The sequence below is a fragment of the Cupressus sempervirens genome, chromosome 5, assembly GCF_028749045.1.
Source record: "Cupressus sempervirens isolate cs-2001-9-10 chromosome 5, ASM2874904v1, whole genome shotgun sequence".
Lineage (NCBI taxonomy): Eukaryota > Viridiplantae > Streptophyta > Pinopsida > Cupressales > Cupressaceae > Cupressus > Cupressus sempervirens.
Genome location: NC_143122.1, coordinates 19,605,049 through 19,749,227, shown reverse-complemented (window position 1 = coordinate 19,749,227; position 144,179 = coordinate 19,605,049). Strand labels below are relative to the sequence as shown.

General features: G+C 35.8%; 1 pseudogene; it reads left to right on the top strand.

The window, feature by feature from the left end:
• The first annotated feature begins 63,298 nt into the window (after positions 1-63,298).
• LOC149554392 (uncharacterized) lies at positions 63,299-130,649 on the top strand (annotated as a pseudogene).
• Positions 130,650-144,179: the final 13,530 nt, after the last annotated feature.

Here is a 144,179-nt window from a genome sequence, read left to right as displayed (position 1 = left end):
TAGAGAGGAAAAGGGAGAAGGAATGCATGAAAAGAAAATCTACCTATTCTAGTCTAAGGGGGTGATGCACCAACATAGAGTGTTCAAACCAATCTCTATCCATAGATGCACTATTGAACCATCATGACACCAAAAGATATACACATTCAGACTTGTTTTAATGTAACAACCACATGCAGATCAAAAAACCTAGATGAATGACACAAGGAAAGAGAAGATTCAGTTGTATTATCATTCACAGGCCAGAAGAGATATAGTCATGCAGATTGTAGATATCCAAAAAACACCAACAAGAGGCAAATAGTTCTTGCACTTTCACATTAATGGATAAAGGAGATAAGGCAGAATGTCATATAGTTCAGAGGTAAAGGGAATTTCACACTGAAGATTTGTAGAGCAATATCAAAGAAATTAGAGAAGTTTTGACCTTAACAAAATTTGCAAAATTTTTCTTTATAGCTCAGTGATAACTGAGATGTCCTCTAACTATAATTAATCTACAACCACTACATTGAAGTCCTACAGAGAACAATCATGGAGAAGATCTGATCTAGGTACAGATCCAGATGAAATGATATCCGATCATGTTGGAACCAGGCCCTAAGAAGATAGAAACAGTGCCATTAAATAGTTCTGACTAGGTAGAGAGATAGGATTAGAAGTGGTGGAGTATTTTCTCATGTTCAACATTCATTCGAGGGTGGTTAGTAATCATCACATGGATTAGATTGTGCAAAAAACCTCAATTTCCCCTATTTTTGGCTTATGAATCAGTAAGGTCGAATAGTCAACTAGACACTATGATGAGAATGGGCCACATGGACCAACAATATTTTATCTTTTTACCACCTTGTAGGGTCTTCCCAAGTTGACCATCCTTTTTAAACTAACTGTACCACCCCAAAACCCCCAAAACCTTGATCATGGTGGTTACATTAACTGTTAGCACTGTTAATACCCTAGCCAGGTTGCTGAGACATGTGCCCTTCAGGTGCTTCCCCACAATTTTTATTCTCCTCACATCTTGATATAGCGGGAAATCCTTGGTCATTGATCTCCATGAGATCAATGATTAAGAAGTTCCTCTATTTTGTGACTGCTCATATGTTGGGCCCATGACACTTGACGTACACCTGGCATCCAACTAACAACCACCCTAGCAACACCTTGGTGATCCACACAAGAAAAGGTCCTACAAAGACATGTGGCAGTGAGGTGCTTTCCCATAATATTTAAAATCCTTGCATCTTGATCAAGCATGAAAGAGCCAATCCTTGATCCTTGTAGATCTGACGGTGCTCAAAATATGTGCCTCTAATCCTATGCAACTATCTACCATGCCATCATTTGGACACACATTTTTTAGGCACTTCCTCATAAAGTTTAACTTCCTCGTACCTTCATAATGCAGGAAAGTGCAAATTGTCAATCTCCATGAGATCAACGGTCACGAAAGATCATCATTATATTGTGCATGCCTATTGAAATTCTTGGGCCCCACAAAATGCTTAGCTGCTGAATTGGCTTGACCTAGCCCCATCTGGCATCACCCTGCGGCCTTATGAAACAAGGCTAGCCCCACAAGGACATGTGGAAACAAGGAACTTGCCCACATTACTTAATCTCCTCATAGCTTTATATTGTGGGAAAGTGCCAACCCTTGATTTAATTTGAATCTACGGTGGTCAAGGGTCTGCATAAATGCATATCTGGTCAGCTAGATGGGCCAATGAGATGCCCTCATTGCATTGTGACTCACTTGATGATCTACCATGGAGGACAAGCCATCAATACCTCCTGAGAAAGTGGGCCTGTGACATCACACCATGCCATGTGTCATAAGGGTGCATACCCACAATGTTTAAAGATCGTGTATTTGGAAAATGCGAGAAAGTGTCCACCGTGGATTTGGGTAAGATCTGATGGCATGCAAAGTTGTAGGCCGACGAAACAAAACATAATGTTTTATCATTTTAATTTTTTAATATTTCCATGGCATTTAAACAATATTAAATTTGGAAATTAGTCATTAGGCGGGCTAAACTTTTGAATTCAAACTTGGTGGGAGGGAAAAATGAGATAACATTCTGGTGACTCAGAGGGGATTGGAGCCTGCTATGCATAAAACCAGTGACCTAAAACATCCATTGGGCTACAGGGTCATGAAAGATGTGGGCCAATGCACTATAAAACCTTAACCCTACCTTTGCAGTAGAAAAACACTAAAAATCTGGAAAACCTACCCTCTGCAACTAAAACCAGAACTTGAAAACCATCTGCAAAATACATGTGCTCGCACACTTCTTGGAAACTAGGAACTACAAGAAACAAAACTAAGTTACATATGTATACAAAAATTCAAACCATTTCAGAAACATGGTTTGAGATAGATCCCATTGACTAGGATAGGCAAGATTTCACCACCAGCCCTGCTTAATTGAAAAGCATTGGCCTACTTGCAACTGACAATCAGATAGGGATCACTCCATAGTGCATCAAATTTTGAGTGCCTCCCTAGTTTTTCCCTATCTAGATCCCACTTCAAGACTAAATCACCCTCCCTAAAGGTTCTGACCCTAGCCTTCTTATGAAAGCTCATTTTCACCTATTGTTGATGTGTCTCCAAGGTCTGCATGGCCTAATTTCTTCTTTCTTCCAACTCCATCAATTCGGCCATTCTCACTATCATGGCATCATTTTCAATTAGCTCTAGTTGATGAGCTAGCTCTAGGGATGGGAATTCTAATGAAATTGGAAGCATTTCCTTTCTACCATATACTAACATGAATGGTGAATTCCCTAACGACCTCTTAGGTGTTATTTTGTCAGCCCACAGAGTTGTTCTCAATTTTTTATGCCAAAACCTATGGCTATCTTTTATTGTCCTCTTTATGATCCTAATTATATTCTTGTTGGATGACTCAGCCAAGCCATTACCTTGAGGTTAGTAGTTTGAAGACGTGCTCAAATAGATATTATGGTCAACTGCCCATGCACAAATCAAAGCTCCTACAAAAGACTTTGCATTATCTAAAATAATGGTTGAAGGAGCACCAAACCTGGTCACAATTCCATCAAGGAACTCAACAACTAAAGATTTTGTGGCATCCTTTAATGCAACTGCCTCTATCCATTTGGTGAAGTAATCTATAGCAGTTAAGATCCACTTGTGACCAGAACTAGAAGGAGGATTGATAGGGCCTATGAAATCCAATCCCCATTGAGAAAAAGGCTGGTTCACCTAAATGGGATGAAGAGGAAAAGATGCAAGCTTTGTTTTTTATAGAGAAGAAGGCACATTTCTCACATTTCCTCACATACCTATGACAATCATGAAATAGGGATGGCCAATAATAATCAGCTCTCATGATCTTCATTGTAGTTATTCTAGCTAAGAAGTGACCACCATCAGGACCATCATGAAGCTCTTTGATCATTCTTCCAACTTGGTCTATGTCAATGCATCTTAATAGGGCTCCATTGAAATCTTTCCTAAAAAGGACACTGTCAACTATGACATAAGGAATTGACTGCAATCTATACTGTCTCCTTTTAGCTTTATCTAACCCTTAAGGATATCCATTTCCTAATAAGAAATTCTTCATATCATCCATCCAATATTTTGGGTTATCATTTCTTGCTCCTTGTTGCTTTGTTAGTATCATAACAACTTCCTCATCTCATTTCTAAGATGATAACATCTGTTTACACAATCCTTTCCCTCTTACCAGCTTGGTAATCTGGATGTCAACATCATATTCCATCACTTTTTTAATCCAACCAGCCCTTTTCTCACTAATATCTTTGCTCAAAAGGAAATCCTTCACACTGGTATGAGGTACTAAAAAATGAATCTTAGTGTGAGATAGGAGGTTTCTAAATTTTTTCAAAGCTCAGTTGACTGCAAGGGCTTGCTTCTCTACAAATTTGTACTTGTCTTCATACTCCTTAAGCCCTTCACTAAAGAAGGCTATGGGCTGCTCCTCATTCTTATCATTTTTTTAAGTCAAGACAATAGAAATACTTGACTCACCACCTAGAGTATAAAGAATGAAATCCTTTTCAAAGTCTAGATTAGTTAGAGTAGTGGCTAAGGCTATGGCTACCTTGATCTCTTCAAAAATTTCTCTCCCTTCCTTGGTCCATGTAAAGACCATACCTTTCTTGAGCATAGTTGTAAGGGGTTTCACCATGGTAGCAAGATTGGGGATAAATCTTCTAACAAAATTTATCCTACCAAGGAAACTTTGCAACCCTTTCTTGTTTTTAGGAAGAGGAAGAGAAAGTATTGCTTTTTTTCTCTCTAGATCAATGGTTAAGCCATCTTTAGATACAATGTGTCCTAATAATTTTAGTTGATTGGTAGCAAAGACACTTTCTTGGGTTAAGAGATACCCCAAACTCTCTACACCTTAAGAATATCTACATGAGATGATCAAAATGATCTTCTACATTCTTTGAATACACTGTGATATCATCAAGGTAAACTAATACAAACTTTTCAATCATTTTTTTGAAGGTCATATCCATTGCCTTCTAAAATGTAGCACCTGCATTAGGTAACCCAAATGACATCTTACAATAAGCATAGGTACCCCACTTGGTAGTGAATGAAGTCTTGTATCTATCAGACTCCTTGACTAGTACTTGATAATAACCAGAGAACCCATCAAGAAATGAAAACCTCTCTAAACTATTGACCTTAGACAAAATCTACTCCATGGAAGGAAGAGGATGGTGATCTTTAAGGGAAGCTTGGTTAAGGTCCCTAAAGTCCACACACAATCTAATTTCTCCATTCTTTTTTCTAACAGGGACGAGATTTTCTACTCGTGATGAGTGCTTGATAGGGAAAATTATGTTGGCCTCAATCAATTTGGATAGTTCCTTTCTCATTAAGGGTTCAATTTTAGGATTCACTGGCCTCTATTTTTGTCTTACTAGTTTGACATCATCAATTAAATCTATGGTATGCTAAAACAATCTTGGTTTAAAACCCTTTAAATCATCATATGTCCAAGTAAATATATCATCAAACTCTTGATATAAATGAATAAAAATTTCTTGTTAAATTTTAGAACATACCTTCCCCAAGTTTAAGGATCTTCCATCAGCAATCATGACTGGGGTGTGATCATCTTGGTCAGTAGCTAAGTTCATGACTCTACCTCTTGCTTGGTTATCAGTGTTAAAAACACTCTCTAAAGTAATGAGACCTTTAGGAAATTTGTTGGAGCTGAGATTAATGATTTGATCCCCATACTGATCCTGTAGTCTTGACTGATTTCTCTCTGAAAACTCTACTTCATTCTACAAGAAGCTCACAATTTGTTCATCAGATTCAAACACTTGCCAATGGATGTTATTTTCAGGGATGGTAAGCCTTACTACCACTCTAATTTGTTTCTTCTTCTCCTCCCCAAGATTCCTTGGCACATCATGAGATGCAACTATTTTTGGAAAGTCTATCAGCATGTTTATTTTCTTTTCTAGGGATGCTATGAATATTAAATGCATTGAAACCTTCAAGCAGATCCCATACCTTATTTTTATAAGACTTGAGCAAACCGTTCTTGGTGATATTCTGATTTCTCACTTGATTAATCACCAACTCACTATCTCCATACAAACTTAAGATTTGAATTCCTCTTTTTTGAGAAAGTAGGAGACCCTAAATCAAGAATCATATTTAGCTACATTTTTAGTGCAACTGAATTGGAGCCTGAAAGAGTAGTATCTTACTTGTGCAGGAGAAAGCAACATCACGCCAGCCCCTGATCCATTTTTATTTCTTGAGCCATCAAAGTAAATACTCCATATCCCACTCATATCTTCTTTAGTCCCCAAAGGATTGGGAACTAGAGCATCCTTTTCTAATATACAATAGGTACTAAGGCTTGTCTCAAGGGTTTCTAACATAGAATCAAACTAGTTTGCATCAACCCATTCATGTAAGAGAAAATTAGGTATCTCTACTAGGGAAGTAGTAGGCTCATTCACTATGTCATTCTCATCTACTTCTAGGATAGTGAAATTCACGCTGATGAGGTTAGGGGTGTAGGGCTCGGTATGATGGAGGGCTAGAGGCTCTACTCTGATTAAAGCTTTGGCCCGATATCTTGTTCTAAAAAATATATATGACCAATCAGAAGATATGTAACCACCTATTTGGGTAGTGAAGTCTCTTGACAAGAAAATAGAAAATTGTGGCTTGAGTTCAACAACTGATATATCTTGAGTTACAATACAACCAGGGCATGCATGTAGGGCCATCTCTACATTCCTAAGGATCCCTATAGACTTGACAGTACTACCATCTAAGTATAATACATCCTTAACAATGGCCTCATATTTCATTTTGAAAGCATCAACAATACACCTAGGCATCACTGAACTACTAGCCCCTGAATCAATCATGCAATTGTGGACTAGTTTATCCTGTATAAATAAAGAAACATAGAATAGAGGAGGTATAACCTTTTTACTTGTTTCTACCCTATCTGATGGTTGCACTAGGCTTTTGGTACTTTCCATGTTGGGTGGCTGATCCTTAGGTTTAATTCTTTCTAATTCTTGCTCGAGCAACCTCTTTTGCATGGGTATAGTAGCAATAGAATTCCATAGGGAAATATTCACATTTGTCTTCTTCATTTGTTCCACCACATGAATGGAGCAAAGGGAACTTTGGTAGAAGCCTTGGTAGCTGTCCTTGTAGGAGGTTGAGATGGAACAACCAGAGGATCAGTCACATCCTTTCTCACATTACTTTGCCTTTGCTACTAAAAAAAAATTGATTGATCATCTACTACTGATTGAACATGAGGTGTTGCATTTGAAGTTGAGGCCTGATTAGGAGGAGGAAGGGAAACATCTTCAATAGCTCTTCTTTTTCTCCTAGTATTGTGAGCAATGGAATCCTAGTTTACATTACAATGTTCCTCCACATGATGATTCATAGAGGAGCAATCACCTTGTCCCTGCATATATGAGGCCTTCTTAACTTGGTCCTCCTTGTATGATTTTCCTACTACAGGCTCTTGGATGGTCAAAGCCAAATAAGATTCAGCCTTCTGACACATGCAATGAGCATAGGAGTAGTTACAAGAAGGAAAAAAATCCTGATCTTGTTATGGGACTATGGCCCTACTTTGGTTCACATTGGAGGTTGAAGCATGACTACTCTGCCTATTCTGATCAAAAGAATGGTTCCCATAATTTTGATTTGGGGGCCTACCACTATTTATAGTTTGATGTTGCAATTGATGAGCCTTACTACCTTGAGCTTGCTTTCTTTCTAAAGTCACCACCTTATTGCTCATTTTCTGCATCACAGAGAAGCTATCCTCCAACTTCTTTTCTTGGCCTTGCAATCTCTTATCTATGTTTAGCATCATAGATTGCATCATCTCTTTGATTTCATCTATCCCATTTGAAGATGTAGAAGCTTTAGGGGCTGGGGTAAGTGATTGTGATGTGGAAGTTATGGGAAGAGGAGCCATTGCTGGTTGATGGTTTGGGCATCAGGGAAAAAGGGCATAGGAGGCCTTGGAGCTAACTTCCCTCCTTGTATCAATATGTTTTCTACCCTTATTGCTATGTAATAAGCATTAGGTAAAGTATCCCCTCCCATTGTTTGGATTGTAGTAGAAATGTCACTATTGAAAGCTCTGAGGTAATGCAAGAAGTCATTACCAGGGGTAGGTTTTACTAAAGCGGGTATTATATCCCATGTCTTTTGAAATCTATAGTTGAAATTAGTCATACATTCATGGGGGGCTCTTTTTATAGTAGTCAACTATTCTAAAAGAGATGAATGGTCACTTTTGTCCTCAAAGTGTTTACATAGTCCTTCTCCTACTCCATCCTAATCTATTATAGAACCATGAGAAAAACCTCTATACCATTGCAGTGCTTTTCCTTTCAAGGATGAGGCTAGAAACCTAACTGCAACATCATCTGCTATAATACCATGGATATTACAGACATTTGCAACCTCTTGAATGTGTTTTGAGGGAGAGATAAAAGTTTCACCAGTAAATTCTGGTATACCTTTAAGTGCAACTATTGGTATGTCATGTCTTTGGGCCAATAAAAGAGGATCACCACCATTAAAGGTGGAAAAAGTATGAGCTCTAGGAAACACCATATAGACAAGTGATTTATTGATATATGCTGATGGTAATCTAGGCTGAGATCTAATAGTAGGAGGAGTAGAGATGGATCTTGCAGGTGTATTTGTTACTATTGCACTCCTAACTGGCGATAAAAATACTCTAGTCCGCCTTCTTCTAGGATTTGATAATGAAAGTTCTTGGTACTAAAAATTACCTCTAGAAGATGCTCTTGTTTCAACTTTGGGCATGAATTCTTGCAACTTTGGTTTGGAACTAGATATCTTTGAAACTAAGAGTCACCAAGTACTTGAAGAATGAACCTCTTGAAGGCTTGAACATCGAAGCCAGTACTATCTCCTTGGCATTAATCTTGAAAATTTTCTTCTTGACACTAGTAGACTTGAAATCTTCTTATATATCTCCCATCGGGTTTCCCAAAAACTATTGGTATGATCGGTGGAGGTTTTGAAATTGATTTTAATCTTTGACTTCTTTGTCCCACCGGGTGCACAAAAAACTATTGTCACAGAGGTTTGCACCCTTGTCCAAAGTCTTACCTAAGGACAACCTTGTGAAACATGGAAATAATTTCCAAGCTATGGGACTTGAACTATGAGGTTGAATCTCTGGAGAAGGCTAGCTTCCTCTTACTATCAGGGTGCACCTAACTACTCTTGGAGAGGAAAAGGGAGATGCAATGCATGAAAAGAAAATCTACCTATTCTAGTCTAAGGGGGTGATGCACCAAAATAGAGTGTTCAAACTAATCTCTATCCATACATGCACTATTGAACCATCATGACACCAAAAGATATACAAATTCAGACTTGTTTTAATCTAACAACCACATGCAAATCAAAAAACCCAAATGAATGACACAAGGAAAGAGAAGATTCACTTATATTATCATTCATAGGCTAGAAGAGATATAGTCATGCAGATTACAGATATCCACAAAAAACTAATGAGAGGCAAATAGTTCTTGCACTTTCACATTAATGGCTGAAGGAGATAAGGCAGAATGTCATACAGTTCAGAGGCAAAGGGAATTTTACAATGAATATTTTCAGAGCAATATTAGAGAAATTAGAGAAGGTTTGACCTTAATGAAATTTGAAATTTTTTCCTTTATAGCTCAGGCATAACTAAGATTTCCTCTAACTATAATTACTCTACAACAACTACATTGAAGTCCTATAGAGAACAATCATGGAGAAGATCTGATCTGGGTATAGATCCAGATGCAATGATATTTGATCTTGTTCGAATCGAGCATTGAGAAGATAGAAATGAAATCATTAAAATTTTTGACCATGAAAATAGATAGGATTAGAAGTGGTGGAGTACTTTCCCATGTTCAGCATTCATTTGAGGGTGGTTAGAAATCATCACATGGATCAGATTGTGCAAAAAACCTTGATTTCCCCTATTTTTGGCTTGTTAATCAGCAAAGTCAAACAGTCAACTGGACACTATGACAAGAATGGGCCACGTGGACCAATGGTATTTTATCTTTTCACCACTTCATAGAGTCTTCCCAAGTTTACCATCATTTTTAGACTAATTGTGCCACCCCAAAACCCCCAAAACCCTGACGGTGGTGGTTACATTAACTGTTAGCATTGTTGATACCCTAGCTAGGTCACTGAGAAACATGCCCTTCAGGTGCTTCCCTTCAATTTTTATTCTCCTTGCATCTTGATATAGTGGGAAAACCCTGGTCGTTGATCTCCATGAGATTAAAGATCAAGAAGATCCTCTATTTTGTGCCTGCTCATATGCCGAGCCCATGACACCTGACGTACACCTAGCATCCAACTATGCAACCACCTTGGCAACACCTTGGTGACCCACACTAGAAAAGGTTCCACAGAGACATGTAGTAGCAAGGTGCTTTCCCATAATATTTAAAATCCTTGCATCTTCATCAAGCGGGAAAGTGCCAGCCCTTGATCCTCACAGATTTGATGGTGCTTAGACTCTATGCCTTTGATCCTATGCAACTATCTACCGTGACATCATCTGGACATGCATCATTTAGGTGCTTCCACACAAAGTTTAACTTCCTTGTACCTTCATAATACAGGAAAGCACCGATCGTCGATCTCCACGAGATAAACGATCGCAAAAGATGCTCATTATATTGTGCATGCCTGCTAAAATTCTTGGGCCCCACAAAATGCTTAGCAGCTGACCTGGCCTGACTTGGCCACATTTGGAATCACCCTGTGGCCTTATGAAACAAGCTTTGCCCCATAAGGACACATGGAAACAAGGTTCTTATCTGCATTACTTAATCTCCTCACAGCTTTATATTGCGGGAAATCACCAACCCTTGATCTGATTTGAATCTACAGTGGTCACGACTCTACATAATTGCATATTTGGTCAACTGGATGGGCCAATGAGATGTCCTTGTTGCATTTTGACTCACCTGACAATCTGCCATGGAGGATGAGCTATCAATACCTCCTAAGAAACTAGGCCCATGATGTCACACCATGCCATGCATCATAAGGGCGCATACCCGCAATGTTTAAAGATGATGTATTTGGAAAATGTGGGAAAGTTCCTATCATGGATCTGGGTAAGAACTGATGGGCAGGCTAAACTTTTGAATTCAAACTTGGCAGGAGGGAAAAATAAGATAATAGTTCTGTCTATCCATTCTACAATATCTTGTTGTGTGTCTAAAGTTATTACATAAATAACATACAAGTGCATTTCTTCTTTGATTAGTTCCATTCTAATTCTCAGTTACAATTCCTTGGAATGTGTCTAGGATTGTTATAGTTGTAACACACAAACTAGTTCTTCTCTCCATTAGATCTCTTCATCAATTATTTTGTTGTGTGATCTTTCTCTTTCATTACCTATAGGGTTAGTAGTCATAGACATTTTACTATTTTCATTATTACCATCAATTTTAGGTCTCTTACATTCTACTACCTTATGTCCATAACCATGACAATTATAACAAGAGAAATTAGTAATGGGTTCAAAAGACTTATCTATGTAATCTCTTTTCATGTGTCCAACCTCATTGCATATGAAGCATCTACCTCTGAACTCATGTCTTACTTGCTTGGGTGGTTCATCTAGCTTAGGTTTATCAACTTGCTCTATTTTCTTAAGTTCATCTGGTTTAGCTAGCAAATCAATTAACTCAACTTCCTTTGATACTTCAATAAATGTTCTTGATTCTAGCTTACTTGGATTAGACTCCTTAGGGGATTCAACAACTAGATTTGGTTCTCTTATGATTTCAAATTTCTTAGATGATTTCTCTCCAATCAGATATCCAAGTTCTAAGAGGGAGGTGAATCAATTGTTTGAAATAGATAAATACTAAGAGGGAGGTGAATCAATATTCTACAAACTTTTGCCCACCACTGAATATTGTTAATTACTTTATAAGTTGCATATTAAAGTAAACCAATAATTTTGAATAGTAAATATAGCCATGTGCATAGATAACTCATAACACCATTATTTGTTAACTAGGAAACCTTGGCCAAGGTAAAACCCCATTGGGGATGATACCCACTAGATGATTCACTAAACAAGAGGATCCTATTAAGGATATTGACCCTATTAGGTGTCTATAAAGTAGATATAGTGTCTTGAGTCCCTGTTATGAGACTAGTCCTTTTTAGAAGCCTCAACCCTTTTAGGAGTTTCTTCAACCTTGTTAAGAGTTGATAGAACAAATACAATGTATGCAAGAAGATCCCACTACCCTAACATGCAATTATACAATTTAGCTCTTCACAAGAATAGATATACATACAATGTTTGATGTTTGTTGTAATTTACACTTGTTCTAATAATAGATTAGAATTTGCATCACATAAGGATCACAAAGCTTTGAATCTCTTTGCACAAAATTCTACATCACATAACACTTGCTCATCTATCATAGATAGCACACTTACCTTCACAAGATAAGATCTTTACATATTTATAAAACTCTTCTCAGTCAACCTTCATGTGTTCACATGCTTGACATAGTATAAAATAATATTCACATAGTTAACTCATCATAACTTAGTAATTATTTCATAATCAAAATAATTCCTAAGGTCGTACAGTCCAATTCTTTGCTATACTTTGTTTTGCACTTATAAATACCCATATTTGTATTTTAAGGATAACTTGTGTCGTATTGTTTGTACACATTTACACACTGGCACATGGTATCATGATACTTTCATGAAGCTTCCCTTAACTATGCATGTGCTAACTCTCAAGAGTCGTCTATACACTTAACATTTGTTCTCTGTGCTGTTGTTAATTTTCTAACACTTGGACAATTTTCTAACTCTAAATGTATACATGAAATGTTGAATGTATGTTGTGAACTTCATTATGTATGAAACATCTACCTCTAAAATCATCTCTTACTTCCTTGGGTGGTTCATCTTTCTTAGGTTTACTGACTTGCTCTATTTTCTTAGGTTCATCATGTTTCGTTGACAAATCAACTAATTGAATTTATTTTGATACTTCAATAGTTGTGCTTGGTTCTACCTTACTCAAATTAGATTCTTTAGGAGATTCAACAACTAGATTTGGTTCTCTTCTAATTTCTACTTTCTTTTCTAACTTCTCACCAATAAGATATCCAAGTTCTGTCTTATCATAAGAAGGTCTCTAGTGAAATATTTGTTTATCAATCTTCTCACTATAGGAATAAATTTCTCTAACTATTTCTTACCTTGTGTCAATTCTCCTTTCACAATGATATTTTACTTTTCTAATTTTGCATGCTCAATCTTAATAGAATCTAATTTAGATGTTACTTGACTCAACTAGGATCTAAGGTCTATATTCTCATATTTTAGATCAAGTTACCTCTTTCTACAATCTTTCTTAAGGTTCAACTTAAGTTCAACAATTTTCAATTCATGTTTCAATATCTCATTTTCTTTCTTGAGATTTCCTACTTCATCATTGTCACTAGTCTGCATAATTGATTCCTTTCCAAATTTTGAGTCATCAATCTTGTATTTTAGTTTTCCAATGTAAACTTTTACTTCTTCATACCTATCTTTCAGGTTATCTTTTTATTTTATAAGAAGGTCAATCTATTCAAAAGCTTCTTGAAGGTCTCTCTTCAACTATTCCATATCCATAGGGATCTTACTCAAGTTGTTAAGCTTATTCATAGTAACCATACTCTGATACCAATTGTTAGAAATAGAAAATACTAAGAGGGGGGGTTTGTGAATTGGTATTCTACAAACTTTTTCCCACAAATGAATATTGTTAATTACTTTAGTACTTGCATATGAAAGTAAACCAACAATATTGCATAGTAAATATAGCCATACACATAGAGAAATCATAACAATATTATTTGTTAACTAGGGAACCCCAGCCAAGGGAAAACTCGAGTGGGGATGATATCCACAAGGTGATTCACTAAAGAAAAGGATCTTGTTAAGGATATTGACCCTATTACGAGTCTATGAAGTACATATAGTGTCTTGAGTCCTTGGTAGAGGACTAGGCCTTGTTAAAAGCCTGAACCCTCTTAAGAATTTCTTCAACCTTGTTAGGAGTTGGTAGATAAAATACAATGTATGCAAGAAGAGCCCACTACCCTAATATGAATTTATAATATAAAGTTCTTCACAAGAGTAGATATACATACAATACTTTTTGACTACTATAGTTAAAACTTTCTTTGATCATACATTAAATCTTGCATCACATAAGGCTCATATATCTTTCAATATGTCTGTACAATAGTTCACATATCATACAACTTCCACACATAGCACTCTTATCTGCGTAAGATAAGATCTTTACTTATACTTCACAAATTAGTAATTCTCTGCTTAGTCAACCTTCATGTCTTCAAATGCTTGATATAATATAAAATAACTTATGCATTAATATCCGCAAAGTTGGCTTATTGTGACCTAGTAATTATTTTGTCACCAAAATATTTCTTTAAGTTGTACAACTTAATTCTCTTCTATGCTCTATTTTGCTCTATCAAATACCCATACTGGTATTTCAATAGTAACTTGCACCATACTAACCATACACATCCATGCACTTAACCATGTCATCATGATACTACCATATAGCTATCCTCAACTATGCATAAGCTAGTTTTAAGTTTGTCATTCATACACATCATATTTCTCTATGCAGTGTTGCAAACTATTTAACACTTAGACAATTTTGTAACTCTAAATGCATAAATGAAATGCTGAATATATGTTGCCATAAATGACAACTATCAAGACATCTTGCTGACCATATTGCCAACAATTTCTAGATTGAAGTGTTTGAATACCTATAACTAGGCCACTCCTAACAAGGTGAACTAAATCCTCTAACAAGGTCATATTTAATGGTATGTTTGTAACCTTTAACAAGGTTGGATCTTAACAGGGCTCACTTCAGAAGAGTGTGTAGGGAGTGTTAAGTTTATGCATGTTCCTTGAAAATTTTCTAAAAATTCTCTTCATTTGGCTTCAAAATCCATTTATTTATAGAGGAGAGAAACCCTAAAAGTGAGCCCCAAGTAGAAGGGAAAAAACCTAATCAAATTTCATCCTATATTTCTTCCAATTCATCATTAACCTTTTACCTAGCCATGTGAGTCCCTCTTTCTTTTTAAGTTACACCCCACTGCTTAGGTTTTATCACATCAATTCTTGATGTTATGTCTCCTTTTTTTTAATTAATCATTAATTATCCCCTAATATTTCCCAAGTATTAGTGTTTTTGCTGGTACCTATTATATGAGAAAGGTTAAAAGACCCAATAACTCATGCTATGTTTCATTTTTGAAAACTCCTCATAGAAAAAATATGTGATGCGAACACATGGAAAGAGATGGGACTACTACATCAAAAAAGTTAAGAAAAGATCTATGGATCACATGCATTTGATGCTTTGATACAGTCTCATAGTGAATAAGTGGGATTAAGACGTGTGTTATCAAGGGGCCCATATTTTCAAGCAAAAATGAAGGAAATTAATGGTGTGTGTTCAGTCATAGTTCAAAAGTTTACTGTGGTAATTAAACATGATGAGGTCACATGGAATCTTATATATAATAGAATGAAGTGGGAATAAGGGTGTCATCAATAGGAACTTTGGATCTTATTGGGCCTTGTGGTAATCTATCTCTATTTATAGGGTATAATGTTAAGGGTAATTAGATGGCTTGCATGCTCTCACAAAAGCCTTTTATGTCACTGCAAATAAATGAGATTGTGCCACATCTTTCATCTTTTGCAAATCCCTTTTCACCCTATTTTATGTAAAGAATTTAGCACAAGCCTTAAATCAATAGACCTCATTTAGTCTCATAATCCTTTTGAACCATTGATAGTATTTCCTCTTAACAAGAAGATATATAGCCCATGTTACTTTGCTTGATTAATGTAGGAAGCTTGAGATTAAGTGAGATCATGACACGTGGCATCCTTTCAACATTGATGTGGGCAGTGGGACCCGATGAATCAATGAGACCTAACTAGTGATTAGTCCATGTTTCTAGAGTGTTAGAAGGGGCCCATTAACAAAAAGGAAAGAAGAATATAACATAAGGAAGATCTATGAATCATGTTGTCTTGCAAGTTTGTGGACTTTTCTTTGAGATAGAACACGATGATGCCATGTGTCCCACTCTTTGTTGGGGCTTATAAGTCATGTTTTATGCATGAGAAAATTTTCTACTGTTATGATTTAATATTGAAAAATTCTATTAGCCCAACAAGAGATTAGAAGATTGACGATTTGTGTATCATCTCAACGAAAGGGTATTGATCTAGTGCTTGAGCAAGATGATCACACATGTCTAGCTCATCCTTGCTTCAAAGGCTTTTCAATTGTTGCTCACATGGTTGATTCTTACATTCTTATTAGCTGAAAATTGGTCCAAGGTGATGCATGAAATTTCAACAAAAGTCAAGAAGAGTTTGAGATTGTCCATTATGTTAGTCGAAGTGCATCAATGGTTGAAATTAAAAATTAGAATAAATATGGTGAAGAAGCTTACAATTTCAAATTTTGTAGCTATTTTTTTGCACAAATTCATGGCATAAATGTTGTAATAAATAAGGTTTCCCCTCATAAATGAATAAAATTTCCAAGTGAAGAGATCAAACACAAGATTTCTACTTGCAAAGTGATCGAGTTTCCTTGAGCTATCAATTCCAAAGAATTTGAAGCAGCTATAGGTGAAGGAATTTCCATGTAAGTAAAGTTTGAATCTATTCTCTTCTTCATCTAAAAAGAAAAATTAGGTGAATTATGGAAAAATAATTGTAAAATATCTTGAAGCCCTAGTTTCCTAAATTTTATAAAGATAAGCCCTAGGTCTAGAAATCAAAGAAATTGTAGAAAAGATACCTCCTAATAAATATTTTGGTAAATTTGAATATGAGGATAGGAATATGCAAGATTACCTCCTCAAGAAATTACTGTTATCTAAGGAGGGTAAAGAGGCAACTAATTTTTGGAAAACCCTAGCAAGTGAAACCCACCTTGGTTTAAAGGATAGATTTGGGAGCATTGTTGACACTCATATTTCAACCAAGGGTTTATAGATTTTTGTATACTAGTATAGTTAGGAGAATTTAGGGAGTGAAATCAATAGTATATGGTGGCATGACTTAGGGAAATTAGTGGCTCCTATTGTGTTTTTGGATATTGACCCACTCCTTGAGTTACGAGAGAGTTATGATCCTATAACTCATGAAATAAAAGACCTCAATGGGAATGTCCTCAAAATTGATGCATAATCAATTAGGAAGGATTTTAATCTACATGCAATGGATGAGGTTATTGATAGGGTTGATTTAAAAATAATTAAATAACCTTTTGATCATGCATGAGCTGATAGACAACAAAAATTTGTGATGTCTTTTGTCAAAGAAGTTGATGGTGTGAAATTATCACATCTAGCCATTTCACGCAACATAAGGAACTAGGAATATTACACTACTACTTTTTTTAACACTCATACAACCATCTACTAGGTCATTTGATTGCCTAATAATATAAAATTCAGCCAGGCAACATTATGGATGTGTTTTGGACTCCATAAGGATGGAGAGGTAGTCATCTTTTGTTTCCCAGGCTATCTAGAGAAAACCATCAATGAAGCATTGGCAATTTTGAAAATAGAAAACTCTTCAAACTCTAGGTGGTACTCTTTGTTAATGTATTTAATTATTTTTCACAACAAGAGTTATTTTGCATAGTATATGAATTTGGAGTTTGAAAGAGATGGAGAATCATTGCCAATCCAATTATGGACTACTATTTTGTCCTCTGATTAGGAAAGATGAAATGTCATTCTATCTGAAAATGAATTTGGGACAATGTTGAGGAAGATAGTTTTACAATATGTAAGAAATTTCCCTCAAGCTTTGACAACATTTTTGAGGCCAATTGTGGTGTAATACCAAAGATGTGTCACTAGTGTAGATATATATATTTCTATAAACACACTATAATCATTAGAATATATGGTTTTCTAGGTAGGTAAAATGTATTTCCTAGGTATGTTCCTTTGAGGATGGCATTCCTAGAAGCTATCAGACATATTGCAATATTGTAAGACATTGAATTACCTTCTATGAAAACCAAGAAAGGAACTTTATTCCCCTACCTTACCTTATTTCATCATTTTGTAATAATGAAGGAAGAAAGAGATCAATTGGTTCACTTGCTAAGACCTTATAAAATGGATGCCAGTTCCAAAAGGCTAAATGATATTGAGGGTTTTTACACAAGGTTAATATGAAAAATCAATATGAACCCTAAGGGTGTGCATAAATTTGATTTTCTTAAAGATATCATCAGAAATGATGAGGATTTATAATCTTAGAAGAGAAATAACATTGGATGACATATTTTCCAAGATATTGTTGATCTCTAAGCCTATGTTGTTGATTAGCGACCAAAGACTTAGTCATTTGAAAGTCATTTACTAGGCAAGATTACAAGGTCATCATTATAATTGAGTTATCTAGTAAAGGTTGGGCAAGTAATACTTAGACCAAGCAGAACAATGACTATCAAGAATTTAGTAGAGATCAAGCAAATATGTGGGCTAAGGAATATAGTATGAGTTGAGTAATATAATGATGGCCAAGCATATTGAGAAGTTATGAAGTGTCAACCACAAAGACTTATAGAAGTTGAGAAACAACATACATGACAAAACATCAGAGCACTCAAGTACTGAGCAATGTAGTTTTGATATGTGATTTTTTAATCGAACAAACACATATGTGAATCATTTTTGCTAAAATTTCTATGAGATTTAATATTTGTAGAGCTAGATTAGATTATAATTACACATCATTAGAAGAAGGTAATGATCCCTAGGCATACAATTCAACCAATAAAAAAAGGATATAAATGATGAAACAAGAAGTTTATGTTGGAAATATGGTCAGTTAGATGTCTTGATGGTTGTCATTTATGGAGACATATATATTTAGTATTTCAAGTATTAACTTAGAGACAAAAAATTGTATTAGACAATTTGCAATAGTTAAAAGAATATATCTTAAGAGTATGAATGATGCACTGAGAGTTACCTTCATGACACTATCATAATGATGTTTTCTAGTGCATAGATGTGTTTGGACAATATGACGCAAGTTATAGTAAGATTAACAATGTAGATATTTAACAGTGTATAATAGAAAATAGCAATAAACATAGCTGTACAACTGTAGGAATTCTTTTGGTTACAAAATAGTTACTAAGTTATGTTGAGCCGACTATGTGGATATTATTCTATAAGTTATTTTATGTTATGTCAAGTATGTGAAGACATGAAGGCCGACATTGTAGAGTTTTGTGATTGTACATGGTATAAGTAAAAATATTATCTTGTGTAGATAATGGGGGAGTTGCATGATTAGATGTGATAGGAAAACTATTGTGAGAACTATCTGCAAGCCTTAAGTGATGCAAAATATGATGTATGATTAGATCAAGCATGAGTTACAAGAGAAAAGAAAGTATTTTATGTATACCTATCTTATGAAGGAATTGAATTATATAATTTCATTTTAGGGCAGTGGGCTCTACTTGCATAGATTGTAATTGTCCTACCAACTCCTAACAAGGTTGTAGCAACTCCTAACGGGGTTAAGGCTTCTAACAAGGCCTAGTCTTCTAACAAGGACTCGAGACACTATATATGCTTCATAGACTCCTAATAGGGTCAATATCCTTAACAAGATCCTATTGTTTAGTGAATCATCTAGTGGGTATCATCCCCACCAGGGTTTTACCTTGGCCAAGGATTCCCTAGTTAAAAAATAATGGTGTTATGAGTTCATTTTGTGCAGATTATATTTACTATTCAACATTTCTAGTTTACTTTCATATGAAAGTTATAAGGTAATTAATAATATTCAGTTGTGAGAAAAAGTTTGTAGAATACTGATTCACCCCACCCCCTTCCTCTCAGTATTATCTATTTCTAACAATTTATATTAGACCCTAGTTACTTTGAAGAGGCTAAACAACTTAAGTAAGATCCCAATGAATATGGAATAATTGTAGAAAAATCTTGAAAAAGCCCTTGAACAGATTGATCTTCTTACTGAAGAGAGATATAAAGATGCAAAAGTTTACATTGGCAAATTGAAAGATGAAATTTATGATCTTAAATTTGGTAAAAAACCTTTTGTGTAGACTAGTGATAATGATGATACAAAAAATCTCAAGAAAGAGAATGATATCTTGAAAAATGAGCTGAAAGTTGATGAACTAAAGTTGAGTCTTAAAACTAGAGGTAATAAGAGTGTACCCGATCTAAAATATTAGAATGCAGACCTTAGATCCCAGATGAGTAAAATGTCATCTGAATTAGATTCTATTAAGATAGAACATGTAGAGTTAGAAAAATACAACATCATTGTGGAAAGAGAGATGACATAAGAAAAGCATTAGTTAGAAAAACTTTACACAAGTTATGAGAAAATTGTTGAATATATATTTCATCAAAGACCTTCTTATGACAAGAAAAGCCTTGGATATCTTCTTGGAGAGAAGTCAAAAAGGAAAGATGAGATTAGGGTAGAATTGGATTCTATACCAGAAATCTCTAAAGAAAAGTTCAAGTGGTCTAATGAGTTGAGAAAATTGAGTTGAGAGAGAAATTTGATGAACCTAGAACAATATAGCAAGTTGAAGAACCTAAGAAGGATTATTCACTCAAAGAGGTAAGACATGAATTCAAAGTTAGATTCTACATAGGTAATGAAGTTGGATATATGAAGAAAAATTGCACAGGTAAGTAGTTTAAACCTATTACTAATTTTTATTGTTATAATTTTCATGGTTATGGACATAAGGTAGTAGAATGTAAGAGACCTAAATTTGTTGATGACAATAAGAATAGTAGAATGTTTAGGATTACTAGCCTTGGAGGTAATAGAAGAAGTAGATCTTAGAGTAGATTAAATGATTAAGAGAAAAATAATGGTGAGAGTAAGTAGTTTGTTTGTTACAAATGTAACAATCTTGGACACATTCTAAGAAATTGCAAAGCACCTTAAAGTTAGAATAGAAATAATCAAAGGAGAAATGCACTTGTATGTCAGTTATGAAATAAATTTGGACACACAAGAAGATTCTATAGAATGGATAGGGGGAATTTTAATAGGAACCCTAATCATAGAAGGAACAACAACGAGAATGATAGAAGGAATGAAAATGGAAGTAACAAACGTCATAAAGAAGTCATCAAGGAACGTGTTAATGAATTCAAAGAAGAATTTGTGAAGGCTTGTAAACTAGAGAGTTCACATATAGTATTGGAAGAGCAATTCTTTGATGCACATGATGGAAAGTTGAAATGATAGTTGTTTATGGCTCAACCTATCTGAATTAAGCTATTACAAAAGAAAAAGAGCATCAGTTGGTTAGAACTGATGTTAAAGAGTGAGTTAGAGATTGTGCTGTTAATAGAAAGTAGATGAAATAGAGAGGAAGCTATGATTTAATGCAAAAGTCTAGATGTGATTGTAGTAAGTGGGAATTGTAAGGGAAAGATCACTGGCAAACAAAGAAAATATTCTAAGTTTGTGGTAGATACACATTTAATGTGCTATATGCTTCAAAATAATTTAAGGATTATGAGCAAGAAGAAAGTAGAAAAAGATATATATTTCATCCTCAAGTAATCTGGTATGTCAAGAAAAGAACTCAATGAGCTGAAGGGAATTGTACTAGAAAATAAGGGCAACACATAGTCTAAATTATTAGTAGTAACACCTATTACAATGATAGGAAACTTAAAAGGAGTAATAGTGGCACAACCATGTGCATAAGCTTGTATTGTACCATATGCCATAGTTGTGCAAATACAACCAGTAAGAGCCATCTATGAAAAATCAAGGAGGAAGCTAGGGATTGATAAAACCTACTACATGGAGGAAGTCAGAAAGACAAGTGAAGGTCAAGCAAGAAATTGCACCTCAAGCAAAGAAAAGAGTAAAGAAGACAATTAGCAGGCCTGGTAAGAGAAGAAAAACCATGAAAGTGACTAGTTCTAAATGGTTAGAAGATGATACTAAAGATAAACATATTGAACAAGATGCACAAAAACCTAAGACAACTACAGGAAAAAAGGAATGGAAACCAAAGGTAGAGAATCTGAATATCCATATTGTAAATAATGACAGTTTTGTTTTGTTAAATAAATTTTATAGCATGTATATTAGTATGGATAGGAGGAAATTAGAAAATGATACCATTAGACATGTGGTTTTGAGAAATAAGAGATTTGAAAGTATTGAGAATAAAACTCCTAAAGAACTATATAAATTAACAAAAAGAGAAGAGTAGTAGAAGAAGACCTAACTATGAGAATCACATCAATAAATAAGTTATGTGATGTTGGATCTATAGAAGAATCCAAATTTTTTTTGAAGGGTATTGAGCTCTTTTTGAGGAATAAAAAAAGATCAATTCTTCTGATGGGAGGCAATTATGAGGAGGTTAGGCAAGAAATAGAGGAGACTATAGTAAAGTATGTGTCCTTAGTGCCTAAGGAGAGTGTGCAGTCAAAAGTTGATATTCCAGTATATGTGAAAGTCTGTACATCTTCCAAGGAAGAGGAAGAAGTAGCTAAGACACAATAGGCACTATCACTAGCTCATATTGTTATGGGTACTGAATCCATGCAAGTTGATAGTATGCACATAAGTATGGATGAAAAAGAGAACCATTTGTAGGGCATGGAGAAAATATTGTTGGCAATATTAGCAATATCACTACTTATACCAGTTCTAATGATGAGGAAGAAGATAAAAACAAGAAGTAAGAATAAGAAATCAGGGAACAAGAATCATAAGAGAAGAAGAGGAAAATAAGAGAAAAATAGAAGAAGAAAAGAAGAAGATGTGAAGAAAGAGGCTAAGAAAAAGAAGAAAGTAGAGGAACATAAGATAAACTCTACTGTACCTTTAGTAGTATCAAAAAATAGAACATCAACAATAGTATCTATCCAATCTAGTGATGAAGATTAGGAGTAACTAATGGGCACCTTGATAAAGTTATTCAAGAAGAATAAAACTATTAAGTCTTTGGAGAAGAATGTTACTAAAATCTTGGAGCACATGTAGAAGATAGTTTCCACAATGGTAGAAAATCTAGACTTGTAGGCTAAGACAAAAGAGTTGGTGAAAACCTTTGATGATGATTTCAAAAATTTAGCTAAAGTAGTAGTAGTGCAAGTGCAAAAAAAACATGATGTGACCCTATTCAACATAGTGTGTACCAATGTGCGCAATGATTTTAAGGCACTTGATGGAAATATCAAGGAATTGAGAAAGTGTATTGCTGAAGGTAAGAAGTTGTATGGACAGTATGCAATGCCTTACACTTATTAGATTCTGATGCATAGATTAAAGGCCATATGAGTGAGCTTCAGACATTCACAACAAGATTACAACAACTAGAGATTAGAATTGAAGATTTTGAGAATGAGATAAAGAAGATCCATAATGCTATCAAAGGCATTGAATTTGATAAAGAGAAGGTAACAATGAGATTCTCTGTTCTTAGAGAATATCTGGCACCCAAAGTTGTAATTTTGTAGAGGCAATCAGAGGAATTTCTTATAGCTAAGAATTCCTATGACTCATTTTCCTATACTAACCTAAGTGTAGTTTAAGTGGCATCTTATGCACATTGTACACTCATCAACATATCAGATATAGTCAAAGGAAATTGGAAGAGGGACTTTGATAGACTAAAGATGTTGGAATAATTTAGAATAACTAAGAGGGGGGTGAATTAGTTATCCAAGATCTAGATGTATAAATAAAACTTTTAAAAGCTTAGTTAACCCATAAAACATTTATTTTCATGCATGCATCGATAAGATTATGCAATCACTTAAAACTTGTAGGTTACTATCAAATCAACTTGCAAAAATGTAAACATGAAATGTAATAGATTTATCAATACACTTGACACAATGATTTACATGTAAACCAAATTTAGGAAAAACCACTAGTAACATGCTACTCTTTTTAACTCTTCTAAATTGATGCCTTGTGAAAGGACAACCCTGTTAAAGGTGACAATACACACTGTTAAATGTGACCCTACTAAAGGATTTCAATCACCCTATTAGGAGTGAGCCTTGTTAGAGGAATTTAGACCATTCACTTGGAATGTCACCTAGTTAAAGGATTTACAAATGATTTTTAGGTCAACCTTAATCCAAAGGATTTACCCTAGACTAATATAATTATTAGAGAGTAATAGTAAGGTTTGATCTAATAAAAAATTACAACTCTATTTGTAGATTACATATCACTATTTTAGTCCCACATTCTCCTTGGTCTTCATACATTTTAGCTCTAATTCTTGTACTTCTTTACATAATCATAAATCAACCTTTTCTCTAGGTGCTATTGTTACATCTTTTAATGAAATCCTCTTCATCAATCAAATAAGTGATAGTACTTAAATCATATAAGTAGTTGTCTTACTAGAAAATAGTAGGTTTGACATCAGTGAAAAAATAATGATTGAAGCATATTGATCATAGTTTTATCAATCTATTCTCAACAATCTCCCTCTTTGACATTGATGACAAGCCAAACTGATCAATCAAACCAACTAAGTTAAAACTGTAAGACCAATGAAATACTAAAAATAAAATAATTCATCTTATTGTAATCTCTCCCTCTATGAAAAACTTCCATCTTCTAAATAGGCTACAAAACTCTTCCTCATAACTCCCTCTAAATTTCTTCTTGTATCTCCCTCTTACTAGGTAGATGTTAGAAGTAGAATTTGTCTTTCTTTGTTCTCTTGATCAATGACTATCTCCCTCTTTCTTGTATTGATTAGTGACTATCTCCTTCTTTGATAGCAATTCCAAAGACTTGTTATCTTAACATGTAGATATGAACTTCTTTAGTTTCTCACTCTATCACCTTAATTGTGACTGATTTCAAGTTTCAACTCTTTGATTAGTTTAGGTAGCTCCTAAAGTAAGATCCACTACATCAATGAGTAAAATATGAAAATTAGCTTGTTTAATGTAGGACACTCCTTTTGTTACTTAGATAGCCTTTGATAGGGGTATTACCCCTAGTTTACCTCATAGATACTCATGAGCATCCTTAGGTAATGCTTTTGTGAAGATTTCAACAATTTTCTCTTTTGTGTTAACATATTCCATTTTCACTTCTTTATCTTGAAATAATTCTCTCAAGTAATAATACCTAATTACAATGTTCTTAGTATTTTTGTGTATCTCATGATTCTTTGATGTATTGATAGCACTTGTATTATACAATAAAGTGTTACTAGTTCTGTGATCTCTTCCTTTATACCTTTGAGTTATTGTTTGATTCATACAATGTTTGTACAATTTATAGTAGCAATAATATATTTACTTTTAGTAGCAAATTGTGAGGTGCAATTTTTTTTCTTATTAGTTTATGCAACTAGCCTCTTGCCTAAGAAAAATGATCCTCCATTGGTGTTCCTTCTGTCATCAATGTTTCTAGCCCGATCAACATCTGTATATGCTCTTAATTCAAATTTCTCAATTTTCTTATAGTAAAGACCAAACTCCTCAGTTCCTTTTAGATATCTAAATATTCTCTTTACAACCATCAAGTGATTCTCCCTAGGATTGGTAGAGAATCTTGCAACTATCCCTACAAATAATGCTATAGTAGGTCTAATATGTACTACATATTGTAATTTTCCTATCATAGACTTGTATAATGTTTAATTTACCTCAGCTGAATCATGATTCTTTGACAACTTGTGACCTATCACCATAGGTGTACTTACTATCTTGGAATCATCTAGTCCAAAGGTTTTCAATATTTTCTTGACATATTTTGACTAAGTGATGTATATACCATTTTTCATCTAGTATACTTGCAAAATGACAAAGAATTTGATCTCTCCAAACATAGACATTTCAAATTCTTTCTTCATTTCATTTTCAAAAGCCTTACATAAAGCATCCTGTAGTCCAAATATGATATCATTAACAAAACTTTCAAATAACAAAATAACTTTGTCTTTTTCTATCTTCATGTACATGTTACTACTATCATTAGTCTTTTTAAATCCAATCTTCACAAGATAGCTATGAAGTCTCTCATACCATGCTCTTGGTGCTTGTTTCAAAGCATATAGGGCTTTGTGTAATCTACATACCATGTTCTTAATGTTAACATCAACAAAACCTTCTGGCTATTCTATGTAAACTTCTTCCTCTTATATACCATTTAGAAATGTAGATTTAACATCCATCTGATAAAGTTTGAAACTTTTGTATGTAGAATAAGCATGTAATGTTCTTACTCCTTCCAATCTAGCAGAAGGGGAAAATGTCTCTCCATAGTCAATTCCTTTTTCATGTGTATATCCTTTGCAAAATAATCTTTCCTTTCTCCTTATGACTTCATTATTTTCATTGAGCTTGTTTTTGAATACCCACTTGGTGCCTATCATATTTTTTGTCTTCTGGTCTAGGAACTAGAGTCCATGTTTTATTTTTCTCAATTTGTTCAATCTCTTCTTCCATGGCTTTGCTACAGTCTACATCATCCAAGGCATCTCTAACTGATTTGGGTTTTTTCATGCTCAATAAATGTTTATCATTTCTCAATATGTTTCTTATCATTGGTCTAGCATCTTTATCTCCAATAATTTGTGTAGCATGATGATGTCTCTTGACATATTTAGACAATCTTGGTTCAGCTCCAGTTTCTTCAATTTTTATTTCAACTTTAGAATTAATGTGTACATATTTTTTAGGTAGCTCATAATTTTCACTAATCTCTAAATTTTAATGTGCTTCAACTTCATTCTATAACTTAGTTAATTGAAACTTGCTATTGGTTTGTAGCTTGATTTGCAACATCTTCTTTAGCACACACATCTTCATGAGAGTATACAAATGATTTGTATTCTTTTGGTTCTTTCATGGGTTCAACCCCATGTACTTCCCTATATTCATCAAAATTTACATTTTCACTTTCCACAATTTAAATTGTTAGTATTTAAACACATATAAGCTTCACTTGTGAAATATCCTAGGAATATACATTCTTCAAATTTTGCATCTAGTTTACCATTCCTGAAGTCTTTAAGAATGTAATGTTTGCTTCCAAATACCTTGAAGTACTTTACATTGGGTGAGTATCCATAAAATTGTTCAAAGGTGTTGAATGAGTACATTTCTTGACTTGTACATAGTTCAAGGTATAGACAATTGTACTTACAACTTCTTTCAATTATTTCAAAGCAAAATTTTTCTCTATTGTGATTGTTCTAGCATATTCTATTATAGATCTATTCCTTCTTTTAGTCATTCCATTTTGTGGAGGGGTTCTAGGGGTAGATTTCTATCTTTTGATTCCTCTATCATTATAGAACATCTCAAATTCATTTGATTTAAATTCTCCTCCTTTGTTAGATCTCAAACACTTTAGAATTTTACCTATTTCCTTCTCATCTCTTGCTAAGTACTACTTAAACATTTGGAAAGCATCAGATTTCTATTTTAGAAACAAAACTATCATCATTCTAGAATAGTCATCAACAAACAACATAATGTACTTATCTCCTTTGTAGCTTTTCAGTTCAATTGGTCCGCATAAGTCAGTATGAAAAATATCTAGTATAGCTTTAGAGGTATGATTTTTACTCTTAAAACTTGACTCTGTCATTTTACCTATTGTTTGCATATTATATTATTAGGCTTCTTCAACATAGGCAAACCTCTAACTTTTTTCATGTTATTGATACTGACCAGGTTATCAAAATTGATATGACATAACCTTTTTGGCCACAACCACACATCATCAAATTTTACAACTAGACACATAGCATCCTCTATGTCAAGATAGAATAGATTAATCCTAGTTTGATCACCCTTTCCAATCATTTTTCCATTTGTGTCATATATCTTATTAATCTTGCTTTCAAACTCAAACTTACATCTAAAATTATTTAGTTGTGACACACTTAAAAGATTATAGTTAAGCCCTTTGACATAGTAAGAATTGTCACATAGAATCTTATCTATGAGTTTGATATGACCTTTTCCTTTTATCGAACATGGTGCATCATTACCAAATGTTACACTATTTCCATCATAACAATTTAGGGTAATGTACTCACTTTTGTCTCTAGTCATGTGATGTGAACACCCACTATCAATGATACATCTATCATTCTTGTTCACACAAGTCACAAGTGTTGTTGTCTCATCTTCATCAAATTCATGCTTCATTGCAACATACACCACTTCATCATCATGTTTATTAGATTCATCTTTTTTTCCCTCTTTAGTGATATAGCAAGACTTTGTGCCTTTGTCTTTGCAGTCCTTGTTGTCTTCATCTCTCCTACTTTTGTACTTGTCACTACCTCTATAGTTCTTCATCTTTGGAAATCTAGTAGCAATATGACCAAGCTCATTGCAACTGAAACAAATGATAGGTAATTTACCTTTGAACTTGCCTTTATGTTTGTGGAATCTTCTTGCTAGTAGTGCTTCAATTTGTTCTATGTCCTCCTCATATGTATCACTATCATTGGACACATATTTTATCCTTTTTGTCTTCTTTTTCTCATCAAATTCCTTTAGTGACACCTTAGCTTTGAAAGTAGATTCAATATTTTTAGGTTTTAAATTATTAAATTTAGATAGCTTGAAAGCAGTGACTCTACCTACCAGACCTTTGAGTGATAGATTATTTCTTGGTATGCATCTTAGTTCTTGAATTGTAGAAAATATAATGGCATATATGGGAAATAATTTTCTCAAAACTTTGTGCAATACAATATGATCATCTATTTTACCATTATCTCCTCTTATTGCATTAACAAATTCTTTTATCATTGCAACATATTGAACAATATTTTCACCTTCTTCCATTCTCATATCATCAAACTTACCTCTAAGACTTTCAACTTTGGCTCTTAGTACATTAGTGTCTCCTCCATAGGTGGTGGTTAATGTAACCCACATTTTCTTTGCACTATCAAGAACTTTGATATCATCAAATTTGACATAGCTTAGGGTACAGGCAATCTCTGACATTGCCTAGTTATGTTCTTTCTTCTTCATATCCTCAGTTACTGGAGCTCCAATAGGATCAAAATAATCAGTAGTAATGGTAGATTGTGCATGATCTCAAAATCCTTCGAGGTGCAGCTTCATCAATCTTTTCCATGTAGGAAATTTATCTTTGTTAAGCTTGGGTACTTCTCTTTTTAACATCATGATCTTTATGCTTCTAGTACTTTTAAACTAGTCCTCTTAAGTAACTAGGGTCTAATACCAATTGTTGGAATACTTTAGAATAACTAAGAGTGGGGGGGGGGAATTAGTTATCCAAGGTCCATATGTATAAATAAAATTTTCCATAGCTTAGTGAAGCCATAAAACATTTATCTTCATGCATGCATCAATAGGATTATGAAATCACTTAAAACTTGTAGGTTACTATCAAATAAACTTGCAAAAATGTAAACATGAAACATAAAAAATTCATCAACACACTTGACACAATGATTTACGTGGAAGCTCAATTATGGAAAAAACACCAATAACATGCTACTCTTTTTCACTCTTTTGAAGTGATGCCTTGTGAAAGGCCAACACTATTAAAGGTTAGGATACATACTATTAAATGTGAGCTTGTTAAAGGATTTCAATCACCCTATTAGGAGTGAGCCTTGTTAGAGGATTTTAAACCATTCACTTGGAATGCCATCTAGTTAAAGGATTAGAAAATGACTATTAGGTCAACTTTAATCAAAATGATTTACCCTAGACTAATATAATTATTAGAGAGTGACAATAAAGGTTGATCTGATAACAACTTACAACTCCATTTGCAAATTACATATCACTTTTTTAGTCCTCCATTCTCCTTGGTCTTCATAAATTTTAGTTCTAATAGCTTGTTTACCCTTTAAGCATTCATACCCTTAAGCCTTCTTGCTTAACATGCCAATGTAGACTCTTCTCTTAGGTCACTTGATAAAGAAAAACCTTTGACTCCTTATCTTCCTTAGGTTCTTGCACATGACAACCTTTGCTCCTGACCAACCATTCCTATAAATAGGAAATTAAGATCTTTTTCCACTCATTCTCCATCATCCAATTTAGGGTTAGGACATATTATGTAGGATACAATGAATCTACCCTATATTTCATATCTCTTCTAGAAACTTCTCCTTGAATCCTCTTTCAATTTGTCTAAAAATGTTTTACCTTGAATTCTATACCATCAACTCATCAACCTTATCTTCCACTTGGTTCACACAATCCAAGAAAACAAATTTTTCAGTCAAATCCATCAAATTCATGATCTTTCAAATAATTTAGCTACTCGGCTTTATCTAGATTTTGATGCTCAACACATACTGCATTGGTTGACATCCTTTTAAAAATCACTTGGCACAAACTAAAATTTATTGTTGGTTGGCATCAACTAAACTTTACCCAACATCCACTATTTTTCTCTACATACACTAGAATAGACTTTTACTTAGCTCCAACTAATTTTCTACTTAGTTTGCATTGACTTTTCTTGGCACCTACCATCCACTCGGTCAAGTTTGGCATACAAACTATGTGTAACTTGTTCTTCCTAACTTTCTTAGTGTAACTAGATTTTGTAACCTTAAGTAGATTATTAATATATCATGTTATCACTATCTCAACTAATTCTTGTACTTATTTGCATAATCATAGTTCAACCTTTCCTTTAGGTGTTATTGTTACATCTTTTGATCAAATCCTCTACATCAATCAAATAAGTGATAGTACTTAAATCATCTAAGTAGTTGTCTTACTTGAAAACAATAGGCCTAACATCAGTGACAAAAAAATGATTGAAGCATATTGATCATACTTGTATCAATCTATTCTTAAAAATCTCCCTCTTTAATAATATTCTTCAATCTGTTCTTAACAAAAGATTGATTTTGTAGATTGCATACCCAAAATGATGAGCTAATCAATTGCATGCAACAAGTTTTTGAGGTACAAATTTTGGCACCTTTGCCATTAATGTCAAAGGGGGGTATTATGTAGAGGAAAATTTTTATAGATGTAAATTTATATGTAAGGGGGATCTTATGTATGTATCAATGTAAAGGAGTGATAATGAATGTAATGATTCATCAAAACATGAATAAAATTATTATGTTTTGAAGGCAATTTTTGTATAGTTACTTTTATTTGTTTTTGTTATATATGACAAAATTTTGGGACTTGGCCAATTTTCTCAAATATTTCCATCAATGCTAAAGGGGAAGATTGTTGGCAATATGGTTAGTTAGATATCTTTATGGCTTTCATTTATGGAAACATATATATTTAGCATTCCATCTATGCATTTAGAGATAGAAAATTGTCTAAGTATTAAACAATTTGCAGTAGTTTAGAGAGCATATATTAAGAGTATGGATGATGTACTAAGAGTTAGATTATGAAAAATTGATAGAATCTTTGCGATACTTTCATGATGATGTGTTCTACTATGCAGATGTGTACAGACAGTACAATGCAAGTTATAGTAAGATTAATAGTGTGGGTATTTCATAGTGCAAAAGAGAGCATAATAGTAAACATAGCTTGATGGCTTAGGAATTACTTTGGTTAAGAAATAATTTCTAAGTTATGTTGAGCTAACTATGTGGATATTATTCCATAACTTATTTTATATTATGCTAAGTGTGTGAAGAAATGAAGGCCGACAGTGGAGATTTTTGTGATTGTGCAAGGTATAAGTAAAAATCTTATATTGCATAGATAAAGAGGAAGTTTTGTTATTGGATATGACATGTGAACAATTGTGAGAACTATTTGATATTCTTATATGATGCTAAATTTGATGTATGATCAGAGCAAGTGCAAGTTATAGTAGCAAAGCAAGTATTTTATGTGTACCTATTTTGTGAAGATCTTGAACTGTTTAATTGCATGTTAGGGTAGTTGGCTCTTCTTGCATACATTGTAATCATTCTACCAACTCCTAATAGGGTAGTAGAAATTCCTAATAGGGCTAAGGCTTTTAACAAGGTCTAGTCTTCTAACAAGGACTCGAGACACTATATGTACTTCATAAACTTAGAACAGGGTCAATATTCTTAAGAAGATCCTATTGTTTAGTGAATCATCAATTGGGTATTGTCCCCACTGGGGTTTTCCCTTGGCTAGGGTTTCCCTAGTTAACAAATAAATTTTTTTATGAGTTATCTATGTGCATGGTTATATTTACTATTTAGCATTGTTGGTTTAATTTCATATGCAAGTTATAAGGTAATTAACAATACTAAATTGTGGGCAAAAGTTTGTAGAATACTAATTCACCCCCATCCCCCCCACCCCCAATATTATCTATTTCTAACAATTGGTATTAGAGCCTAGTTACTTTGAAGAGCCTTAAAAAATTAAGTAAGATCTGAATGAATATGGAATAATTGAATAAAAATATTGAAGAAGCCCTTGAATAGATTGATCTTATTATTGAAGAGAGATACTTTGAAAGATATATATAAAGATGCAAAAGTTTACATTCGAAAATTGAAAGATGAAATTGGTGATCTTAAATCTGACAAAGAACCTTTTACATGGAATAGTGATAATGATGATTTAGAAAATATCAAGAAAGAGGATAAGATCTTGAAAAATGAGTTGAAATTTTTTGAACTAAGTTGAGTCTTAAGACTGATGGCAATAAGAGTGAACCTGATCTAAAATATGAGAATGAAGACCTTAGATTTGAGTTTATTAAAAAGACATCTAAATTAGATTCTATTAAGATAGAGAATATAGAGTTAGAAAAATATAGTTCATCATTATGAAAGGAGAGATTACACAAGAAAACCAATAGTTAGAAAAACTTTACATAAGTTCTAAAAAAATTCATGAACAAATTTTTTATCAAAGAACTTCTTATGAAAAGAGAGTAAAGATTTGTGGTTCTCAACCCAACCCTAGTTTCACATTCATCTTGAAGTGTTTTTGGGTAACCAAGTTAGTGTGCTATGTGTTGAACTATTAAGGATGTGATAAGATTATTTTATATTTTAGCATTATAGTTTTAATGACCAATTAGGTATGATTTAATGAAATTCATTTCGAAGTCAAAAGTTTAAGATCCTAATTCAGCCCTCTCTCAATATCTTGTTCCCCATATATATTCCAATAATTGGTATTCGAGATGAGTTCTCTTTTCTGGAAGTTTAACAAATTGAGAGGATAAGATCATGGAGATGGAAGTATATAAGATAGGAAAGATCATTGAGAATCATATAATGTTGGAATTATTTAGAATAAGTAGGTGGTTGGGGATGAATCAGTTATCTAAGGTCCAGATGTACAAATAAATTTTTTCATAGCTTACTGAACCCATATCCATAAAACATATTCAACATGCATGCATCCATTATATCATACATTCACTAAAACTTGTAGGTTACTATCAAATCAACTTTGCAAAAATGTAAGCATGAAGCATAACAAATTCAATAACACATTTGACAGAATGATTTAGCATGGAAACCCAATTTGGGAAAAACCACTAGTAACATGCTACTCATTCTCACTCTTTTGAGGTGATGTCCTGTAAAAGGCCAACCCTACTAAAGCTTACAATGCACACTATTAAATGTGACCTAGTTAGAGGATTTCAATCACTCTATGAGGAGTGAGCCTTGTTAGAGGACTTTAGATCATTTACCTATAATGTCACTTGGTTAAATGATTTACAAATGACTATTAGGTCAACTTTAGTCCAAAGGATTTACCCTAGACTGGTACAATGATTAAAAATTATTAGTAAGGCTGGATTTGATAACGACTTACTACTCACTTGCAGATTAGAAATCTCTATTTTATTTCTCCATTCTACTTGGCTTTCACACACTTTAGCTCTAATAACTTGTTCACCCTTTAAGAATCCATACCCTTAATTGTTCTTTCTTTTCTTGCATATAATAGGCTCTTCTATTCGGTCATTTTATGAAGCAATACCTTAGACCTCTTGTATAACTTAGGTTCACCAACATTATGTTAGAAATATTAAGACAAGTTAAGTTGCTGAGAGGGGAAGGGTGAATTAGTAACCATTAAAACTTTAATCACTATATCCTTGATTAGCAATTAATCCTTTATGTGAATTCTAATCTAATTGCATGCATGAGAAACTGAAAATAATGGAAGCATACACAACACTTTAACACAAGATTTGGTGACCAAGAAACCTTCCAAATAGAAAGTAAAACTAGGGTGGGGATGACACCCATAAGATTTAGTAATACAATATAAAGTTGTCCTATTAAGGCTTACAATGATCACTTCTGATGATCTTCCCTATTAGGATTAATAAGGACTGCTAGGTCCACCTTGCAAAAGGATTTACAAACATATAATGAAGTATGCACTCAGTAAAGAGATTTACATAAGACTGTTAGGTCTACCTTGTTAAAGGATTTGACTCATCCACCTATTAGGATGAAAATAGTAGCTGATCTCTAATGTACAACTTGATTTACTGAATAAGATTCCTTTGAGTGTATAAATCACCTTGCTATGATAGATATATCTTTGCTTCTCCTTATACTGCTATAGTATTTGTAATTTTCTCTTCTACTCTTCTTTGATGATTACATTACTTTTATTTGATGATTTGGATGTGATACAATACAATACATATATACCAATTCAATTACATAATTACAAAGTTAACCACAATACAAGTTTACACAAATATTACAAAGTTGGCCAAAGTGTAGAAACTTGGGTCTTGAAGACTAACTCGATGAGGTTTTGATACTCGACGTCCAATATCAATGCTTGGCATCATCATGCACTCGATAGACATAGAATCTTGGTCCATATTGATTACTTCCAAGTAACCTTGAACTTAGTCTACACTAGTAACTCAATTAATACTATAAAACTTAGCATATAAACTAAATTAATTGATTCTTATTGCATGGCTTGGTAAACAACATCACCTTGAACTTGATATAAATTGAGTCTCTTGGTTAACACTCAAAAGCTTGGTTGACACTAGACTCACATCTCATTAACTACAAACTTGGTAAGCATTGCAGAACTTGGTTTGCACTAGTAAACTTGGGATACACTGAGATGCTCAATTTACACTACTAATCATTAACTCTATAGTAATTTCTTGGTGCAAACTAAAATTTTTCCATAGGAATTGGTAGTAACTATAGGACTCAATAGAAACTCAAATACTTTGTTAGCATTGTTAACTATACAATATGCTTGATATGAACTTACAATCTAAAAAAGTGTATGTCACTGATAAAAAACATGAATGGAATATCAACAATCTCCCACTTTGGCATTAGTGATGAAAACACTTATCAGTCAAAACTAAATTATTCATCACCTTATGTATCTAACTTGGTAGAGTATGCTATTTTTGAGATTTTTCAAAGTTGTTTTTGTAAAGGATGTATTTTGTAATAGATGCATTTCTATACATGGTAATGCTCCTCCATACATAATATACAATATAATATATATACAATATACATTTCTTCTACAATTTGCAATTTTCTCATCTTCTCCCCCTTTTATCTCCTTATTACATCTCCTTATAGCTTCTATAGTTTCTACCCCTTTATATCATCTTATATCTTCTCTCCCTTTTTGACATTAATGCCTATGATTTATGCTATATGTAATTACATAGTAATGCCAAAATGAGACAAGAGTTTTGAATGTACCTTTAGTATGAGTGCCAAAGTCTTATCCAAATTATCCTACAAGACCTTGCATGTGTACAATGCCACCTGCAATTCTACTAACAATTCAATCATGTGGTCTGTAATAGAGAAATTATTATCATGGGTGATGGTTTTTGAATATGCAATATGCTTTTGTAGTGCATCCATGCTAGGAAGAATCACATTTTTAATATCTATCAGGGTTGATCTAATTCTAGCTTCTTCTCTAAGTAGTTATGCCTACATATTTGTTAAAAATTTGATTCTATTGAAGTAAGCAGAGTTAGAACTCAAGTCAAGTTGCAACTACTATGCACTTGCCTTCAGGTCTTCATCAATTTTAGACAATTTGTCTATTATTTCTTTAGTGAAAATTGATGTGTCACATAACTTACCAAAAAGTAATGATACATTAATACAAGAATTTTCTAGAGAACTCAAAATAGTAGAGAACTCTACTTGGTGAATGTCAATTTGTTGAGCAATAAGTTCTAGAACCTTATCCTCAAACTTCTTCTCAGCTTTCTACAATAATTTATCTCGTCCATTTAGATCTTCATTTTATTTTTGGACTGCCTTTTCCAACTGATACAAAATTAGTTGAGAAGTATCAACCTCTATACCTATAGCTTATTCTAAAATGTTCTTGTCATCCTCAATGATATTGAACTCCTTATTCCTTTCTTCTCTTAGACTTTGCTGCTTGGCTTTCTTTTGTAGAAGTTCACCAAAGGTTTGCATCTGATCTAGAGTTAGATTGGAGATGTCCCATTTGGAAATGAAAATTTCCTCATCAAGATCTATATCCTCCTCCTTTTTCTCATCTTTAGTCAAAAATTTTGTGCTTGGTTGAGACTTGGTCTCAACTATCCTTGCACTTATTGCTTGTGTACTCAGAATGGAAATAATAGTAGAAATAGTAGGACTCACTGCAAAAATTGATCCTGCACTCATTATAGAAATACTAGTGGAAATACCTATTATATCTAAAATTTATATAGAGGGTAGAACTTGTATCTTGGTAGATGAAGTTCTTGGTGCTTCAGTCAATGATGTGTTGAGTTGGACTAGTGCAAAGATTGATTGGATGCTTGTGCATGCTATGCTAGACACAATCAATCCTACTAAGGTTGTCTCTATGATTGGTGTAGTCAATGATTCACATGGAGAATGAGGAAATGAGGCTATAACTACTCCAAAAATCTTGATTGGGTCAATTTACTCAACATCTTGTGTACCTTCCTTGGTAGCCTCTTTCTGTTGTTCCTCTTCATCATGCACATTATCAAAATGAGTTACTTCTTCATCATCTTTACCATCATCTTTTTCTTAATCATTATCATCATCCTTGTCACTTATGCTAATTGGAAAATCACTTAGTTTATGAAGAAGACAGATATTCTTCCATGTATTTGTTTCATTCTTCACAACATGCTCTATTTCATTCAACAAAATAAGACAAGTATTGAATCTTAAAGTTATTTTTTCTTCATTTTTTCTCTAAAGATTCCTTCACTTCCTTGTCATCCAAATTTGGCATAATCTATTTCAAGGTTTTCTCATGAGTATTCTTTGCAATTTGTATTGCATGTTCCCATCTTGGTTTTGTTTTGTTCATAAATTCATCTAGAATCTGCTGAATGAGTTGATCAGTTGAGTATTTCTATTTGCCCATCTTAGATATTAGTATGTCTTTAATTTGCTTTTTCTTATTAGCTATTCTAGTCTCATATTTTAATTCTTTGAAGCTTATTATTCAAAAACCTAATTCCAATTCCCTCATTCTCTCCTCTAATGTAGGTGGAGACCTCTTGAAAATTATGTTTACTCCCTCTTTGACTTTCTTCCTAGAGGATCTCCTAGTGAACACTATAGTGGATGTCTTGGTATGTTTGGTAATGATTGACTTAACATTTTCTTTAGTGTCTTCTCTTCCTCTAATTCATCTTCCTCTACTTCTTCATCTTCACCTTTGTCCTCAGTTAACATGGTAGTGGAACTTTTGTTTCTACTTGGAAATCCTCTTCATACCTTTGTTAGCTGCATGAGGGAGCTTAATCTATACTTCTATCCTAGCCTTAGCCTCATCAAATGTACCAAAATAGGCTGCCTTGGGATCGATTGGTTCATTTTTTTGTGCTTCAATTATATCTTTTGTTTCATAATTATTGACTTCATATCCTAGAGGTTTTAACCGTGCAATTCTAGGCCTAATTGCTTGAATGTCTACCTTATCACTATCCACCATAAAAAAAAAATCTTTATAGTCCTCAACTAGTTTCTTGGTGATTCAATATTTTTTATTTATTTTCTCCTTGAATGCATAAAAATAATTATCCATGGTACTAGTGTAAATTTCTCCCATCTCAGCAATGTATTCATTAATTTGATAGAGTATTAGCACATCTTTCCTCCAAACAATAGTACCTTTTGATGGAAAGAATTTTTGAACATAGAAGAATAAACATGTCAAAAGTGAGCCAAAATTACATGGATTTTTCTTTGATTCCTTGATGCTCTCCATATTTTTGTTGAATTGATTCAACAATAGCTTGGCAAGGTCAAGAGATAGGTTGTTCTTGACTACCTTGTATGCCAAGTCAACTACTTCACATGATACACTATTCAATCTACTCAAATTGTAGATATTGTGAGCAATGAAATGAATAGAAAACTTCAATTCCATGTCACTGGCACTACTAATTTGCATTCCCCTACCATCCCACTCAGCTAGGGTTTTCTTCTCCAGTTCAACCTGGCCTAGGGTTTTAGTTGTTTTAGCTTTAGCCAACATTAGGAGACCAATGATCATGTGGATCATCTTCTTGGTGATCAAAATTGGTTGCTCCAACCACATCTATCCATTGTGCACACAAATGAGGATAAAACTAATCCATTTCACTTGGAAGTCTCATGGATGTAAGGAATATGAGTTAAACCTTTTTCCTGGAGATGTTGATGCTCATGTTTCAATACACCATCAATGCATAACTCCTTTAAACATTCATCCATTTCTAGTGTACCGATATCCTAAATTGTGCATTTAAAATGAAAATGGATATCATTGATCAACTGTACCTTGGGAGGGATTTGAGATTGTGCTCCATTCAAATCTAGGGTTTCCATGACTGTAGGAGTGAGCTTGAAATCTAGTGCCTTCCATTCTACACCATGAACCAACATGCCTGAACCTCATTTTTCTTTACTATTGGTAGCTACCATCTTCACTTGGTAGGGTTTGAGAGAACTCAATTTTTTTTGGTAACAATTCACTCAAATCACTTGAATTTCCTTGAAGATCGCTCTAGACAATTTTCTCTCAAAAATTCATGGTTGAAATGACTTTGATTTCTTTCATTTTATCAAATTTCACCATAAATGCCTGGTACAAATGTTAGATCAAATTGATAGATTTTCATCCACTTTGCTTGCATTGATTACCTGATAGAGTCTTCCATCATTCAGTAACCATATAAAACTTAGTTACTCCTGATCTCACTTGGTAGAGTCTATGACTTGACCTCACTCAATAAGGAAGGTAACTCAATAGTAACTGGTACCTCTTACTTGGTTATCCCTTTGTATCTTGAAGATTGATATGGATCTTTTTTCCTATCTACTAGAACTTTTTTAAATGGCTTCTTTAGTAGCCTAGTTCTAGTTCTCCTTTGAGAAATCAAGTGGAAATTGTGGAGTCACCCAATTCTTGAGTGACTTGATCATCATTTCTTAGACTTGAATTCTTGGTAGAATTTGGAACCTATTGTTGTCTCATTTGTTTTCTGATGTTATTAGATTTTGCCTTCTTTTCATCTTCAATTCTTCTACTATTCATATAGTTCTTGGCAAGATGCCCAAGTTCTATACAAATAAAACATCTTTTTGTAGTATCTATTTTTCTCATGTGATGCTTTACACAATTCATTCCAATGTGTCCAAATTCTCCTTAATAATGACATCTACACCAAGTGTTATAGTCCCAACCAAATATAGCTTTCACAATTCATTCTACTGGATTCAATATCTTGGTTTTGCACTCTGATGATTTGTGCCCATGCTTCTTACATTTGTGACATTTTCCTTCAAATCTTGGTTTCTCTTTGCATTCATTTTCTCTATGACCATGTTTTGTAGCATTTTCCATTGAATTTTTCTTTCCCATTACTCCAATATTTGTTTGAAGTATGACCTATCTTACCACAGTGATTGCAAGTTGGTTTATTCTTTTGAGCTCCTTGCTTGGATGTTTCACCTTCTTCTATATATCAAATTCCTTCTTTCCTTTTTTGTCTATAGTGATTTTTCTCATTCAAATAATTCATTTCTTCTCAAGATTTTATCATCCTTTCATTGGTTTTCCTTTCAATGTTTAGATCATTAACAATCTTTCATTATCTGATCTCAGGTTCATGATTTCTTCATTTGCATTGGTGAGCTAATTAATGAAGTTTACTTGCTGAAGGGATAGGTGCTGAATTTCATTGTTCTTTTCCTCTATCTATTCTCTTATCTTTCAATTTTCTTCCATGACTTCACACAATCTTACTAACTGAATTTATTGCTTGAATCTTTGTTTTCTAACTTCTTTTTGATGAGTACTATTCTTTTCCAATAGTTGTTTGATTGCTTCATCAACTTCATCTGAATTGCTTGGATAGATGTCTTCGATTCTTTCTTCAATTTAGAGTGAATCATTGATCTATATTGCAAGATATTTTTGGCTTTTTAGGGATTGAGAGATTTTCTCTTTTGCTTTCTTGAGTTGTCCAATGGCCAATTTCAAATCTAGCTTTTCATTGTCAATAACCTTGTCAATTCTGAATACCTATATTAACTTTGATCTTTGCTCAAGCTATTAAAATTTTCACTAAAAACCACAATGCCCTGATATCAATTATTGGTAATATTATGACAAGCTAATTTATTTAGAGGGGAGGGGTGAATAAGTAACCATTAAAACTTTTATCACTATATCCTTGACTAGCAATTAATCCTTTATGTGAATTCTGATCTAATTGCATGCATGACAAATTGAAAACAATGAAAGCATACACAACACTTTAACACAAGATTTGGTGACCTAGAAAACTTCCAAATAGAAAGTAAAACTAGGGTGGGGATGATACACACAAGCTTTAGTATTGTAGTATAAAGTTGGCTTGTTAAGGCTTACAATGATCACTTCTGATGATCTGGCTTGTTAGGAGCAATAAGGATTGCTAGGTCCACCTTGCAAAAGGATTTACAAATATGCAATGAATTATGCACTTGGTAAAGAGATTTAAATAAGATTTTTAGGTCTAATTTGTTAAAGGATTTGATTGATTGACCTATTGGGATGAAAAAGTACCTAATCTTTGATCTACAACTTGATTTTTTGAATGAGATTCCTCTGAGTGTATAAATCACCTTGTTGTGATAGAGATATCTTCGCTGCTCCTTGTACTACTACAATCTTTTTAATGTTCTCTTCTACTCTTCTCCGATGATTACGTTACTTCTCTTTGATGATTTGGATGTGATACAATACATTACATATATACCAATCCAATTACAGAATTACAAAGTCAACCACAATAGAAGGTTACACAAATATTACAAAGTTGGCCAAAGTGTAGAAACTTGGGTCTTGAAGGCTGACTTGATGAGGTTTTGATACCTAACATCCACTATCAATGCTCAACGTCATCATGCACTCGATAGATGTAGAAGCTTGGTCTATATTGATTACTTCCAAGTAGTCTTGAATTCGGTCTACTCTGGTGACTCAATGAATACTATAAAACTTAGCATATAAACTAAATCAATTGATTCTTATTGCATAGCTTGGTAAACAACATCACCTTGAACTTGATATAAAATGAGTCTCTTAGTTAACACTTAGAAGCTTGGTTGACACTATATGTAAAAGCTTGGTCCATACTGATCACTTCCAAGTAGTCTTGAACTCAATCTACACTAGTGACTCGATGAATACTATGAAACTCAACATATAAATTGAATCACTTGATTCTTACTGTATAGCTTGGTAAACACTATCACCTCAAGCTCGGTATAAATTTTAGTCTCTTGGTTAACACTAAGAAGCTTAGTTAACACTATTTCATCAACTGCAAACTTGGTAAGCATGACACAACTTGGTTTGCATTGGTAAACTTGGGATACACTAAGATGATTGGTTTACACTACTGGTCATTAAATCTATAGTAACTGCTTGGTGTAAACTAAATTTTAGATTATGGTGACTAATCAGGAAAGTACTATACATACTTCATATGTTGTAGCCGACATATTATGGCTGACATGTTGTAACCCTAAAATGGCATAAAATACTTGTATAAAAGGGTTTAGGGTTAGGTATTTTTCATTATGTTGTGATGTGAAATTGGTTCTTACAGCGGTATTGGGCTATAAGAGATTACAGATTGTAATTAGGTTGTAATCAATGGATTGTAATAAGATTGGACTTACTTTTTGGTGGACATAGCCCAGGGATTGGGTGAACCACGTTAAATCTTGGTGCCTTGTTTTCATTTTTGTATGATCTATTATTTTTTGTTATTGGTTATATTTGCATGGTGTTTTTATTTCTATCCATGGTTTATCCTAACAAGTGGTATCAAAGCCTAGTTTTTTTTTTTTTAGTTATCCTCTGCAGGAAAGTCTCACGATTAAGTGGGAGTTTCACAGTTGAGTGGGAGCAATGGTAGATGAGGGTAAGCTGAGGGTTGATAGGTTTAATGGGCAAAACTTTTAGTTATGGAAGATGCAAATAGAAGACTATATGTATCAGAAGGATTTATGGAAGCTATTAGAAGGCAAAGCAAAGAATCAAGGAACTATGTCAGAGGCTAAATGGGATCTTTTGGATAGAAAGGTACTTGAAAGCATTCGATTATGCTTGGCACCATCAGTGGCATTTAATATTACAAAAGCAAAGATGAAAAAAGAGTTCATGAAAACCCTAGCAACATTGTATGAAAAGCCCTCCGCTTCAAACAAGGTATTTCTCATGAAGCATTTTATTAATATGAAAATGGCAGAAGGTGGATCTACTGCAGATCATTTAAATGAGTTTAATACTATTACTAGTCAATTATCTTCCGTGGGTATCAATTTTGATGAAGAAATTAGGGCTCTCTTAATTTTTTGTTCTTTTCCTGAAAGCTAGAATGGCTTGGTAATGGTAGTGAGTAATTCTGTTCTTGGATCTAGTACCCTAAAATATGATGATGTGATCAATGTTGTTTTAAGTGAGGAAACTCATAGGAAATCCTCAGGTGGATCTACATCAGGAAGTTCTTTGAATGGAAAAAGTAGGGGCAGAATGACTGAGAGAGGAAGTAACTCTAGAAATCATGGGAAATCAAGAGGAAAGTCAAAGGGGAGGAGGTCTCAATTGAGAGGACCAAATGATTGTTGGTACTATGAGAAACCAGGGCACAAAAAGAAGGATTGTTGGAATCAAAAGAAAAATGAAGGAGATAAATCAGATGGAGACAAGGAGGCAAATGTGGTAAGTAACAAATTTGAAGAGGATGATTTGTTTCTATCTTTAGAAAGTGTAGATGATTCATGGGTTTTAGATTCTAGTGCTTCATTTCATGGTACACCTCATAGAGGCTATTTCATTGATTATGTCCAAGGGAATTTTGGGCTTGTTTATTTGGGGGATAATGAACCCTGTCAAATTGTTGGAAAGGAAAAAATTAAGATTAAGTTGCAGAATGGGAATCATTGGCTACTATATGAGGTAAGACATGTTCCAAGGCTGAGTAGGAATTTAATTTCAATGGGGCAACTCAGTGATGAGGGTTGTGTAGTTACTTTTAATGACAAAAATTGGAAGGTTTCAACAGGTTCCCTTGTAGTAGAAAAAGTTGTGAAAGTAGGCACCTTATATCTTTGTATAGGTCATATTGTTCCTTCTACTTTGATTTTTTTAGAGAAAAATGAATGTTCAGGAACAATTGCTGCAGTTGAGCAGGGAGAACAAATAGCCTTTGTAGATTCTGATACAACACTATGGCATAATAGACTTGGGAACATGAGTGAGAAAGGTATGAAAGTACTTCATTCAAAGAAAGTTTTACCAAGTCTGAAATGTGTTAATATGGATTTCTATGAAAGTTGTGTGTATGGAAAAAAAAAAGAGTGAGTTTTGTAAAGATTGGGAAGGAAAACAAAAAAGGAGAAATTAGAGCTTGTGCATACAAATGTATGGGGACCAGCTCAGGTATCTTCCCTTGGTGGCTCTCATTATTATGTTACATTTATTGATGACACAACTAGAAAAGTATGGGTTTATTTCCTTGGACAAAAATTTGATGTATTTCAAACTTTTAAGAAATGGAAATGCTTGGTTGAAAATGAGACTGGTAAGAAATTAAAATGTCTCAGATCTGATAATGGTGGTGAGTATTGTAGTCATGAATTTGAAGATTATTGCTCCAGTAATGGTATTCGTAGATAGAAAATTATTCCAAGGACTCCGTAGGAAAATGGAGTGGCTGAATGCATGAATAAGACTATAATGGAGCGCGAATGGAGCATGAAGTTGCATGCTGGGTTGCCCTTACACATGTGGGTAGAGGCTATCAGTATTGTAGTATATTTGATTAATAGAGGTCCCTATACTCCTTTGAGCTATGGTATTCCAAAGGAAGCATGGACTAGTAAGAAGGTGAGTTATTCTTTTCTCAAGACCTTCGGTTGTGAAGCTTTTTCTCATATAGACTCTGTAAGTAGAACCAAGCTAGAAGGTAAATCAAAGAAATGTTTGGATATGACATTAATGAATTTGGTTATAGGCTTTGGGATTTTGAAAATCATAAAATTGTAAGAAGCTGGGATGTCATATTTAATGAGAAAGTGTTGTACAAAGATCTGTTGCAGCAACATGAGAAGAAAGAAGATGATTATGTAGTGTTGGATGATACTTCAAAAGCTAATGTTCTAGCCATTCCTTGTGATGTGCAACAACTGCAACAAAAAATACCACACACACCAGTGAATGTTAGATGGTCAACGAGGCAAATTAGACCTCCACAAATATTTTTTCCCTCTTTGTATTCTATTCTACTTACTGATGCTGGTGAACCTGAAAGTTATAATGAAGTTGTGTAGGTGGATACTAAGATTTAGTGGGAGTATGCAATGAAAGATGCAATGGAATCTTTGCTAAAGAATAAGACATGGGATCTATGCAAGTTTCCTACAGGTGAAAAGGCTTTATTGAATAAGTGGGTTTACAGGTTGAAAGAAGTGGAAGGAGGTAAGAAAAGATTTAAGGCCAGGTTAGTTGTAAAAGGATTTGCACAGGAAAAGGGAATTGATTTTGATGAGATATTTTCTCCTGTTGTTAAAATCACTTCTATTCATACTATTTTAAGTCTTGTGGCTGCTAAAGATTTTCATTTAGAGCAGTTGGATGTTAAAACAACCTTTCTTCATGGTGATTTGGATGAAGAAATATTTATGGCTTAGCCATAGGGTTTTGAGGTCAAAGGTAAGAACTTAGTGTGCAAATTGGAGAAAAGTTTATATGGCTTGAAACAAGAACATCGGCAATGGTATTTGAAATTTGACATTTTTATGCATGAGCATGGATATAATAGGTGCCATTCAGATTACTATGTTTATTTTAAGAGGTTTGATGATGATAGCTACATTATTTTATGTTTATATGTTGATGATATGCTTGTAGCTGGGTCTAACATGGATCATACTAAGGAGCTAAAATGCCAGTTAGCACATGCATTTGCTATTAAGGAGTTGGTGGTAGAAAAAAAATTCTTGGTATGAAGATTTGCAAAGATAGGAAGAACAGAACATTGACGCTATCTCAGGCTGATTATGTTGAGAAGGTGCTGTAACGTTTCTCTATGGAGAATGCTAAAGTTTTTAGCACACCTTTACCTGGTCATTTTAAGTTGACTAAGGTGATGTGTCCTAAGACACAAGAAAAGGAGGAAAAGATGTCCAAGGTACCCTATGCTTCAGCTGTAGGAAGCTTGATGTATGCTATGGTATACACTAGGCTAGATATTGCATGTGCAGTGGGAGTCGTTAGCAGGTATATGAGTCATCCAGGAATTGAGCATTGGAATACAGTCAAACAGATTCTTAGATATTTGAGAGGCACATCCAATAAGTGTTTACACTTTGGGGGATCTACTACTGATTTACATGGCTATGTTAACTCAGATTTGGCAGGGGATATTGATACTAGGAGGAGTACTACAGGTTATGTCTTTACTATTGGTGGGGCAGCCGTGAGCTAGGTTTCTAGGTTACAAAAGATTAATGCTCTATCCACTACAGAGGTAGAGTATGCTGTTGCTACAAAGGCAGCCAAGGAGATGATATGGCTTCAATTCTTCTTGGAAGAACTGGGACATCCTCAGAAGGATAATTATTTGTTCATAGATAGTCAAAGTGCCATTCATCTTGCAAAGAATTTAGCTCTACATTTTAAGACCAAACACATATAGTTGTGCTACCATTTCATTCAGTCAATTTTGGAGGATGGATAGTTAAAGGTAGAGAAGATACATACAAATGATAATTCGACAGATATGTTGAGAAAGGTTGTAACAAGGGAGAAGTTGAACTCCTCTTTAACTTCGGTTGGTCTTTTAGACTGAACATGAATAAAAGAATAGTAGAGTCCAATGGGAGCCCCATGTGGTAGTGGTATTGCTACCAGATCAGTCTCCAAGTGGGAGATTATTGTTTAGTGTGGAGCCTAATGAGTCCCTAAGTGGGAGATTGTTAGATTATGGTGACTAATTAGGAAAGTACTTGATCAGGAAAGGTCCCTAAAATGACATAAAATACTTGTATAAAAGGGTTTAGGGTTAGGTATTTTTCATTATGTTGTGATGCAAAATTGGTTCTTACAGCAATATTGAGCTGTAAGGGATTACAAACTATAATTAGGTTGTAATCACTAGATTGTAATAAGATCAGACTTGCTATTTTGTGGATGTAGCCTAGGGATTGGGTGAACCATGTTAAATCTTGGTGCCTTTTGTTTATTTCTATGTGATCTATTCTTTTTTGTTATTGGTTATATTTGCATGTTGTTTTTATTTCTGTCAGTGGTTTATCCTAACACTAAAATCTATCAATAGGACTTGATAGCAACTGTAGGACTTGGTAGAAACTGAAATGCTTGGTTAACACTATTAAATATACAATATGCTCGGTATGAACTTACAATCTAAATAAGTGTATGTCAATAATAAAAAACATGACTAGAATGTCAACGCATTGATCCCCTTTATTTTGAACAACCATCTCTATAAATAGAAAACTTTCTTATATATATAAGCTGAGAAATATCCTTCTCAAGGCATGTATTTTCATAATCCCATAATTTTTATTAACGCATATTTATGTGAGCCTAAAACACATGAGGAAATGATTTGAGACTCTTGATGTGTCTCAATTTTACTTCCATTTCCTCTCTGATATTTTCATGATTTTAATGATAATTATAGTTTATTTCTACTTTATTTTTTTGACATGCAAATGAACGCAAATTTTTTTCAAAATGAGAAATGTTTACATTGAAGATTGCTACAACTGTAGAAAGCCTCTTGACTTTATTATGATATTTTTCCATTCATCCTCTATTATCTATTTTAGGGCTAGGTAGAATTAGGTAGGATTCAATAAATCTACCCATCTTTTTTTTAGTCCCTACTAGAAACTTCTCTTTCAATCCTCTTTGAATTCACCTCAAAATGCTTTACCATGAATTCTATGCAATCAACTCATCATATTTATCTTCTAGACACTTCACAAAATTCAAGAAAACAAATATTCAACTCAAATTCATCAAATCCATGATTTAACATGAATATTTGCACTCAACATCAATATGTTGTCACTTAGGTTCCATACTATTCTTCCAGTCATCATCAACTAGGTCACTCAACAAACAATAAAGTTTACTAGTGCTCAACATCAACTAAACTTTACTTGGCTTACACTATATTACTTGGCATGTAATAAAATTTGACGTTTCTTAGCTCCAATTAATTCTTTGTTTGACTTGCTCTAACTTTTCTTGGCACCTATTACCCACTTGGTCAAGCTTGGCACTCTGAATTCTTCTTACTTGTTCTTTTAGACTTAGTCAGTATATAAAACCTTTGCAATCTTAAGTAGATAATCAATGCACTATATTATCACTATCTCAACTAATCTTTGTACTCCTTTTTCATACAATAACTCAACCTTTTCTCTAGGTGGTTTTGTTATCTCATTTGATCTATTGGTGTTTTGAAACATCACGGTTTCAAATTACCTCGATGAGAACAAGATACATCTAGGGATAGCTACTTTCCATCCTCAACATACCCTTTTAGACACTAGGCCAACTATAAGGCTAGACCCTTCTTCTACTTTAGGCTCTACAAAACCTAGTTGAGAGTACCTTAGATCCATTTATATGGTACCCGTGCTAAAATATACACTTAAATCTTGACAAAGCAGATAAAACCCTTAACCTTCTAACACTTATGAACAAATCTCAGACATGGAATAACTAATAACATAGCAAAAGAAATTGATAAGATAAGTGAGGGCATCCTTTTCAATTCTTCAACATTAAAATGAAAGATATTTGATTAATGATGGTGATTTCAAAAAAACCCTAAATATGCAGCAACAGAACAAGTTGATCCTATAGCTAATTAGTGCCTTATCTATTAGGCAATTCTACAAATTAAACACATACAATCTATGACACCAGTGACATATTTCATACACCAAGATATTAGATCTATCTTATCACCTTGAGAATCAAACATTAGTGTTCATAAAGACCTTATTCTAATGAAATATCCTTCTTAAATTAACTAGCAACCCTATAAAATACATCAAGCATTTACTTGGCCCTTTATTCCAATAGCAAAACATATCAGGCATACAACCTTAAGGGGATGCAAATGGGTCTCAGCTCTTTATCCCTACACCATATAAGATTGCAGATTATAGAGATAGGAGATGAGAATTAGAATGAAACTAAGAGATTCTTGCTCATTTGTATTCTTTTCTTTGATATTATACATTCAGATGCATGTAAAACAACTCACAAAACCACTAAATAAATCAATACTAGCTATATTATCTTCACTATTATTATTCATACAAGAGAAATATGCAGAACAATGTAGTATCATAGTGATGATAACACATCAAAAGTAGAACCTTGGTCTCACAAATTGGGGAAAAATCAAGATTGGAACACACATGGTATCACAATAGTGAGAAATTTCTCCAAAACTAGAACCCTATTCTCACAATACTGAGAAAACTCAAGATTGGAGCCTACTAGTTTCACAGTGAGAAAATGCCAACGCCTACAATGAATTAGAAAGAGAGAGATATATGAAAAGAATGAAATCCTAGATTTGACTTGGAACTGACATGTGTCCACTTGAATCTTCATTCTTTGCAATTGTAAAACATCTCTCATCTTTCTACACCTGAAATCTAATTTGGTTTTCATCATTGTTTTGTCACAAACCTAAAATATCTCTTCCTCAATGATGAAATGTTACTAAAATATCTGAAATGCATCATGAAATGCTGATAATATCTAGATTCAAATGACTTGAAGGTAGCAATTTTTTTCCCATAACTACATTTTTACTACCTTTTACATTTACTCACTTCACCATTTCATTGGAAATCCAATCTAAACTATCCCAACTAAATGAAATTGAAAATTGGGCACCTGAGACAAATCCTCACATAACTTGAACTAGTGGCCTCCTATGCAAAAACAAACTCTAGAAATAGAAAGTTCATTATCTCTCAATTTTGGTGATATGTAATAGTGCTATATGGACTTACCAGAAACTCCTAGGATCTTAGTTCAAAATTTAGATCCTTAGCATGGTTTTGAGACTATTTTTATTTTTCAAAAACTAAAAATACTCCAAATTTTGAACTATAGAATAAATAAAATTTTATTTAAAGGTGACCCTAAATGTATATTTGAGAGAAAAAAAATAAAAAAAATTTCATGCTTGTTTGACTTTTCCCTCCTTTTCTCCATTTGGGTCAAATTGGTTTGACTGACCTTCTGACACATGTCATTATTGGATTGAGCCATTTCCTACTTATTCATCTGACACCTACCACCTAGATGCCACATGTCACCGTCTCATTGGTCACTTTTTATACCATGTGGTTGCCACATCATTGCCATGTAACTAGTCACCATGTCGCTATCCCAATCAGCATTTTACCACATCATCTAGTCACCATGTTGCATGGTTATCATTTGAGAATATTTGTTCTTGTGACATAGCAACAATCATCTAATGTGCCACATGTTGCCATCTTGTGTCTGAGATCTTAGACTACCACATCACTTCTTGATTCATCATTTTGTCACTATGTGTCAGTTATTGGTTGATCCACAGATTTCACATTGTCACTGACATCATCATTTTGGTCTGCATGTCAATTGAAAATATCATTTAATGTCAACCAACTAGCAAGGCTCACCATGCATGGCTAAGCTTCCAAAACCCTCGATGTCTTTAAGACATTATATTTTTGGGTGAAGGTGTATTTAAATATTTCAAAATACCCTAGCACAAGAAATATGGGATAGAAGAGAAATATGTTGAGGAATGTGGTATCACAGTGATGAAAACACAAAAAAACTAGAACCTTCATCTCACAAATTGGAGAAAACTCAAGATTGGAACACACATTTTATCACAACAGTGATAAATTTCTCCACAACTAGAACCCTAGTCTCACAATATTGAGAAAACTCAAGATTAGAGCCTATTGGTTCCACAGTGAAAAAATGCCAACCCCCACAATGAATAAGAAAGAGAGAGATATAGGAAAAGAAAGAAATCCAAGATCTGATTTGGAAGTGATATATGTCCACTTGAATCTTCATTTTTTGTAGTTGTAAAACATCTCTCATCTTTATACCCCTAAAATCAGATTTGGTTTTCATCATTGTTTTGTAACAAACCCAAAATATCTCTTCCTCAATGATCAAATTTTACTAAAATATCTAAAATGCATCATGAAATGTTGATAATATCTAGATTCAATTGAATTGAAGGTAACAATTTTTTTTCCATAACTACATTTTTTATGCCTTTTGTATTCACTCAGTTCACCATTTTAATAGAAATCCAATCTAAACTACCTCAACTGAATGAAACTGAAAACTAGGCACTTAAGAAAAATCATTGCATAACTTGAACTAGTGGCCTCCTGTGCAAAAAAAAAATCCAGAATAGAAAGTTCATTCTCTCCTAATTTTGGTGATATATAACAGTGCTATATGGACTTACCAGAAACTCCCAAGATCTTAGTTTGAAATTTAGATCCTTAGCATGGCTTCGAGACTATTTTTATTTTTCAAAAAATAAAAATATTCCAAATGTTGAACTATAGAATAAATCAAATTTTATTTAAAGTTGACCATAAGCATATTTTTGAGAGAAAATAATAAAAAATTATTTTTCATGCTTGTTTGACTTTTCCCTCCTTTTCTCCATCTGGGTCAAACTAGTTTGACCAACCTTCTAACACATGTCATTATTGGACTAGCCCATTTCCTACTTAGTCACCTGACACCTGCCATTTGGGTACCATGTGTCACCATCTCATTGGTCACCTATTCTACCATGTGGTTGCCACATCATCATGTCACATCACTGCTACGTAACTAGTATGTCATCTAGTCACCATGTTGCATGGTTATCATTTGAGCATCTTTGTTCTTGTGACATAGCAATAATTATCTGATGTGCCACATGTTGCCATCTTATGTCTGAGATCTTGGACTACCACATCACTACCCAATTCATCATTCTATCACCACATGTTGGTTACTAATTGGTCCATAGATTTCACATTATTGTTGACATCATCATTTTGGTCTATGTGTCCATTCAAAATATCATTTAATGTCACCTAACTAGTAGGGCCCACCACACATGGCTAAGCTTCCAAAACCCTCAATGTCTTTGAGACATTATATTTTTTGGTGAAGGTGTATTTAAATATTTCAAAATTCCCTAGCACAAGAAATATGGGATAATGTTTTCTAACAATTTTTGTGCCTTCTCCTAGTCTTTTCTTCTTCACAAGGGTACAAGTCAAGATCCAGTGCATCTCTCGATACATGCTCTACATTAGTTAGCTCCAGATGAGTCAATCGAGCCCCTTAGTTGATTGAATAATACAAGCCTATTCCAATTCCTCAACTTGTACCAACTACTTTACTGAGATATGATTTTCATAGAAAACATTGTGATATTCAACAAACCTTAGATTCTTTTCTTTAGAATGTTCCTTAATCTTCTTTATGATCAATTCAGAATCTACATGAAATTTTTAGAAGGGACTAGGTGGGAGGGAATAGATAGGCCCAGTATAGTGTGGGGGACTTAATGATAGGTTCTCTATTAGTCTATAGATTAGTAGTTGGAGGATAGCTGATACTAAAGAAAATAGTGGGGTGGCCCTGCAAATCTACATTGTGGCAACATTTCCTCATTAAAATAATGTACCTTGTTGGATTTATATAACCTTTTACAAAGATCCTTTTTTTGGTGTGACCTTCACTACCTCTATCCAGAGTTGAAAAATCAATGCTCATTGTGGTCTTACTGCTGACCCTACACACCCTAGCATATTTCTTGACTGCACCATTTTTTGGAGAAGTGAACTCAATATTAAAGACTCTAAACTTTGGTTATGGTTGCAAAACATGGATGTTCTTCAAGCTTCATCAAGAATTTCTTTCCTACATTGACAACTCCAAGCATTCTAAACTCTGAATATGTCCCTTTATTAGACAACTCCTTTGACAACTTGCATATACAATTTTAGTATAGGGCTGCAAGAGATTTTGTAGAAATCCATTTGACTTTAGGTGCTTTGCATGTAGACTAGGAGAGGTGAATATCTATAGGGCATTTTTTTGATCATTAGAATTATAAAGGACATGCCTCACTTAAGCTTAGCTTTCTATATGTCTACACTATTCAAACAACAATCCTAACAATCACCATCACCCATAACACATATACCAAATTTAGTCAAATATTTTTCAAATGGGCACTTGACTAGATTAAAACTGGCTTTGGCACCTTTTTATCTCCAATGGTGAGATATCCATTCAAAAAAATTTAATTGTTATAATTACTATAATTAGCTATGCTGATCATTTTCTATCTCTGATGTCTTAGTCATCTAGTAAATTTAGTTGGGCCTCCAAAGCAGGTCTAACTAATTTTTTTTTTGTTTTCAAACAACTAAACTATCAAATTGATCATTTATTCATTAGATACTAATTTGATAAAAATTCAATAACTATCACATCATTTAAAACTAATCTTCAACCTTTCTTGCAAACTTCTAGTTTCGTGCCAAGAGGTCCTTTCACTGGCCTTAAAAACTAACAAAAACATCTAACTGGGCTCTAAAATCTGACACACTAATTCTTTTTTCTATATTATTGTACCTTTCCAAATATCATCTCATGAATAATTCTTAGTCAAGAGATATTGACCATCGAAGATGGTAATTTAAAATTGCATGCAAACAAACATGTTAGAAAACAATAAAATGTGTTTGGATTTGGCTTTGAAAATAGGGCAAAATGACACTTGGGGAAATAAAAACTAAGTCATTGGTTCATTATCATGAGGAAAATATAAATATGTGATTAGGGCTCTTGATAAATAATTGGATGTATTTGGTGAGCATTCAAAGTGGGCTACTCAAAATTACAAAGCTAGGAACAATAGTAGAAAAGTGGTTTTTGCAAACAAAATGGACTTGGGAAAGTGTGTAGATCGACTCGTCAAGACTTACAAACTGGTACACTTAAATTATTTTTAGTGTATAACATAGTGGTACAGTCCATTTGAACTCACCTAGAATAGATTTAGAGTTATGACATCCCAAATAGGGGTACCAACCAATCTGCACTTTATAACACGAGTAAAAAATTACAAATTGCATTTGGAATCATATTTGAAAATTGATCAAATGGATTCATCATAAGCTCAAAATTGAAACATCGCAAGTGATTGACTTCTAGAATGTAATGAAAAATGAATTTTCTTATTTTGTTCAATTAGGTGAAAATTATAAAAAGTCAAACAAGGCCCATAGAATTCTGAACAATTGACATCAATATGAAAACAATAAACAATTGAATTTGAGGGATCCAAAACCTTGTCAAAACATATGGAAATTACTCAAAAAATAAAAATTAGGTTATTTTTTATGGATACTAAACACTTCCGAAGTGGCGAGTCATGAAACATCACTAGGTGCAAGATATTCAAATGTAAACAAGGCCTCTTGTCGCTATTTGACACTTGGGCAAAGATGCAGATTTGGACATTGCTTAGAACAAAACTTCACAGAATGACTTGGAATGGAAATTTATCTTCATGGGAGGCATAGATGTACTAAATGAAAGGTGTTAGAAACATTAAACACCTCTTTGTCCTCAAAGGAGACAAACAAATACACATGTATCAAAAAGAACTTATAGGGCTTGATTTTTAGGATGATACTCAAAATTAGGGCTTCAATTTTGAGTCCCAATGTGATCAAATCCTCTTTATCAATAGAAAAAATGATAGTACTCAAAATAAACTAAGTAGTTGTCTTACCAACAAATAGCAGGTTTGACAACAATGACAAAACAATGATTGAAACACATTGTCATACTTGTATCAATCTATTTTTAACAATCTCCCTCTTTGGCATTGATGAAAAATTAGTACAACCAATAATAATACCAAAAAGAAAATAATTTTTTGTATTGAAATCTCTCCCTATATTAGTAGATTTCATCTTCTGTATAGGTTGCAAAATTATGTTTTTATCAATAGACAATCAACTCATCTTTATGACTCCCTCGTGATCACTTTCTCTTCTTATGACTCCTTATATCCCCCTCAATACTATCTCCCTCTTACTAGGTAGATGCATTTCTTTAATCATTAGGTACATTGTCCCCCTTTGAGTAGATATTTCTTTTTGTACTCTTTCTTTTTACTATAAAATATCTCCCTCTTTAACAATAATGCAAAAGACTTGTCATCTTATCATGTATATATGAACATTTACATTTTCTCTCTCTCTCTCTCATCTAGCTTGTGACAAATTTGCAACTCCAACTATTTGATTACTTTAGGTAGCTCCTAAAGTAATATCCACTTCATCAAAGTGTAACATATGTCAATCATCTCAGTTGATGTAGGGCACTTCTCATGCTTCTTAAATAGCCTTGGATAGGGGTATCACCCCTACTTTACCTCTTAGATACTCAAGAGCATCCTTAGGTAATGCTTTTTTTTGAAGATATCAACTATTTTCTCCTTAGTATTCACATATTCCATCTTGACCTCTTTGTCTTGAACTAACTCTCTCAAGTAATGATACTTGATTGAGATGTGCTTAGTCTTTGTATGCATCATAAGATTCTTTGATATGTTTATAGCACTTGTATTATGACAATAAAGTATCATAGGTTCAATGATTTCCTTCTTTATACCTTTGAGTAGCTATTTGATCCATATAATGTTTGTACAATTTACTACAACAATAACATATTTAGCTTTGGTAGTAGATTGAGTTATGCAGTTTTATTTCTTGCTAGTCCATGTAACCAACCTTTTTCCTAAGAAAAATGATCCTCCACTAGTGCCCTTTTTGTCATCAATATTTCCAACCCAATTAGCATCAATGTAGCCTCTCAACTCAAATTTCTCATTTTTCTTCTAGTATAGACCATAGTCTTCTATTCCTTTTAGATATCTCATTATTCTCTAAACAACTATCAAATGATTCTCCTTGGGATTAGAAGAGAATCTTATAACTATCCAATTAGATAATGCAATATCAGGTCTACTATGTAATAAATATTACAATTTTCTAATCATAGATGTATACAATGTTTGATTCACCTAAACTGAATCATCATTCTTTGAAAATTTATTTCCTATCACCATAGGCATGCTTACTAGCTTAGAATATTTCAATCCAAAAGTTTTCAGTGTCTCCTTTACATATTTTGACTAAGTGATGTATATACCATATTTCATCTGATGCACTTGCAAACCCATAATGAACTCATTTTCTCCAAACAGAGACATTTCAAATTCTTTCTTCATTTCATTTGCAAAAGCTTTACATAAAGTATCTTGACCTCTAACTATGATATCATCAACAAAAAATTTAGATAGTAAAATACCTTTGCCTTTCTCTATCTTCAAGTATAGATCTCTATTATCATCAGTCCTCTCAAATCCAATTTTCATAAGATAATTGTGAATCCTTTCATACCATGCTTTTGGTGCTTGTTTTAAATCATACAAAGTTTTGTGTAGTCTATATACCATGTTTTTGTTGTTAGCATTAACAAATATTTTTGTTTGTTCTATATAAACCTCTTCTTCCAATATGCCATTAAAAAATGTATATTTAACATCCATTTGATAAAATTTGAAACCTTTGTATGTAGAGTAAGAAAAATAGTTCTTACTCCTTCCAATCTTGCAACATGAGTGAATTTTTCTCCATAGTCTATCCCTTCTTCTTGTGCATACCCCTTGCAAACTAATCTTTCCTTATTCCTTGTGGCTTTACCATTTTCATCCAACTTATTTCTATATACCTAGTTGGTGTTAATCATATTTTTATCTTTTGGTCTAGAAACTAAAGTCCATATCTTATTCTTTTCAATTTGTTTAATCTCTTCTTTCATGGAATTACTCTAGTCCACATCTTCTAAGGCATCTTTCACTATTTAGGTTTGTGTATGCTAAACAAACATGTACCATTTCCTCATTTGGTCTCTCAACTTCTGAATCACTGTATACTTCTCTATTAGGAAATTCAACATCTCTTTCATGTACACTAATTGTAGAAACCCAAAATTTGGCAAAAACCTAAATTACACAATTTGTATCAATCAATGCAAATTAAATAGGAAATCAGAGAAACACAATAGACTTTAAATTAAGGATCACATTAGGTCATTAATAACCTATCAAATCAATGAGACCTAAATCAACTTCAAAAAGAGTAGAAAAATAATTCAAAACCATAAAATGAAATTCAAAGAGGGAGAAGGAAAAAGACAAACTTTTAAAAATAAATAGAGCATTTACTAAATTAATAAAGTCATTTATCCTCACAAAAGTGAAAATCCCCCTTTTATTTTTAAAAGAATTGGAAAAATTCTCATTTATTCTAAAAACTAAGTCTATTGGACTCTTCCTCCTATGCTCTTATGAGATATTTTTAGTTTCACCTTCATCCACTAGTCAAAGGTAAAAATCTTGATTCTCACTCCAACCCCATTTGAAATCCTATAAATAGGAGGAAAATTCAAGAGCTAAAGGACCCAAGTTTTAGGCATTTTTACTATAGGCACATTTTGAGCTATCATCTTAGCATTGTCATTATATCAAGTTCACGTCATTTTGAATAACCTTTTAGCTTTCTTTTCATGTTATTTAGTATCATTTAGCACATGTTTAGCCCATTGCACATCCATTTAATAGAATCCTAGAGTTGTTACCTGCATATAATCTATAGTTAGTCATAGATCTTGCATACATTCTTGTAAATTTGCATTTTAAGCATACTCCCATTCTATAACTATCACTGAGATGTTGGTTTGAGAGCTTTTTTAGTGGTTGTAGTTAGGGAAACATGGGATGATTGTAGAGTTCACATTTTGATAATGATTTCTTGGGTTTAGTTTAGTTTTTTATCATTTTATCTACACTCTACATTAAAGTCTCATGAATACATGAATATATCATGTACAAATTGTCTTCTATAGTATAACTATTGGTAATTGAACAATTGTGTCTATTGTGTTTGGGAGGTTAGAATAGTAGGGATATGCTCTCACTCTCCTAGAGTGATCAAATTCCTAGACCTATTTGTGAGTTCTATTTTCCTACCTTCTGCTAGGTAGGATTACTTAGCCATAGAAAGGCTACCTCCTGAGTTGCCTTAGCAAGGCCAGTGAGAGGGAATGCCTTCCAACCTTTCATTCCTAATTGAATGTAAACCACCCATGTTTAGAACATAGCCTTCCTCCAATAGTCCTATAAGAAATTGCACCAAACATCGTTAGCATTGGTGGGAAGCTCTTTGTCACAAGAGAGGATTTGAACATTGTTGGTTAAAAAATAAAATCCACTAGTTACTAGCTCTAGACGACCTTGCTAGGAAGCCCCTTTCTTCCATTTTCTAGGTATATGTGCTTTTATATTTTATTATGGTTTCTACTATTATTGTGCTTAGATGTGCTTTATAACTTAATAACAAACTTTGGTTTGGATCATAGCCCTTTGGGAAGACATAACTATAAACTAATATGAGAAACAAAGTTTAAAATAGGAATGCTACTAAAAGACCTTGAAATAGTGAATTTATTGATTAAGAAAATGCATTTGGCCCATTTTATGATGCATTTGATGTCTATTATAGCACATCTAACTATAAAACAATGCATCTAAAGCTTTAAACAATACATTTTCCATTCATAACAATGCATTTAAAGCCTAAAATATTCATATGATAGATATAATAATGCATTTGAAGATCTAAATAATGCATATAATCAATTAAATAGTGCATTTGATCAATATTGTGATGCATCTAAGAAAAAAACCTAAAATAGTGGTTATTTACATATGCGACACTTGCAAACAAACAATAGATCCAGATACCCTTTTCCCTCATTGATATTTTCCAAGACTGAGAGATCCTAAAATTGACTGAAACCATTTTTGAAACAAGAAAAGATACAAGTTCCTTGTAGAGATTCTTAATCCAACAATCGTTATTGCTTCACTTTGCATATCATGCCAGAAATGTTCGGAGACACACATCCATTTCCTACCTAACTTCACAAGAGTGAACATACCCTATCAATATTGCCAAACACCTTGTCTAACCTAGCTTGTTACTCCAAATGAATCATAGTAGATAGAAACCTTCATATTGTGAAAATTCAAAAGAGTTAGAGGAATCCTATCCACATCTCATGCCACTACATAAAACCAATGTGATCACAAAACCAAAATGACCACCTATATGGGTGAGTGCCAGAATCACCAACAAAATCATCAAATGCATGAAACCTCTAGATCTTATTGAACCTATCACACTAGAACTATTGACCAAACATAGTTACCCACAAGTCACCCCTGTTTAATTGAAGTTTAGAACCCTTTGCAAAAATGGGTTCATCTAACACATGGGATGTAAAAAACATGAAAAGTAAAATTGAAGATTTTTAGTAAAATCCTAAACTTGTCGATATCATGGACAAGATACTTGAGAAACACAAAGAACACTACATACTAGAATTAGCACAACAAGGTGTGAAACTATAATCTAACTTTGATATGACCAATCTAAAATTAGATGAGGAAGAGTCACCCTTAGATATTATCACACAAAAATTACAAGATCTACAATTGGTAATGGAAAGGATGAAGTAAGAAAAAATACAACCTACAGAATTTAGCCTCAAAAAGTTGTGTCCTCTTCCATTTGATTAAAGCATTACTTTCACACCTTTTTCACAGAATGTGTAGATACCAAAATATGATAACTGTTTCGGTACATTAGATCTATTGGCCTAATTTTTCACAGTAAGAAAAATATGAAATTTAGGTGAAAAATTAGTTAGGTCTTTATATTTTGCAGAATAGGGTTTTCATTCCTCATATTTTTCAAAAATTTTAAGTTACCCTAGTCACACCTTGATTTGTGTGTTGATGAAATATATTAAATTCTCAAGGTTTGTCTCTCAAAATTTCAACCATGAAAATACCCTAAGTGTGAAAACCCTAGGTCTCTTTTCAAAATTTTTAAAAGATTTGCAAAGTGCTTAAAATTTTTTGTTTACAGTCTTACAGTGTAGGGTTTCACATTAGAGCAAAATACCTTCTTCCTTATGTTTCCATGGTTGCGTTTCATAATGCAGTGTAATACCATAAAGGATTTCATGTTCTATGGGGATACACTTTTTTTCGTAATAATAGAATAGTTCATCCTGAGACTTCCCAATCATATGAATACTTTTCAAGAAAACAAATGTGAAGGTTTTTTGTGCTTTAAAAATTCTATTATGGGTTTATGATGAGCAGTTAAGCGGTTGGGTTGAAGAAGCTACAAAGGGTATTCCCAATCATACGTTGAAGAAATTAAGCATGTGATCGTAAAAGGGTTACGAGTAAATAGTTGAGTGAAATGGAGAAAGAGTATTGAGTTGTGATTTATGCTTATACATTCCAATGGAAGGCGTAATAGCATAATACCCTAGTATAGCATAAATGATGGTTTGAAAGGATGCATCAAATGTTTTACAATTCTATGGGTAAAAGGATTTTGTAAGAGCGAAAGTAATGTCTAGTTGTGTTTATGTGCTTATGCTCTTTAAACTGGCGAACAATCGTAAAGTCATGTTTAGTGGTGACCATGTTAAGTGAGACCTGTTGAGCTGTCAGATGGGCCCTGGTGTAGACTGTTTATCTTTTTTTTTGTGGTTACAAGTTGAGTTCCAAAATATAAGTGTTAAAGGATAGATAAGGGAGATGAAGAGAAGGCTTTACACTTCGATGAGAAAAGATTAATGTAAGAGTGCAATATCATTTGATAAGGTTTTTCGATGTTATAAGGAAAAAGGTTGCCCACAAGGGTGTAAAAGAGAAATTATGAAAAGTAAAAGGTATTGTGATTCTACAGGTAAATCTTTCAGTTTAGGATCAAAGGTTGGAATTTGAAGTCTTACGGTGTCATGGCTAACGAAGAAAGCAAAGTAGTGTGAAGGAGTTTTTTAGGATTTCTATAGGTACGTGTGTGTATGCACGTAAAAGGTAAAAGGAAAATATTGGTGAGGGTTTTATGCTAGTACGAGGGATGTTTGATGCTTAAGAATGAAGACCCCAGTTGAGAAGTTTTGTGATCCTACGAGGTGAAGGGTTTTATAAAGGCATAAAAGAAATCTCAGTGTAGTGTTTAAAAGGCCCTAACACTCTTATGCTTGGGATTTTTTAAAGCATCATTGAAGGAATGTGAGTGCCTACCAAAGGTGTTCCTAAGGTTATGAAGAATGAAATGTCTTCACTCAACATAAGAACAGGAGACCATATTTTGATGAAAAAGCTATTGATGTGTCATACAAAGTAAAATAAAGCAACAAAAAGTATACTAAGTTCAAATTTTGCAGTTGATATGCCTTGCTGATACCTTGCATAAATGATTTTAAGGCTCATGCATGCTAAATTTATTAAAAAAGACTAGTAGTTGCATGATTAAAACATCAAAGATTTGATTGAACGTCAAAGTATTTGCCACTTCAAAGAAGTTTATTTTTTGCTCTATTCTAAAATTTGAAAGTTGTAGAGCTTTGTGTGTTCTGTACTACTGTGAAAGAACTCAAAATATAATTTGAAGAGAACATGGTTGACAAATAAGTCAAAGAAATTTTTGAAGAAGAGGTTGAGGTTGAAGATGAAGGTGATGATGTTGTGGAAGTCACACCAGAAAGGAAAAGGAAAAATGGTGCTTTTAACACTAAAAAGAAATCAAGGGTTAGAAAACCAAACAAGCATGTAGAGGACTAGCTGAAACTACTTCAGGATCATCAAATGTTATTTTAGAAAATGACCATATCTTCAGAGACACTTATTTTCTGGTTAGGGATGCCCAGTGCCTTAGGATTGATGGTTTTAACCTATTTTTATTCTTTTACTAGAATTGAATAGGAAAGGTGCCAATCTATAATCTATGGAACAAAAACATGGCAAAACTAATATTTCCAGAAGTATTTGTTGATGTGGACCTATTGAAAGCATTGATAAATGCTTATAATCCAGTCACAAGAACCTTTCAGGGACATAATGGGATCTTTTTGTGCACACTGGATAGAACTTCTTTTATAGAAGCTTTTGGATTGGAAGGTCAGATGGATTCACCTATTGACCTTGAGGACTTGAAGAGGAAATTTGAGAATAATAAGACCTAATTTGTAAAAAATATCATGTTATCCCATATCCCTTATAATGTGAAAAAGGCAAGGATGATTCCAAGGAAAGTGGAGGATTTTGTACCCTTGAGCATATTTAAGAACTATTTCAAGAATACAATCTATGGGCTACACAAAGTTCTAGGGAGTGATGGTGCGAAGGATTGTGCTTATGGTTCCCTATTTTTTTATGGCATGTGATATACAAGATCCTTTCCACCATAAGGAGTATGACTATGTGGCTTTCATCATGGATAGCGTGCACAATCAGCTTGTAAGTGCAAAAAAGGGAGAAATGAAGAATTTCACATTCCACCATTACTCACTATAATGCATCTTATTCTATACCACAACATTGGTTACATCAGTCTGGACTTCATTGATCAAACTTTTGATGAATTTGGCGAGTTACCTGTGAAACTATGGACTTGAATTTGGGATAAAAACTTTCATTATTCAAATGCACTTGTGTTTTTCAATTTATTTAGTTTTGTTATCATGAGACAATTAGATCATACTTTCTTTAGGGCACCAAATGTTTTGAATACTTTTCTTAGGCCATCATTCTTAGATGAAAAAACCAAATTAGATCATAATTGGGGGAGTATCTTTTTTTTTAAGAAGTGCACTTTAATGAGAATGTTTGCATGCCCACAATCTCCTCATCTACTATCTAAATATTTACACCCTAGATTGGCCATTATTGAATTTTTTGGCAATTTTTATTGATGAATAAAGAAATGATCCCTCCCTCTCTGCATAAGCCTACTTTTGTCTATAGAACCTTTAAATTGGGAGATTTTCAAATAGGCAAGAATGCATTTGAGGAACTAAGTGAATATTTAGGCCAGTACAAATCTGCTACTGGGCCCTATAGGATGTATCACCCTGAAAATTACATTACTAATGAGGTCAAGGCCATTAGGAGATACATCCTACCTCCAAGAAAGCCAATCCCTATAAAGGACTTAATTGCCAACATAGTAGCAACATGGGAGGTTGATGCATTATTGAGGAAATATAAGGAGACAAGGAGAGTAGAGGAGGTTTTGAAGAGGACCAACCCTGATTTTAAGGGTTTTTATAAAGAGATTCCATATCATAATAACTTGAGAAAAATGGTGGATAATTTTGACTACATCATGTCACAAATGCCACATGAGCCAGAGGGAGAGGAAGCCATTGTAAGTAGAGAATCCCTTGAGCCAGATACAAAATTGGAGATTGAGTTAGAAGAGGAGCAACCATCAGCTTCAACTTGGGTGCCAAAAGGAAATAAAAGACAAAAGATAATGCACATGTCTGAAAATGTTGTAAGCAGAGCCCTACAAGTAATGCCAGGGAATAGTGATTATTTTTCTAATATTAGGATAAATTATTTACATCAAAGGGCTACAAAAGTAGGGAAGGCCTCTACTGAGCTTCAGATTACAACATCAAGAGTGGATGACAGGCTCATTCAATCTGAGAAATTCATGCAAGATGATGATTTCATTAAATAATCAAAATTTAAAAGTTTTGTTTATAAAATAAAAAAAAATGAGCTCACATTGAGTCTTATGCCTGAGGGAGATAGAGAGAAGAACAAAGAGTTAAAAAACTATTGGCATATGACCCTGAGAGTGAAACAATGACCTCTACAGAAGCCAGAGAGCTAGTACATAGGAGTGGTATGATTCTAATACCACATTGGGATATTGAGAGGGATTTTGTTCTAGATCAAATGAAAAGACAAGAAAAATCTATAAGCTATGAGGCCTTTAGTAGTGAAGAGTTTTAGAGAGGATCAAGGTTTAATATAGACACAAAAACCCTAGTCATGTGGAGTATGGCCCTTGACACCAAAAATCCCAGAATGATGGATACACAGGAAACTGCACAGGGCAATATGATTGTATGGACATTAGAGAACACTATTGGGAAAGAAATCTCTAGCTTGGTCAAACACTTTGCTCTCATGAACGAGGTAAAGGTGGATGAAATTGAGGATAAGCTAGCTATAGTGTCTAATGAATGTCTTGATACTATAAAATTGTATGAAGAGTAGCTTAAAAAAAATTATGTACAATGACAAAAAATAGAAGAGTTGGAGGAGAAAATTCAAAATCTGGAAGCTAAAATAATATCCCTCAAAGAAAAACTCAAGAATGCATTAGAGGTAGGAAAAGTACCAAGGCAACTAGAAGAAAAAGGGCATGCTATAGACACAGAGGTTCAGATCGATGAGATACCTATAGGGGTAATAGTGCCAGTGCCAATGGTGAATGTAGAAACAAATACTCCTCTATTTGATAATGAAACTAAGAAAAGTGTTATGATGAATGTATTAAGCCATAGGATAAGTATTTTGAAAAGAATATCTCAAGATGCCTATAGTACATTCATTAATTTGCAATTTTTAGAATAGGTGTTCAAGGATGTAGTAGGATGGCTTGATTTAATTTTCCAACAATGGGGACTGTATATGAAATTTTTTGACAGAGTGAGACCATTGTTAGCCAAAAAGCCAGACTTGTCGGGTAAAGTTATTGTTGTGAAAGAAGGTATGGATAAGGTGAAAGATTTGTTGTAGTTTTTTACAGGAAAGATGGTGGTAATACAAAGTAAAATGAAGATTTTGACAAATGGTTTTCATTCTTTAATTCTTTTTATTCTTGATTCTGATGGAAAAGTGAAGGATCTCAATGAGTGGTCTAATTCCTTTGATCATATTTTTGACTTGCCACAAGTGGCCTCCATTTTCCAAAATGATATTGATGAGTGTCTTTTCAATGAGTTGGTTGATACCCTATTTAAAATTGAAACTAATTTAAATAGGTTTACTATAGAAGGAAAACTGATTACTGATGTTAGGTGGCAAAAATTAGTTAATGAATTAGCAATAGCCAAGACATGTGAGTGGCCCACTAAGAGAGAAGTCATTGTCTGGGAAGCAATTATAGAGGTAAAGGCCTTGCACATGGGGAGGAGTTAGAGAGAAAGACAAATTTGAAGATGTGATGCTTCAATTGGTATTTGCAACCAATTTTGATGATTCTTTTGGAGATCAAGTGTCTAGGATATTATGAGAAGTGATTGTATTGTTGTAAAAGGATGCCTATCAACCACAATTTCCCTTTTCTTGTTGCAAATCATGTTATATAAATGAGTTTTTAAGGCATTGTGGGGTGTCTAAAACTTGTAGAATTTTTTTTTTCTTTCAAGAAAATTACATTTAGTCAGTCCAATACTATGTAGTTCTTTTGAGTTTTCTTCCAATTGTACTCTCTAATGATATTGAAATGATAGAACCAGCAAGATGTTCTAGGCTTTTCTTTGAATTCTATTGGTTACTGTATTAATCATTCAAAAGGATAATACAAAGGGGTATTTACATTATATTTGTGTCACCAATTTTTGTCTCCATTTAATGAGTTTGTTTGCTTTGAAGTCACTTAAATAAAGTTTAATTGGTTGAATGTAATCTGGATGGGTTGTATGCTAGTTTTATTGTTGTTTGTAATTCAAGGAATTATGGAAATGCTTTAGTAAATTAGAAAGGTTTTGTGAGCTTATAAAAGGGATATTTCATAAGAAGGGAAATGGGTGATTATAATTGATTTATTCATTTGCAAGTTATTTGAATTAGATCTCCTGCCAATAGTCAATTTTCTGCCGAATGGATAAGGCACTGGTCACATGAGTCAAAAATAGGCAAGGGTGAATTTTGCTACTACATATCAAATCATTTAAAAAAAAATCAAAATCATTTCATTCCATTTTGTTTAAAGTTACAAATGCTTGTTACTACTCATTTATATCTAATTCCCGAGTCCTAGGTAGCTACTATTTCTAGGAATATTTGTAAATTCTAGGAGAATTATAACCATATCTTCTTATAGGGGATGCATATAGATCTAAGAACTTTTAGAGAAAATTGATAAATTGTTTATGTGCCTGAGGGTAGAAGATGAGAATTAGAATGAAACTAAGATAATTTCATACCACAATTTGCATGAGAATCATCCCTAGGTAGACCCACCTTGGTTTAGCAGAGCCTAAAGAGTAGAAAACCATTTTTGGTTTTGTTGAAGTTGGGTCAAAGTGGTTTATTCATGTAATTACTACTAGGAATTGGCTAATCCTTAGACTGTGTGAGTAATTTCATTGTGATATTGAGCATTTTGTTGCTTAGTAATTTCAAACATCGATAAAATGTTAACTCTGCTAGGGAATACACTCCATGTTGTCATAAACCAGTATATCATTTCAGATCTATGTTTACCTTGGGAAGAGTTTGAAGTAAGCATTTCATGCTAAAGTTTCTCGTGGATTTGAAATTTGTATACATTTTTCTTGAGACTATCACTAAAGGATTTATCATTTGTTTAGTTCTTTTTCCCATTCTGATAGAGTGGGTGGTGACTCAAAAGGTTTTAACCAGTGTCAAGATTAAGAAATTTTTTGTCTCAAAACCATGGAAAACAAAAGAAATACACGGGAAAAAGTGAGGAAAAACCCAAGAATCAAATTACAAACTGATCTCCCTCCTAGGGGAAGACACAATTGGGTTGTGAAAAGAACTTAGATGCATAGAGGAGACCATCCTTGAGAGCAAGAAGTAGGAGGAGAGAATGTTCATTTTTCTACTATGGAAAGGGAATCATCTTGCCAAAGTTCTAGATCCCATCCTTGATTATCTGGTGATTGTAGGAGTTGATGAAATCCAACTCCGTAGTCGCCAAGATCACCTACATGCAAATAGCTTGCTGAAGAGAAACCGAAAGAGCAAGAGCATGAAGCAAACAATGCAAGAGGAAATATTTCACAATAGGAAAATGAGATTACTATGTGAATGGAATGATTTACAATGAGAGAGAGACCGTTTAAAAAGGCCTCATGGAAGCTTGTAGAACAAGCTAGAAGGAGGTAGAGGACAAAAATGACAACTCAACACATATCCTCAAAAAGTGGAATATGCTAAAAAGGGAGAAAACTCCCGAGTTGTCAAAAACAACCACTACATGCATTAAATACTAAATATGCATTAACCTAAGTAAGCTTAAGTAATAGAATAAATAATTAATTATTAATTATTTACTCTAACACCCCCCCTTAAGTGCAACTTAGGGGAATGCCTTAAGCTCCTAAAACTAAGATGAAATGCATAATGGGTCCCGGCAACGAGGCCATGTTAGGTACCCATGTACAATGCAACATCTGTAAAACGGAGAAAGAGGGAAAACCCTGTGGGAAAAACCCTCCTCCAAAAAAGAGGTAAAAACAACATGCTAAAAAAAACATGAAGTGAAGGAAGGAAGGCCTCAACCAATCCCCCCAAGGACAACTTCCACCAGAAATGTTTCAAGAGACTCTCTCAAAACCATAAGTACAACCAGCCCCCCCAAGAGAATAGACACCAAGACCCCCCCATAATGATTGAGCTCCTGTAGAAATGATCGAACCAATGAAACTCCAATTCAGAAGGAACAAAGGCATGAAACAAGGAAATCCCTGTGTGAGAGGAGCAATTGGAAAGCCTAGCTGATGTCCAGAAGAGAATGTATGAGGAACCGAAAAGGGAATCCCCAAGGCAGGTGTGATGACATTGTCATGAATGTCCACTGAAGTATCTGCAACAAGTGTACCTGGAGTCTCAATAAATGAAGCTGGAAGATCAGGTAGAGCGGAAGGAGAATCTTGTAGAGAGGAAAAGCCCTCATCTGGTTGTGGTGTGGCAGTCAAAATAGGGATCTTAGGAACAATACAAAGGTTCAAGTGTTCTGACTGCACCACATGATGCTCCTGCGAAGGAGATGGTGGACCAAAGTGTGAGAAGGTATAGAGATGAGTGGAAGGATCAACTGCCCCTGTAGCAATAAAATCTCCTGTAGCACGATCTCGAATGAAGACTGAATCAGTAGTGAACTCAACTGTCTTCCCTGATCCACTGCGTGTAATTTGAGAAATTGAGAGAAGGTTGGCAGACAAAGATGGAACATACAATACATCATTGAATATACCATCTTGGATGTGAACTGAACCTTTCCCATAGATTGGTAATGCAGTGTTATTCCCCATGAGAATGTGAGGAATAGGAGAAGCCTCAAGAGTGGAGAAGACACCTTGAGAAGATGTCATATGGTGAGAAGCACCTGAATCTAGTATCCAAGGAACCTGTGAAGAAGATGCAATAGAAGCCTGTAATGCATGACCCTTTCCAAGATCTGATGTAGATGTTGAAGAGGTGGAAGAAGCCTGAAAAGAAGACCCTTTTGAGGTAGAAGAGGATGGAGAGGAAATAGTGCTCTTCTGAAGGAGAGCGTGCAAATCAGCAATCTGTTTCTCATAGCCATCACATCTCTTCTGAAAACAACGTGCCTCATCATGAGATCCTTTCCCACAATAGGAACAGGTAGGAGTTGTGGTCTTCTTTTTCTCCTTCTTGTTAGAAGATGATGAACTATTAGAAGAGGGATCTGATAGCTGCTTCAACTTCTGTTCCTGTGTAACCTTGGAAAGCAATGCCTGTGACTGAGAACTTGAAAGTGAATCCATTTGAGTAATCTTCGACTGTTCACGGGTTAACCGATTACAAAATATCTCAAATGAAGGCATCCTATGTCTATCACCCAAGGCATCCATAGTGGAGTAGAAAGTGGAAGAGAAGATCTGATACTATCCCTTTAACTTTGAGAGTACCAAAAAGATACACTCATCATCTGTTTTATTCTTCCCACATCCCTGCAAAAGTGTACATAGAGATTTGAACTTCATCAAGAAGTCCTCAATGGTGGGAAAGTGATCAGGTGTCAAAGAAGTCAATTCTGCATCTAGCTGAAGTGCCCAAAACTCATTCACTTGTCCAAACAAAGTCTAAAATCTTAGCCAATAAGCCCGTGGAGTAGTCAAACCATCCAGGTGAAACAACAAGCTGTCTGAAATGTTGAGTGCAATAAGCCCCATGGCTTCATCCATCTTGTTCCTGTGTTGTAGAATCTCATAAGGTCATTAGAGATTAGGCTGATGCTCATCCAAACAAGACCATAGACCTCTTGACATTAGAAGTCTAGTCATTTGTGCCTTCCATGTGTGGTAGTTGTGTGGTGTGAGACGGGATATAGATGGATCCGCCATTGAGAGAAAGAAGAAGACGGAAGTAGAAGGGTCTTAACTGAAGTAAATTACAGAAAATAAAGACACCCCCCCACAAACATACAAAAATATCTCCCAAATACCACAAAAAAACAACTAAGGAAAGCAAAAAACTGGAAAGGAACCTGGATTTGTTGATGCAGAATAGGAAACATAAGCCTCTACTTTGACACAAAAATTGGAAGCTCAAACGAACTCAAAATCGTGTGAAACTAGCACCAATGTGTCCATCTCTGAGTCAGATTTCCGACGCTTTTTTCAGATCGGAAAAAGACCTCCGTATGCTCAAGTTATAGCCAAAAAACCGACTGCTGCTCAAAAAATACACTTGCTGGAAAATTACAGACACGGGTATAAATTTGACGGCCGTATGCCCGTCACAAACCTGTCGCCGGCAAAAAAAATCATCACGGCAAGGTGATGTCATATGCTGGGAAAGTGACGTCAGTGGACTGGAATATGACATCAGCAAATCTGTCAGCAGCCACGTGGCGGTCGGTGGTTGGAGAGGCCGCAGGGCGGCGGAGCAGCGAAAACCGCCGGTGGTGGTGGCGCCCGGGAGGAAAACCCGGTGGCGCCACTGTCTGTAGTGGCGGAGGCAGCTGCGCCCGGGCAGCGGGTGTTTGGGGTGGCACCGCGGCGGGAGCCGCTGGCGGAGCGGCCTGTCGGAGGCGCTGCGGCGGCTGAAAACAGGGTGATGACAGCGGATGCTCCGCTGGTGGCGGAGCGCTGGCGGTGTTGGGTTGGCCCGCCGGTGGTGCCCTGGCGGAGCGCCTTAAAAAAAATTTTTTTTTTTTAAATTTTAAAATCGCAAATCGTCTGTACAGTCCATATGGCAGCTTCTGATGTAAAAAAATTTTGCCTTCCGGAGCTCTGTCTCCAAAAACAGAAAGTTTTATATGAATTTTGACTGTAAATGGCCTTTCGGATCCAATGGTGATGTCCGTTTGGGCTGAAAGTGCTCCAAAAATTTGCTCTAGCCCTGATTTGAAGAAAAAATGCACAAACAAACTAGGGTTTGTGACTTCAAATCACGGCTTCAAAAATCCTTCAAACAAGAAGCAGCAGGGAGGCTCTGATACCATGTAGGAGTTGATGAAATCCAACTCCGCAGTCACCAAGATCACCTACATGCAAATAGCTTGCTGAAGAGAAACCGAAAGAGCAAGAGCATGAAGCAAACAATGCAAGAGGAAATATTTCACAATAGGAAAATGAGATTACTATGTGAATGGAATGATTTACAATGAGAGAGAGACCGTTTAAAAAGGCCTCATGGAAGCTTGTAGAACAAGCTGGAAGGAGGTAGAGGACAAAAATGACAACTCAGCACATATCCTCAAAAAGTGGAATATGCTAAAAAGGGAGAAAACTCCCGAGTTGTCAACAACAACCACTACATGCATTAAATACTAAATATGCATTAACCTAAGTAAGCTTAAGTAATAGAATAAATAAATAATTATTAATTATTTACTCTAACAGTGATGACTTTTTTAGCACACCCAAAATGATATGCCAAGAAAATGTAGAGCTGCATAATAAACCCATTTTAGACAAAAGAAATAGTAATAATATTTTTCAAGAAGCATGAACCCTTTTTTGTCTGACTATTATCAAGGAGAAGTAGCACCAAAACATCTAGATCCTGAGAGTTTCAATGATTAAAAAAACTGCTAGTTTTGAGTTTACTATCCTAGATCTTGATGAGATTGAAGTCTTGAGAATGCAACTTGCTAAGAAAGAAGCCATTAATAAAAATTTACAAAAGGAAAGGGAGGAAAAGATTACAAAATGCTTTGAGGAAAAATAAACATTACTTAGGAGAATTGCTGCCCTAAAAAAGAAAAAAGAAATAGCAGCTAACGCATGGCAACTAGAGATTATAGGTCAAGTTGAATAGCTAAAGATGCAAGAAGAAAAGTTGTTGCAAGATTAGAAAGTAAATTTAGAAGGACCTTTAATACAACAGATTAAAAACTATAGTGCTCTGGAAGTTAACAACAATAAAGCAAAAGATGTGGGGCAAGATATTGAGGCTAATGATAAGGGGGAACAAAAGGAGATTGGTGTTAAGATTAATGAACCATCAAAGATTGTTTAGACCCATGATCCCATGTCACTTTCAAACATTGAAAAAGGATGATTTGATAAAGAGACTGGAGATTGTATAAAATGAAGTAGCTATAGCTGAGATAAATAATAAGATCAAATTCCTGGAGAACGCTAGAAGGCAATCTACAATAATGCCTAAAGATGATAATGGATCTAATGATGCAAATCAAAATATTACCAAGGTATATATTCCTTTCCCATCCTCATTTTCACATAAAGTAGATCTTAACAAGTCTATTGGTGATGCTAGCACTAGTAATACTATGGGTAACACTAGACAAGATGTTGATCATCAACCTAAAATTGATGTAACAAGAAGACCTATCTAGTTAGAAGGCTATAGGAAAATATTTTTTGATGGAATCCCTGGTTACCCTAACCCCATCCTTCAAGAAATAAGGAAAAGGTTGCCTAAATTTGCTGGGAATAATTCTATCACATGTGAAGATCATTGAAGGAGTTTTCTTGATATGATGAATGATTATGAGGTTGAGGTTGAAGATGTTATTATGAAGTTTTTTGTTTAGTTATTAACTGAAGATGCTAGAGAATGATTCAAAAGACTTCCTAAATTGAATATTGTTTCAAAGAGCAATATGGTGATAAGTAGAATCGGAGTTATATCTTAAGTGAATCCAGTAATATTAAAAGGTTACCTAATGAGTCTGTTACTAAATTTAATAATAGATTCCAAAGGACAATGTATAAACTCATGCAAGCCATGCAAGTTGATGACAAGATTTGTTTGATTACTTATTTGAATTCTTTTGATGGAAAAATTTCATATCAACTTAGAGATAAAGAACCTAGGACTTTAAGGGATGCCTTCAAAATTGCTATAAATGTGGAAAATAATTTGAGGATTTTAGGAGGCTTAGAAAATAAAAGAGATGATCCTAGGTTGTTTGGTAATTAGGGAAATATAAATGAGGATAACAAAGGTGTAGGTGGGAAGAAGCAAGAGCCAAGTGAGATAGCTCAAGTTCTAAATGCTATAAAGAACCTAAATATCCCTTAGGTAAAAAATGATAGGAATCCCACTGAAAATAGGGCCCCTTATCAGTCAAATTTCAATAGATAGAATAGGTTGCAAAATTTCCCTTATACTACTACTTGGAAAGATGGTTAGCTTAATGTCACTTCCCCCAAGAATACTAACAACAAGGTCACCCTTGATCCATTATCTAAAAACTCTGTGAATATGGTAGATGAGCTTGAATTTACTATTGAACCTATATGGTGTTTTGTGTGTCAATTGCCTCATGCTCCTGAATCTTGTGCGGTAGCCTGGTCTTTCCCTGGAAAAAAGAATGTAGTAGAAAAATGTCAAGAACATGAAGAAAACTAGGAGGATGTAGGGTGTAACATGTTTGAATCACATTATGATTATTTTGATTGTGAGGATCATGACAAAGATGTAAATGAGCAAAGGGAGTTTTAGAATAAAGTCCAACATCAAATATTTTCTGATGAGAGTGATGTTGAAGACACTGTGTGTAACATGATAAGTGCTAAAGAAGAAATCATTTTAAGAAAACCCTCTAGTGAAGAGATTGACCAAATTATTGCAAACATGGTAGCTCAAGTGCAAACTAGAAATATGGCTAAAAGGGAAGGAAATGACAAGGTGGATAGTATGTTCATAAAGGGAGTTAGTCTTAAAAAAGGAGAAGCTATAAAACCTAAAGAGATCCCTGCCGAGAAGGTTAAGATTACAAATAAAAGGTGGGAGCCAAAGAAGGAAGATAATCCTAAAGTTTTTCAGTCCCCAAATAATATCCCAAAGAAGTTAGATAAGATAGCAAAGGCAATCATTACAAATGATAAGAATCACCAAGGTAATGTAAGTATTTTGGATAAGCATCATGATGGGAGGAGTAGTGTCATTGATAGCACACCTAAATCTTCTATAGATATGACTACAATGTTATCACAACTCACTGTCAAAGTCCCTTTATTTGAATTATTAAGGATTCCTAAACATAGAAACAAAGCTTTAGCATGGCTGGGAAATATAGATACAAATGTGAGACATGAGTGTAATGAAAACCAAACTCCCAAAGAAAGCAGTAAAGAAAAGGTAAAGGAAAATGAAGCTAAATTAGTTGTCTCTCAGATCCCTCAAATGTTTTTGGATAATTCTATAAATCAGTGTTTGGGAAATTTCGAACCATTTTTCTTAAGCATTGTAGTAAATGGTAAAACATTAAAAAATTGCATGATTGACTCTGGTACTTCCAATACTATGATGCCTTTTGAAATCATGAAGGAATTAGGCTTAAAGGTGGATAAGAGAGAAGTGACAGTCATAGGCACTATAAATTCTTTTCCATATAGATTAACAACCTATCCTGACAAAGAGTTTACTATGAGTGTATTGGTTGTTGACATTCCACCCCAGTATGGCATGTTATTATCTAGGAAGTGGAGTGCTGCTATGGGAGGGAGCCTATAGTGTGATTTGTCATATGCCACTTTTAATATTGAGGGGAATTTGATAAAATTTGATAAGGATCCTAAGAGTATATACATGATAGAGGAAGATGTAGAAGACAACATGACAAAGCTTGTGGATACAAATATTAATGCATTCAAAGTTGAGGTTTTGACTTTGAAGAAATCTCAACATAAGTCTCATATGGAAATGGAAGTTGACACAAAAATAGACAAGGGTGATTTATGGACTATGTTTTTTGATGGTGTATGCTGCAAAGATGGATCTGGTGTAGGCATTTTGTTGATATCTCTAGCAGGGGTAACATATAAATTCTCCTTTACTTTAAGTTTCCCTTGTACTAACAATATAGTAGAGTATGAGGCTTTATTGTTAGGCCTCAGATTAGCTCACGAGCATGGGATAAAGTGTTTACATGTTGTAGGAGATTCTAAGTTGGTGGTATCCCAAGTAAGAATTGCTTATGTGTCAAAGAATAAAAGATTAAAATAGTATAAAAATGTAGTATGGGACATGGTCATATGTTTTGATGCATTTGGGATAATTTGGAAGGATATGACAAATAATAAAATGGTAGATTTACTGGAAAATATAGCAATAAAACCTGATGATATCACATTTTTTGGTGTGTCTAAAATTGAGATTTAGACTAGACCTTCTGTCCGTAATAATATTCAAAATTGGCAAGTGTTTGAAGATGATAAGGATATTCTAAGATTTTTGAATTGTGAACATATGTTGTCTGGACATGAAATTGATTGTGCAGCTTATGTAGAAAATATAGATGGAAAAGATACTATTTTTGGGTAGGAAGTTGTGAAATTAAAGACAAATAAAATTCCAAAGGTTCTAGTTATTTTAGAGACTATTTTTGACAACCAAGATAGGTCACAAATGGACACTAATGGATATAATGCCAAGGATTTAGAGGAAGTGAACTTGGGAACACAAGAAACACCTAAAAAGGTATATATTGGTAAGAGATTGCCTCCTAAAATTAGGAAAGATCTAATAGACCTGCTAAGGAAGTATAGACATGTGTTTGCATGGTCATATGATGATCTAAAGGCCTATAGGGAAGATCTCTTTCAACATTAAATCCATTTGAAACTAGATGCTAAGCCTTTTAGACAAAAAAAAAGGCCAGTAAATCCAACCTTGGTTCCCAAAATGCAGGAAGAATTGATCAAGTTAAGAGATGCTAGGATCATAAAGCCTATCAAGCATTCTTCTTGGGTATCGAATCTAGTACCAGTAAGAAAGAAAAATGGAGATATAAGGTTATGTGTTGATTTCAAGAATCTCAACATATCTTCATTAAAAGATAATTATGGTTTACCCAATATGAAAGCCATGTTGCAAAGGGTCACTGGTTCAAAAGTAATGTCCATGATGGATGGGTTTTCAAGATATAATCAAGTAGTTGTCAAGGAATTAGAATAGTTTAAAACTGCTTTTACTACTCCATGGGGTACAGATGTATATGTCAGGATGCTATTTGGGCTTACAAATACTGGGGCAACTTTTCACCGAGCAATAGATGTGGCTTTTGCCGATATCATTAATAAATTCTTGGCTGTATATTAGGATGATTTAACTGCTTATTCTAGAGATGAAAATGATCATTTTATGCATTTAGAAAAGGTGTTTATCAGGGCCCTCAAGTATAGTGTCTCCTTAAATCCCAAAAAATTTTAGTTTGGTGTCACTGAAGGAAAATTGTTAGGACATTTAGTTGGCAAGCATTGAGTGAGGATTGACCCTAAAAGGGTAGAAGCAATAGATAAGATTCAAAAACCCAAGAGTGTTAAAGGCATTTAGTCATTCTTTGGACACATCAACTTTCTTACGAGATTTGTGAAAATTTTTGCAGAGATTAGTAGGCCTATATCAAGAATGCTAAAGAAAGGATCTAAGATAAAATGGGATGGTGAACCTAGTATTGCATTTCAAAAAATTAAGCAAGCTATTAAAGATGCCCCTGTTCTCAGAGCTCCTGATTATGAAAAACCAATGCATATATTTTCTTTTGCCTCATTTCACACTGTTGTTGCAGTATTGTTACACAAAAATGAAGAAGGTTATGAGCAGCCTATTGCATTCTTCAGTAAGTCTTTACAAGTTGTAGAACTTAAGTATGACATCAATGAAAAACATGCATATGCATTGGTGAAAGGAGTTAAGGCTTTTAGATGTTACTTAATGGGAGCTACTATCATTTCTTTCATTCCTACTACTTCTCTGAAGGACACCTTTTCACAACAAGAGATATTTGGTAGGAGATGTAGATGGATTAATAGGATACAAGAATTCAATATTGACATTTAGATCACTAAATTGGTCAGGGGTCAAGGTTTGGCAAAATTAATGATAGAAGCCAATTTGGAGGCAAACCAAATTAATCAATTTGATGATAGCTTCAGGGATAATCTCTGTGATATGGATGCCTCTGACTGGTATAAAGATGTAATCTATTATTTGCAAAGTATGAGATCTCCATCAAAGTTAATAGAAAATCAGAAAAGATCTCTTAAGTTATAGGCCATAAGGTATGTTATAGTGCAGGGTCAAGTATGGTGGAGAAATATGGAAAGGGTACTTTTGAAATGTGTAGATGAAATTGAGTCTGTAAGAATTTTGAAAGACATGCATGAAGGTGTGTGTGGAGGTCATTACATGGCTAAAACCACAACCCACAATGTCCTTAGATCTAGTTTTTGGTGGCAAACACTTTTCAAAGATGCTCATGAATTTTTTAAAACATGTGATACTTGTCAAAGATTTAGTGGAAATTTAATTTTTTTTGGGAATTTATTATTAAAACTTGTAGAAGTACATGCACCATTTCAGTAATGGGGAATTGATTTCATAGGTGAGATCTCAAACAAATCTAGTGTTGGACATTATAAGATTCTAGTGGCTACTGACTACTTCACTAAATGGGTTGAAGCAATCCCTACCAAGAATGCAACAAGAAAAGTGGTGATCAATTGCATTTTAAATAATATTATAACCAGATTTGGTTTCCCATAGAAGGCAGTAACTGATAATGAAATGTGTTTCAGATCTGATGAGTATAAATAATTCTATAGGAAATATGGCATTATAGAGTATACATCCTCAACTTATCATCCTCGAGGGAATGGCCAGGTAGAATCAAGTAATAGGAGTATATTAAAAATCATCAAGAGGATCTTAGAAGAAAACAAGAAGGCTTGGGACTCAAAGTTGCCATTAGCTCTATTGGCTGATAGGGTTACTATGAAAAGGGCCATTGGATGTGTCCCATTTGATTTGGTCTATGGTATACAGGCCAAAATTCCACAAAATAACATGAAGGAGATGTATAAATTTGTTCAACTATATGAAGATGATATCATTGATGAGATGCAATTAAGAATGGATGATATTTTGCAATTAGAAGAAGCAAGGAGAGAATCTTCTATTCGGAATGTCAAGTTACAATTACAAATGCAGCACTTATATGACAAAAGAACCACTGAGAGGAAATTTGAAATAGGTGACATGGTACTGATGTGGAATGCTAGGGTGAAAGATTAAAGAAAGCATGGTAAATTTGACCCAATTTGGCTTGGCCTATATAACATTTGTGATAAAAATGGAGAAGATTCATATTTTTTAAAGGATTTAACTGGAGGTATTCTTGAATTTCCAGTTCATGGACAATTCTTGAAGAGGTACTTTTGTTAAAGTATCTATTTTCCATCAATAGTAGTCTTAGGGTTCCTGGTTTTCCTCTACATCTTGTATATTTTGTAAATTCTTGTAAATATCCTTGGACACTCTGGTTTCTTTTTCTTATGTGTCTCTTTGTGCTCTCTAAAGAAGTTGTCATTTTTTAAATAAAAAAAGGAACAGTCAAGTTTGTGGTCTACTCTTCCATAGATTCTAAATTCTTGCATAGACTCAAGTAGCATATCATCCCTAGACAGAGCCACTACTGGCCTGATTTTTCACAGTAAGAAAAACCTAAAATTTAGGTGAAAAATCAGTTAGGTCTTTATATTTTGAAGATTAGGGTTTTCATTGCTCATATTTTTCAAAAATTTTAAGTTACCCTAGTCATGCCCTGATTTGTGTGTTGTTGAAATATATTAAATTCATAAGGTTTGTCTCTCAAAATTTCAGCCATGAAAATACCCTAAGTGTGAAAAAACCCTAGGTCTCTTTTCAAAATTTCAAAAAGATTTGCAAAGCACTTAAAATTTTTCGTTTACAATCTTACGATGTAGAGTTTCACATAAGAGTGAAATACTTTTTTCCTCATGTTTCTGTGGTCGCATTTCATAATGCAGTGTAACAACATAAAGGATTTCATGTTCTACAGGGATACGCTTTTGTTTTTTGTAATAGCAGAATAGTTCATCTTGAGGCTTCTCGATCATACAAATGGTTTTCAAGTGAAGAAACATGAAGGTTTTTTGTGCTTTAAAAATTGTATTATGGGTTTACGGTGAGCAGTTAAGCGGGTGGGCAGAAGAAGCTACAAAGGGTATTCATAGTCATACATTGAAGAAATTAAGGTTTTAAGGGAGACATGTTAAATCGCTTCATAGGGTTATGAGTAAATAGTTGAGTGAAAGGGCAAAAGAGTATTGAGTTGTGATTTACACTCATATGTTCTAATGGAAGGCATAATAGTGTAATACCCCAGCACAACGTAAAGGATGGTTTGAAAGGATGCATCAAATGTTTTACGATTCTATAGGTAAAAGGATTTTGTAAGAGTGAAAGTAATGTCTAGTTGTTTTTATGTGCTCACGCTCTTTAAGTTGGCAAACAATCGTAAAGTCATGTTTTAGTGGTGACCATGTTAAGTGGGACCTATTGAGCTGTTAGATGGGCCTTGGTATAGGTGAATCAAATGATGACACATCATCAGGTTAGATGGGCCCAACCAGCATTGCATACAACTTAAGTTCTAAATTTTGCATGTGTGTAAAATAAATGATGATGTTATTTTCTATTTTTCTAAGATCAAATTTGGGTCATTGATAAGTGAAAAGGGAAGTTTTGTCATTACACCTTTATGGTTGCAAGTTAAGCATATGAACGAAGAGCTCTTTATCTTTTTTTTCATGGTTACGAGTTGAGTTTCAGCGTATAAGCACAAAAGGATAAATAAGGGAGATGAAGAGAAGGCTTTACACTTCTACAAGAAAAGATAAATGTAAGAGTGCAATATCATTTGATAAGGTTTTTTGATGTTATGAAGCAAAAGGTTGCCCATAAGGGTGTAAAAGAGAAATTACAAAAAGTAAAAGGTATTGCGATTCTACGGGTAAAGGTTTCAGTGTATGATCAGAGGTTGAAATTTGAAGTCTTATGGTGTCCTAGCTAATGAAGAAAGTGAAGTAGTGTGAAGGAGTTTTTCAGGCTTTCCACTCGTACGTGTGCATATGCATGTAAAAGGTAAAAGGGAGATATCAATGAGGGTTTTATGCTAGTGCGAGGGATGTTTGACGCATAAGAATGAAGACCCTAGTTGAGAAGGTTTGAGATCCTACAAGGTGAAGGGTTGCATAAAGGCATAAAAGAAATCTCAATGCAGTGTTTAAAAGGTCATAATGCTCTTACACTTGCGATTTTTTAAAGCATCACTAAAGGAACATGAGTGCATGCTAAAGGTATTCTCAAGGTTACAAATAATGAAAGGTCTTGACTTAGCATAAGAATAGAAGACCAAATTTTGAAGAAAAAGCAGTTCATGTGTCATAACAAGTAAGAAAAAAGGACAGAATTGCCATAGGCAAGTAAAATAAAGCATTGGAAAGTACACTAAGATCAAATTTTGCTGTTGATATTCCTTGCTGAAAACTTGCATGAATGATTTAAGGCTCATGCATGCTAAATTTATTTAAAAAGGCTAGTAGTTGCATGATTAAAACATCAAAGATTTGATTGAATGTCAGAGTATTTTCCACTTCAAAGAAGCTTGTTTTTTGCTCTATTCTAAAATTTGAAAGTTGTAGAGCTTTGTGTTTTGTGCTATTGTGAAAGAATTCAAAATATAATTATAAGAGAACATGGCTGACAAAGATGTCAAATAAATTATTGAAGAAGAGGTTGAGGTTGAAGATGAAGGTGATGATGTTGTTGAAGTCACAGTGGAAGGGAAAAGGAAAAAGGGTGTTGTTAAGGTTGAAAAGAAATCAAGGGTCAGAAAACCAAAGAAGCATGTAGAGGATTGGCTGAAACTCCTTCCAAGGTTGTCAAATGCTATTTTAGCAAATGAAAATATCTTCAGAGACCCTTATTTTCTAGTTAGGGATGTGCAGTGCCTGAGATTGATGGTTTCAACCTATTTTTATACTTTTACTAGAACAGAACAGGAAAGGTGCCAATCTGTAATCCATGGAACAGAAACATGGAAAAACTAATATTTCCAGAAGTATTTTTTGATGTGGAGCTATTGAAAGCATTGATAAATTCTTATAATCTAGTCACCAAAACCTTTCAGAGACATAATGGGAGCTTTTTGTGCACACTAGATATAACTTCTTTTATAGAAGCTTTTGGATTGGAAGGTCAAATGGATTCACCTATTGACCTTAAGGACTTGCAAAGGAAATTTGAGAGTAATAAGACCTACTTTGTAAACAATGTCATGTTACCCCATATCCCTTATAATGTGAAAAAGGCAAGGATGATTCCAAGAAAAGTGGGAGATTTTGTACCTTGAGCAGATTTAAGAACTATTTCAAGAACACAGTCTATGGGCTACACAAAGTTTTAGGGAGTGATGGTGTAGAGGATTATGTTTATGGTTCCCTATTTTTGATGGCATGTGATATACAAGATCCCTTACACCATAAGGAGTATGAATATGTGGCTTTCATCATGGACAACATGCATAATCAACTTGAAAGTGAAAAAAAGGGAGAAATGAAGAATTTCACATTCCACCATTACTCACTACTAATACATCTTATTCTGTACTACAACATTGGTTACATCAATTTGGACTTCATTGATCAAACTTCTGATGAATTGGTGAGTTACCTATGCAACTGTGGACTCGAATTCGAGATAAAAAATTTCATTATTTAAATGCACTTGTGGTTTTCAATTTATTTGATTCTGTTATCATTAGGCAATTAGATCATACTTTCTTTAGGGCACAAATTTTTTGTAGTCTTTGCTTAGGCCCTCATTCTTATATTAAAAACCCAAATTAGATCATAACTAGGGGAGTATCTTTTTGTTTAAGGAGTGCACTTTAATGAGAGTGTTTGCATGCCCACAAGCTCCTCATCTTCTACCTAAATATTTACCCCCTAGATTGGGCTTTATTGAATTCTTCTAGCAATTTTTATTGATGAATAAAGAAATGATCCCTCCCTCTCTACACAAGCCTACTTTTGTCTGTATAACCTTTAAAGTGGGAGATTTTGAAATAGGCAAGAATGTATTCAAGGAATTAAGTGAGTATTTAGGCTAGTACAAATTTGCTACTAGGCCCTATAGGATGTATGACCCTGACAATTACATTACCAATGAGGTCAAGGCCATTAGGGGATACATCCTACCTCCAAGAAAGCCAATCCCTAAGAGGACTTAATTTCACACATAGTAGCAATAAGGGAGGCTAATGAGTTATTGAGGAAATATGAGGAGACAACGAGAGTAGAGGAGGCTTTGAAGAAGACCAACCCTGATTTTAAGTGTTTTTATAAAGAGATTCCATATCCTAATAAATTGAGGAAAATAGTGGATAATTTTGACTACATGATGTCACAAATGCCACATGAGCTAGAGGGAGAGGAAGCCATTATAAATAGAGAATCCCCTAAGCCAGATACACAATTCAAGATTGAGTTAGAAGAGGAGAAACCATATGCTTCAACTTGGGTGCCAAAAGGAAATAAAAGACAAAAGACAATGCACATCCCTAAAAAGGTGCTAAGTAGAGCCCTACAAGTAATGCCAGGGAATAGTGAGTATTTATCTGATATTGGGAAAAATTATTTACATCAAAGGTCTACAAAAGTAGGGAAGCATCTACTGAGCTTCATATTGCAACATCAAGAGTGGATGGTAGGCTCATTCAATCTGAGAAATTCATGGAAGATGATGATTTTATTAAATCATCAAAATTTAAAATTTTTCTTTATAAAATAAAACAAAATGAGCTCACGTTGAGTCTTATGCCCAGGGAAGATCTAGAGAAGAGAAAAGAGTTAGTCAAAAAACTATTGGCATATGACCCTAAGAGTGAAACAATGACCTCTGCAAAAGCCAAAGAGTTAGTACGTAGGAGTGGTATGATTCTAATACCACATTGGGATATTGAGAGGGCTTTTGTTTTGGATCAAATGAGAAGACAAGACAAAGCTATAAGCTACGAGGCCACCATCAGTGAAGGGTTTAAGATGGGATCATGGTTTAGTGTAGACACAAAAACCCTAGTAGTGTGGAGTGTGGCCCCTAGCACCAAAAAGCCTAGAATGAGGGATATTCAGGAAATTGCACAAGGCAATATGATTGTATGGACATTAGAGAACACTACTAGGAAAGAAATCTCTAGCTTGGTCAAACACTTTGCTCTTATGAATGAGGTAAAGGTGGATGAAATTGAGGATAAGCTAGCTGTAGTGTTTAATGAATGTCTTGATACCAAAAAATTATATGAAGTGGAGCTTAAAATAAATTATGTACAAAGACAAAAAATATAAGGGTTGGATGAGAAAATTCAAAATTTGGAAGCTAAAATAATATCCCTCAAAGAACAACTCAAGAATGCATTAGAGGTAGAACAAGCACCAAGGAAAGTGGAAAAAAAAGGGCATGCTATGTAGGTAGAGGTTCGGATAGATGAGATACCTATAGGGGTAACAGTGCTAGTGCCAATGATGAATGTAGAAACAAAGACTCCTCTATCTGACAAGGAAACTAAGAAAAGTGTTATGATGAATGTATTAAGCCATAGGATAAGTATTTTGAAAAGAATATCTCAGGATGCCTATAGTAGATTCATTAATTTGAAATCTTCAAAATAGGTGTGCAAGGATGCAGTAGGATGGCTTGATTCAAATTTCCAACAATGGGGACCGTATATGCAATTTTTTGATAGGTTGATACCATTGTTGGCCAAAAAGCCAGACTTGCTGGATAAAGTCATTGTTGTGAAAGAAGGTATGGATAAGGTGAAAGATTTGTTGTAGTTTTTTACAGTAAAGATCAAAATCATTTCATTTCATTTTGTTTAAAGTTACAAATGCTGGTCACTACTCATTTATATCTAATTCCTAAGTCTTAGGTGGCTGCTATTTCTATGAATATTTGTAAATTCTAGGAGAATTATAACTAGATCTACTTATAGGGGATGCATATAGATTTGAGAGCTTTTAGAGAAAATTGATAAACTGTGTATGTGCTTGAGGGTAGTAGATGAGAATTGGAATGAGACTAAGATAATTTCATACCACAATTTGCATTAGAATCATCCCTAGGTATACCGGCCCTAGGTATATCGGCCTTGGTTTAGCAGAGCCTAAAGAGTAGAAAACCATTTTTGGTTTTGTTGAAGTTGGGTCAAAGTGGTTTATTCATGTAATTGCTACTAAGAATTGGCTAACCCTTAGATTGTGTGAGTAATTTCACTATAATATTGGGCATTTTGGTTCTTAGTAGTTTCAAACACCAACAAGATCCACACGATTACCTTAGACAATTCTATACCCTAAGTTTATAGTTTTTCCATGACATGAGTTACCTAATGTGCCTATTTACTAGGAGCCTCAGAGGGCAAGCCATGGAGTGATTCTCCAAGCTACCCTCTAACATTAAGTCCTTTGATCAATTGGATTCTATTTTTATGGCTCATTATTCTTATAATATAGAAAGGGAAGTTACAATGATCGATTTGTGTAACACAAAAAAATTTCTTGCAATGGTGAAGACACATGTTTTCCAAGTATCATAGAGATGTACTTGAGAAAGAGAATATTGACATCTTCATCAATAGTCTCTCAAAACCCATGAATTACTAGCTCCAACACCAAGGGCCCAAATACTTTAATACTACCTTAGAGAATGTTGCTAAGGTAGAAGAGAACTTGATCAATAATGACATTATTAAATTATCAAAAAGATGCTAAATGTTTTTCAAACAATTTTGCACAAATTCATAGTTCCTTTGATCAGTCCACTGATAATCAAAAGTCATGGTAGAGAAACAACAACAAAGACACCATCAATGATAGGGTGCTTTAAGCTAACCATGTTACACCTCAAGCTAAATCACCTCCAAATCAACCATATCCTATCATCAAAAACACCAATTCAAACACACCTCAATAAGATAATGCCCATCCATTTTACTGATGTAACATAGTAACTCCCTCAATATCTAATCAATAGGTTTCCTATAATCAAGCTCCTCCTCCACAAAGATATTAGTCTTCTATTATACCCAAGGAGTATACACCTATTGGGGTGTATTATGAGAGTTCTTTACAAAAACTCTTCATCATTATAATCCCCAAGGCCAAACCCTATGAACCTCAAGTCAAGCCAAACTGGTGGAAAGATAAACATATTTGTGCCTACCACAAAAATAGGGACCACTTAACAAACAATTATTTCTCCCTTATAGGGGTCATACAAAAATTAATGAATTATGGTACTATGAAAGTGAATAACCTTAACAACAATAAAACCATATAGCCTTCAAGAACCCTTTCATGAGTCGTTAAAAGGGTGAATCCTCTAGAGCTAATCAGAAGACACCCCCTCATGATAAGGTTAATTATGCACATCACTATGATAACACTATCAACATGATCTCTAGATTTGATGACATTGTAAATGTCATCATAGTTAAAGATAAAAACAAGAAACAGTCATCAAATGTTATTACTCAAGGCCAGGCCTCTAAAGCCATTTTACCAAGAGTTGTGACAAATTTTGATCATATAACTACAAGCTTCTCCTTTCCCAAATACAACTTTGTCAACCAATTACTTAAGACTCCTACCCATATCTCTATTTTTGAATTGTTACAAATTTCCCTGGAGCATAAAAAAATCTTGACCAAAGCCCTATTGCCAAATGGCCTAGATGTGAGTAGGTTTCAAAACATGGTCAATAATCTTGTCACCCCTCATTGCATATCCTTTTCAACCCAATATGACATGTCCATCATCTAGCCACAAAAGTCCCATCTACATATTGAAGTCTTTATCCATAGAAGTAGAGTTAAGAGAGAATTGGTTGATGGTGGGGCAGGTCTCAACATTTGCACACTAAATTTAGTAAAAGACCTAGGATATATAAAGGATACTATTGATCCAAGAAAGAAAATCACCATTAAGGCTTGTGATGATGAGGAGAGATCTTCCAAGGGCATGGTTGTTCTGTTGGTCAGGGTAGGCCTAGTTGTGAAAGAAACTATTTGTTTAAGTCTTGGACCTATAATTAACTTACAATATCCTATTGGGGAGATCATGGATTCATGACATGCAAGCCACTCCCTCCAATTACCATCAGTGTCTTAAATTTCCATACATGGGTCAAGAGGTGACCATATCCAAGCATCAAAACTTTGCCCAATATTTTAATACCCTTCTTCCTCATAAAATGGAAGAAATTGACACTTTGATAGATAACATTAGCCAATCCACATCAATAAACATGTCATGTTCTACTAGCCAAAGTAATGACCACTCATATACATCGACTAAGGGTAAAGAGAAAGTTGGTTGTTCAAGTTCTTCCGTTCCTTCACCATCATCATCAAAGGACCCTAAATAGTCACATTATGAAGAAATGGATAAGTTAATGAAGGAGTTTGATAAGAAGTGTAAGCTACAATGCAAAGGAGTAGGTGAGTACTTAGTCTTCCTATTGATCCCCCACTTTCTCCAAGATCTCATGGCAAACCATCATCCACCACTAGACCTTACCACACACATTTTTTCAAAGCAAGCGGAGTACCTCCAAGCTTGGTAGAGGAAATCAATGAATAAAATATTGACATCTCCCCTCACCTACATGGAAAAGGTTTTTATTTTATGAAAAAGATGGGATATATGAGAGATGGTCCCTTAGGGAAAGGGAAGGCATCGTCAAATCCCTAGTAGCATAGTTTAGGTCCAATAGATCCAAAATATGGGTAGGCTACAATGAACAAGACAATGCATGGATTACTCCTGAGTCTTGTCCTAAGCATAGTGATTCCTCCTCTTCCACTTTGGTGTGGGTGCCTAAAGAAAGGGATGGTAATAAAAAGAAAGTAGCTACTATTATAAATATAAATCTACCCCTCCTAGGTTTGCATCACACAAAAAAACCACTCATGGACGCCTCTAATAACAAAGATGATGATGATTCCACTAAGTGGGAATTCAAATAATTATCCAAAGAGTCCATTCATGAAAAATAATGTGATGTTGTTCATATTCCTACATCTAATAGTTTCACTACACAAGGATCAACCTCTCATCTGGACTTTACTTCACCAAGAGTCAGAGTACAATAAAATGACTTAGAGGCTACTAAAAAATAGACATATCACATCACATCATATGAGTATGATGAACATATTGAAGGGTTTTAGTTTCAAACCTGATTTCTTGACTTCTTTCTAGTAGAAGTCAAAGACAACTACTATGAGCGCTTGCGAGCTCTAGTTTGCCTAACACTTTAGAGGAAGCACATGTAATAGACCTAATTGATACAATGCCTGAGTCATCTAATGAGATCATGTCCATTGTCTTTAAACCCCATAGAACCCTTCCCATACTATGAATCACTCTCCCTAGTCCATCCCAAACTCATTAGCTAGGATATAAATGAGCCTCACCATATTCCCCATTTTGACACTAACCACAATGTCTTTGACTGTCTTAACATCATTGAACAATCTCATCCATGAAGAATTAAAGAAATGTAAACAACAAGGTTTTATATCAATCATCTTAGTGATACTAGAATAGGCTAAGTATTTCATAGCCTTGATGATCACTACCAAGTTGTAGTTGATCTTGAGAAAAAATAGAAAAAAATAGAGATGATGCATCCAAAGGTGAAAGCTAAACTATGGCACCCATAGATGAGATGATTGATAACTTACTCAAGAACTCAAAGGAAAGATTGTCTATCCTAATTGAACCAATAGGAAAGGTCAACATTGAAATAGATTAGGAACCAAGGGTCATCTATTTGGCACAATCCTTAAACACAAATGAAAGAGACAATTTTATCAATTTCTTCAGAGAGATGTAGATAAAATTTGCATGGTCCTAGGTAGACATGCTAGGGTTAGATCTGACTTTAATCCTCAATCACCTCAATATTAATCTAGATGTAAAGCTAGTTAAGAAAAAGCTTAGGAAAATTCATCCCCACATAGCTTTACTAGTCAAAGCAGAATTAGAGAAATTGATCAACACCAACTTCAACCAGCCCTTAGCTTATGCATCATGGATATCAAAAATTGTGCCTATATCAAAGAAATATGGTAGCATACACATCTGCATTGATTTTTGGAATGTAAACAAAGCATGTCTTAAAGATGATTTCCCCCTTCCCAACATTAACACCATTGTAGATCTGAGAGCGGGCCATTCCATGTTTTCACTCATCGATGGATTTTTTAGGGTATAATTAGATTAGGATAGCACTAGAGGAAAAAGAGAAAATAGCCTTTACTTGTGCATGGGGCATGTTTTTTTGGAATGTGATGCCCTTTGGGCTAAAGAAGATAGGGGCCACCTATCAGTAGGCCATGACCACCATCTTTCATGACATGATGCACATCTTTATGGAAGATTATGTAGATGATATCCTTTCCAAATCCCACACTTGAGAAGAACATCTCCCCATCTTGGTCAAGATATTTACCTACCTAGAAACATTCAAAGTTAGGCTAAATCCAAAGCAATGAGCTTTTGGTGTCAAATATGGCAAGCTTCTAGGATACATTGTCTTGACCAAAGGGATAGAAGTTGATCTTGAAAAGGTATAGGCCATAATCACCATGCAACCTCAAAATAACCTAAGTTAGCTACATTCTCTTCAAGGAAGAATTCAATTAGTCCATTTTTTCATTTCCTAGTTAGTAGTGTGTGTGCCTTTCACCCACTTACTACATAAAGACATAATTTTTAAATGGGATGATTAGTGTTAGAAGGGCTTTGATTTACTTAAAAATTACTTGATGAATCTACCCATGTTGGTGCCTCCAGTATCACACAAACCATTTTTTCTATACATTTCCCTAACTGATAAATTAATTGGAGCCCTCTTAGCACAAGAAAATGACCAAGGAAAAGAAAGGGCCATTTATTACATTAGTCGCACCCTGGTCAACTATGAGCTAAATTACTCCTTTATTAAAAAGGCTTGTTTGGCTATAGTCTATGCTTCCCAAAAGCTACTCCATTATCTATTGACACATAAGATTAATCTCATCTCTAAGATTGATCCCCTTGAGTATCTTCTCAGCAAAACAACATTAACATGCACATTGGCCAAGTGGGTGATGATCCTTTGTTTGATATTGAGTATGTTGATAGGAAAACAATAAAATGATAGGCCATTGTCGATCAATTGGAAAATATGCCTATATAGAGATCAAATCCAATCTTAGCTAATTTTCTAGATATACACATTCTTCAAACTAAGTTGATAACTTAGAAGTTCTATTTTGATGGTTCTTATACACACAATGGTTTAGGCACAGATATTTTGTTCATCATACAGCTGGGTGTTACCATCCCTAAATCCTACAAACAACTTTTCCCCTGCACCAACAATATGGAAAAATATGAATCCTTAGTCTTAGGCCTCAAATTAGCTTTGGAATGGAAACTAATGAAACTAGAAGTTTATGGAGATCCCTAGCTAATCGTCAATCAAGTTTGTTGGGACTCAAAATTAAAGCCCTGATTTTGAGTACCATTGAAAATCTAAACCCTTTAAATGCTTTTGGATGCATATCTACCCAACTATACATTTGAGGCATGTAAGGTGTTTAATGTTTGTAACACCTTCCATTCATCCTATCCACTCATTTCATGAAGTTAAATTGACATTCTGAGCTATTCTGTGAAGTCTTGTTTTGAGCAATTGTCAATTCTTCATTTTTTCCCATGTGTCAAACAATGATAGGAGGCTCCATTTGCAACTAAATATCTCACACCTAGTAACATTTCATGATTCTCTACTTTGGGAGTATTTAGTGTCCATACAAGAGAGCCTGTGTTTTAGATTTTGAGTCATTTCAAAACCATTTGACTAGGTTTTGAATCCCTCAAAGTTGGTCATTTATCGATGTCATGCTGATGTGAATTATTCTAAATCATAGGATGCCCTATTTAGCTTGTTATAATTTTGACAGAACTGCCTGAAATGGGAAAATTCATTTTATAGTATGTTTTAGGGGTGAGGGGCTTTCTATGTTTCAATTTTGAGCTCATGACAAATCCATTTGATCAGTTTTTGAATGTGATTCCAAATGCAACTTGTAACTTTTTATTGGTGTCAAGAAGTGCAGATTTGTCAGTACCCCTATTCAAGATGTCATAACTTGAAATATATGACAGGTAAGTGTTAATTATATTTTCCCTGCCAAATATTTGAATTCAAATGCAGCGTACCCAATGACTACTTCGCACTATTTCATTATTTTAATGCCATGGAAATATCCAAAAATAAAACAATTAAACCTTGTGATATTTCTCATTTCCCTAAGTTTTGTTTCCACCGGCCTGCAACTTTCTACGCTGTCAGATCTTATCTAGATCTATGGTGGGTGCTTTCCTACATTGTCAAAACAAGTGATCTTTAAACATTTCAGGGAAGCCCCTTTGTGACATGTGGTAGGTGGGTCCATGTTCTCTTGTGGGTTGTAGGGTGTATAAGGTGGCTGGTGAGTTGGCTATTCTATTGGTGCCTACTTTCCCACATTCTAAACTTCATCAAACTTTCTAACAGTGTGAGGAAGTGCTTTGGTGACATGTGTCTAGATGACATCACACTAGGTATTCGCAAAGGTTCAGAATGCACATGTTATGAGCACCGTCAGATTTCTCAAGATCAATGGCTGGTGCATGCTTGCAATATAAAGATGCAAGAAGATTAAGGGATGTGGCTATGTGCCCTGGTGAAACCTATCCCACAACCTCTCATGTTCCAAGTTCCACCTTCCACTGTTCGATGTGATCTGATTAGTGGCTAGTGCATGCCCACAATATAAAGATGCAGGGATGTTAAGGAATGCAGGCATGTGCCTTGTTGTTGCATGTCCTTGTGGGGTTAGTTTTGTTCCAGGTGGTGCTAGTTGTATGCCAAGGTAATGTCAAGTCAGACTTGGTAAGATGTCGAGTGTTTTCATGGGCCCAAGTTTTCATGGACAAGCACAGTATACAAAGAATCTTTCCTGATCATTGTCGATATTTTGTAGATCAACAATGAATGCTTGACTACAATATGGAAGTGCATGAAGATTAAACATTGTGGAGAAGCACCTAAATGCCATGTGTCTTTGACGGCTCAGGGAGATACATTATGGTTAGGCATTGACAGTTAGAGGATAGCAATTATGTAACATCATGGTTAGGATTTTGAGGAGGTGGCATATTTAGTTGAAAAGACATGGTCAACCACATGGAGACTTTATAGGGTGGTGAAATGAAGAGAAATCATTGGCCCATGTGGCTCATTCTAGCTACAATGTTCTGTTGACTACTGATTTTGCTAGTTGATGAGCCAGAAATGAAAGAGATTAGGTTTTCCCATGAAATCTTATCCTTGTGATGAATTCCAACCACCATTGAATGAATGCTAATCCTAGGAGAACACTCTACCATCTCTAATCTGATCCATCTACCTATTTAGAACTATTTAATGGCATCATTTCTATATTCTCAGGGCCCTATTCTAACAAGATAAGATATCATTGCATCTAAATCTTAACTCAAATCAAATTTTCTTTAGATCTCCATGATTATTCTTTGAAGGGCTTAATGGCAGTGGTTGTGGAGTAACTTCAGTAAGAGGACACCTCAATTATGCCTGAACTATAAAGGAAATTTTTGTAAATTTTGTTAGGGTTGACTCTTCTTTGACTTCTTTGTTATTGCTTTACAATTTTACTATAAATTCCCTTTACCTTTGAACTATATGAAATTTTTCCTTATCTCCTTCAACCATTGATGTAAAGTGCAAGAACTATTTTCCTCCCATTGGTGTATTGTGGATATCTGCAACCTTACATGACTATATCTCGTTTGGCCTATGAATGGTATATAAGTGAATCTTATCTTTCCTTGTGTCATTTATTCAGGTTTTCTAATCTGCATGTGATTGTTAGATTAAAACAAGTTTGAATGTGTATATGTTTTGGTGTCATGATGGTTCAATAGTGCATGTATGGGTAGAGATTGGTTTGAAAACTCTATTTTGGTGCATCACTACTTTAGGTTAGAGTAGGTAGATTTTCTTTCATGCATTCCTTCTCCCTTTTCCTCTCCAAGATTAGTTAGGTACACCCTAATAGTAAAGGAAGTCAGCCTTCTCTAGAGACTCAACCTCACAGTTCAAGTCCCATAGCTTGGATGTTGTTGCCATGTTTCACAAGGTTTTCCTTAGGTAAAAACTTTGTATAAGGGTGCAAACCTCTATGAGAATAGTTTTTGGCATGCCCAGTGGGACAATATTTAGAAAATTTCAAGTCTACTGGTGTCAGAAGGAAGATCTCAAGATTAATGTCGAGGAGATAGTACTGGCTTCGGTGTTCAAGCCTTCAAGAGGCTCATTCCTCAAGTACTTGGTGACTCTGAGCTCCAAATACATTTGGTTCCAGACCAAAGTTGCAGTAATTCATGCCCAAAGCTAAAACAAGGGCATCTTCTAGAGGTAAATTTTAGTACCAAGAGCTTTCATTTTCAAATCCTAGAAAAAGGAAGACTAGAGTATCTTCATCACTAGTTATGAGTACAACAATAAGAAATAAACCTGCAAGATCTATTTCTACTCCTCCTACTATTAGATCATAGCCTAGATTTCCATCAACACATATAAATAGATCACTTGTCTATATGGAACAACCTAGAGCTTATACTTTTTCCACCTTTAATGGTGGGAGTCCTCTTTTATTGGCTCAAAGACATGACATACCAATGGCTGCACTCAAGAGTATACTAGAATTTACTCATGAAACTTCTATCTCTCCCTTAGAACACATTCAAGAGATTTCAAATGTTTGTAATATCCATGGTATTACAGTGCATGATGTTGTAGTTAGGCTTCTAGCCTCATCCTTGAAAGGAAAAGCACTACAATGGTATAGAGGTTTGGCTCATGGTTCTATAATAGATTGGGATTGATTAGGAGCAGGACTATGTAAACACTTTGAGGACAAAAGTGATCATTTGTCACTTTTAGAACAATTGACTACTATAAAAAGAGCCCCCCATGAATGTATGACTGATTTCAACTATAGATTTCAAAAGACATGGGATAGAATAACTACTTTAGTAAAACCTACCCTTGGTAATGCCTTCTTGCATTACCTCAGAGCTCTTAATGGTGACATTGCCACTACAATCCAAACTATGGGAGGAGATACTTTGCCTACTGCTTATGATATAGCAATAAAGTTAGAAAAAATCCTAATATAGGCCTTTCTTTCCTAATGTTCCAAACCACCAACTGGAAATGGCTTCTCTTCCCACAACTTCCACATCACAATCCCTTGCTCTAGTCCATCAAGCTTCCACATCTTCAAATGAAATATATGAAATCAAGGAGATGATGCAATCTATGATGTTGAACATAGATAAAAGATTGCAAGGTCAAGAGAAGAAGCTAGAAGATAGCTTCTTTGTGATGCAGAAAATGAGCAATAAGGTGGTGACTTTGGAGAGACAACAAGCTCAAGGTAGTAAAGCTCATCAATTGTAGCATCAAACTATGAACAATGATAGGCCTCCAAATCAAAATTATGGGAACATTTCTTTCAATCAAAATAAGAAGAATATCCATGCTTCAACCTCAAATGTAAATGAAAGTAGGGCCATAGTCCCTCAAAACAACATGGCCCAAGATTGGGATTTTTGTCCCTCCTATAACTACTCCTATGCTCATTGCATGTGTCAAAAGGATGAATCTTATTTGGATTTGACCATCCAAGAGCTCGCAATAGGAAAACCATACAAAGAGGACCAATTTAAAGAGGCCTCATATATGTAGGGACAAGGTGATTGCTCCTTTATGAATCATCAGGTATAGGAACATTGTAATGTAAACCAGGATTCCATTGCTCACAACACTAGGAGCAAAAGAAGTGCTATTGAAGATGCTACCCCTCCTCCTCCCAATTAAGCCTCAACTTCAAATGCAATACCTCATGATCAATCAACAAGTGATCAATCAAACACCTTTCAGTGGTAGAGGCAAGGTAATGGCAGAAGGAATGTAAATGATCCTCGAGTTGTTCCATCTCAACCTCCTACAAATGTAGCTCCTAAGGCTTCTACCAAAGCACTTACTATGACATTCAGTGTGGTAGAAAAAATGAAGAACAAATGAAGAGGAAAAATGTGAATATTTCCATGTGGGATGATGTTGCTACTATATCCATGCAAAAGAGGTTGTTGTAGCAAGAATTGGAAAGTATTGAACTAGAGGATCAACCACCCAGCATGGAAAGTGCCACAAGCCTAGTACAACTATCAAAGGAGGAAGAAACAAGTAAAATGGTTAAACCCCCTCCATTTTATGTTTCTCTAATTATAGGGGATAAATTAGTCCACAATTGCATGATTGATTTAGGGGCTAGTAGTTCAGTGATGCCTAGGTGTGTTGCTGATACTTTGTGAATGAAATATAAGCCCATTGTTAGCAATGTGTTACAATTGGATGATAGTACTGTCAATTTTTTCAGGATCCTTAGGAATGTGGAAATGGCCCTACATGCATGCCCTAGTTGTATTATAACTCAAGATATATCCATTGCTGAAGTCAAGCCACATTTTTCCATTTGCCTATCAAGAGACTTCACTGCCCAAATAGGTTGTTACATATCTTTCAATTGGTCAAATATGTTTTTTAGAACAAGATATGGAACCAAAGCTTCATTTAGAGTAGATCCTCTAGCCCTCCATCATATTGATCCCTACACCCCTAATCTCATCAACATGACTTGCACTATCCTAGAAATGGATGAGAATGACATAGTGAATGAACCTACTACTTCCCTGGCTAATGCATATCAATTTGATCCTATGCCAGAAACCCTTGAAACAAGTCTCAGTACATATTGTATATTAGTTAAAGGTGCTCTAGTTCCCAATCTTGTTGAGACTAAAGAAGATATAAGTGGGATATAGAGTATGTACTTTGATGGCTCAACTAATAAGAATGGATTAGGGGCTAGCATGATGTTGGTTTCTCCTGCACAAGTAAGGTACTACTTCTCCTTTAGGCTCTAGTTTAGTTGCACTAATAATTAGGCCGAATATGAATCCTTGATTTAGGGTCTCCTACTTTCTCAAAAAAGAGGAATTCAAGCCTTAAGTGTGTATGGAGATAGTGATTTGGTAGTTAATCAAGTAAGAAATTAGAATATCACCAAGAATGACTTCCTCAAGTCTTATAAACATAGGGTATGGGATCTGCTTGAGGGTTTCAATGCATTTAATATTCAAAGCATCCCTAGAAAAGAAAATAGACATGTTGATAGACTTGCAACAATAGATGCATCTCATGATGTGCCAAAGAATATTGAGGAGGAGAAGAAGAAAAAAATTAGGATGGTAGTAAGGCCTACCATCCCTAAGAACAACATCCATTGGCAAGTGTTTGAATCTAATTAACAAATTGTAAGCTTCTTGTAGAATGAAGCAGAATTTTAGGATAGAAACTAGTCAAGACTATAGGATCAGTATGGTGATCAAATCATTAATCTTAGTTCCAACAAACTGCTTAGGGGTCTCATTACTTTAGAGAGTTTTTTTAATCCTAATGACCAAGCAAGAGGTAGAATCATGAACTTAGCTACTAACGAGGATGATCACACCTCAGTCACAATTGCTAATGGAAAACCCTTAAACATGGGGAAGGTATGTTCTGAGACTGAGTAAGAAAGTTTTATTCATCTGTGCCAAGAATTTAATGATATATTTTCTTGGATGTATGATGATTTAAAGGGTTTTGACCCAAGGTTATTTCAGCATACCATATATTCAATTGATAATGCCAAACCAATAAGACAAAAATGGAGGCTAGTGAATCCCAAAATTTAACCCTTAATGAGAAAAGAGCTATCCAAATTGATTGAGGCCAATATAATTTTACCCATCAAGCACTCATCATGGATAGAAAACCTTGTTCCTATTAGGAAGAATGAAGAAATTAGATTTTATGTGGACTTTAGGGACCTTAACCAAGCTTCCCTTAAAGATCACTATCCTCTCCCTTCCATGGAGCAGATTTTGTCCAAGGTTAGCGATTCAAAGAGGTTTTCATTTCTTGATGGATCTTCTAGCTATAATCAAGTATTGGTCAAAGAGTCTGATAGGTACAAGACTACATTTACCACCAAATGGGGTACCTATGTTTATTGTAAGATTCCATTTGGGCTAACCAATGTAGGTGCTACATTTTAGAAGGCAATGGAGATGGCCTTCAAAAATGTGATTAAAAAGTTTGTATTAGTTTACCTTGATGATATCATAGTGTATTCAAAGAGTGTAGAAAATCATGTTGATCATTTAAGATAGGTGTTTTCAAGGTGTAGAGAGTTTGGGGTATCTCTTAACCTGAGCAAGTATGTCTTTGCTACCAATCAAGGAAAATTGTTAGAACACATTATATCTGAGGATGGTTTAACCATTGATCTAGAAAGAAAAAAAGAAATACTTGTTCTTCTCCTTCCTAAACATAAGAAAGGGCTGCAAAGTTTGCATGGTAGGATAAATTTTGTGAGAAGATTTATCCCTAATATTGCTACCATGGTAAAACCCCTTACAGCTATGCTCAAGAAAAGTATGGTCTTTGCATGGACCAAGGAAGGGAAAGAAAGTTTTGAAGATATCAAGGGCCATAGCCTCAACCCCTACTCTCATGAATCCAAACTTTGAAAAGTATTTCATCATTTATACCCTAGGTGGTGAGTCAATTATTTCTTCTGTCCTAACTCAAACAAATGACAAAGATGAAGAGCAGCCCATAGCCTTCTTTAGTGAAGGGCTTAAAGAGTATGAGGACAAATATAGCTATGTAGAGAAGCAAAACCTTGTAGTCATTAGAGCTTTAATGAAATTTAGACACCTCTTGTCTCATAATAAAGTTCATTTGTTAGTACCCCATGCTAGTGTGAAGGATTTCCTTTTAAGCAAAGATATTAGTGAGAAAAGAGCTGGTTGGATTACTAAAGTAATGGAATATGATGTTGACATCCAGATCACCAAGCTAGTAAGAGGGAAAGGGTTGTGTAAACAAATGATATCATCTTAGGAATTTGATGAGGAAGTTTCCATGATACTAATAGAACAACAAGAAGAGAGAGATGATGACCCAAGGAGCTGGATGGACGATATGATGAATTTCTTATTAGGCAATGGATATCCTCAAGGATTAGATAGAACTAAAAGGAGATAGTATAGATTACAGTCAATTTCTTATGTCATAGTTGATGGTATCCTTTTAAGGAAATATTTTAATGGAGACCTATTAAGGTGCATTGGCAAGGACCAGGCTAAAAGAATGATCAGAGAACTTCATGATGGCCCTGATGGTGGTCACTTCTTAGCAAGGACAACTGCAATGAAGATCATGAGAGCTGGTTACTATTGGCCATCCATGTTCCATGATTGTCATAAGTATGTGAGGAAGTTTGAAAAATGTGCCTTCTTCTCTAGCAAGAAAAGGCTTGTATCTCTTCCTCTTCATCCCATTCAGGTGGAGTAACCTTTTGCTCAATGGGGATTGGATTTCATAGGCCCTATCAATCCCCCTTCTCGTTATGGTCACAAATGAATTTTAGCTGCTACAAATTACTTCACCAGGTGGATAGAGGAAGTTGCATTGAAGGATGCCACACAATCTTTAGTTGTTGAGTTCCTTAATGGAATTGTATCTAGGTTTGGTGCCCCTTCAACTATTATTTCAGATAATGCAAAATCTTTTGTTTGAGCTCAAATTTTTGCATGGGCAGTTGATCATAATATCTACTTAAGCACATCCTCAAACTAGTATCCTTAGGGTAATGGTTTGGTTGAGTCATCCAACAAAAACCTATGTAGGATCATGAAAAGAACTGTAGAGGATAACCAAAGGTGTTGGCATCAAAAGTTAAGGACTACACTATGGGCTAATAGAATAACACCTAAGAGGTCAATAGGAAATTCACCATTTACGTTGGTATATGGTAGAGAAGAAAGGCTTTCAATTTCATTAGAATTCCCATCCCTAGAACTAGCTCATGAGATAGAGCTAATTGAAGATGATACCATGACAGTAAGAATGGCAAAGCTGATGGAGTTGGAAGAGAAAAGGAGTTAAGCCATGCAAACCCTAGAAACACATCAGTAGCAGGTGAAAAGGAACTTTGACAAGAAGCTTAGGGTATGAACCTTTAGAGAGGGTGATTTAGTTTTGAAATGTGATGTAGATAGGGGAAAACTAAGGAGAAACTCAAAATTTGATGCACTATGGAGTGGTCCCTACCTGATTGTTAGTTGCAAGCAGGCCACACTTTTCAATTAAGCAAGCTTGGTGGTGAAATTTTGCCTATCCTAGTAAATGGGATCTATCTCAAACCATGTTTCCGATAGGGCTTGAATCTTCCTATACATATTAGAGTAGTTTCCTTTCCATTGTTTTCTAGTTTTCCAAGAAGTGCTCGAGCACATGTGTTTTACTGAGTTTGTAGAGTTGCAGAGATAGGGATTTTCAATGTTTTGCTATTGCAGAGGTAGGGTTAGGGTTTTACAGTGCACTGATCCACATCTTTCATGACTCTATAGACCAATGGATTTTTTAGGCCACTGGTCTTATGCATAGCTAGCTTGCATCCCTTTCGAGTCACCAAAAATGTTACCTATTTTTGCCCTGCCAAAGATTTGAATTCAAACATAGCACACCCAATGGCTACTTCCCACTATTTCATTATTTTAATGCCATGGAAATATCAAAAATAAAATAATTAAACCTTGTAATATTTCTTATTTCCCTAAGTTTTGTTTTCATTGGCTTGCAACTTTTTGCACCATCAGATCTTGTCTAGATCTATGGTGGGTACTTTCCCACATTATCAAAACAAGTGATCTTTAAGCATTGCAAGGAAGCCCCTTAGCAACACATGGTAGGTGGGTCCATGTTCTCTTGTGGGTTGCAGGGTGGATAAGGTAGTTGGTGAGTTGGCTATCTATTGGTGCCTGCTTTCCCACATTCTGAGCCTCATCAGACTTTTTGACAATGCGATGAAGTGCTTTGGTGACACATGTTTAGATGACATTATGGTGGGTATTCACAGAGGTTCAGAATGCACATGTTATGAGCACCATCAAATTTCTTGAGATCAATGGCTAGTGCATGCCTGCAATATAAAGATGCAAGAAGATTAAGGAATGTGGGCATGTGTGCTGGTGACACCTGTCCCACAACCTCTCATGTTCTCAGTTCCACCTTCCACCCTCCGATGTGATATGATCAGTGGTTGGCGCATGGGCACAATATAAAGATGTAGGGATGTTAAGGAATGTGGGCATGCACCTTGCTACCACATGTCCTTGTGGGGTCAGTTTTGTTCTAGGTGGTGCCAGTTGTATGCTAGGCTAATGTCGAGCCAAACTAGGTTAGATGCTGAGTGTTTTTGTGGGCCCAGGTTTTCATGGACATGCATAGTATATGGAGAACCTTTCTCAATCATTGATCTTCTATAGATTGATGATCAGTGCTTGCCCACAATATGGAAGTGCATGAAGATTAATCATTGCAGGGAAGTACCTAAATGCCACGTGTCTTTGCAGGTCCAGGGAGATATGTTGTGGCTAGGAATTGATAGTTAGAGGAAATTATTTATGTAACATTGTGGTCAAGATTTTGAAGAGGTGGCATAGTTAGTTGAAAAGACATGGTCAACTCCGTTGAGACTTTGTGGGGCAGTGAAATGAAAAGAAATCATTGGCCCACGTGGCTCATTCTGGTTATAGTGTTCTATTGACTGCTGATTTTACTGGCAGATGAGCCAAAAATGAAAGAGATCAAGTTTTCCCATGTGATCTAATCCCTATGATGAGTTCCAATCACCCTTGAATGAATGCTAATCCCAAGAGAACACTCCACCATCTCTGATCTGATCCACCTACCTATTCAGAACTATTTAATGGCATCATTTCTATCTTCTCAGGGCCCTATTCCAACAAGATTAGATATCTTTACATCTGGATCTATACTTAGATTATATTTTCTTTAGATCTCCATGATTATTTTCTAAAGGGCTTAATTGCAGTGGTTGTGAAGAAACTTCAGTAAGAGGACATCTCAGTTATGCCTGAACTATAAAGGCAATTTTTGTAAATTTTGTTAAGGTCGACTCTTCTCTGTTATTGCTCTACAATTTCACTATAAATTCCCTTTACCTTTGAATTGTATGAAATTATACCTTATCTCCTTCAGCCATTGATGTAAAGTTTAAGAACTATTTTCCTTCCATTGGTGTATTGTGGATATCTGGAACCTTATATGACTATATCTTTTTTGGCCTACGAATGGTATATAAGTGAATCTTTTGTTTCCTTGTGTCATTCATTTAGGTCTTCTAATCTGCATGTGATTTTTAGATTAAAAAAAGTCTGAATGTGTATATGTTTTGGTGTCATGATGGTTCAATAGTGCATGTATGGGCAGAGATCAGTTTGAACACTCTATTTTGGTGCATCACCGCCTTAGGTTAGAGTAGGTAGATTTTCTTTCATGCATTCCTTCTCTCTTTTCCTCTCCAAGAGTAGTTAGGTGCACCTTGATATTAAAGGAAGCCAGCCTTGTCCGAAGACTCAACCTCACAGTTCAAGTCCCATAGCTTGGAAGTTGTTTCCATGTTTCACAAGGTTGTCCTTAGGTTAAAACTTTGGACAACGGTGCAAACCCCTGTGACAATAGTAAAATCAAATTAATTATACCATTATGTTGTACTCCAAAAATTATTTAAGTGTGTCAATTTTCAAGTCATGATGAATCCATTTTCACACTTTCCTGGGTCCATTCCATTTGCAAAAATTGTCTTTCTACTAGTGTTTTCAGTTTGCAAATTCTAAGTAGCTCACTTTAACCATTTTTCAAATGTGTCTAGTTATTCATCATGAGCCCAAATCCAAGATTTATACTCTCTCTATGATAGTGAACTAACACCCTAGTTTTTGTGCCCCCAAAGTGTCTATTTACCTAGTTTTCAAAGCCAAATTCGAATGTAATTTGTTATTTTATGACATGTTTACTTGCAAGTAATTCTGATAGGGTAACTTCAATAGTCGATATCTTTTGACTGATAATTCATCATGGGATGAGATTTGATAGGGTAAGAGATTTCTGAAAAAAGAATTAGTGTGTTTCATTTTAGAGCTTGTTCAGAGGTTTAGATCAGTTATTAAAGCCAGTTAAAGGACCTGCTGGCACAAAGTTGACGAGTTGAAAGAAAGTGATAAAATAAGTTTTAATTGGTAGTTCAGTGATGGATTCTAATTCATATCATAATAAAATGGTCAATGGATGAATTTTCCAATTTATTTGTTTGAAAACAAATTTGTTTTAAGCCGAACCCACTTTGGGCCCCAACTAATTTCATCATAGTGTGAAGTAATACTTGTAGATTAAAATGGTATTGAGTGGACATGATAGCCATGAGAAAAGGAGAGATGATACCAATGATTTACAAATGGTCATCTGAGCAGCCTTGCATGATCTAGTATTACAAGGAATGTTTCTATTGAACTTACTCAAGGTCAAATGCCAAAAGGAATAGGTATACCTATTGGGAAGCTTTATATATATATATATATATATATATATGTATGTATGTATGTATGTATGTATGTATGTATGTATGTATGTATGTATGTATGTATGTATGTACATACATGTATATATATACATATATACATATATATATATGTACATATATGTACATATATATATGTATATATATACATATATCTATACATATACATATATATATATACATATATATATATATATGTATATATACAGGGATAACTTTAAGGAACCCCCCTCCCAAAATTTATAAAATTGTGGCGAATCACATGTCATTTCGGTGAAAAAAATTAATAGTGTTGGCGAATTATGCATCAATCGATGGATATTTGGTGGCAAATTATTTAATAGTTTAGACAATTTTTATAAAATAATGGCAATTATAAGTTTTTTTTTAATAAAATTATTAATATTGATGGTGAATTATGTTAAATGTATTATTTGAGAACTCAGACCATTTGATGATCCAAGATCAATGGCTAAGGTTTAATTTCAGCCAACATTTCTTGAAGGAAGAAGAATTGTCAAGGTAGTCACCGAAATGTTGACACGTATCAAGGTAAGTTGTCTATGGAGTACAGTGTCACTCATAAAAAAAAAAATTCACATTGGAAAATGGGAATTTGGTGAATGATGATCGTCGAAAGAGACACTCAATTAATTCTGTGGCGAATAAGAGTAAACATTAAAGAGAAATATGGGTGAAGAACCCAACTACCAAACTAAAATTACGTAATAATAGTGGCGAACATTCCGACCACTATATGAGTATTTTATAAAATTTGGGCGAATTGGTCAACTAGTATACAATTTTTTTTAGCCAATTTCTATAGCCCAATCGAGACATATTAGCCAATTGGTGAATAATAGCCACTAAAAAAATCCCTGTATATATATATATATATATATATATATATATATATATATATATATATATATATACATGTATATATATATATATATATATATATACATGTATATATATATATATATATATATATACATGTATATATATATATATATATATATATATACATGTATATATATATATATATATATATATATATACATGTATATATATACATGTATATATATATACACATATATACATATGTATGTATATACGTGTATATATATGCATACATATATATATATATATACATATATATATATATGTATATATATATATATACATATACATATATATATATATATATATATATATATATATATATATGTATGCATATATATACATATGTATGTACATATACATATATATGTATATGGGCAATGTTAGTATGCTAATAGAAACCAAATTTAAATAAAGCTTCTACAAACTAAACAAAATTCATAAACTTCAAGATAAACTAAGATGAGTTCTCAATTGAGAATATGAGCCATTAATGGACTCTCTCAATAAGAAGCTCTCTTGTTGAGTGGCTTTGTCTAAATAGATAGGATGTATGCTCAAGCTTATGCTTCAAAAAGGGCTTCAAATGGAGTTGGAATTTGGGTGTGAGTGTATGGTTTTGATGTAAAATGGCTTCTTAAAATGGCATTATGACTTTACTTCATGGATTGTGTTATTTTGCAAAGGGGAAGGATCCAATTTATAGGAAAGAGGCTTGAGGGATTGAGGGCTAAGATGCAAGGATGGGAAAAAGCTCATGGAGGGCTCAGATTGTATGAGAAGAGAGCACATGAATTGTGCTTCCTTACAGCCAATCAAGGAGTGACACATGTCACATGGTGAGAGGATGGAGGAAAGGGGAAGGATGAGTCAACAAAGGAGGCTCAAGAGATAAAATCTTCATAAAGACCCTCATAATGGCTTGTAAGAGCAATAAAAGGGCTTGGAAGAGTCATTTATGGCCTAGTGGGCTTCATAAAGTTTTATGGTTGAGATATTTTGAGGGAGATGAGAGAAATTTTGACTTGGGCTTGATTAGGAGGGTTTTAAGCTTGCTTAGGATTGTGCAAATGATTAGAGGATGGATTAGGATGGTTTAGGATTAGCTTAGGGATAGGCAAGTGGATGGCATTTAATGAGGGTGGGTGAAGGAGGAGATATTTGTTAACTTTGGCTTGGGTTAGTAAGTCTTAACCCAATTTTAGAGAATGTGACAAGGTTAGGAGGGGATTAGGATTAGGTTTAAAGACATCTTCTAGAAGAGTCTAGACTTTGGATGAGGATAAAGACTTTTTAGAATAGTCTAGAATTTCCTAGGATGAGGATGAAGACTTTCTAGAAGAGTGTAGAACTTCTTAGGATGAGGATAAATTAGATTTTTAGGAAATAAATAAAGTTTTATTTATTTCAAGGGTTTGGGTTGAGGAGATATTTATTGAAACTTTTTTAATAAACATGAGGATTAATATTTAATCTTAATTAAATATTTTGAGTTGGGATTAGGGGTAGGAAATGATGGGATTAGCCTTTAATCAAAATTAAAGAAGGATTAGAAGATTTTGGAAGAGGTTAGTGGTCTTAAGGAAATTGGCCAAGATTTGGGCAAAAAATAAATTTTTTATTTATTTTGGGTTTTTGGTCAATTTATTAATTAAATAATTAATAAATAAGGAAATAATGTTTAAATAAGATTTAAACATTTTTGGGAGGGATTCCTTAATTAAATATTTTTAATTAAGATAAAGGGATTTAATGGCATCAAAATAAATTAAATAATTAAATAATTAATTAATTAATAAATGATGATGTCATCAGAAGTTTTTCAGAAAATAAAAATACTTTATTTTCTAAAGGTTTTTAGGTGTCTACATTTTGCCCCTCTTTGATGTGATGTCGCAAGTGGCATGGCATCAAAGATAAGAAAATAAGATGCCCAAGGCTAGAGTAGAAGAGGAGAGAATGGACTGCAAGATGCCCCCTCAAGAAGGTAGCGAGGAGAGAAAGTGAGGATCGACGACTTCTTGAAAAGTACAAGAATCTGAGATGAGCAAGAAGACTCAAATTGGCTTAAGAGAAGAGGTTTAGTTAACTCAAACTCTCACTATGAGAAAATGATAAAGGGAGAATCAGAGGCACAAGAGGAAGCAAGTGTAAGATCTCAAAGATTGCAGAGGATGAAGGAGCGGAGCGCTATAAAAGGAATCCAGGATGGGGAGATGGACGAGGGGACTAAAAAGCTAATGCAACAGGATTTCAAAGAGTCAGATTGGCGGAAGATGGGTTTCGGAGATCCCTACGACTAGGATTGTGGATCTCGAAAGATGAGGCTTGGTGGATTGATTTGGATTGGTGGATCCCTAAGACTAGGATTGTGGATCCCTAAAGCTAAAGGTGAGGAGTGATTCAAAGAGATAATGATGCATAAGCTGGGGTAGGAGAGACGGATGCTAGATATGGACCAAGAACATCAAGGCCTTTTCACCAACTGTCTAGAGGACTAACAAACTGACTCAAACCAAACACGCAAGGATTGCCCCAGTATCACACATGAATCCTAGAGGAAGCAGTGTGGAAATGACACTGGGTAACCCACAAGCAGAAAAGAAAACAAGCAAAAGACATGATCAAGACCTTACGCTCAGAGTGCCCCATTCGTAGCATACCATGATATGGAAGATCATGGCAACCTCGAGGAGGGAACAAAAAGATTGCTTGGAAAAGATATTTCAAGACCCAACAGGGAAGAGTCCAAATCAAAAGAAAGTGAAAATTCAAAAGAAAACCGTTTGCCAATGAGATGGGTAGGACAAGGTACTAACGGACCAAGACCAGACATGAGGAAAGCTATATCCTGCAAGGACCTATCGGAGAGCACCTAAGCTAGTGGATTTGGATGAGTGATGCATCTGGCAAGCTAAACTAAGAAAGATAACACTTTGGTGATAGGAAATATAGCTAAAGGATGCATTGGAATAGCTAACCAAGATGTAGGATGGGTGCAAGATGCTGATCAAGGATGAACTGACACAAACTCTGGATAGATACAATGATACTATGCTAAAGAGGATGTACAAGCTGATGGACCAAGATATGTTACAAATGTACAAATTTGTTCATTTTTTGGTTTTTGTGAGATGGAAATGTTTGTGAAGGATGGGATGTCTATAATAGGTGATAGGTGAATAGGTAGATGGTTTGCGAAAAGCTTAAGTGAAAATTGGGTTTTGTGTGTGCACATGATAGCATACAAGCTAGGATACAAGATTATTTACAGGCTGGAATATGGTACAAAATTTGGACAAGATTCGAATATACAAGGTATGATACAAGATTTACAAGGTATAATACAAGATTTGGTACAAGATTTTACAAGCTAAGGTACAAGATTTTACAAGCTGTACAGGAGGTATTTACAAGCTCCATTAGATTTTTGATATTTGATTGGAACACCAAGGGAACAAGTAGGTGTTTTATGGGATGGTGGGTGAATGGATGAGGGATAGGATACTAATAGATAATGGATTAGTCTTGGTACACAAGGAACCTGAATTACCAGGTTTTCACCAAGGTACCTATCCAAGGCGCTTGAATTGCCAAGTTTTCACCATTGGACGCTTATTTCTCTTTACTATTTTTTTTTTTTGTATTTTTAAAAGTTGGGTATACCAAGGATCTTCAAGCATAGAACTTCTTTAGATGAATGATGTTAGTAGGATCATTTAAGAGTTCTCCTTCCGGTGTAGATAGCTGATAGGCTCTGAAGCCAAAGGAAGCACTGACAACATAAGGACCAAGCCATGTAGGTTCAAACTTGCCTTTCTTTTCTTGATTTTCTTGGACTTTCATGTTTTCTTTGAGGACCATGTCACTTGGCTGAAAGTGTCATGGAAGCACCTTCTTGTTGAAATTCCTTTTGAGATGAGTTTGGTAGACTGTGAGATGATCATAGGCTTTTTGTTGCTTCTCATCTAAGAGATCTAGCTGGGTGAGCCGAGCTACTCTGTATTCTTCATCTAATATTTTCCCTTGCAAAGATATGCGCAAGGAGGGATGTTCAACCTCTATAGGTAGTATCGCTTTGGCACCATAGACTAGGGAGTATGGAGTTGTGCCTATGGATGTATGAAAGGAAGTTTTATAGGCCCATAGGGCTGGATTTATTTGTAGGTGCCAATCATGACCGGAATCATTGACAACTTTCTTTAGGATTTTGAGGAGGGTTTTGTTAGTTGCCTCTGCCTGGCCATTACCTTGTGGGAAATATGGGCTAGAAAAGTGGTGATGGATGTGGAGGGAACTACATAATTCTTCCATGTTGAGATTTTCAAAGTTACCTCCATGGTCGGTGAAGATGGTGGATGGGATGCCGAAGCGGCAAACAATGTGGTACAAGATGAACTTGGAGACCTGAACTCCTATAGCTGAGACTAGGGGGACTGCTTCCACCCATTTAGTGAAATAGTCTGTAGCTGTTATTATCCATTTATGTCCATCAGATAAGAGGGGTGTGATAGTTCCAACTAGATCAAGGCCCCAACAAGCAAAAGGCCAAGGTGATGCAATAGGTTGTAGATCCTGTGCTGGAGTGTGCACAAGATTTGCATGCTGTTGACATGGGAGACACTTTCTGACAAAGTCACAGGAGTCTTCTTCAATGGTAGGCCAATAGTAGCCTGCTCTAAGGATTTTTCACACTAGGACAATACCACTCGTGTGGGCATCGCAAAGTCCAGAGTGTACTTCTTTTAACACCATTTCTGCCTCATTTTGGTCTAAACACTGAGAGAGAGTATCGTGATAACCCCGACGATATAGGGTATTGGCCATGATAACATAGCGGGAGGATTTTCGGATGAGGTTCTGGTGTTGGGTACATGTGAGGTGAGGGGATATGATACCATCATTAACGTAAGTGTGAATCTCATGATACCAAGGGGATTGGGGACCAACCAAGATACAAACACAGTTTGAATCCTCATTCACATAGGCGGGTGTGAGGAGCTGCTCCACTAAAAACTCATATTGTGTAGCTACTTGCGGAATTTCCAAGAGCGAGCATATAGTAGCCATAGCATCTGCTGCTTTGTTCTATATTCGAGGCACTTGTGTAAACTGAAGCCTTGTAAAATGTCTGGTTAGCTGATCAACTAGCTCTTTGTAGGGTAATAGCTTTTCATCTTTGGTTTGATATTCATTTAGGGCTTGCTTGATGATGAGCTAAGAATCACAAAAGATTTGTAGCTTAGCAATGTTCCATTCTGCAACTATCTTTAATCATGCTATGAGGGCCTCATATTCAGCTATATTGTTGGTGCTAGGGAATTGTAGCTTGAAGGCTTTTGGAATGCAATATCCTTGAGGTGTAACCAACAATATTCCTACCACCGATCCATGAGATGTGTATGAGCCATCAAAATAAAGTTTCCATGGGGGTTGTTCTTCAATTAGACAGATATGCTCATCTGGAAATTCTGTGATCAACGGATAAGCATCTATTAGAGGTGCATCAGCTAGGTGATCTGCTATAGCTTGCCCTTTGATTGCCTTTCTATTCACATACTAGATGTCAAATTCGCTAAGGAGCATAACCCATTTGGCCAAATGACCTCTAAGTGCTGTTCTGGAGAGCATATACTTGAGAGGGTCGATCTTGGAGACTAGTTGGATGGTATGACTTAGCATGTAATGGAGAAGCTTTTGAGTTGAGAAAAAAACTGCCAAACAAGCTTTTTCCATAGGTGTGTAATTGAGTTCATAACCAACTAGGGTTCTACTGATGTAGTAGATGGCTCTTTCTCTACCATAGTCATTGAGCTGTGCTAGAAGTGCCCCTAGAGCAGTAGGTGTTGCTGATATGTACAAAATCAGGGGATGACCAGGAACTGGTGGAACCAAGATAGGGGGATTGATGAGATATTGCTTGAGATGGTCGAAGCTGTGCTGATATAAAGGATCCCACTTGAAGTTCTCATTCTTCTTCAGTAAATGTGAAAATGGTGTACACTTATCTGCAAGCTAGGAGATGAAGCGCCAAACAGATTGAAGCTTTCCCTGAAGAGAACAAAGTTGTCATAGTGTCTGGGGAGGAGGCATGTCTAAGATAGCCTTGACCTTCTTGGGGTCGATCTCTATACCTCATTTAGATACTATAAAGCCTAGAAGCTTGCCAGATGTGACCCCAAAGACACACTTCTTGGGATTCAGCATGAGATGATATTTGGCTAACCTGTCAAAGACTTTCTCCAAGTCAGCAAGATGATCCATGAAGGTATGAGACTTGACCAAGATATCATCCACATAATCCTCCAAGATGCTATGGATGAGATCATGAAAAATGGCTGTCATAGCTCTTTGATAGGTAGCCCCAACATTCTTTAGGCCAAAAGGCATCATGTTGTAACAAAAGGTTCCCCAAGGGGTAGTGAATGTTGTCTTATGCCGATCCTCTTCTGCAATCTTGATTTAATTATACCCAAAAAATCCATCCATGAGGGATAGAATTTCATGTCCAGCTGTAAGATCTACGATCATATCTATGTTGGGCAAGGGAAAATCATCCTTTGGAAAAGCTATTTTAAGATCTCTGAAATCAGTGTAGATTCTGATGTGACCGGAAGGTTTAGTGATGGGGACCATGTTAGAGATCCACTCTGAATAGTCGATAGGTCGGATAACCTTAGCAGCTAACATTCTTTCTAATTCAGCTTTGACCAATAATGCCACCTTGGGGTGCATTTTTCTAATCTTTTGTCTGACGGGCTTGATCTTTGGATTAACTGCAAGATGATGAACTACAAGCTTTGGATCAAGCCCTGGCATGTCCTGATATGACCATGCAAATTGACCAATGTTTTATCTTAAGACTTCAAAGAGGAGATCAACTTGGTCTTGTGATAGGGATGCAACAATGTGAATAAGTCTGGGGATCTCTGAAGAACCAATGTTGACTTCTCAAGTATCCTCAATTAGAATAGAAGACACCTCAGGTCAATTATCTTGAGGAGGCAATGCTAAATCCTCATGTTCTTCTTGTGGCTCTGGATTTTCTTGCTGAGGGGTTCTCTTCGCTACCTTAGCTAGTCCTGGATTCACCTTAGTTCCAGTTTTGGGTGTATCAGAACTAGGTTGAGGATTTTCTCCAAAATACCCCTTGGGATCTAGCTTGTAGATATAGGCAGAATCTAGCTTTGTTTTCTTGTGAAGTGTTTCGGCTCCCATGAATCTCAAAAGTTCTTCCTCTGATGTGAACTCATAAATGTGTATGATGCTTGGTTGGTCCCAATTTATGAGTTGTGGATGGGCGAGTGGTAGGTCAATGAGGTGGATGGATAGTTCTTGGAGAACAGAGTCTCCAAGGGAGATTTGGTCTAGGATATCATCGTAGGCTCTCTTTTCACCTTCCTTAGGAATGTCTTCAATTTTGAAAAGGTCACGATGAATGTTCAAAAAAGCGTGACCGTCCGTATTGGTGCCCTCAGTTGTGGGTATGCCAAAGCCAAGACTTTACTTCGATTCCCACTTGTGTGCGTCGATGGGGCACTGCATGCCTCTTTCTTCTGGTCCTAGACCACCACCTTGATAGTTCCATTTGTCAGTGATGAGCTTATGTTCTTGGGGATACTTTTGGCTAAAGTGATCAAGGCGTGCTTGATTTCTTTGAGGTGGATCCTTATGTAACCAATTGTTGATATCCAGAGTGAGCTTCTCATGAAGAGGGATTTTTGAGGATACAAAGGTTGTTGGGCCAAACTGTTTGTATTGAGGAGGTGGAATCTCCTTAGATTTGTGATATGTCAGTCTTCCATGGGCATGTGGATCAAGTGGGAGTGCCCCGACAACAAAGGCATCTGATAGACTATACTCTCCACAACCTTTGTTTTTGATCTTCACGGTAGATAGGGTGGAGGCGAGGATGGTTTCTAGGTCATTACAAGTGTGGGATGAGCTGGTGATGGCTGTGCCGATATCAATTCCAGGGCAATGGTTTGTATATGAGGCTTCAACCGCATTGCAGTAAGCAAAGGGTTCTGGATTGGCATGGATGGTTACCTCAGTGCCTTGATGCAAAAATTTGATGCACTGATGGTAAGTGGACGGAATGGCTTTGATGGCATGAATCCATGGGTGACCAAGGAGGATGTTGAATGGTAGGTTTAGATCAATAACATGGCAGAGTGTCTCTTGAATGATGGGCCCAACCTTGATTGGCAGAAAAATAGTTCCTTCTGTGGTTCTTTCCAAGTTGTCATAAGCTTTGATGGTGATAACCTCACTGATGATATCTACCTCAGTATACCCAGCTTGTTTTATGAATTTTAGGGTGCAAATATTCAAGGCTGATCCATTATCTATCATTACTCTTTTCATGGAAAAATTGGATACCATGATGGCTATGCGAAGCAGAAGGGTGTGATCTGGCTCATCCACGAGTATGTCAGTGGGTTTGAAAGATAGGGCACATGAGGAGGATAGGTGTCCAACAAGATTAAAAAAATTAGTAGCATTGATATTTGAAGGGACACAGGATTCTATGAGAGCACTGTCAAGGATGTTCTTGTACACAGGACTAGTGCGAAGAAGGTCTAAAATGGATATTTGGGATGGCATGTTCCCAAGGTGTTCGAAGATATTGTACTGGCTTTTTGATGGAGCTGATGGTGTTGGTAGAATGGGTGGGCTTGCGATGTTAAATAATGCTCTTCGAGTGGTGACTACACACTCATTTTTTGGTCCTTGGATATTGATAACATTAACAAAAGGCTCTTTCTCAGATATACAACCTATAAGGCTACCATAGTCTATATAGGATGAAGTGTGGTCATTGTTCTTCCCATGTTGTTGGTTTGGCTAACGGTTGGTTGTGTTGTTGTTGTTGGTTTGGATAGGTGCTTTTCCAAGATTTTGGTTGTGGTGTGGAGGAAAAGCATTTGGATAGATCTGTAAGCCTGCATTGGGAAAAGTTTGGGCACCAACAGTGATTTCCTTTCGATCAATGAGGTCCTGTACATAGTCTTTTAGTTTCATGCATCTGAGGGTAGTGTGACCTTTTACCCTATGAAATTTGCAGTACTCATTATCTTTGTACCATGCAGCTTTAGATTGGATTGGGTCAATTTTTTGGGTAGGAGGAAATTTGATGAGGTTTTCCTTGACTAATTTCTCAAAAATGACATCCAAAGGTTCACCAAGGGGTGTATAATTTCTAGGTGCAGGTTGGAATCTAGGCTTTTGTCCTGCAACTACATTGATGGCATTAGCTTGATTGCTAGACCCTTGAAATTTGGGTCTTGGATTGTGGTTTTGATAGCTTTGGTGATTATGCTGTTGGTAATTAATAGCTTGTTGATTGTTTGGTTGATATGGTGGGTTGGACATGTTTTGAGAAGGGCCAACAATATTCACATGTCTGGTGTCAGTGATGCCATTTGTTGCAACGTGTTTTTTTTTGTTCCAATACCTAGACTTGTCATTGGAATGTGATTGATTTTGGTTGGCTTCCTTGTAAATCTTAACGACACCATCTTTAATGAGTCCTTGCTCAAGGATCATTCCTTTCTCTTTGATATCTTTTTCGGTCTGCAAATAGTTCATGGTCATGTGGTGAGCCAAGCTAGGATGGGCATTATCAATAAACATTTTTACCACATGGCACTCTGGCAAGGTGCAGGATATGTGGGTGGTAAGGGTTTGCCATCTTTGCAGGTATTCAGCAAGGCTTTCTCCACCTTTTTTCTTAGTATGGACAAGGTCAACTATTGATAGCTCTGTTTCAACAAGATGGGCATATTGGGCTACGAATGCCTTAGATAATTTAGTAAAGTTTTTAATTGTGCCATAGGGGATTCTATAAAACCTTTCAAGAGCTAGTCTAGCCAAGCTTTTGGGAAAAAGGTGCAAGAGGAAGACATCATTGTATGCTACGTCCTGGCAGTGCATGTAAAATTCTTTGATATGTGTGACGGGGTCTCCTTTTCCTTTGAATTTGTCAAATTTGGATACCTCAAAGTGTTTGGGAAATGGTGTCATGGTAATGGCTCTGTCAAATGGGTAAGGACACACATTCTCAAACTTGAATATCTTTGGATCATTCCCTTCTTGGATGGCTTTCAGAGCTATCTTCATTTGCTCCCATTCTGAATTGATAGGTGATGGTTGGGGTGCCCCCAATGTAGGAGTGCCTTGAGGTAGGTATGCACTAGATGGGGCCCTGAATACAGATGGCTATGAGGGATTTGCTGATAGGGATTGTACATTATTTGGTCAGCTGCATGGTGGATGACGTGTTGTTGAGGGGGAGGTGGCGCATATTGCTGCATGTGCTGCGAGGCTTGCTGTTGATATGGGATTTGAGGTTGGGATTAAGGAACATAAGCTGGTTGTGGGATAAATGAATGGCTTTGTGGAGGTAAGGTATAAGATGGCTGTGAAGCTTGGGGAAAGGATCGGGGGGCTTGTGGGGTTTGACCAAGGTATGTGGGCTGTGCCCCCATTTGGGATGGTACTTGAAAATAATTGTTGGTTGGCTGGATTGGTGGATTACCTCCTAGAAGTGGCATTGAAAAGTAGTTGGTAATAGGAGGTAATGGATTCATTGGTGGTGGAGGTGGTAGGAATTGAAAGCTTGGGAATGGAACTAATGGGGTTTGATAGCTTGGTGGCTGGATTTGAAAGCTTGGTAGAGTGGTGGTGGGAGATGGGGTTACTTGAGAGCTTGGTAGAAAATTGGTAGTAGCTTGTGGGGTTTGATAGCTTTGTGGAGTGAGGGTAGTAGCTTGTGGATTTGTGGCTAATGGCACTAAGCTCCCAAGACCTAATGGAAATGATGGGATTGTGCTTTGGGCTGTAGTGAACAAGCTGGGGGTGATGAAAGGTTGATTACTTGGCCCCATGGGTGGCATCCCTGTTTTATATTGCTAAGGTTGGCCAAAGATGCTAGCACCGATTTGGGAGATGGGTGGATTTGGAAGGCTGGGTTGGGGAGCAGCAGCAACAATAGTGAAGGGGGTGAACAGTGAGGTGTTTTGGGTAAAGGGGGTTTGGAGCGGAGAGGTATGAACCAAGGATGGAGTGGTGGTGGATGGGTTGGCTTGCGACATGGAGATTTCAACTTGGGTGGATGATGGTATGTTTGGGTCTGTTGGATCATATGGATTGGTTGGAGGCTCTTCTTTTGGCATATATTGAGGATAATTTGGATCATAAGAGTCTATGGGTGGTGGTAGCTATCCAAACAACGGGTGAGATGGATTTGATAATGGAGGGGGTCTTCCAAAGTCAAATGTTCCTACATTGTCCCTTCAAAAATTAGCCATGATTGTCTCTTTGTTCTTGTCTATAATGGCATTTACCAATACTGCATTTCCTAGTTGGTTCATGAAAGCTTCAATGTTAGTAGATAATGGCATAGCTTTCTCTGGGCTAAAGGATGGCTAAGTGCTCAAGGGGGGTGAGGCTATTCGATCCAAATGATAGGGCTCCATTGTTTCTTTCTTCTTGGCTAAGTGAGTGACGGGTGGCATGAAAAATGCTCCTAGGGATGAGATGCAATAATGCTGATAGATGCAAAAGGGGGAAGGCTTCTCTATGCAAATGATTTCCTAGGTTAAGGCAAAGCTATATGACAAAACCTAAGGAGGATTTGGTTGGAGATTCTATCTTCAAAGATATGTTGCCAAAGCACGAAAGGTCTGCTTTCCTATGTGCAAGCTTGGTGGTGATTGTGTCAACTTAAGGATAGACTGATGATCCTTTAGGAAGAACACAAGATTGATCACTTGTGGATCCCAACCTTTAGCTCAAGGTGATGAGGGATAACAAGTGACAAAGCTGGATTACCCTAGAGAAAGCTCTGTCAAAGGGATAACTTTGGTGAGATTGATGGATTTGGAAGATTTTAGGAGTGGCAAACTTTTGGCAAAAGTGACAACAATTTTGAAGGCTTGGATGTGAGGTTTTGATTGCTGGCTAGATGGTTTGGTTCTAAATGAGATGAATGAGCTAATAATGCTTAAGGGGATAACCTAAAATGGTTGGCTTTTCTACAAATATGATTCTAAAGTGAAGCTTATCCAAGAAGATTTGGAGAAACAAGGGGGTCTAATCATAGAAATCATGCCTAGTTGGTAAGGCATAAGTAGGATTAACTCTTGGATTTTGGCTAAATTTGATGGTGTAATCTAACCAGGCCTCTTGAAGTGCTTCGTTGGCAGCTTTATCCTCTTCTTTGTAGAGTTTGGCAATTTGAGGACTTGGTGTTAGTTCCTTTCTCTTGGCTGAAAGTTCTTGGTATGCCTGAGATGGTTTGAGTTTAGTTTTGTGGAACTTTTGTTTGGGTTTGGGTTGCTCTGACATCAATTCTTGAATCTGCTTTGCTTTGAGAGACCTCAGTTGTTTTTCTTCAACTTGTTCAACTTTTGGAACAGGCAGTGACTACGCTAAGTGTGCCCTAAGCTAGGATTGGCCAAGTTTGGAAAACATTCATTCAATAAGTAAAAGACCAAGCAATAGATAGAAACAACCAGATAGAAGTTTTGATTCCCAGAATGTGATACTTGCACCAAGGAGTGTGTGTGTTCTACAAATGTTTTGATCAGTCACTTCAAGCACACTAACATCCTAGATGGTTTTCTGCAAGGCTGACAGTTGGTTTAGTTAGGGAGTCCTCGATATACCCAAGGTACGTGAGGTCCAAATCCGTAGATGAAACCAAAAAGATGTCACACAACCGAGAGGAGTGGTAACCCACTTCTCCTCTTTCACTTCTCAAGGGTATAAAGTTCCTTGAGGCTTAGTCTGAGTGACAAAATCTTTATCCCAAGAGAGGTGTCTTTCGATTCACCTCCCGGTTCTTATACTCCACCGGAACGTAGGAGTTGAGGTTGTCCAAGGGGTGATGAAATCCCCAAGCCGGCCTCCTAAAAAGAAACAAGGTTTTGGATCCTAATATTATGCACCCAAGATGGCCTCAAAATATGACAAGGGGAGAGAAGACTTGGATGACCTTGGGCTAAAAAAAACACGCTTGTTCTTTTACCAACTGACTCTTATGTGTGCTAATCTAGACTTTGCAAGAACTCATGTTTAAGAGACAATGTTCAATTCCAACTTGAAGCACCAACAAAAGTAAATCGATCAATGAATAAAAACAAGAAGAAGAGTTAGGGTCAACAAAAGTAAACTCGCGTGTCCGGAGGCCCTCCATGTTAAGTATCGATTAATTTCCTTTAAAGCATTCAAGAGTTGGTGTGATTTTGTTTTAAGCCCAAAGAAAAGATGTGTGAGACTCAATTTGTCAAGCGCGCACTCAGAGGCCCTCCACGTCAATAGTTGTTCAATTTTAGTGCCCAAACTTGAAGTGTGATCGATTTAATCTAGAGTTTTGATCATTTAAAATTTTTGATAAAGTTAAAGCAAATGTTCAAAGACCAAGTTAGTGAGTTAGATTGTGGAACATTTAACACCCTTTTCAAGTAGACCCATCCCCATAAATGACGCTGAGATTGCAACAAATGGTTGAATTGATGGGTGATTAGAAAAGAGGTGAGTCCAAGGAACTACTCAAATTGATTTTTGCAAATTTGTATTTAACTTAACAAAGTTTCTTAAATGTCCAAAAATCAAACTTTACCTAAATTGCATGTGGAAAAGAGATTTGTTTTGTTCAATTTTAGAAGCTCCAAATGAAGTGTTTGATATTGCAATGGTTAATTGATCCTTGGCACTCAAGATTGGATTTTTTGTTTTAATCATGCATTCATAAAAAAAAAAAACTTGATTTTAATCCATGGCACTCAAGAGTGATTTTAGCAACATGCATTCAAAGACAAGTGATTAAACATTCAAGTTTTTTCCTTTGAGCATTCAAGATTGAGATTTTGTGTGTTGTTTTAAGAACTTTGAAGTGCTTTGTTTTAACCTTTGATCATTCAAGATTTTTTTGGACTCAAAAGTGAAAATTACTCTTTGGACTTTGGTTTTCATTCAAGATTTTGTGTTCTAGCTTGCATATTTTAAGCCCAAAAATGATATTCCTAGATTGTTTTGATGCATGAAAAACCTAAGAAACATTCAAGATTTTGCAACAAGACATTTGTTTGGAACAAATAACAAAGCTTTTAGGACAATTTTTTGCAACCATTTAGGACTCTTAGTTTTCATGAGATTTTTAAAAGAACTTTAAAATATTTGCAAATGAGATTCATTTTATCCTTGATTGATGCTTTGAGTTTATTTTAGATTTTAGTGTGCACTTAGTGTTGATTTTGAACCTTTTGAAATGAAAACTTGAAGTTCTTTTTAAATTTTCAAAAATGAAGTGTTCCTAACTTTGCATGAATGCATCTAAAACCTTGATGTTGCAAGGATGCAAATGATTGAATTGGTTTAGTTTCACTTGTTAAAAAGCTTTTTTTTTTTTTCGAAAATTTTTAGTTTTTAATGGATTTAAGTATGATTTAGGGGTTCATTTTAAGCACTAAAAAGAAGTGTGTATGATTTTTCTTCCTTATAAAAAAAATGGCCAAGATCTCCCACAAGAAGAAGAAGAAGAAGTAGATGGAATAAGAAGAATATAGACAAGAAGAAGAAGAAGAATTCCAAGTGCTTTGTCCACCTATAAGCTTGAAAAATCTGCAAATACTATGAGATAGACTATAAGTTCCTTTGTCTTCTTCATGCTCATGTGGACCTACAAAACCAATTTATACAATCCTACCAATCACAAAAACAAGAAAAATTAGCCAAAATCAGCAAATGACATACAAAATTTGACTAAAAAAGCTAATGAAGATGACTCATGCGGGGTCCCACCAGGCGTGCCAAAATGTATATGAGCAATGTTAGTATGCTAATAGAAACCAAATTTAAATAAAGCTTCTAGAAACTAAAAAAAATTCATAAACTTCAAGATAGACTAAGATGAGTTCTCAATTGAGAATATGAGCCATTAATGGACTCTCTCAATAAGAAGCTCTCTTGTTGAGTGGCTTTGTCTAAATAGATAGGATGTATGCTCAAGCTTATGCTTCAAAAAGTTCTTCAAATGGAGTTGGAATTTGGGTGTGAGTGTATGGTTTTGATGTAAAATGGCTTCTTAAAATGGCATTATGACTTTACTTCATGGATTGTGTTATTTTGAAAAGGGGAAGGATCCAATTTATAGGCAAGAGGCTTGAGGGATTGAGGGCTAAGATGCAAGGATGGGGAAAAGCTCATGGAGGGCTCAAATTGCATGAGAGGAGAGCACATGGATTGTGCTTCCTTACAGCCAATCAAGGAGTGACACATGTCACAGGGTGAGAGGATGGAGAAAAGAGGAAGGATGAGTCAAAAAAGGAGGCTCAAGGGATAAAATCTTCATAAAGACCCTCATAATGGCTTGTAAGAGCAATAAAAGGGCTTTGAAGAGTCATTTATGGCCTAGTGGGCTTCATAAAGTTTTATGGTTGGGATATTTTGAAGGAGATGAGAGGAATTTCGACTTGGGATTGATTAGGAAGGTTTTAAGCTTGCTTAGGATTGTGCAAATGATTAGAGGATGGATTAGGATGGTTTAGGATTAGCTTAGGGATAGGCAAGTGGATGTCATTTAATGAGGGTGGGTGAAGGAGGAGATATTTGTTAACTTTGGCTTGGGTTAGTAAGTCTTAACCCATGTTTAGAGAATGTGACAAGGTTAGGAGGGAATTAGGATTAGGTTTAAAGACATCTTCTAGAAGAGTCTAGACTTTGGATGAGGATAAAGACTTTTTAGAATAGTCTAGAATTTCCTAGGATGAGGATGAAGACTTTCTAGAAGAGTGTAGAACTTCTTAGGATGAGGATAAATTAGATTTTTAGGAAATAAATAAAGTTTTATTTATTTCAAGGGTTTGGGTTGAGGAGATATTTATTAAAACTTTTTTAATAAACATGAGGATTAATATTTAATCTTAATTAAATATTTTGAGTTGGGATTAGGGGTAGGAAATGATGGGATTAGCCTTTAATCAAAATTAAAGAAGGATTAGAAGATTTTGGAAGAGGTTAGTGGTCTTAAGGAAATTGGCCAAGATTTGGGCAAAAAATAATTTATTTATTTATTTTGGGTTTTTGGTCAATTTATTAATTAAATAATTAATAAATAAAGAAATAATGTTTAAATAAAATTTAAACATTTTTGGGAGGGATTCCTTAATTAAATATTTTTAATTAAGATAAAGGGATTTAATGGCATAAAAATAAATAAATTAATTAATTAATGATGATGTCATCAGAAATTTTTCAAAAAGTAAAAATACTTTATTTTCTAAAGGTTTTTAGGTGTCTACAATATATATATATATATATATATATATATATATATAGCTACTAGAACTAATCCTCAAAGAATCTTGCCTATTATGCTTGATGTTGGGACCAAAAGTGAAAAAATTCTCAAAGATAACATTTATTTGGGGTTTCATGAACCAAGGTTGGAAGGAGATGAGTACTTGGTTTTTCTCGATGAATTTATGGAAGCTGTGTATGCATGATGGCCAAAGGGTATTGTGTAGTTTGAAGACTTTCACAACAAGTGGAAAATGTTGGGATAGGATGTAGAATTAAGAAGGAGGCAACATTCTTTAGCAAATATGCAAGCATGAAGATAGGAAGCCCATGATATAATAAAAGGGCCCTGTTGTCACATAGGTTTGCACCCTTGTCCAAGGCCTATGTGCGAGGACAACCTAGTGAAACATGGAAACAACCTCCAAGCTGTGGGACTTGAACTATGAGGTTGAGTCTCCGGAGAAGGCCGGTTTTCTCTTACTATTAGGGCACACCTATCTATTCTCAGAAGGGAAAGGGGGAAAGAGAGCATCAAAGCAAATCTACCTAGTCTAATCTAAGGCAGTGATGCACCAAGACAGAGTGTTTAGATTCATTCTTGCCCATATATATACTACAAAACTAGAATAACATACAAAAGTCATACACATCCAGACTTATATCGATCAGTAATCACATACAGATCAGAAGAAACCAATCGAATGACACTAGGAAAAGGAGATTTCACTTATGTATTATTCGATAGGCCAAAGATAGATACAGTATGCAGATCGTTGATCTCAACAATACACCAATGGGAGGCAAAGTGATGCACATTCACACTGATGGCCAAAAGAGATGATACAGGCTATTACATGGCTCAAAGATAAAGGGGGTTTTACACTGTAAGTCTGCAAGTAATAGCAGAGAAAATCAGGAAGAATCGACCTTTAGAATAGATCACGAAACTGCCTTTATAGATCAAGCACAACTAAAGATTTCTGCATTACATTCACTTCCTACCTACTGGCATTAACTTCCTATCTTGAGAACCCAATCGGGGATCTAGATTGAAATCCTGGCCTGCATACCGAGAAATCTCATTTCTTCTGAGAAGAGCCTAGAGAAGATAGAAATGGCACCACAACATTCCCTGACATGGTAGATGGGCCGACCAGATGGGTGGAGTGTCCTTATGTCCTGCATTCATTCCTGGTAGGTCAAAAATGATCGCGAAGATCAGATCGCAAGATACATCGATCACCTCTGCATCTTGGTTCATGAATCAAACTAGCCTATTAGCCGACCCGATTTCTTATATGCCGACTAGGCCACGCGGGCCAATCGTAATCCTTTTTCTTACCACTTGGAGAGTCCTTTCGTGGTTGACCGCCTTCATTGAACTAACCGTGCCACCCTATCACCTAACCGCTGGACGTCAGCTAATTTCCACGTCAAAAATCGAAACGCGAGGACACGTGTCTTTCTAGCGCTAACTCACTATTGTAAAATCTGTGCAGTTCCTCCATGGCGAGATAGTGCCAACCCTAGACTCCTATAGATCTGATGGTGGAGAATCCACCCCTTAATGTACTGATTGTATCAGGAAATTTGGCCCCTCAACATATCTATGTTCTGACTCAGCACACGTGGTTGTTTCTGATTCACCGTGGACTCTCTTTCCTATGATTGGGCCTCCATCCAAATCGGTGCCACCTCAATGATGCATCTGACGAGACCTGACCCCACCGACACGTGTCAGTCGGGTGCAATGTCACCATGGTAAAAATCTTGCAGCCTTGCTAAGGCGACATGGCGCCTACCGTTGATCTCATTAAATCTGACGGTGGAGAACCTAACCTTCTCTAACCCTCTATTCTTATTGACTCGCCAGGCCCGCCAACACGTGGCGTCCCCCTATTGGTTCGTCAGTTACCCCACCCTATCTGCTTCTGACGGCATGAAACGCAGCCTCACCAGGACACATGGTGCACGGGCGCTATGTCGCTGATGCTAAAGTCTGGGCAGCTCCTGATGGTGAGATAGCGCCAGCCGTAGATCTTGCAAATTTGACAATCAGAGAAACCTTGTACTTCACTCACCATCCCTCCTGAAAGCTACTAGGCATGTGGTTGCCGTGTCCTGACATATACGCATGGCATCATCCGATTGGTGAACCCAAGACTTGATCCATAGAATGGCCACGTGGCGGATGGGCGCTATGTCGCCATGATAATATCTACGCATCTCCGCCATAGCGAGATGGTGCCATCTGTTGATGCAATCAAATCTGACAGTGGAGATCACAAACCTTGATTGTGCCAACCATACTGATAGAGACTCCAGCCTGGTTACACGCGGCGGTTCCTCACTGGCCCATCGGAACACCACTGGGCAATCTTGCGACTTGGCCTCATAGGGTGACCACATGTCGACCAGGCGCCATGTCGCTATGGGAAAATTGAGGTTAAATTTCCATAGCACCATAGCGCCCAACCGATGACGTGTCCCTATTTGTGCATGGTTCTTTTTGATTTGCTGCTGTGACACAAGCTCCGCCAACTGGGCAGATGAGGTACACAATGGGGCCCAATATTTTTCTGAAGTTCTCGCCATTTATTTTCTCCGAGCCGCCAAACTTTTACCTGATCGTTGCAACATTTTTTTTTTGGCAACATGACCCACCCGCCGTCATGAGCATCTTCGCCGGGCGCTATGTCGCCATGGAGATTTTTCGGTTGGCATACGATAGCGCCATAGCGCCTGCGGTGCCGAAAATCTTTTCGACCGCCCTCCGTTGTGACCCGCCCGTAGGGCCCACCAAACACGTGTCGTTCGGGTGCGATGTCGCTAATACTATCTCCCATGCAACTTTTGATGATGAGATCGCGCCGACTATCGATCTATCTAAAATCTGACGGTCACAGAACCTTGGCGAGTCGGGGCATTAAAATAACAATTTTTTGGCTAATCGTTGAATAGGCCATGGATTTTAATTTAAATATTTTGGCGGTAAAACCAGAGGTAACACTTCTGGCGACTTGTAGGGGGCATGAGCCTACTCAATGCATGACCAGTGCCTAAGAATGATCTGTTGGGCTATGGAGTCGAAAGAGGAATAGGAGGCACAAGCTGAGACCTGCAAGAACCCTAACCCTTAAAGAGGAAATCAAAACATTAAAAACCCTTAAGGTTCTAACTCTTCTTCTATGATTGGAAACAAAAAAAAAAACAAAAATGGGACCTCCTCAATAGCGTGAGATACGTCAAAGATGACTCACGAAGAGAGCCATGTGCTCGTGCACTTATTCCAAAACAAAAACAAGCAGGAAGCAACTAGATTAACTATGTACATAGATTCACAACCCTTTAGAAATAGGGCTTCAGATAAATCCCATTGACTGGAATGGGTAGAACTTCACCACTTGGCCTGCTTAGTTGGAATGTGTTGGCTTGTTTACAACTGGAAATCAGATAAGGGCCACTCCATAATGGGTCAAATTTGGAGTGCCTTCTTGGTTTTGCTCTGTCTGAGTCCCACTTGAGAACTAAATCCCCCTCTCTGAAGATTCTGGCCCTTGCCTTCTTGTCAAAATTCCTCTTCATCTGTTGCTGGTGAATCTCTAGAGTTTTCATGGCTTTGTTTCTCTTTTCTTCCAACTCAATTAGTTCTGCCATTCTTACTGTCATGGCATCATCTTCAACCAGTTCCAGCTGATGAGCCAACTCCAAGGATGGGAACTCCAATGAGATTGGGAGTCTAGCTTCCCTACCATATACTAGCACAAAAGGTGAATTCCCAATAGATCTCTTGGGTGTTATCCTATCAGCCCATAGAGCAGTCCTTAATTTCTTGTGCCAGGTCCTCTGATTGTCTTCTATTGTCCTCTTCATAATTCTAATCAGATTCTTGTTGGAAGATTCAGCCAAACCATTACCCTAAGGATAGTAGTTCGATGATGTTCTCAGGTAGATATTGCGATTCATGGCCCATGCACAAATTTGGGTCCCAACAAAAGACTTGGCATTATCTGAGATGATAGTAGAAGGAGCACCAAATCTAGATACAATTCCATCAAGGAATTCAACAACTGATGGCTCTGTGGCATCCTTCAAGGCAACTACCTCTGTCCACCTAGTGAAATAATCAGTAGCAGCCAAGATCCATTTATGACCTGCACTAGATGGAGGATTAATGGGGCCTATAAAATCCAACCCCCACTAAGTGAAGGGCTGATCCACCTGAATAGGGTGAAGAGGAAGAGCTGCAAGTCTCTATTTGCCTGAGAAAAAAGCACATTTCTCACATTTCCTCACATACCCGTAACAATCATGGAACAAAGATGGCCAATAATATCCAGCCCTCATGATCTTCATAGCGGTTGTTCTTGCAGAGAAGTGGCCACCATCAGGGCCATCATGGAGTTCTCTAATCACCCTTTCAGCCTGATCCTCTTCAACACATCTCAACAGGGTCCCATTAAAATCCCTCCTGAATAGGATATCGTCAATCACAACATAGGGAATGGATTGTAGTCTATATTGTCTTTTTTTAGTTCTGTCCAATCCCTGTGGGTATCCATTCCCTAATAAGAAATTCTTCATATCATTTATCCAGCTCCTTGGACCATCAGCATACCTTTCCTCCTGCTGCTCTGCTATCACCATGGCAACTTCTTCATCTGAGTTTTGATCTGATAACATTTCTTTACATAATCCTCTTCCTGTTACCAATTTGGTAATCTGAATGTCAACATCATATTCCATTACCCTAGTGATCCATCCATCTCTCTTCTCACTGACATCTTTGTTTAACAGGAAGTCTTTTACACTTGCATGGGGCACCAACAAATGGATCCTATTATGGGATAAGAGGTGTCTGAACTTCTTCAAGGCTCTAATGACTGCAAGGGCTTGCTTCTCAACAAAGCTATACTTATCTTCATATTCCTTAAGCCCTTCACTAAAGAAGGCTATGGGCTGCTCCTCATTCCTGTCATTTGTTTGGGTCAAGATAGTAGAGATACTTGACTTACCACCTAAAGTGTAGAGGATGAAATCTTTCTCAAATTTTGGGTTCATGAGGGTAGGGGCCAATGCTATGGCTGCCTTGATCTTTTCAAAACTCTCCTTCCCCTCCTTGGTCCATGAGAAGACCATATCTTTCTTGAGCATGGCTGTAAGGGGTTTCACCATGGTGGCAAGATTAGGAATAAACCTTCTTACAAAATTTATCCTACCAAGGAAACTTTGTAGCCCTTTCTTGTTTTTAGGGAGAGGAAGGGCAAGTATTGCTTTTGTCCTTTCTGGATCAACAGTCAATCCATCCTTAGATACGATGTGTCCCAATAGTTTTCCCTGGCTTGTAGAAAAGACACATTTGGCTAGGTTGAGAGATACCCCAAACTCTCTACATCTTAGAAATACCTGTCTCAAATGATCACGGTGACCCTCCACATTCTTGGAATACACAGTTATATCATCAAGGTATACCAAGACAAACTTGCCAATTAATCTTTTGAAAGCTACCTCCATTTCCTTTTGGAATGTGACACCTGTATTTGTCAATCCAAATGGAATTTTGCAATAAGCATAGGTGCCCCATTTAGTAGTAAATGTCATCTTATGTCTATCAGACTCTTTAACTAGTACTTGATTATAACCTGAAAACCCATCAAGAAAAGAGAATCTCCTTGACCCACTGACCTTGGACAGAATTTGCTCCATAGAAGGGAGAGGATGGTGATCTTTAAGGGAAGCCTGATTGAGATCCCTAAAGTCCACACACAATCTGATTTCTCCATTCTTCTTCCTCACAGGGACAAGGTTAGCTACCCATGATGAGTGTTTGATAGGAAAAATTATGTTAGCCTCAATCAGTTTGGATAGTTCTTTCCTCATTAAAGGTTCAATCTTGGGATTCACTGGCCTCTATTTTTGCCTTACTGGTTTGACCCTATCAACTAAATCTATGGTATGCTGAAACAAACTAGGGTCAAACCCTTTTAAATCATCATATGTCCAAGCAAATACATCACTAAATTCTTGACATAGATGAATGAAATCTTCTTGCTCAGCTTTAGAACATACCTTCCCCATGTTAAGAGATTTTCCATCAGCAATAGTAACTGGGGCATGGTCATCCTTTTCTGCAACTAGATTCATCCCTTTGCCTCTTGTTTGGTCATCAAGATTAAAGACACCCTCCAAGGTAATGAGACCCTTGGGTAGCTTGTTGGAACTGAGATGAATGATCTGATCACCATATTGATCTTGTAGTCTCAGCTGACTTCTCTCTGAAAATTCTGCTTCATTCTGCAAGAAGCCCACAATTTGCTTATCAGACTCGAACACTTGCCAGTGAGTATTATTATCAGGAATAGCAGGCCTCACCACTACCCTTATTTGTTGTTTCTTTTCTTCCTCAAGATTCCCTAGCACATCATAAGATGCACCCACTGCTGCAAGTCTATCAACATGTTTATTTTCTTTCCTAGGAATGCTCTGAATGTTAAATGCATTGAAACCCTCGAGCAAATCCCAGACTCTATGTTTATAAGACTTGAGCAGGCCATTTTTGGTGATATTCTGATTTCTCACTTGGTTCACTACCAACTCACTATCTCCATATACTTTCAAGGCTCAAATTCCCCTCTTTTGGGCAAGTAGGAGACCTTGGATCAAGGATTCATACTCGGCCACATTATTGGTGCAACTGAATTGGAACCTAAAGGAGAAGTAGTATCTTATTTGTGTAGGAGAGATCAACATAACACCAGCCCCTGATCCATTTCTATTCGTTGAGCCATCAAAGTACATACTCCATACTCCATTTATGTCGTCATTAGTCCTAACAAGGTCAGGAACTTGAACCTCCTTCTCTATTACGCAATATGTACTAAGGCCTGTCTCAAGGGTTTCTGACATAGGTTCAAACTGACATGTATTTGTCCACTCATCCAAGAAGAAATCAGGAATCCCTGCTATGGAAGTGACAGGCTCATTTACTACGTTATTTTCGTTCACCTTTAGGATAGGGCAATTCATATTGATGAAGTTAGGAGTGTAGGGTTCAGTGTGGTGAAGGGCTTGAGGTTCTGCTCTTATTGAAGCATTGGCCCCATATCTGGTCTTAAATGACATGTAAGACCAATCAACAGATATTAATCCACCAATTTGAGCAGTGAAGTCTCTCGAAAGATAGATGGCAAAATAGGGCTTAACCTCAGCCACAGATATGTCTTGAATCATAGTACAACCAGGGCATGCATGTAGGGCCATTTCCACACTTCTAAGGATGCCTACGGTTTTGACAATACTCCCATCTAGTTGTAACACATCCTTAACAATGGGCTCATATTTCATCCCTAAAGCATCCACAACACACCTAGGCATTACTGAGCTGCTAGCCCCTGAATCTATCATGCAATTATGGACTAATTGCCCCCTATAATTAGAGAAACATAAAATGGAGGAGGTCTAACCTTTTTATTTGCCTCCACATTTCCTACTGGTTGTACTAAACTAGTGGCACTCTCCATGGTAGATAACTGATCCTTGGGCTCAATCCTTTCCAATTGTTGCTGCAGCATCTTCCTCTGCATTGGTATGGTAGCAACAGCATCCCACATGGAAATTTTTACATTGGTCTTCTTCATTTGCTCTACCACACTCAATGGTGCACTAGGAATTTTGGTAGAAACTTTGGGGGCTGCACTTATAAGAGGTTGAGATGGGGCAACAAAAGGATCACTTGCATCCTCATTTCTTGGACCTTGCTTTGCTGTTGTGAAGTGTTCGTCTGCTCATTTGCTGTTTGTGTGTTAGGTATAACACTTGAAGTTAAGGCCTGCTTAGGAGAAGGAGGAGCAACATGTTCCATAGCACTCTTCTTGCTTCTTGTGTTATGAGCAACGGAGTCCTGGTTTACATTACAATGTTCCTCCATTTGGTGATTCATAAAAGAGCAACCACCCTGCCTCTGAACACATGGGGCCTCCTTCGGATGATCTTCTTTGTGTGATTGCTTTATTTTGGACTCCTGGATAGTTAGGGCCAAATAAGATTCTACTTTCTGACACAAGCAGTAGGTATAAGAATAGTTACATGAGGGACAAAAATCTTGATCTTGTGCCAAGTTATTTTGAGGGACTATAGTTCTGTTCTGATTTGAGCTTGAAGCAGAATCATGACTATTCTGCCTACTCTGATCAAAAGAGCTATTCCACTAATTAGGAGGCCTACCACCACTTGGAGCCTGATATTGCAATTGGGGAGGCTTGCCACCTTGGGCCTGCTGTCTTTCTAAGGCCACCACCTTGTTACTCATCTTTTGTATTAGAGAAAAACTATCCTCTAGTCTCTTCCCTTGGTCCTTCAACTCCCTCCCCTGCTCTTGTAATTTTTTATCCAGGGTCTTTTCTCTTTTATCTGCGTTCAATACTAGACCTTGGAGCATTTCCTTGAGTTCATCTATTCCGTTTGAGGATGTGGAAGCTTGGGGAACTAGAGTAAGGGCTTGCGATGTAGAGATTGTAGGGAGAGGGGCTATTGCTGGTTGGTGGTTGGGAACATCAGGAAAGAAAGGCATAGGAGGCCTTGGGGCCAACTTTCCTCCTTGTATTAGAATGTTCTCAGCTTTTATGGCTGTCTCATAAGCATTAGGTAATATATCTCCTCCCATAGTTTGGATTGTAGGGGCAATATCACTATTAAAAGCTCTAAGGTAATGCAAGAAGGCATTACCAGGGGTAGGTTTCACTGTAGTAGGTATTCTATCCCATGTCTTTTGGAATCTGTAATTAAAATCAGTCATACATTCATGGGGGGCTCTTTTTATTGTAGTCAGCTGCTCTAATAGTCACAAATGGTCACTCTTATCCTCAAAATGTTTGCATAATCCTACTCCTAGTCCATCCCAATCAGTTATGGAACCATGAGCTAAGCCTCTATACCACTATAATGCTTTTCCTTTTAAAGATGAGGCTAGAAGTCTGACAGCAACATCATCTTCCGTAATACCATGAATATTGCAGACATTCGCTACCTCTTGGATATGCTTTAATGGGGAAATAGAAGTTTCACCAGTAAAATCAAGTATGCTTTTTAGTGCAACTACTGGTATATCATGTCTTTGGGCTAACAATAGAGGACTTCCACCATTAAAGGTGGCAAAAGGATGAACTCTTGGTTGTGCCATATAAACAAGTGTTCTATTGATGAGTGCTGATGGCAATCTAGGCTGAGTTCGGATAGTAGGAGGAGTAGAGACAGATCTCACAGGTATGTTGATTGTTACTTCACCTCTAACTGGTGATAATGAAACTCTAGCCCTCCTTCTTATAGGACTTGAAAGTGAGAGTTCTTTATATTGAAAATTACCTCTAGAAGACGCCCTTGTTTTAGCTCTGGGCATGAATTTTTGCAACTTTGGCCTGAAACCAGATTTGTTGATGCTCAAAGTCACCAAGTACTTGATGAATCAGCCTCTTGGAGGCTTGAATACTGAAGCCAGCACTACTTCTTTAGATTTAATCTCAAAAACTCTTTCTTCTTTTGACACCAGTAGACATGAAATCTTCTGATATAGGTCCCACCGAGTGTGCCAAAAACTGTTGTCACATAGGTTTGCACCCTTGTCCAAGGCCTATGCGCGAGGACAACCTAGTGAAACATGGAAACAACCTCCAAGCTATGGGACTTGAACTACGAGGTTGAGTCTCTAGAGAAGGCCGGCTTCCTCTTACTATCAGGGCGCACCTATCTATTCTCAGAAGGGAAAGGGAGAAAGAGAGCGTCAAAGCAAATCTACCTAGTCTAATCTAAGGCGGTGATGCACCAAGATAGAGTGTTCAGATTCATTCCTGCCCATATATCTACTACAAAACTAGAATAACATACAAAAGTCATACACATCCAGACTTATATCAATTAGTAATCACATACAGATCAGAAGAAACCAACTGAATGACACTAGGAAAAGGAGATTTCACTTATGTATTATTTGATAGGCCAAAGATAGATACAGTATGCAGATCGTTGATCTCAACAATACACCAATGGGAGGCAAAGTGATGCACATTCACACTGATGGCCGAAAGAGATGATACAGGCTATTACATGGCTCAGAGATAAAGGGGGTTTTACACTGTAAGTCTTCAAGCAGTAGTAGAGAAAATCAAGAAGAATCAACCTTTAGAACAGATCACGAAATTGCCTTTATAGATCAGGTACAACTAAAGATTTTCGCGTTACATTCACTTCTTACCTACTGCCATTAACTTCCTGTCTTGAGAACCCAATCAGGGATCTAGATTGAAATCCTAGCCTGCATACCGAGAAATCTCATTTCTTCTGAGAAGAGCCTGGAGAAGATAGAAACGGTGCCACAACATTCCCTGACATGGTAGATGGGCCGACCAGATGGGTGGAGTTTCCTTATGTCCTGCATTCATTCCTGGTAGGTCAAAAATTATCGTGAAGATCAGATCGCAAGATACATCGATCGCCTCTGCATCTTGGTTCATGAATCAAACTGGCCTATTAGCCGACCCGATTTCTTATATGTTGACTAGGCCATGCGGGCCAATCGTAATCCTTTGTCTTACCACTTGGAGAGTCCTTCCGTGGTTGACTGCCTTCATCGAACTAACCATGCCACCCTATCACCTAATTGCTGGCCATCAGCTAATTTCCACATCGAAAACTGAAATGCGAGGACACGTGTCTTCCGAGAGCTAACTCGCTATTGTAAAATCTGCACAGTTCCTCCATGGCGAGATAGCGCCGACCCTAGATTCCTGCAGATCTGATGGTGGAGAATCCACCCCTTAATGCGCTGATTGTATCAGGAAATTTGGCCCCTCAACATATCTATGTTCTAACTCAGCACACGTGGTTGTTTCTGATTCACCGTGGACTCTCTTTCCTGTGACTGGGCCTCCATCCGAATCGGCACCACCTCAATGATGCATTCGATTAGACTTGACCCCACCAACATGTGTCAGTTGGGCGCGATGTCGCCATGGTAAAAATCTTGCAGCCTTGCTAAGGTGACATGGCACCTACCGTTGATCTCATTAAATCTGACGGTGGAGAACTTGACCTTCTGTAACCCTCTGTTCTTATTGACTTGCCGGGCCCACCAACACGTGGCATCCCCCTGTTGGTTTGTCAGTCACCCCACCCTATCTTCTTTTGACGATATGAAATGCAGCCCCACCAGGACACATGGCACACGAGTGCTATGTCGCTGATGCTAAAGTTGGGGCAGCTCCTGATGGCGAGATAGCGCCAGCCGTAGATCTTGCAGATCTGATGATCAGAGCGACCTCGTACTTCACTCATCGTCCCTCCTGAAAACTACTGGGCTCGTGGTTGCCATGTCCTGACATATACGCATGGCATCATCCGGTTGGTGAACCCAAGACTTGATCCGTAGAATGGCCACACGGCGGATGGGCGCTATGTTGCCATGATAATATCTGCGCATCTTCGCCATAGCGAGATGGTGCCATCTGTTGATGCAATCAAATTTGATGGTGGAGATCACAAACCTTGACTGTGCCAATCATACTGATAGAGACTCCAGCCTGGTTACAAGCGGTAGTTCCTCACTGGCCCATCGGAACACCACTGGGCAATCTTGCGACTTGGCCTCACAAGGTGACCACGTGTCGACCAGGCGACATGTCGCTATGGGAAAATTGAGGTTAAATTTCCATAGTTCCATAGCACCTAACCGATGATGTGTCCCTATCTGTGCATGGTTCTTTTTGATTCACTGCTGTGACACGGGCTCCGCTAACTAGGCAGATGAGGTACGCAATGGGGCCCAATATTTGACTGAAGTTCTCACCGTTTATTTTCTCTGGCTCGCCAAACTTTTACTCGATCGTCGCAAATTTTTTTTTCGGCAACGTGACCCACCCGCCGTCATGAGCATCTTCACCGGGCGCTATGTCGCCATGGAGATTTTCCGGTTGGCGTGCGATAGCGCCATAGCACCTGTGGTGCCAAAAAACTTTCCGACCGCCCTCCGTTGTGACCCACCCGTAGGGCCCACCAAACACGTGTTGTTCGGGCGCGATGTCGCTAATACTATCTCCCATGCAACTTTTGATGACGAGATCGCACCCACCATCGATCTATCTAAAATCTGACGGTGACAGAACCTTGGCGAGTCGGGGCATTAAAATAACAATTTTTTGGCTAATCGTTGAACAGGCCGCGGATTTGAATTTAAATCTTTTATCGGTAAAACCAGAGGTAATAGGCCCCACATTAAAAAAATAGTAGTGAAAGTATGTGTAAGGGGTTTGCAGGCTTCGATATTGGGGCAAAGACCTAGACTGCGATCTAAACCCACCCATAATAGAATAGATGTTTACATGAATTTTGGGCCCATTGATGAAAGCTCCTCCGATCTTACTATTGTTCATAGATTGAGAGACTTGTGAATTTAGAGGCAAAGGTAGAGGTTTAGCTTTTGATGCCACTCTCAACTAAGGGTTATTGAAGCCATGCTCATTTGCTAGAAAAGGTTTTCATAGATCTTAATCAAACAAATTGATTAGAAGGGATGAACAATGCATTTAATAGATAGATATTAGCTGATAAGCTTTCTAAGCTTAACAAATCACAACAAAGAATTGAAACATTATCACACTAGCATATATTCCACTGTAAGAAAGCAAAGTAGGTTGTGGAGACATGGGATAGACAATTCCATAATTCACTCAAGGAACAATGGGTACCATTTCTCTACCTTGCAAATGATATATTGCAAAACAAAAAATGAAAAGGCACAAAATTTTTTTGTGAGTTTTGGAAGGTTCTTCTTGGTGTTTTTAAGGATGTGTATGTGAATGGAGATGATTATGGAAAGAATGTTGTTTTTCAATTGATTGATATATGAGAGGAATGAAAAGTATTTGGATCTCATGGGCATAGTCTTAGAGAAGAGATGCTTGGAAAGGATCCACCTCCAACACTAGAGAACAATGGCAAAGGTTCACATTCCATCAAAATAGTAAGAAAGACTCTACATTCTGTGAAAATTAAAGTGGCAATTAGAGGTACAAGAAAAACATTTTTTATCAACTTTTTCAGGTTGTGCATGATGGCCATATTGATGAGGATGCAATTTTGAAGAAATGTAAGGCTTCTTTTAGGTGATTGGAGAAGATGGAAAAGGATTCTGAAGATGCTTGTGGAACTAGACATCTTAAAAACTCAAGTCTACTATATAATTTCTAAGAGTAGGAGCTCATTCTAAGGGAAAGCATTGAGCAAATTGAAAATAGTGAAATGACATAGAAAACTCTAGTTTCTTACTTGAAAGAGGTAGGAGCTAGAACCAAAGGAAATAAAGACACATTCAATGCATGAGTAGGATAAAGGGAACAAAAAAAAAGAGGAGCTACAACATGTGGGAGATCGTAGTATGAGAAAGAACAGAGGAAGCCACTGTGTAAATAGGGCAAAAAACCATGAAAAGGTATTATCCCACATTGAGCAAGCAAACAAAGCCATAGTTATTTAAATGCTATTCTACACACATCATACAATGTCTACAAGTCAAAAGGTTTTTGCAAGCTATAGCCTATGTGGTAGGCCCAACCTGGTTGCTGAAAATTGGTCAATTTTAAATGAGCACACAAAATAGAGTAGATAGAAAAAAGTTGCCAAAAAAGTCGAAACGGTCATTAGAAAAGTTCAAAATTTTAGTGGTTGCCATGTCACAACTAGAAAATAGGAGGATCTCATTAGTAGTGACATGGAGACCTCCCAAAAAGTTAAAATTCTGGAAAGCGACCCACTAGAAAGCCTAGAAACCTAGTGAAAACAATGTGTCCAGTGAATTAGTGATGATGTGAAATTCTAACCAACTGCATGATGACAAGTGGTAGCTGGGCAATGTGTAAAGAATGACTCAGTGATGATGTGGCATTCTAAGCAACCACATGATGATAAGTGGCATTACGTGGAAAGAAGATATCTCTGATGCACCAAATTGTGACACATGGCTAATCTTATGGTGGTCACCATGTTGCCAAGACAAGGTTGCATGTTGGTTAACATAGCGACATGACAACCCAATCAAAGATTGAAACATGGTAATGATGTAGCAGTGAGGTGTTCAAGTTTGATAGTGATACATGGTGGAGGCTTTAGACGTGGAATGATTCTTGAGGTGCTGAGGTGGCAGTAGGTGACACATGTTTCTATGTCAGTAATGACATGGCATAATGTTGACTAGGATAGTGACATAGCAACCATGATGTGGCATGATGACATGGCATGCCGACATGGAAAAAAAGAGCATGAATCAAATGATGCTACATGGCACCTAGTTGGAGGGGTTTGATGACTATGCAAGGTAGAGCCAATTAGATGTTGACATGTGGTAGATGGGTCAAACCTCAATTGACCTAAGTTTCATGGGTAGGGAAAATTTCTTAAAGCAATAAAAAGTGATTTTAGAATCATTTTCTCCAAAAAGCTTGACATACAAGCCTTTTAAACTTTTAAGGCTTTTATGCTAAAGTGTCAACACTAGAATATTTTTAATTTTTGAAAATTCAAGAGTGCAGGCCATATTCCATTCCAAGGGAAAAATTTTCAAAATGACTTTCAAGGCATTTTTTTTATTTGAAACACACACTCCAATTTACTGTCAAAATTTGGAGAAGACAATCTTTCCAAATATGAAGTTAGTTTTTGCACATGATGTCACTAGTACATGCTAAGGAGGTTTTGTCTCTCAAAGTGATTTTTGTGTTTTATCAGGTGTTTTGAGTTTTCAGTTTTAGAATTCAATGGGGAAAGAACTTAAACATGTTCAGTGACTCTTGTATCAGGTTATTTTGAGTTGTTGTTGTGTTTTGGCTTCAAATTGATCAATTGGCACATATCAAAGTTTAGTTATCAGATTATGTCTTTTACTGAGATATTTTTCATTTGGAAAGACAAAAGATATGATTAGTAGTTGATGGGAGAAGTTAGAGAGAGGTTATTTAGTTTCTTGGGAAAGAATTCTGAGGGGACACTTGTCATCTTTTGATCAAATTTGGGAATTTCTTCTTTGCTATATGTTCTTTCTTCTTTTTGGAAGGGTTTTTGGTTGGTTTTCAATTTTCAACTCTAGGAGATTTACTTAGGCTATGAAATCTACACGTCCAACATTTCTTCTTGTATAAACTACAATTAAGTGTTTATGTAGATAGTTTTTGTTTATTAGGTGATTTGTGAGTCATTTATGTACATCTTTCATGTATTTGTTTTCAAGGAGAACAAATAAAGCACAACAAAGGAATTTACATTCATTCTAAATCTTGTCTCCTATTCATGGATCTATAATTTCTTCTAATTTGTGAACCAAGAGCATAAATTAGGTTGCATTTTGTTAGGAATGAATGTGATTGAAGTATTTTGCTGATGGAACAAAGAGCCATGGAATTGCTTGATGTTTATCATAGGGTTTGTAGATTTCATTATTTTGATGTAGATGTCTATTCACAAGGTGAAAGATAGATCAAGAATCTTGGTGTAGGTGTTATGTCAAAGATTTCCATGAGATGTATGGTTTTAATTCATGTAATTGTCCCTTATATAAGGCACTAATCAAAGATAGGATAATTCAATTTTGTTGTTCATACCTAGGTCTTGCTGATATCAACATATTAAATCATATTTTCCCTCTTTATGTTGAAAGTTATTCAAAGTCTAACCCTCACTTAGCTTACCCATTTCATGAGTCATGCTATTAGCTATTTCATGCTTGTGATTTCTTTGTTAATTATAGAAGATTTAGGGGCTTCATCTATTATTCTAGATCCTAATTATGCCCATTGCATTGGTCACATAGTTAGATCTTAAGAGGTTCACCCACCTAGGTTTTATTGAGCCTAAAGTGAAGAAGGAGAGTAGCCTTATAGTTGGCCTAGGTTCTTGGTGAATTTTGTCCATTATTAGAGATAGCTACCCATAGATGCATTCTTGCCTTGCATACTTGGTTATTCAAATTTTATTAAATTAGGATCCAACAAGATGGAAACTCTAATGGCGACAAAGGTTGTAAATGCTTGAATTATAGAGTTGGAAACCTCTTATATATTTTGCATATTTAGTTTTGTATGCAAGGTTTTGTGTTCCCCACTAGGCTTTATTCTCTTACAGCAATAGTTCTTAAATTGGATGCAAATTGTGTTGAGAAATGAGTATTCCTTCAATTAGTTCAATTTGGTGTGAGTTGCTATTGTAATTTCAAAGTCAAGAAAGATATGTTTTAGCTTTGTGTAGAGGTTTCAAATTCAAGATAAATCTGAAGAGGTGTCTTCTATCTATTGTTGTTTCAAATTAGTTTGTGATATCTTCAAGACTAATGCAATTCATGTCTCACTTAACGTAAGTGGTGACTCAATGTTAATCTCTATACTAGTGTAGCTCTATACATGAATTGTGATTAGTTGTTGTAGGAGAAGAGTAGATTCGAAGAGGTTGAAATATTCAAAATGTTGGTAAGATTTGTGATGTACTAGTTCAAATAGTTTAGTAAAAAATTGATGAGATTTTGGGTTTGTTGTTGAGATTTTTATTTTCATGTATTATCTTTTCATGAAAATTGATTGTTGAAAGGCAGTGTTCTCCATCAAGTGATTTTCAACACTAAGAGGAGGAGAATAGTTTGACAAGTTTCATACACTTCATTGGATTGAGTTTTAGCTAATTGTATTCGAGCTTGTAAAGTGTATTTGAAGAGAGTTATTTGGTAGAAGGTTGTATAGATTTGCTACAAGTTCTGAATCTAAGATTTATTATGAGTGAATGAGTTTCAAATCCTTGAAAAATGTCAAGTTTCCTTTCATCTAGTATGTAGCCTATCAGTAAAATTTCTAGATCTATTTCTACCAAGCAGTATATGCCACTAAATTTCAATAGCATTCATAGTTTCCCAAATGTCATTCCTAATGATGTTAGAAATAAATTGCCTAAGTTTAGTGGGAACCATCTTGTTTCAGCTAGTCATCATGTTGAGTTAGTCAGTGATTTGATGGGTGACTATGAGTTATCTCATGAGGATTCACAAATGAAGTTATTTGTTCAAACTTTGGAAGGTGATGCTAGAGATTGGTTTTCTTTTCTACCAACATGTTCTATTTCATCTTGGGGTGAGTTTCATTTCACCTTCATGGAGCAATTTGGAGAAAGAGTAAGCATATTTGATTCTTATGACAAATTCTTGAAGATTCATGTTAAGTGTGATGAACTTGTGCCTCAATTCAATATTAGATTTACAAAAGGTTTGAATGATATCCCCGAGAATCATAGACCAGATGATCAAATGTGTGTAGTTGTCTATTTTGATGCATTTGGCAAGATAATGAGCTATGTATTGAGGGATAAAGAACCTAGGACATTATGTTAGGATTTTATGACTACCATAGAGATTGAAAACAATCTGAAATATCGACTGACTAGAATTAATTTTACTAGAAATATGTATGGTACAATGTGTTTGAAAGAAAGAAGGAATATGGTGTTGATGCTTCAATTTCAATTCAGCCTATCAATACCCTTTCTGTAAGTTTCAATCAAGTGGAAAATTTAGATCAGCAAGTAGGTACCCCTACTATGGTAGATGATTTTGTTGAAAATTCAGAATTAAAGACATGTGCAGATGAAGTTTATTGGTTTCAAGGAAGAGATGAGTATGTTATTGCAAAATGTAATGCACATGTTTCTAGTAGTACAATAGTAGATGATAGAGTTGATTCATTTGAAAAAGTATACATGTAAGATATAAATTCAGTTATTAATTCTTCTATAGATGATTTGCATTATGCTAAAAATATAACTAGTCATGAAGAGAAAAGTTATTCATCACAATATGAGGATGAAGAGGCTGGAAGTGATGTGTCAAGTGATGAAGGTGAAGTTGCTGATCTGACATATTATGAAGAAGCATCATGTGAAGACAATGATGAGAGTTGTTACTTGAGTCAAGAAGAGGACAATGCTAGTGCATCTTTGTCTTCACATGAATTAGATGCAAATTGGGAAGAAGAAAGCAAAGATGAAAGTTGTCACTCTTATGCAAGTAAAGGTATGAGTTATTTTTCTAAATCCGAAACTAAAGTTCCGTTTCAAAGTTGTACAAGTTAGCTTGAGGTTGAAAGTTGTAAAGAAAAGTTGTCTACACAATATGAGGATAAAAAGGTTGTTTATAAGGATGGATTACCTAATTGTGTATATAATGTCTTGAGGATATATGCAGCAATAACCAACAATATACAAATGATTCTTTGGTTAATGCATCAGCACCTAAAGATAATTGGTTTGCAAGACATTTGAATCACCTTCACGAAGACAATGCAACTAATATTGATTTATTTTCTACATATTTCATTGATGGAGTAGAAAGTGAGTCTTCATATGGTTCTGATTTTTCTTCACATGCTGAAAGTCTCCATGAAGATGAAATGGGTAATGGTTTAAAAATGTATACTAATGCTTTATATTATGAAAATCCTAATGATGATCAGCCCATTTTTTGTCAAAATGTTCAAAGAGGATCATTACTTGGAGTTATTAACCCATTGTTTGAAGAAGACATGGAATGTTCAGATTTAGTTGATAATGAGTTTAATAATGATACATTATCCTACTACTATGAGAGATCAAATTGTTCTTCTTTTGAGTTTGATAGTGATTATGACGATGATGTTGCATCTCATAATATGCATGACAAGGTGTTTGATGAAGGTGTTATTGAAAATCAGCATGCACCTTGTAATGAATTTTATGATGAATACTCTAATGTGATGACTAATTCATTTGCTGATTTTAAAGAACCATTTGAAGATTCTAGATTAGTTTTAGACTATGCCATTGATGATATGTGTGAGTATAAATCTAATTGCTCATTTGAGTACCATCTGGTTATGCACAAGGATATACAATTTGAAGGTATCTATGATCATTTTCCCCATGTTGAATATGATGCCTTCATATTCAAGAATGGTAGAATGCATGATTAATTTGTTAGAGAAGGTCTTTAGTTTGAGTCTAATAGTTTTGAGCATGCTGATTAGAACTTTCATAATGAGAAAATGGTTGAAGATGAATGTAGTTTTTATATGCATTCTGAAAGTCAAGGTGTAGATTTAGTTTTGTTGAGTGAGTTGATTCAAAATGATAATCTGATTGGTGAAAATGATAGGAGAAGTATTTTTAGTTTACCTCATGATAATGTAGATGAAAATTAGATTTATGAAAAAGGTTAAAAAATTTGTTGAAGTTTAGTGGCCTGGGGCCATCATTTGTACATAGTAGGAGTAGTTGTTTCCCTATTTTATATAAAAGCTATTCGAGAGAAGTTTTTTCTATCATGTGTGTGCTCTACTTCTTCTATAGATTTGAATCCTTGCCATGCCCACAAGGGACATGCATCCCCAGATAAAGCCACTATTGGGACTCAAAATTGAAGCCTCGATTTTGAGTACCATTAAAAATCTAAGCCCTATAAATGTTTTCTGGTGCATATGTACCTAATTGTCCATTTGAGGCTTGTAATCTATTTAATGTTTCTTAAATCTTCCATTCAACCTATCCACTCATTTCATGAAGTTAAATTGACATTCCAAGCTATTCTGTGAAGTCTTCTTTTGAGCAATTGTCAATTCTACATTTTTGCCTGTGTCAAACAGTGACAGGAGGCTCTATTTGCAGCTAAATATCTCACACCCAGTAATGTTTCATGACTTGCAACTTTGGAAGTGTTTAGTTTCCGTATCAGAGAGCCTATGTTTCAGATTTTGAGTCATTTCAAATCCATTTGACCAGGTTTTGAATCCCTCAAAGTTGGTCATTTATTGATGTCATGCAGATGTGAATTATTCTAAATTCTACAAAGCCCCATTTGACTTGTTATAATTTTGACCCAGTTGACCAAAATGGGAAAATTTCTTTTGAAGTATGTTTTAGGGATTAGAAACTTACTAAGTTTGAATTTTGAGCTTATGAAAAATTTGTTTGATCAATTTTCAAACATGATTCCAAATGCAACTTGTAACATTTTATTGGTGTCAAGAAATGTAGATTTTTCAGTACCCCTATTCGGGATGTCATAACTTGAAATATATGATAGGTAAGATCAAATGGATTATACCAATGTGTTGTACTTTAAAAATATTTTAAGTGTCTCAATTTTTAAGTCTTGATGAATGCATCTGCACACTTTCTTAGGTCCATTCCATTTGTAAAAAATATTTTTCTGCTAGTGTTTCCAGTTTGCAAATTCTAAGTAGCTCACTTTGACCATTCACAAAATGCATCTTGTTATTCATCATGAGCCCAAATCCAAAATTTATACTCTCCCTATGATAGTGAACCAATGCCCTAGTTTTTTTGCCCCCAAGTATTTGTTTACCTAGCTTTCAAAGTCAAATCCGAACACAATTTGTTATTTTTTGACATGTTTACTTGTAGGTAATTTTGAGAGGGTATCTTCGACAATTGATATCTTTTGACTAAGAATTTTTCATTAGAAGAGATTCGACAGGGTAAGAGATTAATGAACGAAGAATTAGTGTATTTGATTTCAGAGCCCGATTAGAGGTTCAAATAAGTTATTAAAGCCAGTCAAAGGACCTCTTGGCACAAAGTTGACAAGTTGAAAGAAAGTGATAAAATAAGTTTTAATTGGTAGTTTAGTGATGGATTTTGATTCAAATCATAATCAAATGGTCAATGGATCAATTTTCTAGTTAAGTTGTTTGAAAATGAATTTTTTTTTTAGCCAAACCCACTTTCGAGCCTGACTAATTTCATTAGAGTGTGAAGTAATACTTGTAGATTAAAATGGTATTGAGTGGACATGATAGCCATGAGAAAAGGAGAGATGATGCCCGTGATTTACAACTAGCCATCTGAGTAGCCTTTCATGATCTAGTATTACAAGGAATCTTTTTATTGAATTTACTTAAAGTCAAATGCCAAAGACTTACAAGAAGAAAGAAATATCACTCAACATTGAATTTCAGCATGATTTCATAATATGAATGAATGGTGGATATGATTGATGTTACTAATGGAAGTTGAATATTAGGTTTGTGGGATCTTGAAGTATAAGGAATAGGTATACCTATTGGGAAGCTTGATATATATATATATATATATATATATATATGTAACTACTGCTAGAACTAATCCTCAAAGAATCTTGCCTATTGTGCTTGATGTTGGGATCAAAAAAGAAAAAATTCTCAAAGATAACATTTATTTAGGATTGTGTGAACCAAGATTGGAAGGAGATGAGTACTTGGCTATGCTCGATGAATTTATGGAAGCTGTGCATGCATGCTGGCCAAAGGCTATTGTGTAATTCAAAGAGTTTCAAAGTAAGTGGGAAATGTTAGGATAGGATGCAAAATTAAGGAGGTGACATTCTTTATCAAACCCACAAGCATAAAGATAGGAATCCCATGATATAATAAAAGTGCCCCACATTAAAAATGTATCTAGGGAAGTATGTGTAAGGGGGTCACAGGCTTCGATATTGGGGCAAAGACCCAGACTAAGATCTAAACACACCCATTAAAAAATAGACATTTACATGAATCTTGGGCCCATTTATTAAAGCTCCTCTTCTCTTATTGTTTTTCATAGATTGAGAGACTTGTGGATTCAGAGGTAGAGGTAGAGGTAAAGCTTTTGATTCCACTCTTAGCTATGGCTATTGAAGCCATGATGAATCACCAGAAAAGGTTTTCATAGATCTTAATCAAACAATTGAGTAGAATAATTGATCAAAAGGGATGAACAATGCATTCAATGGATAAATATTAGCTAACAAGCTTTCTAAGCTTAATAACTAAATAAAAATTATTGAAACATTGTCACACTAGCGTATATTCCACCATAAGAAAGAAAAGTAGGTTGTGGAGACATGGGATAGACAATTTGATAATTCACTTAGGGAACAATAGGTGCCATTTCTCTACCTTGCAAATGACATATTGTAGAACAATAGATAAAAAGGCATAAAATTTGTTGGTGAGCTTTGGAAGGTTCTTCTTGGTGTTCTAAAGGATATATATGAGAATGGAGATTATTATGGAAGGAATGTGGTTTTTCAATTGATTGATATATGGTAGGAATGAAAAGTATTTGGATCTCATGGGCATAGTCTTAGAGAAGAGATGCTTGGAAAGAATCCACCTCCAATAGTAGAGAATAATGGAAAACGTTCACATTCCATCAAAATAGTAAGAAAGACTCCACATTTTGTGAAAATTAAGCTAGTCATTGGAGGTACAACTAAAAAGAATTGTATCAACTTTTCAGGTTGTGTATGATGGCCATATTGATAAGAATGCAATTTTGAACAAATGTAAGGGTTCTTTCAGTTGAGTGGAGAATAGGAGCCATGTCTAAGTTCTCCTTGAAGAAGATGTTGTGCCAGAAGGAAATTATGAGGTTTTGGTTCCAAGAACCATGGAGAGCTAAGAGTAAGGTTCCTAAGACTATTTTTGGTATTGATCTCAAGCTCGAGATCATAGAAATTCTGGTTCTTATACATCAATTAAATTTTATTGAACAATATTTCTTTTTGGTACAAATCATCTATTTAGATACACATTATGTTGATTGGGCATATGAAGTAAGTGATCATTTATTTCGAGCCCTCAGTGTTGCAAAGTTCTACAATACCTTCTACATGTCTTCTTTCCTTATTTATATGTTAGCTTCTCTACAATTGTGGCTAGACCTTCTCGAAATAGAGAGTTTCCTTGATGATGTGAATAGTTATGAATTTTATCCACGCTTGTAGTTATAGAATAGTTATGCAGAATATGTTAGAGTTTATGATTCATTTACAATAAGGATTTGTAGGGAACTCCATCGATGCCTGGAGAGGAGGTTCAGCCTAGAAGCAATGGTGGCCATCAGTCAATTTGGTAGCTACTTTATTCAATTCTCATCCTTTTTCATATTTGTGTCTTGTAGTGTTTGACAGATTTCCTTTGAAGCTATCTAGATATCCAAGCAACATGATCATGCAAATAGAAATCATGAGACAAGTTATCTAGGTGAACATGTTGAGTGCTATTTTAAGGAAGAAGGAATATGAATTCCCCATGAAGGTTGGGGCTTACAGTTGCGAGTCTTGATCTAATCCCAAAAACATGCTCAAGGAATTCTAAAATAAGTATAGATTGGAAGAAAATGAGGTTGTGAGATCCATGTTTGATCCAAATGGATATGTGAGAGAGATGCTCCAAATTGGGAGTGTGATCAAGCATATCACCACTATAGAGGATTATTGGGTGGATTGCAAGGATGAGTTGGAGAGTTGAGATTGTGCTTTGGCCAGGCTCATGGTGGAACAAATAAAAACATATGGCATTGATCTCAATGTCAAAGGATTGGAGGATGATGGTCAAAATATGTATGGCAATACATAATTGACCAAATTAAGGGGGATTCCTATCAATTTTGAGCCATATGTAGATGTGGAAGAGAATCTTGATATCATGATGGCTAGGATTATCAAGAGAACTAGGAGATGGGTCAAGTGGACAACTAGAGAGAGCCAGAGTAAGGGTGTAGCCACTCAAGCTTCTCCAATAGCTACAAAACCTACCTCATCCTAGAGTGCTACACCAGGGGTGTCCATAGCTTCCACTCAAGGGCCAACTCAACCTACAGGTAGAGGTGATCAATCAATGGACAAGAATGTTCCTATAGCCTAGACCTATCATGATGGGTCCTTACCAGTCATAGGAACCTAGACTGGTACTAAAGAGAAGAAGGAAAAAGAAACAAAGGATAGTGTATCTACTCCAATACCTTCCCCACATACTACTCTTATTCCATCTCCTCACACTACCCCTATTTCTTCTCCACATACCACCCCAATTCTATCTCCTCATCATAGCCCCTTGCCATTAGCAAGTGCTTCACTATTGAAGCCAGGTGGTTCCCCTATATAGATAGTAGACCTAGAAGATGGAAAGAGTAGTAGTAGAACATCTACTGAGTCAGATGAGGAGATGAAGAAGACTTCAGAAATGGAGAAAGGCCATACTTATTCTAAACTCATCTCTAAGGATTCAAAGAATCTTTTCTCTTCAACTACTATAACAAAAACTCTAGTGAAGAAGAAAATGTTCAGTATTGAATCACTCAGAACAACTTCCAAAGTGACAGGAATTGATTCCTAGTTAGAAGATACTTTGGAATGGAAAAGAAAGAGAAAAGTTGAAAGTGTTTTTGCAAAAGATATTGTATCTCTTGTAGTTCATTCTGGGACTACATTGATGAAGGTCAAGAAGAAAAAGACTTTGTCAATACTTGGGCAAGATCTTGAAATAGGGTAGTTGACAATGGAAATAGCCAAGCCAAACAAAGGAGGGAAAATTGAGGATATGATGCCTGATGATTTTACTCTACATTCAATTGATCCTGGAGAAGCCAAACATGATACAAAAGTTGGCTTGTGGAGATCAAGTAATGAAGTGATAGAAGGACAATTAGAAAGTCTCAAATTGTCAAATATCAAGATGAAAGTTGAGATAGAAGAATTGAACAAATTTATCAGGCAACTAGTCACTCCACTAGCAACTATTTCTAGTATGTCTGTGACCCAAACTCCTAATGCAGCTAAAGTGCAAGCCCTCATTTCCTAGCTCTAGGAAGATAGACATTATGGCCAGATTGGTAGAGAATGGATTGAGAAACTCAAATCAAAAGGAGCTTCTCTTATAGATACAATTAGAAATGCTATCCTCAAACTAGAGATAAAAAAGGATAACATATTTTCTAATAGTAATGCTCTAGTCAGAGAAAGGGTCAGATGTGATGACTGTATCTCCCTTTTAAAGATGATCATATAGATGAAAGCAAAAGAAGAAGTTGAAGAAAATATTCTAAAGAAAGGAAATGAACCTCTATTTCAGTGGTTCCAAAGTATGCAATTCAAGCTAGAAATGATTCAGGTAGCTAAGAAGGGAGTCAATGAAACATAGAGTAAATTAAGGAAAACTCAAGATAGAGGATTCAAACTTATGAGAGGGCTACACACTAACTCATAGACTAGTGGTCAAGGAAAGGCTCTCATTGGAGTAGATGTAATGAAAAATAACTTCTCTACATTTGTGAATAATCTGTCTGGAGTGGCTTCAAGTAGTCAAAATAAAATTGTAGAACTCCAGATGCTTAGTGGTTTTATACATGTGGTCACAGAGGAGTTGCTAGATCAGTTGAATGCTATAAAAGAGCTATCAGGGGAACATTTAAAATGGTTGTTGAGATTCACTAATCTGCATGTTCCTAACCATGAAGAGCTAATCCTAATAATGGTTGTTGTTAAGGGATATAGGGGAAAAAACAAAAAGGGGAAGAAGTTTAAATGATTCATATTATGCCCCTTTTTTATTTATTTTTTAAATTTGGTAATACGACAAACTGGCACCTAGCCATTTGTCATGATTAGAAGATGAATTGATTAAGCTTCCATTGTAATGGTCATGTCAAAAACTCTATATGTATGAAATTGAAAGATTAATAAAGGGGTGGAAAATTTTTGGTGTGAAGTACTTTTTGTTGCTCAGACAATTGAATGGTATTTTATATCAATCATTTTATGTTCTAGTTAACGTTATAGTTAGTTTACATTTTCTCTTCTATTTGAATTGAGACAAGGGATAAATAGAGTTTTACCTCTCCCATTTTGAGGCAACAAATGAATGTAATAGGTGATGTTATTATTTATTCAAAGAAAAATCCTTTCAACATTTTCAATTTCTTAATAAAATTTTAGATTTGAATTTGCTTAGTTCAGTATTCATTATTGTTTAGATAAGTTTTATGAACTCATAAGATGTGTGAGTGGATATAACCATTTTGGTGTTGAGAGACTTCTATTTTCCTAAGTTAGATTCTATTTAGGTCTAGCTTGGTTATACCTCTATTGTTCTTAGTTTAAGAACATACCCCAAAGTAATTTAGGAAGAAGAGTTGTACCTACCAATTCAGAGGAATTCCAAATCATCCATAATGAGCTTTCCAACTAGTTGTGATCAGATATTGTTCTGAATTGGGCATTTAAGATTAATAATATGAAAGAAAAAATTTGTTTACCAATAGAATTTTGGTGACTCTGCTAGGGAGACAAACAATCACTTGACTAAAATGCCTATGTCATGAAGGAAAATGGTACTACCTCATGAAAACATTATTCCAATGCTCCAACCTAATCTTGGTTTTCAAGATAACCAAGGAGACATAATTTCATCCCTTAAAACATTTTTTTGGATATATAGAAGGAAGACAACATTATAGGAATTCTAGCTAGGTATTGAAGGAAGAAGAAAGAAGAGTTGAAGCCTTAGAGAGAGCTATTCAAAGAAGAGATATCCAAAGAGAAAAAAAACAATTGAGACAAGAGGCTTAGAGATAAACCAAACCCAACATCCTTGAACAAATTAGGTTCCTCAGAAGTACCAAGGAATAAGGTGGGAAAGACCCTATCATTGATAAACTTATAGAGCTTGGTTTTCCTATCTTAGACATTCCGAAGTAGAAAAGTGAAAAGAAAAGCCATAGTAGACCTCCTTCCCCTGTTAGAAATTAGGACACCATCACTTCACAGAGTTACTGCTCCTCTAGTTGTTAATTTCTTTCCATATATTGCCAGGACAATCATGGTTGCTCCATGAGCTGCAACAACAGGGCCATTAGTGCTAAATATTTATCATCCACTCTTGGCTAGTTTCAGGAAGA